Raw genomic sequence first — 124892 nt, 5'->3', positions numbered from 1 at the left:
TGGCAGGCAAATAATATGATTTTTAGAAATAAAACACTGCTATCATGTGCTAGGGAGTACTATAGAAAAGTGATATGGAAATTATATTTTCTATACAGTTACAGAGAAGAAGAGTCTAATGCTTTAGAAAAGTAAAATAAAAGGTATTTTAAATATCAAGCATACTTCATGTGCATTTATGCATTAGAAATAACACATGCTTTAGCTCAGGAGCATCATGTTTACTTTTGAACAGTTTGAATGTGTAAATTTGTCTTTGCCTGATTTTGAGTTAAACATCACGATTGTCAAAACTCATCTGAGTTTTGAATACATTATTAGAGAAACATGAACAAAGCTAAAAATAAATCAGAGACACAAGTAAATTGAAGGAGGCTAATACAGTAAGAGATTAGAAATACCAGATAAACACATGGAATCTAATTGCAGCATCCTAAGTAGTACTCAGAAGATGCCTCTTGAGTACAGAATAAGAATCCTCTCTAGCCTGAAGGACATGAATCTAACCATTCTCAGAGCACTTCTCCTGTGTACAACATATGGTTTGTTAAATGGAAACAAGCACAGGAAGCTAATTTGTTCTGTAAACAGTCAGGCCCCAAGAGAGAAACTGCCTATTGAAACACTTACAAGATACTTTAGCTTTCTCATCCTCCTGAACAAACACACACAGGCAGCTTAAATAGTTCTAGTCCAATTATCACTCAGTTGTGCTCTATCCCTCAAGTGCAAGTGTAGGAGATGATACAGGAAGTGATGAAGCTGTCAGTAGCACGTGGAGACTGAAAATGTGGCTCCTTTATACTCCTTTAGGATGTACCCTAAGAGTCTCAGCCTAGGCCTCTATTAAATCTAATTGCAAGGTTTCTCAGAAAAACCCCTCCTAGAAGAAAGCTGGGCAGTGAATTAATCTGGAAGAAAAGCCTCTTAAAACCCAAGAAAAGCCAGCATCTGTGCTCCAAACCCACTGGCCCCCACCTCAAAAAAAAAAATAAAAGATCCCAGTAACACCATCATTGACATGGACAGCAGCACAGCCCACACAGAAGCTTTGGAAATACTGAAAAACACAATCAATCTACTGTAGAGTTCCAGCCACAAACAAGCCTGGTCTCAGCTTAACATCTCACTGCACATTGGCAGAGCCAGTGACTGTGCCCCATTACTAGCTTGAAAGAACAAAGTGAAACTGAGCACAGAAAAAGAAAAAAAAGATATCATACTGGAAGTGTTCAGAATATCTGGCACCCTCCCTGTCCTCCAAACAGTAAAGGTCATTTGGCTTCTGGTTTTCTTGGAATCAGGACAGAAATGAGGTGTCCCAGGTCCTCAGAGCTCTTGGGCATCATCATCACCATCTAGGAACCCAAATGAATTTCTGCCTCCATGGGAGACACAAGGAGGAGGAAAGCACAAGGTGGACAAATACACCTGAGAGCTCAGGTGTCCTACCAGGGGCAAATACAGCTCCAAGGCTGACTCTTCCACACCTGGGCATTGCCATGGAACCTGTACTTGCTAGGAAGGAGAAAGGGAAACCAAAGAGTTCAAAAGGAGTCTGTCTTCTACTATCAATTGCAAAACCATACCTGAATTCTCTGTGATCTGCTGCCATTCTGGATTTAGCACCTTCTTGAAGAAGAGGACAAGCAGCCTCCCAGGGATGTTCTGTTCCAGGAAGGCAGAGGAAACCACCCGAGTCAGAGTCTCACAGCCTGGCTTTCCCCAGAAACCTGCAAGGGCATCAGCTCCTGCAAAACACCTTGGGAGAGCAGTGGTAAGGACAGATTCTGTGGTGGCTAGATACAACCTGAGGAACTGGGCCCCACACAGAGACTTCACTGAATTTAAAAATTGTAAAAACCCCCTCAAAGCAGCAATTGGCACAGCATTCTGTAAAGGGAAGTTTAACTGCACAATTTTCAAAAGGAGACAAAATAATTTTGGGGTGGGGGATAGCCCTCTACTGGCAACAGGTCACCAGTTCCAGTTCTAGCCCCCCATTCCAGCATTACAAGAGATCTATTTGGAAAAACCTCAGGCACTCAGTGCACAGTTCTATTTCAAACAACTGTGTAAGATAAGAGAGGGGGAAGGAGAACACTGTAGTTGCAGGAATGGTACACTTCAGGGCAATATAAAGCATCCTCTAGAGCAGCTGCATCACACATGGGTACAATTCCCAAGGAAAGAGAAAAAGGTGATATGTGAAGGAGCTGTAGGTTTAATTGACAAAGTGAAGAGACTCAATTTCTACAGAAACCAATAGGGCATGGTTAATAGGAAGTACACAAATTGTTTTCACAAAAGCATATTATAATTTCAGCAATAGAACTAGATAAAATTAGCAGTAGATCATTAGTTAAATTTTAATGTAGACTGATTCATTTTAATCTGACATTAAAAAAGATAATGGGAGCACTGATATTCAATCTACATAAAAATTGCTTTTAGCCAAATTCTCTTCTGTTTCCTTTACAATACATGTAACATTGAAGAGAACAGCCAAATCTGATGATACAGCAAGACTTCTTTTTTTACAGAAAACTGTCTTCTTAAATATTTTAAATTGAAGAAGTTCCTTTCCTGGAAAAATCATTTCAATGATTTTTCACTTGAATATTTACATATTTTTCCTGTAAATCAGACCTATCCTTTGGCTCTTCAGACATTTTCATCACTATTCCTGTTCCACCTCAGTTTCAAATACTTACAGCCAGCTCCAGACTTCTACATATGTGAGTGCAACCATCCCAACACCACCTTCTGTGAAGAACAGCTGCCCCAGTTCCAGCAACAAGCACAATGATTGTGTGCTGTCATTCTTCCAGAACATCCAAGAATGTCATGTTTATCTCACATTTCTTCAAGTTTCTGTGCTATTTACTTCCTAGTCACTTCAAAATTGCAATTGTCTCTGAACTCTGCTCTTGTGCCATTTGCTCTCTGCATTAAACTGTGATCAGTTTTTTCTGTGATTTTTTTCTTATCATCAGAATTTCATTTGTGTTCTCAGAGAAGAGAACTTTCTGCCCTGGTTCTTCAGTGGAAATATTTTTCCTGTACCTTTTACCCTGGTTGAGTCTTTAAGTTCAGCCTGACAGAGTCCTAAGGAGTAAGGACAGCATGGTCTCTGGTATAGAGGGATACTGGCTAAGAAAAGCTTCCTGCTCCTTGGAGCCTCAGCTACTCAGAGGGTACTGATGGGCTCTCTACCCATTGGACACCAGAAGCAACATATTCCAAGACTTTGTTTTCCTTGTTTCCTTTTTCCTCCACAGCCATATTTTTGATGCAGTGTGTGAAGCAGCATTATGTTTAGACTTAAAAAAAAAACCCCACAATAAAAGAAGGAGAAATCCCTCTCCCTCCCAGGTATAAAAAAACTGACTCAGGAATTCAAATTCATTTACAACTTTGGCCAATACTGCCTGGATCACCTTTATTAAGTACTGTACATACTTGGAATACAAAACATCATGGTCTTTTCTATTGAATTTCTTCTCTTTACATTTCTGCCAGCAGTAGTTTGATTATACTGACCCGTATTGAACAGCACCTTAGAAAGAGTAGAATTTCAAGTTTGAAAAGAGGAAAAACTGGTGATTGTCAAAACCAGGGAAATACTAAAAATGCCTATTAAATTTTATGAAATGCACACAAAAAATACTAAAAGTAAAAATTTCAATATTCAGTACCAGTTGAGATACTTGCTGTATCTTTTTTTACTGTACTTTTTACAATCCAGTAGTTAGACAGAGTTCTACTGCCAGCTACAAAAGTATGAAAATCATATTAATGCTTGTGCAGTTGCTCATAGCAGTTAAGAGGCAATTGAATAGAAAAAGGCTTACTAGGTACCAAATCAAACATTGCTACCCAATTATTCAGAAAGCATTTGTCAAGTACAATTAGTACAAAACATTGATATTTCTACCCTATATTGAATCTATAAATAGACTGTAAAAATTACCAAAAAAAAAAACCATTTAAAAAACCCATAAAAATCACATATTACCAGGCAAGAGATCAACTTGGCATAGAATCCCATGTAAACAAAGCTGACAACAGTAAAGTGTCTCCATAGTATAAACTGAATGTTATTTCCAAAAGAAAAAAAATCTAAAATTCACACCTTCTTATCATTTCCAATACATAACTTTTGAGCCATTTCCATTTTCATTTTAGCTGGTTAGCTGTACTCATCCTCTGACTGGAAATGTGGCACAGCCTCTTCCACTTCTATTGCAATATTGGATTTCAGATTTTGCCGTGAGAAGACTCAGGATGTTCCCTTTAATAGGAACAGCTCATCCATGCTACAATGGGCTTTATCTCCACAGGTCTGAAGCATGAAGGTTCTTACTGCAAGTGGGAGGCACAGCTGCTGTAAACTGAACATCTCAATTTGCTCTGAACATCAAGCACCACCATGGCTGGTTCCATTTTGCAAATGAAGAATGCCCCTGCTTCTTCCCATTTTGTACTAAATGAAAATCCTTGCATTGCACCAAAAAATGGGCTTTTTTCATCTTGCACAATTGTGTTCATGGCTGGAGAGCATTTAGCCATCAACCTTAGCATAAAATATCATTTCAAAGTATCATACGCTTATTCTTTCTTCACTGCTATTAACATTAATTTCAACTAATTTGCATAAATCTTAATATAATTTCCTTACAAAACTGGAAGCAACATACTTAAGATGCAAATCAAGATTTAAGGATCATGATAATTCTTATTAAAAACAAGATTAAATGCAAGTTCATTTGAAAAAACATGCATAAAAGTACATAAATATACATGAATACAACAATTAAATATAATTCACAGCTGAATGACAGTTAGACAAAGAAAAATTTTCTCTCCAGCTTAAAAAATTTGTTATCTTCGCAGTGTTCAGACCATTAATCAGAACTTCTGTAATACATAAAGAATACCAAGATTATCAACAGTCACATATACTTTGAAATTAGGGGACACATGTATTGACTTGAGGTTTGTTCCATTTGTGTAGAAGGTTTGTAAGGATTCTCCAGTAGTTACATTCCACCACTATAAAAAAAAAATAATAAACCCACTTTCAGTTAGGTGAAAGAAGTTCAGAATAGAATCTATTAACAGGCTTAGCAATCTATTAACTGGCTAAGCCAGTTGTCTGCTTTTACCAAATAGGTAGAATTAAGAATAAAACCATCAAATTAATTAACATTAAAACCAAAAAATCTTTAAGTAGAATAAGTTTAGGATTAATTACTAAATAAAAGGCTTTCAGATGAAAAAAACCTTCAAAAAGACTGAAGCTGTTAAATCTCAAGAAATCATACAAAATAAATTCAGGTACTGCCCCTTATCCCATCACAAAATGCAATCAATAGACAGAAGCTGCAATATGTCCAAACTTTCTCCCATCACAAAATGCAATCAATAGACAGAAGCTGCAATATGTCCAAACTTTCAAGAATTATGCATTTTCATATAACCAAATGAATACCTGAAACATTCATGTAAATGGGAGTGTGCCAGATAACTTAAACTATAGCTGAATTAAAAACTTAGCTAGACACACAAGAGGATGGATCATGTACATGTTAGAAACCATTTGCAGTTTTTTTAGTAGGACTGACTTCTTTTTTAGTGAGATTACAATTAATATTTGTTAGAATACACAGTTAGTATTAACAACAAAGAAACCAAGAAACCTGCTACCATGGTCTGAGACTTCCCATTTCTCAGAAAAACTGTAGACCAATGCAAAACTGGACCTAACACAATCCAGCACAAAGCTGTTATTCCATTGTGCCAGTAGGAACTTTACCCTCTATTCTGGCAGCATTTGAGTGCAACAGCAAAATAGCACAAGAGATCACCTTCAGCTTTGATCACACTAAAAAGCAAATGGTATTACTACTTTTCAGTTTAGTCATCTCATGAAATATGTAACATTACAGTTGTGTGCATAATACAGATTTTCAACTACACAACTACAATGCTCTGATTTAGGAGCCACTGTTCCTAAAGTGTCTGTTATTTGATGGAGACCCCTCAAAAAAAAAAAAACCAAACCAAAAGTGGATCTTAAGGAGCTTTTGAACCTTTGTTCTGAATTAATGAGCAAGTGCTTTGCCAGTGGGATCCACTGACACAGCAAGTTCAATAGAACCCAGGTGGATACACCTCATCTCCTCATCTGTGACTAAGATGACTCATTCATTCAAAGGTATCAATCACGTAACTCGACAGTCCAACTCAGTCCAGCTTTTAGGGGTCCAGACTCCTGAAATATTCTGGACTTTCCCTGACTAGTATCTCCCTAGAAAATTGCTCTGTGTGTGTGTGCTTTCATGCACATCATACACATCTATCTGTAGATCCTGAAAGAGAAGCAGAAATACAATACTTTCAGAAGACATTGTCATTGAATATGGTCCCATGACTGGGAAAAGACAAATGCCATACCCACTTTCACAAAGAGCAAAGAAGGTACTGGGAAACTACAGGTCAGTAATCTTCACTGCAATGTCCAGGATTATTATGGAACAAGTTTTCTGGAAGTCATTTCAAGTCCCATGAAAAGCAAGGATGTGATCTTGAACAACTAACAGAGATACACCACAGTTAAATGATGCTGAAGCACCCACTTGACTTCTGCTGACAAGAACGGTGTCTCTCCAAAGAGCATGGCAAGAGCAGTGGATGTGAGCAACCTTGACTTCAGCATGGTCTGCCATAGCATCCCTACAGCCAAACTGGAGGGATAAGGACTGGCTGAGTGGAATACAGGGTAGGTAACAGAGTGAGCTGTAAGTTCAGTCACTGTGTGTGGAGCCCTGCCCAAGTACAAGAAAGACACTGACAAACTGGAGCAAGTCCAGCACATGGTGATTAGGGTGGCTGGACACCTAGACCAGATGTCATAGAAGGCAGCACTGCATTTGTTTAGGAGGCTAACTGCTGCTAATAAGAGGGTTAGAGAAAAGAGAGGTTAAAGATAACACTCTTTACAGGGCCCAGAGGCAATCCTGTTGGATTTGGGACAATACTTCATGGGGCAAGGCCCTAAAAAATTTTACCTAACTCGGCAAATCACTTCTAGCAAGGGGCTGGACTAGAAGAATTCCAGAAGTTCCTAACATCCTAAACCATTCTCCACTCCAATAAGCATCACCATGCCATACTGTGTAACCACAAGATAAAATGAGGAGGAAGCTAGAAAGTATGTCTTGTTCTTTAATATAAAATGAACATCAGAAGGTGCTTTCAAAACTAACTTAGAAATTTCAACTCTTTGTTACATGGTTACTGACTTCAAAGAATTAGTCTGATAGCATGTCTAACACCCAGACACTGACCAACACTCAGCTAAACTCCATCCCTCCGAGGTGAGAACTTTGCCACCTGTCATTTCACACACACACAGATAACACCTTTCTAATAACAGGTGTTGGCGTCACAAAGGGGAAAAAACCAACACAAAACCTCATGAGAAATTTAAAATTACAAAGAACCATTCACAGACTGAAAAAAAGGCCATCTCTTCCCCTTGCCCAAAAAACATATGCCCAGTAGATGCCTGAACCAATGAGAGATTGATGAAAACACTGATTTCCTCCAAATATTATTTATGAAATGTCTTTCAAGGCAGAAATCATCACCTGCAATATCCTCTGGATTTCTACTTATGACAAAATTTAAAATTTAAACCTCAGTATCGCAAAAAAATAAATAAAAAGAAATCTATTATTGCTGTCAAAAATGAGTAATATTAAGGAAGACAAAAATTATTGGAACCTTAAAAATTAAAGAAGTTAAGGAAGGACATTGCAAATGAAAATCTGAAGTTAATAAAAATTGAAGGTATGGAGTTTGAAAACAAATCTGAATTCTTAGAAGACTTTACAGGGGACTTGCAGATATGAGAAGAAGTGAAAAGTGCAAGACCACCACAAGAATAAAGAAGCTTTGTGTTAAATAACATGTTTCAGGTCTGTTTATTGAATTAGTCTTAATTGTCAGAGTACTGCCATTTAGTAAGGTATGGCAGGGTATTGTTTACTTCAAGGCTTACCTTAAGATAGCCTCCAGATGACACAAGCATTTCACTGTCAGGAGAAAAGGAGAGGTCTGTTACCCAACCCCCATGTGTTGGCTCTCCTTCATCTACAGTAACTGGGGAGCAGAAATGAAGCAATGCACCTGTTAAAACATCCCAAATCTGAAAGAGAGGAAAGAGTATTTATAGAAGGAAACTTAACAGGGAAAAAAAATGCCTCAAATAAGGAAACCTGAAATGCATTTTCTGTATTAGAGGAATACATATATATATTCTACTTGAAGTGACAAAATAATTTTTAAAAAAATCTTGTCTTAGAACTGTATATTATATAGAGAATTTAATCACACATGCAATTCACAGTAGAATTATTATTAAATCATGTGAATCAGTTCCTTAGCATTCATGGACCATAAATCTATGAATATGGTTAGAAACTACAGCCTCATGTGGCAAATTTTGCTATTTTCACCCCAATGTTCACCACCATGCTATGGAATCAGACATGCAGTACACAAACTATAAGAACTCTTCTCTCTGTGAACTGACAACCAATGGAATGATGAAATAACATCAAGCTTAGAGCAGTACCCTTATTTCTCCCTTGTCATCTCCAGTGGCCAACAGTTTGTTGTTAGGAGAGAAAGTGCAGCACCGCACACAGGCTTCATGGTCCTTCAGTTCATGAAGAACAGATGAACTTTCAAAGCTCCATATCTAAATGGAAAACATTACAGAGGAGTCAAAGACAAGTTCCAAACCAGTCATGATTTCTTCTAAAAGGCACATAAGGTACATAAGACTTTTTCTACATATGCATATTTGTATGTGAATTTATGTAAATGTCTTATACTGTAAAGCCTGGTTTTCTTTTTTATTATCTGAATCACTTCAGTAATTTGTAGCAAGAATGCACTTGCTACAAATTACTGAACAGACTGTATGTATCTTTCCTTGGAAAATACCTTTTAATGAAACCTATATATTTACAAGGAAGTTTAAAGCTTCACAGAAACAGGATTCATCAATCACTTGAAAATTATATTTCAGAAATATAATGGAATGTTTTAGGAACATAATGGGGCAGCCCCAGCTCATTACTTTGTGCACCTGCCTTCTGAACCTATGAACAGAAACATCACTGGAAGTCTCAGAAATTTTTCTTAGCTTTACAAAATGAGAATGTCAGGCTATCAACAAATCAATACAGAGAAATAAACAAAGTGTTCTGCACAAAGCTGTGCATTAAACACACATTTTATTTGTACAGAAGCCACTAGGCTTAAGTTATATCCAAGATCAATTGCAAATGACTGCAACAGCTTTAGTAACGTGTTGACAGATATAGGAAATTTAAAACTAGAAATACAACAGGATAACTTGAATAATCACTAGGTACCTCAAAATGAAAAATACAGACTACTTTTCAGGACAAATAAGGCACCATTTTTATCTCTATACAGAAGGTAACCAACCTTTGCAGTTTTGTCAGCAGAAGCAGATGAAAATTTACTACCATCAGGTGAAACAGCACAGGAAAGAACAGCACCTCCATGACAAGCAAAATCTTTTTCTGGGCTCCCAGTAGTGATATTCCAAACCTATCACATATACAGAAATAAAAAGTTACTTTTTTAACACAGTAATAAGGTAAAAACACATCTTACACAACAATATATAAGGGATAAAACTCAGCTAGATAGTTCTAATGTGGCCAATATTTTGTTATACTCACTGATATAGTTAAAATACAACAGTGCAGATCTTAGTGAAAACAGAAAATCCACAACTTTGTCTTACAAGTCAGCTTACACTTTACAATTGATTCAGTAAAATGTGTGCCCACACAAAATGTAGGGAATACCAAATGTTACAAGAGACAGTCAAATGTGTTGGATGTGATTTCTCAGTTCACAGCCTTTTACTCACCTTAACAGTTCCATCGAACGACCAAGAGAGAATTTTTGAATTTTCCAGAAGTCTAAAATCCTTGATTGCTTCCTTGTGCCCTCTTAAGAACACACATTCACTCAATTGCCAATTCCATACCTAATCATAAAAATCAAATACATTTTTTAATAAAGTGAAACAGCAAACATAAGAAGCATGAACTAATTTTTTATTTTTAAGTAACGAGACTAATAACAAGTTCTTATGGTGGTGGTGATTAATTAAAATGTTAGATATTGAAGTGGTCCATAATGGAGATGCTGAAGATTGAGGGTGCCATAGCATTTAATGGTCAACCCATGACAGAGTTCCTTATAATACACATATCACCTTATTTGCAAAGTGAATTTGATACTTAAAATTTACTGGTAATTAAAAAAAAAGAAAAGCAGAAAACCAATAACTTTCAGGCACCTCAGTAGTTTGGGGCTTTAAACCTTTGATTGTTACAACATATAAGCTTATTTCACCTGGCAGACCTCATGTTTTGCTTACTTAAATTCGATTTCTTTTATATTTTTAAAGGGCATTTTTAATGAACTGCCATTTTGCTTTGCCATTTATAACAAAATGACACTTCTATTTTTGATTCAACTATTCACTGCAAAATGAGTTTTGTGAATTTTTTTCTTCAGAAACTATGTAAACATCAATTTATTTTAAGCAGCAATGATTTAATAGTTTTCAAAGGAACAGGTTTCCTGCAGCAGGGTGAACAGAAAGCTGTGTGTGCAGGGGACAGTCCCAGGGGTTCAGCCCACCAGAGGGTGCTGAGGGCCAGCAGAAATGCTTCCCATGGCAGGGCCAGGAGAAGGATCCCAGGCTGAGGATCAGCACCCAGGAGTGCTTTGGAGGTTTTGCTCAAACTCCAGGTTTGGCTGTGTGGGCTCCTGAAGGCTCCTGAGCAGCTGGACCACGTTCCTAGGGATCCTGCCAGCACTCTGAAGTGCTCTGCAGGACAAACCAGGGCTCAGCAAGCTCCAAGTGAAACATGGATCTTTACTGCAGAACTGCAGCCCAGAGGTGGGTGATGCTAACACAGAAACACCAGAATGCACCCCTGCAGCAAACCCACCTTGCTGAGAGGCAGAGGTTCCTAATTGAGCCCACATTAGTGCAGCCACTCTATTTCTAGCTGGTTCTTAGCACTGCACTGGACAGGGTGGGCACACCAGCCCCCTTTTACATCACTTCCCAAGACAGTGGAAGCAAGCACACTGACAGACTTACAGCATCCCAAACCCTCATTTCAGAACTGCTGAGCCACCTTGTTGGACAGCTAATGTTTCTTTTACTCTTCTCAAAGCCTTTCTAGCATCCACAGCAGTAAGAACAGAAAATCTGTAATATTCATTATCACATAAAAGCTACACTTTCTACACTCCCTTGCCCCTGGATGGAGCAATGCAGAATACAGTAGTCATTTACTGAGTTTATGTTATCTATAGTATAAAAGCCCTTTATTTTAAGTAAGTTACAGCATTATATTTTTAAATATTGCCCAAACCTGTATAACTGAATCATGAGCACTTGAGATGAGAGTCTGACAGTCAGGTGTGAATCGACAGCGCTGCACAGATGTCCTGTAGGCCTCCCAGGACTTCAGAACCTTCCCATCTGACAACTGCAGTATCTTCACAATGAACAATATAATAATTGCATTTATTTGACACACTTGAGGAAAAAAAAGAACATGCAAATTCTTTCTTAAATTACATGAGACTGTAAATTTTAAGTCACTGCATTGGAACAACCAAAAATTCCTATTGGCTTAGTCTGGGTAAAATGAAATTCAGAGTTAGATTCTTAGCATTACCTTTAAGTCATTTTAATTTAGATATCACTCACAAATGTAAATTGAGTTACTATATTGAAGAATATGATTGTATGAAGTCATCCAAATAACATTTATTTTAAAAGAAAAAGCATAAAAAAGAGTGTTTTTCCACTGTTTTTAAAAACAGAATTAGGATTTAATACCTTTATTGTTCCACTCTCCTGTCCAAAAGCTGCAAACTTAAGATCTTCACTCAAGCAACAGCAAGAAATGGGGGATTCTTGGGCTGCTGTCTTCATAATAACACTGTCTGTATTTCCATTGATAAGCTGTAAAATAGGAATGTAATTAAGGTATTACAATATTTTAAAATTTAAACTTAAATAAACTACCATATAGAGCTGACAATGCCAAAGGGAACAGCATGAACTTTAAATTACGAGTTACTTTCATAAACCACTTTGGATGTTGGTGTACTTAGCACTTGGTGTGGCAGGGCCCACAGCAGTGAGAGTGTAGCCACTACTTCCTTTAGTGCAAATCTGGGCTCACACCTCTCACTGCCCCAGCTGGAGATGATTCCCTCAGCTGTTACACAGAGCTTTGGAGCATTACATCCTTTGCTGTGTAACACCCAATCTATGGGTGCTGTACACATTACACATTGCTGTGCACATCTGAGCCACCTGGAGGGCCCACAGAGCCCCATCAGGAAGGGATGAGTTTGGGTCCTCTGCATCCAGACTCAGTTTCAACATCAGCATAGAAATTCCCCTAAACTCTATTTTTTCACTTACTAAACTAGGCACAGTTTCTAGATACAAAAATGTTATCATACACTGAGTCATCTGTGACAGATTCAACTCCTGAAAGCCAAGAACCAGAGGTTCACAAGAGGTTTTTTCAGTGCTTTCTCAGTTTCCCACTGAGATTTGCAGGTAACAGTCAAACATACTAAAACATTGGTAAATACACCTTACCTGTAAATACTTCTGATTGTAGATGGCTAAAATCATCACTTCACCATTGTGAAAAACAACATCGAGTTCACTCTTCAGCACAGCATCAGAAGACTTGCACACCTTCTTTGTTTCCCAGATCTGTTGAAGAACACAGTGTTGCATTAGCTTTATTAAAGAACAGGATAAAACTTGCTGAGTAACAGTACCTGAAACCGAAGGCTTATAAAGTTTAAGCAACACTGACTTTTTAAAACAATGAAAATGAAAATTCTGCTGTTCTTGATACTGGGGAAAGTTGTGCAGTTACTACAGTGATTGCGACGGATGAAATAGAATTTTTTTTTTCCAGGCTGACTACAAGACTCCCCTGTGTGTAGAGTCACAGCTGTAACATCCAAAATTTTCTAATACAAAGAGCAGAATTAAAATCCAATTACAAAAAGCATTTCAATTGCTTTCAAAATTTCAAGAATGTATGGGTTAACTTGGGAGAAAGGGAAAGGCTGCCTTGGTAAGATAAAGTCATATTTTCACAGGTTTTAATGAGACATTACAATTACAGTAATCTATCCTAAATACTAACAGGCAAATATACCTAACAACAAAACATATCAAGTCTGCTAGAATCCTGAAAAATCTTCAAAATTCAGATAAAGTGCAAAACAAAACAGAAGGTTATAATCACTCTTGGAGTGCAACCAGACTTTAAAAAATCATATAGATAAAACTAGAGGAAATTTAGATAAACAGTAAATAAAGCAAAAAAGCCAGCACATTTTACAGTATATGTAAATTACTTTATAACAAATATTTACATTTATATTGACTATAAACTTACATTAAAAACACACAAGTATATTTTAATGTATTTTATATACAATTTTACAATAAAAAATTCCTTAAAAGGATGACTTAATATCTATCTAAATTCAGATATTTCAAAAAAGAAAAGTTATCTTACACGTATTGTCTGGTCATCAGATGAAGTCAGAAATAAAGATCCATCTGGTGAAAATGTCACACAGTGAACCCAGCTCATGTGTCCTCTGCAATATGCCACTTTTGATAAAGACTTAATATTCCATAACTACAATAAAAACATGAGACAAAAACTCAAAAGTATTTAAATTGCATTTACAGTGAAAATAGTGCAAGTACACTAATTACTTGCTAATTGCTTACTTACTTACTAAGACACTTAATTACTATGTCTTCTAGTGTTTACTTAATTCTTTTTCTGAAATCAAATGTAACAAGAACTGTGCCTGCTTATCAGATTTCAATGGTCAGGGAAATGGAATCAGCAGCCTCTTCGACTGCCATGATTTTAAAAGAGACAGGGAAAAGAAAAAAATCACATTATAAAGAAAATACAAGTTCTACTTGACTGTGAAGATTGAAAAACCAAAAGATCCCAAGACAAAAACAACAAAAAAAAACCACCCCAAACTAACCCCAACCCCAAACTTGATATTTGTACAGACCTACTCTAGCCATGCTACCCTCAAAGTTGTTCTAGATGTTTCCTTCCTTCTTATGTACCCACACACAGAAGGAAAGAGGGTTTGGTTTGAGTTTAGCAATACCCCTGAGAGTGACAAGAACAGCTTTAGATACACTTAGTAGACTAGTCTAGTTTTAGATAAATGTGGGTTCCATCATCCAACATGTAACTTTAAAACATTGTTTCCCAGCTGGTATTTTAAATTTAGGAAGCAAATGAAAATTAAAAAGAATGGAGTACACCAAAAGCCTGCTAAAACCAGCATTTGTTTTAGCTCTGCATATGAGAAACTACCAGGACAAATGTACCATTTTAAATTGCAAGTAGCCTTCAGTGGTATATGGCAGACACTTACCTCAACAGAGCAGTGAGACAAAGCAACTGCTACTAACTCATCCCCAGGACAGAAGTCACAGTACTGGATTGTGCTGTGATGGCTGACAATGACTTGAGTTAACAAACCACAGGTGTTGGTGTCAAAAAGCTGTGAACACATAATTGCAACAGAAACCCTGTCTGAATGACTTCACTACTGACAAATAGCTTTTATGCTCAACACTCTACATTCTTGAATTCAGAAGGTATTTCTCTAGTCACAGGGTTGTTGACGACATATTTTTATTTACTCACACTTGAAATCAGGCACTTCTGTCTGAAAGATCTTAATGGCCTGGAATTTTATCTGTAATCATAATTTCTATCTATACTGTAATACACTACCTCCAAAAGATCACCAAAGTGAGGTACTTACCAAAAGCTTGTTTTTGGCTACCACCAAAATCATGTTACCATTTCTGGACCAAGAGCAACATTTTACTAAAACCTCCACATCATCTGGTTGTTCATCTGCATTTTTAAAGAAATCTTTTATCTCAATGCTTTTCAGTTCATTTCCTGAGCGTGCTTCCCAAAGCTGGAATAAACAGAAAACAGACACAATCTATTGGCTGATGTAGGTACAGAATACAACAGGAGAGAGCTCCCAACTACTTCTTAATAAAAAGGGCAGAGAATAAAACACAAAAGCTCTTTGTAACTTTCCCTAGTCAACAAATAGCACTAGAATATTCACAAGTCCAAATTATTTATATACTAAAAAAAGGAGAAAAATTAAGAAATAAAAACAAACCACAAAAAGGATTATGCTGTAGCAGAACATTCTCCTTTTCCCCTCCTATCATTCCAGCCACAAGGCTGCCTGAACTTCTACTTTAAAAAAGAATAAAACCAAACATAACACCTACCCTGCAACTCTGTAAACAATCTATTCACCATGAGAAATCTGGTACACATCTAGATTTGCACCTTAATTTCATTGAGGGTCCTATCAAAAATCTAGGGAATATTTCTATCCTCTTCACCATATTTTTCCTTATGAACAACAGCTACAGCAATCCTTCTTTCCTGATACTTACACTCTCAGAGAAACACAAACCTCTCAGTTTTCTTCTAGAGCATACAAGAAAACAGCACATGGAAATTGCTTTTAATTTTTATGTCTTCTGATGATTCATTTTCAGAGATGACAAAACTTTCAATTAACCTAAAAATTTACTACTATTTCTGGTTAAACAATTTTTACTCCCCACTCATGTTTTCTTAACAAAGTGTATTAGGGAGCAAAAACATTCAAAATGAGGCTAGTTAGAATTTGTTTTCAACTACAAGCAGTCAACTTTTTTCCCCCCAGAACTGGACAAGCCATTTCAAAATCCTGCATTACAAATGGGACCAATAATCAACTGTTTCAGGATTTAATTCATTAAAGCTGATCATGCAGACATAAAATTTTCTTATACATATTTTGCATTTGATGTAAAAGCTGCCCATCCATCATCAAAACAAAGGGCTGATTTAAAAATATACTGTATACCTTTACTGTTCCATCTGTTGAGCAGCTAGCAACATATTCATCATTTGGTGAAAATCTGCAGTGATTGACAGAATTTTCATGACCTATCATCGTATTTCTACAGTATTTTTCATTCAAATCCCAAATCTGTAAGAGAAATAAACATATAAATATCATCACATTAATGAATCATTCAAAGACAGAAAGACAGATCATTCATTCTCTTCTCAAAATCATACAGGGGCAACCAAAACATCACTTTTATTTTTTCTTAGTTTTACCCACATACTCATGGACTGGATGCTAAGCACTGGGCTACCCTACAATTTACCTCTATCTGGTAAGATGCATGAAAACTATTAACATCAGAATTAAATAAATCTAAGTCTCTTAAGTTAGTCTTGAACAGTCTGAATATCATCAGACCAAAGCCCTCACCTTCATGCCCTACCAACAGAGGACCTGCCCATTCTCCTTTGCTGAGTATAAACACTCCTATTCTGCCTTGCTGAAATCTGATAACAGAGCTGTAGTCAACACTCTTGATCTGTTGCCATGTCTCCTCTACCAGCTCATTAAAAAAACATTACTTCACCATGTTTAGATAAATTTCTTCAACAACAGCTACCCTGTTATGACAAACAGCATGAGAATAACCTCACCCTTTTCCACTTACTTTGATGAAAGTGTCATTTGAGCAGGTGGCCAGACGGTACTGACCACTTTTGTTATTGAACTGGCAGCAATTGACCTGCTCAGAGTGTTCTTCATACACACACCTACACTGGCCTGTTCTTGAATTCCAGACCTAGGCAGAATTAAAAGATGAACACACTTTTAAATGTATTTAAAGTAATTGTTTTTAAAAATCTGGAAATACAGATAAACTCCTAAAACATTTCTAATAATACCTCAAAAATATTTTGAAGAGGAAAGAGTATATATTTAAATAAAGAAGCAAGACATTATGAAGGCAAAGGTCATAATTCAAAATTAGAATCTCATAAATTCTGGAATTCCAATAAGATTTTGCTACTATAATGAGGAATTAAAAATCCCAACTGTTTCCCAGGTAACAGAAAAGAAGCATTAAAAAAAGAGTTATGAATAGATTCATCTCATGTTATGAGTAGGACTGGACTCACACATTATGTTCTAGTTAAAAAGAAACATCAGATGATACAAAAAAAATAAGTGATTAATTCTGCATGCATGATGTTAACATTAAGTATCTTTTATTTTATGTAACAAGTGGGGTTTTTCTGTTTGTCAAGTTTTAAATTATCCACATATAATTTAAGACAGTTTAAAACACCTTTAGTTTTAAGAATCTGTGCTGAGTTAGTTAAACAGAAATTCAAATTGTGAGTTTGAAAAAAAGGATCATCTTCTCTTCATTCCCTTACCTTGACTTTTTTATCACTTGAACAAGTTGCTACAAATTCACCATCTGCAGAAAAAGCGCAACAGAGTATTTCATCATCGTGGGCATTTATCTCCAGGAGTCTCTCTCCACTTTCTGCTTTAAACACCTAAACCAAGGAACAGTAAATCCTTATAACTTGCAGACAGTTTGACAACGTATATAAAAGTTTCCTTTATCAGCTCGAACAGCTCTCTTTATGCAAGCTCTTAAAAAATGGGTTGCTTTTTGAAAGCATTCATAATTTCAGGGACAATAACGTAATTGTAAAGTCCTGCAAGGATGACAAAAATTGTAAGAGAATTAGCAAAAATTGACTTTTCAAAATATTTTTTGTTCTACCCCCACTCTAAGCTAAGAGCCATGCCCTTTCAAAGCCTATTCTAACAGTAACTGGAAAACACAATCTATTCCCAAAATCTAAGATATTCATAAAACTACAAATTCCAGTTTTATATGTATGGGACACCCATACATCTAAAGTAAGAATTTCAACAGAATTGATGATTGGAAGAACAAAAAGCAAAAATAAGTAGGGAAAAATTGATAGGAAAATTGTCACATATTTCAGTCTCAAGTTAGACAGAGGCAATGAAAGGACAGTTGGGGAAAAGTGCTATATGTTAATCCATTTCCTCAAATTCTGGGATTTAACTTTACAGCCTGGGTTGGGCAGGGGGTGGAAATCAGGTGTCCCTTTCCATCTCAGGTTACATATTCTTAATTATTAAAACAAACCACAGGGTGTTCTTTGCAGCACTTTTCAGAGGTTTTTTTTTACTGAACAGACATACTAATGACAATTAAATGGTTGGTATTTGTTCAATTAAGAACATAAGTAGTGAAGGAACAGGAAATCTACCTTCACAGTAAGTTCTGCAGAGTATCTGTTCTTAATCCAGCAATCATTTTTTTAAGTAGCCTTGAAAACTGAAAAGTTTAGGCCATAATTAGGAAAAAAAATGAATTAGCTCAAAGTTTAAAAAACAAAAAAAGGATTATGGCTAATTTTCCTATTATCTCTTCAATGAAAGTTTAGTTTAAATGTAATTGCAACCCAGAGATTTTCTTGGGTGTAAAATGAAGAAAAAAAATAAGCAATCTGCAGTGTCAATAATGAGGCCATTCAGTACAGAAGCCCAGCACAGCAACTACAGCACAGCACGAGTACATCCACCAGGCCATCTCCTAGGTGGATGCCATGATCATAATTCTGTACAGGCCAGCAAATAAAATAAGCAAATAAAAAACCCAGTAATAACACAGTAAGTAGCCAAATGAGCAGCAACTTAGTACTCAACTTCTCAAGCATCCAAAACAATACCAAAGGTTTGCAGCAAAGCTGTTCTTTTCCCTTACCTTTGGCTGTCTGAATATGGGTACTTTACCAGGTTACTGGCTGGCTGATTGCTGAGCTGGCTGACTCCCCTCCAGGCAGACTGCTGGCAAATTTATATTAGTCACATTCCTCTCTGTCTTTTCTAAACTGCTTTCTAAGCGCTTTGGGCCTGTATCCAATTTAATACCATCCTCTGCTGCAGGAATTTTCTCCACAGATGTATTTCTTATGCATTAAGGCATTTAACTAATTAAACACTAAAGCGGCATAACATCCACTACCATCTCATATAAATAGTAAAGCTGTACCCAAAACATCTTACTGCTATTCAGTACTGTAGAAGGCCTACTGTGACTGGAAACAACATTTTTTGCAAGCAAATATTAAATAAGCTGGGGTGCATTGCTGGGCTGTGACCTTTTCCATATCATCTCATGTTCACACATTAGGGCAGCGAGGGCATAAACCCTAAAATCCCATCATTCAGCTCTTGAAGATAATGCTTACTATTCTGAACATGAAAATTGGCATTTATGCAATGACACATCCTTTTCAATCATTTGTCTCCAATTAGGATCTAGATCCAAACATTTCCACCTAGCAACAGAAGAAAAGTGACAGGACTGTTTAACAAATGTTTTTGAAATGGTACACAGCACCTCTTTTGACTCATTCACAGGTGTTTTACCTGAAGAGTTTTATCAGCTCCACATGATGCTATTCTTTGTCTATCCTTAGAAAAGCAGGCATGGTAAACTGCATCTCTATGTGGACGAACAACCAGCCGGTAGAGATTTTTCAAGGACTTCTTATTTCTACAGGGTAAGACAATTGTTTAGATGAGTGCCTTTATGTTGTTCAAAATCATCTCTAAGAAGATTAACACTTTTTCACACATCTTGAGCAGCAAGCTTTATAAACAAACAAAACCCACTAGACCCTAACTCTCAGCCTTCATGCTGAACTAATAAAGGAAGCACAAATTCCAACATTCACTCAAAGGTTTATATTGTGCTCCAACAGTTCCAGCTTAGATACCAAGAAAGATAACATTTTTATGATCTGAAATATGGTATTTCCAAATATAGACTTTTTCCTGAAAATTCTTGTTCTGCAGGAGAACTCTTCCTTTTCAAGCATATTAAAAAACACTAGTAGATTTGCTTGGATCTGTGCAAATTTCCTTAATTTCCATGACAATGGCTCGATTCTTATAACTAGATAGCTAAATAAGATCTGTGTCTATCAGCACTTTTCAATCACAGATTAGGTACAGGATCTAACTCACCTTAAATGACTCTTGCCTCACTTCAACAAAAACTTAAGAGTTAGTAACAATCACAGTCATCCTGTTTAGCCAGATCTTAACACAGACAGCTGGCACTGTAATGAGATGACTTGGTGATGAATGATCACAACCTCTCTCTCCTGAACTGGATATTGACTCTTCTGAACCATGCCATTTCCAAGGAGTTTTGCTAAATAAAATCACCAAATATTCAAAGAGGGCACTAATCTGCCTGGCTTGACCTATAATTGCTTGACATGGAGTCACTCTGTTTTATAAGCACCAAGTACTACAAATAGCAGAAGAGAAATATCAAACAGAATCAAAGAGTTACGTGGTCAAATGACTATTGAACAAGGCTGGGAAAATGTGTAGATCTATATATTTTTTCCTTAAACAACTTCCAAAAATGCAGTAATGACAAAGAATTGTTTAAATTGGACAAGTTTCAAGATTGTGTAGAGATTACAATTTCCCATCTCGCTACTTTATAAAACTTTGCAAGCTGGCACAAATGCTCTCCTTTTTAAAGTCACAGTTTAACTTAAAACCTAAAAACATACACTAACATACCAAATACTGGCACTACAATTCTAACTTTAAAATAAAACTATTTAAAGAAGATTCAAAGTATCATATCATCATCTTTGCATTGTTATTAAAAAGGAACAATAATTGAATACAGAAGTAAATATTTTACTCAATTTTTTTTTATGTAATGATTGCTGTCACCTTACATATCATGGGTTCCCCTTCTCCCACAAGTTCATGAAAATTATTACACCTTCTTTCCCCAGAAGAAAACCCCAGCAGTTCTTACACAGATCCTTTTATTACCATACATGGTATTTAGTTGCATATTAAATTACTTCCTTGGTCAAGGGATCAGCATATCAGCAGATGGGCTGCAGCTACTTACATCCACTCCAAATAAAATGTTCCTGTTTCCCTTTGAGCATGTAGCCTGGCCTGTTGATACACCTCTGATGTCTCTGGCTGGCAAAGACCCAGCTGAATGATGTCAGGAAACGGCTGCCGTCCAAGAAGGTGCCCATTTAAGGACAGAAACTCCTGGAAATTCTCACGCACTGTGCTATCCTAAATACAGAGCAGACATTTGATAACATAAATTTATCTTAGGATTCATTTCCTTGGTTTTTTTAAATTTCTAGACAGCTAATATTCTTATAGAAGCCCTTAGCTCTATTTTTTTATTAAGCTATATTAGCAAATACATACAGTAGATTGAAATATTTCATTCTCCTATTCAGAAAGCACAGTATCCTTATTTTTCAAACAAAGAATACTAGCAATAGTGATTTATTCAATAAGCAGTGTGAAATATCAGAAAGACTATTCCAAGTGGTCAGCATAATTCTACACCTCCTCAAAAGCAGAGCACTTACACACCCACCCCTAGGTACTGATCACTATAGCTAGTGGGTTCCATGGCCAACCACTTACACACTGAAGTTCAAACAGAAAACTGAGTTTCCTTCATTTTTACCTTCTCCAAGTTAAAGTTCAATTTAATACTGGTTTCATGCTTTGGTTTTGTAAGCTTTCTGTACACCTGCCATATATATACATCCAACCAAATGCAATTACAGAATGGAAAACTGTATTTGGAACCAACTGATCATTTACCTTTTAAAATCATACCTTTTGATCCAGGACTGAACTATATTCTACATATTCATGAATCAGGTGAGCAGGCCCCACCAATTCTGTTTTAGCTTTGATCCAATCTAAAGAAAACATAAGATCACGGAGCTCCTAAAAGAAATACAAATTTAAGTTTGTTATTTAAGAGTATAGGTTTCACAACAGAATCTACTTAGGGGGAAAAAGAAAAACACAGGAAATACATTAGGTATTTAATATACTTCGGTACAACTGTCTCTGGTTGAAAACTTAGGCAATTTCCTGTTTCCTGTATCTTAATTGTTCTGTTATAAAAATTCAGTGTACAGAAGGCTAAGTTTGTTATTTTAAACTGCTCTTTGATACAGCTAGTCAGACAGGAGATGGAGGTACAGAGCCGTTCTTGGCTTCTGCAGCACACGAGACCTGGTTTTTTAACTCTGAAAAAGCAGCTTCTAGTTCAGTCTAGCAAAGATCACTGCTAATAATGATTGTTGATCTTCCCAAGAGATGCTGAAACTCCTAAAACCATTGGTAAATGATCAAGGGAGTCCTGCCATAACACCCTTTCATTCCTTCAGTGCTCTGGGTTGTATCATATCAGACCCTATGGACTTGTGAACATTCAACTGATCCAGTCAGTCCCTTAAAATTTCACATCTGTCTCCACAAATGAAAAGCCCCTGTTCCCACACTCATAGTCCTCAAACCAGGGGGCTGGGCATACAAGGTCTGAGAGTATTATTAAAGACTCAGGTAAAAAAAAGCATTGAACTTTATCCCTATTAGTTAGATGACCATCTTTAACAAGCATTGGTACAATGTTTTCTTTAGCTCTCCTCCAGAAAAACTGCTTAGCAGCAACACTGCACAGGTGTAAAGCATATTCCAATTTAAAATCAATAAATACCACGAGGATTAAAAGATTATCATCATTAAACAAAGAAAAATAATACCTCCTAGCTTCCTTAGCCTTCCAACAAGTAGAAATAATTTCTAAATAATGAAAAATGAGTGATACATAGAATATAAACTCTAGGAAGCATATGGTCACAATAAGCAAGGCCAAAGACTTCTGAGAAGCTAATTCTACAAAATGTAGAAAGGCTGCCAGTAAAAACATTTTCATTACACATTGAAACTAAAGATACTAAGAAACAAATATGATTCAAAACACCTAGACTTGTAACCAACATTAATTATGCAGATTCCTATAAGAGATAAATCCATGAAGTGTATTATATGATAAGTCAGATGAACCATCTTGAAAGAAGCTCAAATGAAAAGGATTGAGTACTTCTGAAATAAAGCAATTAACAACCATGACCAAACACTATTCAAGACATTTGAAACTCAAATTCAAGTGAAACTACCAATTATTAATCTTTCTGCATGATTTCATTCTCATAATAGCTCAATATCTAAAGAAGAGTAGCTGGCAAAAATGACAGTAATTTTTTTAAGGTGCCAAGACAATTCTGGAAACAAGAGACTTGCCCATCTAGCTCTTGATGGGGGTTTCTTGCTATTGAAATCAGATAATGAATTTTTACACACAAATCTCTATGACATAAGAGAAAAAAGCTAACAAGAATTCTGAAGATAAAAAAGTAATTAACTGATAAAATGCTCTGATGAAATCAATTTACTCGTATTATTACACAATAAAGAAGAGTTTGGGTTTTCAGAAAGGTTTAGAGAAAATTTCTTATTAAAGCTTCTTAAAAAGGAAAAGAAAACCACAAGCCATGATATAAAATAGGAAATCTTCTCAAGCACTGGTTGAAAAAACAAGACTTCTACTCAACAAAGGGTAGAAATAAAGCAATTTTTGTAAGAGACAGTGAGTATCAGAGGACCTCCTAGAGACTCTATGCTGAGTGTTCATCCAGCTGGACTAAAGTCAAGAAAAAGAGAGGCTTAACTGGGAGCATGCTTGGAGGGAAAAGCAGAGGTAAGAGTGGGTGAAAAAGGGAGGCACAGGACACCTGTCAGAACCCACCTGCTGCATTTTGGCACCTGCCATGTGATATGCTAGAAAGTTATACCAGTACATGCAATCCTCTTGAGACAGAACAGGGGTATTAAGCTTGTAGTATTTCTTGTACTGATTTACTATGTTTTTATGTAGGTCCTGCAAAGTGAAAAAAACCACACTTTTGTCACTGAGCACTTAAGTATTAATATTACATTGTAAATAGCATTGAGGAATAATATTATTTCTAAATTGTAATACATTAACAAGTGAAATAAAAAAGCTTACCTTCCAAAAACTGTACACCTAACCTAATTTACTGCTAAAGACTTCTCCAGAAACATTCTCTGTATATTGAAAGACAGAAAAGCAAGCTGTTAATCCTCCTTCTCAGACTGAGATTAGCTACCAAATCTCTCTTCATCTTAAATGTGGGTAGCCAACAACAACAACAAAAAAAAAAGGATCCTTCTAAAGCAAGACAAAAAACTTGTCTTTTCTTCCCGTCTACTCTTTCTGCCTTGTCTTTCAGAACTGAAATTGAGCCCAACTTATAGGTCATCTTCCTAAATGTATTGACTTAAACTGAAAAAAAAAAAGGAGCAAAAAGCATTTTTTCTATTCTGGTAGGGCCTTGATGTCTTTGGAACCAACAGAGGAACATTAAATCTCCTGCTGGAAACATCTGATAGAGAAATAACGGTTATAGAGTCTTCTCTCAGTGCAGTTTCTTAGCTGCAGATGGAACCATCAAGAAATCCCCCCACAGTTTCAAACTGAAAATAAATATTTTTAATTGGTCAGCCTTAAGTTAAATTTAATTTGGACCTATGCTATGAAGCTACTCAAGGGTACCATTTAACAAAGCAACATTTTCTGAAAGATGCTCAGCTTCGGAGAGTAAAGTTGAACGCAAGTCTCAGTTGACACGTTACCTGAAGCTGGTTGCGATTCTTCTCTGTGAGAAAGTCAAGCTGAAGATCATGTAAATAATAATGGAATGACTTCCCATTACGATCACAGAACAACAGTGATTTGTTAACAAATTCCTGTAGGATATCTTCAACTTCTTCAGTTTCCATATCCCAAAGAATACAGAGAACCTAAAAAAATATTTACACATAAACAGAGAAGAGAATCAGAACCAAGTTGTAATATGATTTGTATGAACATTATAAAAGGCTACCAATTAACTGTCAACAAAATGCATACTAACAAATATAGACCCAAAGGGTAACCAATTTAATAAGTTACCAATTCCTTCATAGCAAACCACAGGACAGATATTAGAAGTTAACCTATGTTTTGTCTATTTGTGCTGATTTATGGTGACCATAAAAGGAGACAAATTCCACATAACAGTTTTCAAGCTTTCAGTGAGCTCAATTACAATCTAATTAAAGAACAATATACGGAATGCAGATTAAGCTTATGTGGTATTCACATTCTTTGAACAGAGAGACATAATTCTCTCTCCCAGGATTTTTCCTGGGGAAGGCAATGAGAAGCTCAGAGAAGAGAACAATTCTTATCCCTACTCGCTGTTCCTGTTGTTTGGCACATGTGGGATGTGCTGTGGAGATTGTTTACTGAGAGTCATTTGTTAACTGGGATCTGGTCATGGTTGTTTGGATTGATTGAACAATTGAGTCAAAGCTTTGTTGTGACTGTCAGGAGACAGTCACAGGTTTTTCTTGAGTAGTATCTTTTTAGTCTAGTATCTCTTTAGTATACTTATAATATAGTATTAGTGAAATATAAAATAGTTTAATAAAGCATTTGTTCAGCCTTTTGAAATCATGGAGTCAGAGCATCGATAAACTGTATGAATATGTTCATTCAGTTATGATTATTTTAGTTTCACTACTAACAATACAAGTCATGATGCAATAATGGAACAAATCTACCCAATCTAGCAATTATTATTAAGTTACATACCGTAGAAGTTATTCATGACAATTATAAATTTTGAGAATTCTTTAAGGTTGTTGTTTGTATCTCACTAAAAACCACAAGGTTTCTGCACTGCTTTTATTACCTTAGTAGGTACTTTAACATCTTTTGGGAGGATAGAAAGGTCTTTATAGTAGTCCTTGTAATTGTCATCCAGTTGCTCAACACTTATGGACATTGCTTCATCAAGGGCTTCGTAATCATAGGAGGAAGATTTTCTTATTCTTCTAAACTGCTTATTCTGCAGCTGCCTGAGATAGTATTCCCAGCGGCTCGGGAAGTCTCGGAGTAATGCACCTATCAAGGATATCACGAGAGGAGAACCTGAAGGAAAAGATTAAATCAGATTTAGAGGTCATCAAGGAACACAATCCAACAGTTGATGGTCATGTGACTGAAACAGGTAATATTCCCAATACACTGATTAAATTCTTGAGGTGTGGACCAGAGCTAAATAAAATAAACACCCCATGTAGACATTTCCAAATTTAAGCATATAAAATATGCTTAAATCCCCATATTTAAGCATAATTGTGGTGCAGAGAGAAAATATACTGAAGAAAACTACCCAAAAATATGCTTAACATCCCCATATTTAAGCATAATTGTGGTGCAGAGAGAAAATATACTGAAGAAAACTACCCAAAAATCAAGATGAGACTTCAGCTAAGCTTAAAAAAACCCTCCAAAACATTTAACAAGCCCTTGTATTTTACTTAACATATGTAGTACTAAAGGATGTCCCCATCTCTATTTTTAAGTCAAAATATAGAAGAAAAAAAATTAAATTCAGTTGTAAATTGTACAACAAAGAGCAACTAGAATACCTTTGCATTCTCTTACAAGAGAGTTAGCTTGTTCTGGAAGATCTGATATTTTCATATTCACAAATAGGGATAAAATCTCCAGTCCTTTCTCATGTGCTAGTCCACTTTCCACATGAACCTCGTATTTATTGCCTAGAAACAGAAACACGGAAAAAAATTCAACTAATGCAAAAAAACGTGGAAATTCAAAGTATTTTCCAAGCAAAATCTGGAGCAAAGCTTCATGACTTTTTGCATAGTATTTTATAGGACTAAGAAGAGTATAAATTCTACTTATCAGAATCAGTTTGCATTAGAGACACATACACAGAAAAAAACCAGACTATAAGCTAATAATGACAAATGCATTATGGGCAGTCACTGGTGAATAGTGTTAGAGATAATCAGTCTAACAGCACCAGTGTCATAGAGGTTAATTTCTTCTGTTGAGAATTACTGCACTCATCAATGTAAACATGTAACTTTCGAGATAACATACAACACTTATTTCATAAAGAGCATAAAATCTTTCAAAGCAGAATTCTAAAACCTTGCCACTTGTGCACAGATTCTATCAAATTCTTTTGAAAGCTCACAAGAACCATCTGGAGACACAGACACACAAAACCCGTGGTGCAGGAGAGGAAACTGTTCCTTACCAGCCACAGCATCTGTTACACTCCTGTCCCTGCTCGTGATGAGTACCTGACATTGGTTGTCGAATGCTTTTAACACCCAGGAATCCCAAATGTCATCCAGGACCAAAAGAGACCTAGTGAGAGAAAAAATACTTCAGATAACTATTAATGCTAAAATAAAGCATTGCATTTTAATAAAGAAAAGACATTTTCATAATTTACAAAGTATCACTGCATATTTTTATATTAGTATGCAGAATATCTTAATAGTATGTCCACAGAACAGTAACAAAGCTGGTAAAGGGTCAAGAAAATGTCCTAAGAGGAACAGCTGAGGGAGCTGGGCTTGTTTAGTCTGGAGAAAAGATGGCTCAGGGGGCACCTTATCAATCTTTATGGCCTGAAAGGAGGTTGTAGCCAGGTGGGAGTTGGTCTCTTTGCCATGTCTCAAGTGGAAGGATGAGAGGAAATGGCCTTAAATTGCACCAGGACAGTTCAGATTAGATATTTGAAAAAATAATTTTCTGTGAAAGAGTGGTTAAGCGCTGGAATAAGTTGCCAAGGGAGGCAGTGGAGTCATGGTCTCTGGAAACATTCAAGAACTATCTGGATGTGGCACTTAGGGGATAAGGCTGAGAGGGGATTATGGTGGTGTGCTGGGTTGATGGCTGGACTTGATGATCTTGAAGGTCTCGCCCAACCTTGGTGATTCTGTGATTAAACTGAATGCAGTTTAATCAAAAAACTGAATGCAGTTGTGCAAAAAACTGAGTGCAGTTTAATCAAAAAGGCATTTACCATTTATTATTTCATAGCTACAACAGAAGTGCAAACAGTGTTTTGGGAAACATTTCCATTAGCAGACGCCTGGAAAACCAGAAATATTTACTGGTTTTAAGTCACTAGGTATCATAAATTAAGAAAAGAGTTGTATAGAAGTAGATAACTCTGACACAGGTTAGTGATGACATTTGTGGGAAAGCATTTAAGTTTCCTTTTGACTCAAGAGTTTTCAATTTTCTTCTTGAATCTTTGGAAAGCTATATGAGACTAACCCTCTTGTAAAGCAATTGTCTTGAATGGCAAGGCTCTTACATAAATGACATTTCATACTGACTACATATTCCAGTTGTATGGCCAGCCACATTTGTAGATTCCTAGATGGAGTCTCACCAGAATAATGTACAGTAGACTTCCCTACACCTGCCTATATATGACAGAGAAGTTACTGAAAACTGTTTTTAAAAGACTGGGTTTAAGGGAGCAAGAAGTCAAAAGGACTAGCTGGCAAGCAGATGTACGAAACTTAATAACAGTAATTTGCCTTCAGTGAGTTTTAGCTATTGACACCTAATCCTACAAATTGTGTCCATTTACTTTGCTTGTTTTTTAAGGGATGGAATTTTCCACTCCACTAGTTACTGGTTAAGTTGTCCAATTCTCACTGAAGCATGACAAAACTTTCACATTTTTGTTCAGTTACATGGCACTTACACCATCACAGCCCATAAATGAGGATTTGATCCTCCTTAAAGAAGTGCAAACACATCAGACCGCATTCTCAAAGATACATTTAAGTCTTGGATACCCCATCACATTTTTATACAGATCTTCTATTAATAACCTTTTGATAAATCAGACCATTTACAAGAATACTAGCATAGCCATAAAGGGCTCATTTTATTGTTCTTTCATGATTGAAAATATGATGGGTGACATAAATTATAGCCTGATTGTATGTTTTAAATTAATCTGAGCACTTCAAAGTCCTCCCCTTCATTAGGCACCAGTGACTTTTCTCCTCCAGTCACACCAACAAATCTTAAATTCTAATTAGGATTATTTAAAAAAAACTTAGAGAAACCAACCAAACAAAAACACACCCCAAAGCAACAAACAAAACCCTGTGATTACAATCACAGGAGATTAATTTCTCATTTTAAAGTATAACATAGTTTCCATTTTTAACTTGACTAATAATTTAATCCCAAGAAACATACTGGCTTCAAAATTTGAATCCTTTGTCTAATACTTTATTCCCAAGAGATGTACAGGGTTGGCTGTCTGAATCCAGGTATAGCTAAGTGACTTCTTGTTGCCAAAGAGAATTCCAGAACCAGCTTCTTCTCCGATTCTGGAAGAACCAGAGAAGCAGAAGCAGCTTCTTTCCAAGCTGCAGAGAAGCTTTGTTTCCCATACACTTAGCACCCTCTATGATCCTTACTCCCAGGCATGTTCCCCTCTATTTCCTGCCATGCCCACTTCTGTATTGAAGAGTTTTGATTTGTTTGTTAATAAACAAGAAATAACAACGGAAATGTGTCAGTGGAGACAACCACTTCACATCCTTCAAGGAAAAGTGCACTTTCAGCTGATAGATTTCTTTTGGAGGACCTGCCAATATTTCCCACATCTTTTCTTCAAAAGAAAGATTTGGTTTTTTCCCTGTACAGAAATACTATATTCTACTCTGCTATTTACAAAGATCACAAGGCTGGAGTATTACTCCCAAGATAACTCACTGACAAGCAGGCTCATTTCGTTTAGTACAAATTTTCCCAGAGAGTAATTAAATCCTCAGCAAATAACAAAAACTATTGCTCAAAGGTGAAAAAAGCTGTGCAATGACTGAGAAAGACACTGGTTTCTTGGAATGAATTGGTCACATCATGAAAACCTGATTTCATTTTGGTACCTCTAGACCAAACACTTTCTAAAGACACCATCTGTCCTGGAAAGGAAGACTTTTCTGCAGTATGATCCTCACATATCAAGAAAGCAGTCTACACACACAGTGAGAACACTGAAAGTTAGAGAAATCCTTATTTCCAGTTGCTTGTGCCCATCTTTCACTATTTAAACCCATCTTTCATTATTTCACTATTTGCTTTTTCAAGCGAATATGACTCCTGCACAGCTAGTTAACATGATAGAAAGTTTGTTGATAGAAGTCTTATTAGCCTAAGTTAGGAAGTTGGTTAAAAAGCCAAACATGTAGACCTGTGTAGACACATGTAACCACAACACAGACAGCTCAGATGATTAGACCAAAGTTGGTCTGCAAAGTTTAATCAGTTAAAAGAGTAGTATTTGATTTTACTGACATCACCTGGGGTATTTGCGCAGCATCAGCAAACGAAGACGATCTTTAGCCTCCTCAATGTTAAGTGGTGGCCTTTGTGAAAAAGCGGAGTCATGTTCCAATCTGCTGCAGAGATTCTGAAGTTTTATGAGCAGCCCTGCTTTGTCTTGTTTCCCAACAGAGATCCAGTGAACTCCTCCTGGAAAGCAATCTAACAAGAAAAGCAATATTAATATACTTGAAATAATTTTAAATATTTTATAGCAACTTACAGTAGTAAGTCAGCATTAATTATAATACAAACCTCTAAAATCTGCTGCAATCCATCCTTGCATCTCTACTTTTAACACCACAGGGTGGTTCTACAAGACCACTCCTGTTTACTTTTAAAGGAAAAGACTCTGTAGGGCAAGTACCCACAGAAATTCCACACCATCACTGATGCTGCTGTCCCTCCTTTCTACACATCTTCCTTCCACAGCCCCTTCTGCATCCATCTTCCTGCTAGTCTCACCTACCATTTACATTTTTAACTGTGTAGTATTGCAAGAGTTCAGAGCCTGGGGTCTAAAAATAACCCTGAAACAGTGACCAAGGGGATATCTAGAGTCAGCTGTAGCAGGGGACGCTATAGTAGCTATCCCTACATTGTTTTTTTCTTAAATGCCAAGTCCTGCTTTCTCCTCCTAGTGTCCTATGCAAGGAAAAATGCCATTAAACAGTTGCATCTATGACCTACTTTAAGGTAAGGCAAGACTAATCACCACAAATGCCTTTCACTATTAAAATCTATGTAAAAGTGAGAGCAAGATTTTTTTAAACTCACATAGCAAGGAGTCTGAGGACCTTACAAGCAATGCCCAAAAGGAATATAACTAGGTATATTATTTTGCACTAACAAAAATAACAATTTCAAGTTAACTAAGGATGCATCTACTCTCAAAAACCAATGCAGATTCTAAAGGGAAAAACTATTCAAAACCTTTTTCTAAAAATTAATAGAATACTTAGTGGTCCTAAACCACTACATGGTTATAAAAGTTGTATGTTGCAAGCAAATATTTCAGAATCACCTAAGAAATTTAGAAATCCAAAACACTTCCAAGGTGACGTTTGATATTGCACCATACATGTCCAATACATGTATATCTAAATTGATTTTTATAAAAATACAGATGTTTTTCTGAAAGTACCTTCCAAGAGCTGAGAATCCCTTAAAGCTTCTGCTGTTAAAACAGTCTTCCCACAGCCTGCCATTCCATAAACTGTGACCCAACCTGGGTCACTTCCCAAGCAGTACAGTTTCTTTTTAATAGCATCTACCAGTTTTGGTCGAGTGACAAACACAACTGGTCTCTGTGGTACGCCCCCTTCGCAGAGAATGGTCTTCACTAAAGTTAAGAACAAGAAACATCAAAATAAAACATGAGTTCTAAATGTGATGCCTCTTCAAACCCAACCAAACAACTCTTCACCCAAAATAACTAGTGGGCTCCCTCCCCACCTCACGTTCCATAAAAATGCCCTAAAACCTGCTGGACTCAAAATACCAAAAACTAAAAAAAAAAAAAAAAAAAAGTTATTTAGAAATAAATTACTTAGCATGTAACTAGCCCCCTGTCTAAAACAGTGATTAAATTAATAACTGCATGAAGAAAGCTTGTTACATTAATCCCTAGAAGTGAAAAGAGAATTAACATCTCCCATGGAAACTGTGGCAAACACAGGAGCTCAACATCACTCTACCCAACAAACAAGTCACTTTCTCAGCCAGAAGTCACCACACTGTGGATGCAGCAGTGAGGAAAGGATGCTGTGTAGGGCCTTTCCTTGGCAGTTCACAGCACAGCACTGGGGTCCAAACAAGACTTCCATTGATTTAAGCTGAGATAGCATAACTTAAAAGAGGTAAAGCATAACAGGAAGGGAAATGTGCATTTCATCTGCTCACTTTGTGGCCATGTGGAGTGACATAACCGATAAACTTTGATTACATAACATAGCCTTGAACTCCACATGTCTTTGACACTTATTAAATGTACAGTGCCAGTAAATATGGCAGTTAGTCATATGCAGACAGAAGGTTCTGCCCCTTACAAACTACACATTTATTTTTCAGGTCAGTCAAAGATGATCCTGATGACAATGCAGGTAAAGGTTATATATATAACTTATATAGAGTACCTAAAAAAATCTGGTGGAAAGTATTAAGTAACTTAATAATTAGATCAATTAATCAATGATCAACTAGATCAATGTAGGTTGAGAGATTCCAGATTACCCTTCAAGATAAATATCAGAATATTGGAGGCTACAAGATTTTCTTTTAATGCATACAAATGAGAGTCTTCCTTTCACTTATAACAAAAATGTTACAAATTAGAGAAAACTGTAAGAGCATCAGTTCTCCTGCCTCTTAAAATCAGCATTATTCACTACGAATGCTTTCAAGATCACCTATAAAAATTGTAACTGTTGCAACTCTCCTGCCATATTGAGTAGATGAAATAGACATAGTTACTACACCACCAAAACAAACAAATACGCCATCGGCTCCTTTTTCATTGGAACATTATTACACATAGCCACTTTCTAAGGAGTAAAAAGACAGCTTGTGTTCAAACCCAAGCACAGGGACAGCTGCAGTTTCACTGACCGTAGGAAGTCATTCCATCCATTGAACTCTTTCTGTTACCAGACGAGACGGCAGGAATGCCGTCCTGAAGGAGCGCAGCAAGATCTCTGTACCCTTCATGGAGCAGTGCATTATAAAAGGATCTGTATGAATTATTATCTTTTGTAAGAATAATGTTTATTAGCATAGCTGCTCGCTCCTTCCGTGTATTCTAGGAAAAAAAACAGAAGAGGTATTATACAAAACTAAGCAACCTCAGAAATAATTTATCACTCTGTAAATGATAGACTATTTATAGTTATAGAAATATCCTTTAACTTACCAAGCCCTTAGCCTTATTAAGAGCAACAAAAACTGTGTGCTGAAATTTGACAAATCCAGGAATCAGAGAGTCAGAAAATACTATTTTTAGAAAGGATATAATACAGGCAAAATATGTGAGTAGACTAGGAAGAGAAATTGCAGCGAGAGAGAATTCTACCTGTTGCTTCACTCTCTCCTCCTCCTGTAATGTCAGTACTTCATCAGAAATCATACGATCCATAATATAAGAAGTCTTGATGTCATTTTCCAGAGCTTGACGATTCATAAGCAAATAGTTTCTACTCTTGACATCCATATTTCTTCAGTGTGAAAAAGAGCAGGGAGAGGGGGTGAAGTCAAGTCAGACTGGGAACATAACTTACAAGCATATAGGAAGGAAGTTTTAAAACAGCTTAGAAGTTTTGGTGTTAAAATCAGAAAGAATAGCAATGTGCCAGCTAATTCTGAAAATATGAATTCTTTTCCCCATTCCTATGAACTTATGTTTATAAACAAACACTTTCAGAGCTACAAAACCAAAGCACCTTGCTAAATGTCTCCATAGAAAGGTCTTCTCCCCATTCACTACAGCCCCCAAATTTTTTTAAATCCTTGGATCATGTGATTGGGTCAACAGGATGAGAAAGAGGACTGGTCCCATCGCACGGGGTAAACGCATTGCTGTCTCCAAACTCAAGACTCCATACAAGGACACTTGGATGCTGCCATGTGATGGAAGAGGGAGCACCCAACACTGCCACTGACTGCGCTATACCTTCCTTTATCAGCATTTGGACACGCAACTTCAAACTCGCATTCTTCCTCCATATCATGAAAAACCAAATGTCTGAAGAAAACAGGTGAAAACTATTGACTACGGCAAAAAGGTTTCCCAGAACCGATCGGCGACTCCGAGAGTCCCAATCGACCAAAACGCTCTCTCCGATCACACTTTTGCCGGGAAAGCTCCATAAACAAGTCCAAACTCCTCCACAGAGCACCCACGGAGGTGCCGGCAGAAGCGTTCACCTTTTGCGGCACTCTCTCCTTCGGGAGCTGGGTAGATGTAGAGCAGCTGCCTTTGGATAAGCTTTTTCCGCTGTGCTGACAGAATTTCCTATTTTCACTAAAAATTACGTAGTTAAGAAAGCCTTTATCCCACCGCACCGCGGAGGAAAGGGGACGCTAAAGCTCCCTGATCAAAAAAAGGATACTAACAATAATACAGCCACACGCGAGGCACATACAGAAGAAATCGCTCCACAAACATACAAAACAAAGAGTTAACTCACACCGCGCCGCTGTTGCCAGCCGCCAACGAAACAGAAACCGAGGCGCTCACACCGACCGCCCGCCGGCCCCTGCCCTGCCCCGGCGGAACCCCTCGCGACCCGCTCCGCTCCGGTCCGTCCCTGCGGGACGCCGCTCACCAGGCGGGCAGCCCCGGCAGTCGCCGGCCCCGAGTGCCGCCGAGCCCCGAGGCACAGCCCCTGCCCCGCGACTCCCGGGAAGGCGGCGCCGGCAGCGCTTCCTCCTTCCGGGCCTGGGCGGGGAAGGCCCGGCCCGGCCCTGCCCGCCAGCTGGCTCGCTGCCCGGCCCGCTCGCCGCCGCCGAACAAAGCCCCGCGCTGCCTCCCGCGCCGGCGCGGAGCTGCCGAGCCCCGGCTGTGCGTGCCGGGATCGCCGCCCGCGGCGGGCGGGCGGGCCCCGGACGTGGCGCACCGGGCGGCGATGCGCCAGCCGCGGGCAGGGGAGGGGCCCCGGGCCCTGTAAACGTGGTGCCTGCGGGGCAGGGCGGCCCTGCCCGCCTCCGCCCCAGCCGCTGAGGCCGGAGGAGCGCGGCGGGTACGGGACAGCGGCCGCAGAGAGGGGGAGATGGGAGGCCGGAACTGCTAGGCCTGGGGGCGTCCTACGGGGCGGGCTTGGAGGGGATGTGGAGCGGAGGGGGCAGTCGGTCATTTTGAAGGGAGCGGAGGGGGCAGTCGGTCACCGTGGGGGGAGCGGAGGGGGCAGTCGGTCACTTTGAGGGAGCGGAGGGGGCAGCCGGTCACTGTGGGGGGAGCGGAGGGGGCAGTCGGTCACTCTGAGGGGAGCGGACGGGGCAGTCGGTCACTTTGAGGGAGCGGAGGGGGCAGTCGGTCACTCTGAGGGGAGCGCAGGGGGCAGTCGGTCACTCTGAGGGGAGCGCAGGGGGCAGTCGGTCACTCTGAGGGGAGCGCAGGGGGCAGTCGGTCACTCTGAGGGGAGTGCAGGGGCAGTCGGTCACTTTGAGGGGAGCGGAGGGGGCAGTCGGTCACTGTGGGGGGAGCGGAGGGGGCAGTCGGTCACTCTGAGGGGAGCGCAGGGGGCAGTCGGTCACTGTGGGGGGAGCGGAGCGGTCCGGAAGGGTCTCTGGGGAGCTGCGGCTCATCCCTCTGTACAGCACCGGGCTGCGAGCTGCAGCCGTCCTTTCAGAGCAGAGCTGTTCTCTGGCAAACTCTTTCCCTAACTACTATTCAGAGCTCTTTCTGTTTTCTCCACTTCTACTTCATAGTATGTGCTCTCGAACCCAAAGATGTTTTAAAAGCTTTAAAATACAAGTTTTCTGTTTTCGTGGCTTCTTTTGTTTTGGTTTTCTTTGGGTTTTTTTGTGGGATTTTTTTGGTGGGTTTTTTTTTGGAAATGAAACACTTTTTTTCCTCCATGCTTCAAGCTCAGAGCGAGCTTCTTAGTACTGTGGCTCAAACAGCTCTAAGCTACCTGCATGTCAGATTAGACTTTAAACAATGCCTTTTACCCCTGTACATGACTATGTAAGTATCTCCAAATATTTATATTTTGATGTGTGACTAAGCAGCAATGCTGCAAAGTGAGCCAAAAAACCAACACAACAGTTTGGTCTCAAATTAGGCTAAAGCAACTCTGCCAAGGATCAAGTCTATTCTGAGCAGTATGGTGGAAGATTTTGGGCTTAAAAATGACACTCTGTACTTCACTTGGACGGTTAAAATATGAGCTGGAGATTCATGTTGCCTCAATCTGTTCTGACCTTAATTTTATCAAAAGGAAGTTACAGTTTTTCTTTTTTCTAGAGGCATGATTTCATGAATCTTCTGAATTTTTCTGCCATGACTTTTTGTTAACCAGCATTTGTTATTTTACAGATGACATGAAAGTCTTACAACAGAACTACTAAATTAAAGTTTGATTTGCAAATTTATTTTTTAAATTGAAAAATTAGCTTTCCCCTTATAGTGTGGCATAGGTAATAATTCTTTTTCAAATCTACAGGTAAAACACAAGTTCTTCAGTGAAATTGCTGATGAACTTGTGACAGTCATCAGCTACAGAAAGAATTATACTTTTAATCCTTGTAATTTTAAACACATATTTAAAATAGCTTATTCTACAGCAGATGAAATATTTCTGGAAAGATGAAATTAGCTTAAGCTTGGAAAGTTAGTTCAGCTGGAGAAAATATGAAAACAGTTCTCTGTAATATAGAAAGCAAATTTAAGTATTATCATACTTTACAGAAGTTCACATAGCTAGGAAGCATAGTGAACACCAAAATAAGCACGTTTGGTGGTGTATTTGTGGACTTAACGTTTATGTTTGAGGATGTTTAAAATGTAAGAAGTAAAAACTAGTCCTTTCTGGGTGTTTTTTTTTCTAGCTCTCTCCTTTGCTTCTGCATTTTAAAACCACAAAATGTCTGAAGTTAAGCCAAGGAAAAAAGGTATTTCTTCATCCAAGACCAGTGAAGGTTCACAGAAGGCTGAGAAGCACAGTAATTATGGGAAGCTGGCAAGTCCCAGGACCAGCAATAATCACAGTTCCTTTTGGATGGACCCAAGAACGAGTTTGAGTATCATTTCCCTTGTTGTTTGCCTGGTGGTGAGCTGGTAGGTAACCCTCTGAAGAGAATTCCAGTATTTTCTTTTGTATTCTGTGGCCTGTATGAATTACATATTAACAGAGTGCTTGGGCTAAGTGTCTGCAGAAACTTGTTAGAGCCAGAGGGATCCAGGAAAGAGTGGCAGTATTGGCAAGCATGGCAACATGGGTGTGCAGTGAGTTACTGTAGAAGCTCCATCTGTTACATCCCCCTGAAGGTGCCTTGCTCATGAATTCTAAATACCTGCTTTGGAGACTGCATCTACCTGGAGAGCAACTTAGGCTGACAGGAAGTTTGGCAGGCAATAAGTAATTGGACAGAAGAGGTGAAATAGAGTTTTCTGTAAATAATTTGCTCAGCAGTGTAATAAATTGTTCATCAGGTGGAGTCTTTAGTAAAGGTCAAATACTTTTGTTAAAGATGTTGTTTGAAATCTTTGTTAAGATTTTAAAATACCTTAGCAGCATCAGTGCCTTAGTTACCTTAGCATGCAGTGTAAAAGCAAAGACATCTATGGATGCTTCCTTGCTCTCATACCCCTTCTAGAAGATAACTCCAGTGTCAAGACAGATCAATTTCTTTTTTTTTTTTTTTTTTGTCATGTATTGATGTAGCAAATTCTGTGAACACAAACCCCTCCAGTAACAATTGACTGTGAATCAAGTCCTATATACTTAATATATACTAATTAAGAAGTTATGTTTTCTGTTTATTTACTTGAAATTTGCAGGTTTCTATTTCAGCAGTCAGGTCAATTTGCTGATCTGGAAAGAGAGTACAATTTTTTACATCAAGAAGCTGAAAAAATCATGGATGTGGGAAATAAAGTAAACTTAATTTCTGAAAAGGTAATAACATCTTAATTGGATGATCTTTGGTGAATATTTGTCATTGCTTACTTCATTGTTATTTTGTTAATTTAATTGTTTTAAAACAAGTTTTCAGAATGTGTTTTACTTGTCTGTGAAGAGGCATTTAGAGACTATTTCATGTGACAAAGCATGTCAATCCATGCCATTGTTCCAGTGTGCGAATACAGTGGTTGTATCTCAGTATTATTTCTTAGAAACGGAACTATTTTTAAGAACTTACATACATGCACATTTCATTTTAGCAGTCCTCTCTCGTGTGCAATTCTAACATACATTGATTTGAAGAAAATTTACCGGTATTTTATGTAGCAGACCTGGTCTAATGATATGAAGACATAAGAAAGTGATAGATAAGAAAATACAATAGTAATGAAAAAAGATATTACCACATGTGACATTATCAAATAGAAAATCTGTGCTGGCTGCTGAATTATCCCTGATACTTACAGATAAGGATGGTAGCACAGCATGGCTCATGCCAGTGATTTTTGTTTCAGCACTGATCTCAGAATAATGTCATTTATACATGATGTAATTTGGATATTTATATACTATACTTCAGATTGCAGAATGTTGCATGGGATTCACTGTGTTTGGGACACAAAAAAAACAAGTATGGAAAATTGCACATATGCTATAGAAGTTCAACAACAGACATAGCTTTTTTCTGTGACTGTTTCATGCTAGGTTAATCAACAATATTTTAAAGATGGAAACACCATGGAGGAGCTTTGTAACAAGTACAGTGGTTTTTAAGAGACTTCATTATCTCTTAATAAATGAAAAGGGTTTTCTGTTCTTACTTTTGTTAAGTAGACACAGACATTGTTTTGTGTTGTAAATGCAGCTTGAGTCTTCTGAAAGTATCCTGCGAGAAACTGCCTCATCCATCTCTGTGATGACTGAGTTTGGGCAGGAAATATCTTCTCTTCATAACACCATAAATGATATTCAGAACAATGAACAGACTCTATCTCTAAAGATGCAGAGCATTCATGAGAAGTTCCAAAATGTTACAAATTCCTGGAGAAGAAGCCTGGATGAAATGAACACTAATGCTAGTGGTTTAAAATCTGAAGCAAAGTCCATACATACAGAAGTTACTTCCAAAATCAATGAAGTTGACCAAAGAATTAAATCCCTTGCAGAAAGAGTAAAAGATTTGGAGGACAGTACAGCCAGAAATATCAGAACACTGAAAAAGCAAGAAGATGATGAATTCTCTAGAGTTGAACAAAAGCTGAACCTGGATGCAAAGTCAGTTGAAAAGCTAGAAGAAGAACAGAATAGTCTGGTAGCCAAAGACACAGAGCTGAATCAGAAACTTGCAAACTATGAACCTAAAATTGAGGAGTGCAAGACCCATTTGCCAACAATTGAAAATGCTATTCACTCTATTCTTAAGCTGTCAAGTGACTTGCTCGGTATGGAGAAAAAGATAGAGGACTTGAAGACACAGCTGTATGCTGTGGAAAATGACATGTTGAAAACTGTTTCTGATACAGTGGCCATGCAGAAGGCTCTTGAAGGCCTCCAGTCCAATGGCAGCTTGACCAAAATGCAGCATGGACTAGGTGTTCTCGAAACAGGGCCTGACATAGCAGTGTCTTCAAAAGCAGAAGAAGTAACTTTAGAAAGCTTTAACTTAGATATTGACCAGAATGGGGATAAGTGAATTTGGTCTTGGGTTTTTCATTGATGAAAAAGCACTTTTTAATAAATAATGTGATTTAAATCTATGTCAGGGATAGCTGATGTACTGTCATTGATCTTAAGATCATTGGAACAGCTTGAAAAGTTGAGAAAAAGGGTAGAGAGCAAGAAAGTAATACTTTGTTATAGAACGAGAGGAATATTTTCTTAAATTAAGTATTATTTTCAGTTTATTTATTAAAAGATCTTTTTTTATTAAAAATAATTTTAAGCCATGTATTTAGATTTAAGGGAAAAAAGTTCATATTTTTAGTTTGTTTAGCTTTCACTGCTTAATTTCTTTTGTTGTTACTTTGTGTATTATTTTCCATAGACTTGTAACACAGTGAACAATGAATCCCTTATTTCTCAGCTGAGATAGCTGTACCTTGCTTTTAAAGTATTGTACACCATAATGGTTTCGTGTTGCAGGAGAGCACTGAGTACATTTTTATCAGCTGAAGCTCAGATACAACAAACACCCTTAGAGCAAACCCTAGGGAAGTACCCCCTGCTGAGAGCCTTGTACTGTTCTGGTGTCTATAAGCTGGCATTTACATAGCAGCTGGTTGTTTTCATTTTTGGGTGGGCTGTTTTGGTGCTTTAGAAACAAATTTTAACCTTCTTTTTTCCTGTAGAATGTTTTTTGTTCAGCATCACGTATGTCCTGTATTGCTTTGCATTTGAAAAGAAAAAAAAAATTAACAGTGTCACTAACATTCTTTCCCAAAGTTTGCTGAACCAAGAGCTGCAAAAGTAATTCATTAAATCAGTGGAGTTATGTGCTTGGGAGTAGGGAATATCCAGTTTACCCACAGACCTACTTACACGTGATGTAATACTACCTTGTAGGCCTGATAGATGTTTATTGAAATTTGGATCTCAGGGACAACACAAATTGCCTGCAGACTTAATGGCTTGATAATTTTGTATTTCTCCATAAAGGAGATTGCTTAGTAGAAAGAGTATGAACACACATGTATGACTTAATCAGACCTAATTTAAATTAGTCTGGGTTTGTAGATTAATTGTTTAGAACTCCACTGAAATCTTCACTAAATGAGTAACACTGCCCATTCAAGAGACTATGAAACCAGTGTTTCTCAATGTCATCAAACTGTGTTGGTTTCATATAATTATTGCTTATGTATGAATTTCTGTTTACAGTGATACTCAAAATAAAAATATATTGTAGTGAATTTCCCTGTCCTGATGCATAATCTAATTCAAAATAAACTGTTCCTCCAGAAAGGAGGAACAGAGTAAATACTTTAGTGTTCCCTGTCCTATTAGGAAAAGCTATGATTTAAAGAAATTGTTTTTAATATTTTTCACAAGTGTGTTCCAGTTCTAGTGTTTCTACTTTGTATCATTTTGAGGCAGGGTGGTGGGAGTGACAGTGGTATGATCCCTAATCTATCATCAACCTCAACCCTACTGAAAGGTGAATGTGCAGGAGATTGAACATGAAATCTTCATCCTTGGAAGTGTTAAGTAGGAGACAAGCACAACTTTCCACAACCTGAATTTTGGTCTTTTGAGCAAACAGTTCTGAGCTATGGAGGAACAACCAGCACTATTGAAGAGTTAAAATATTGGTTTCTGGGATGATATTTTTACTACTAATGTCCAGAAAAGGATTAATATGAAACTAATTCTAGTCTCATAGAATGTGTTTCAGTTTGCCTGTTTGGTGTTTTTTCTGTTCAAGTTCTACCCTGACTTATTGGGGATTGAATTGGATAGTATGACTCTGATAATTTCCTTTTTTTCCTCTCGAATTCTAAAACCAAGAACCAATCATGAGAAAATAAATATAAAAGAGTGAACTAGCACATCAAGACAAACATCCATGATTTTTTGGCATGAGCTTTCCTTCACTAAAATAGCTTTTATGGAGACTTAAAAATTCCAGTGTATGGAAGAAGATTCCATTTGATGACTTGTGTTTTCAGGGGTCACCTTGGAAAGTCATATACCACCTTCTTGTAATTTTTTGTTGTAATAGAAGAAGTACTAACATTTATTATGTATACTTACAAGAAAAAAAAAAAATTGGTTGTGTTGTAACAGAAATAGGTTTTCCAGAGACAGGGTTTGCACTCAAATTGAATGTCAGAATCGTAAGATATTTCATTAAAGTATAGCTTGAATTTTGACACTGAGTTGTTAAGCTAGAAATGTTTTTGTATCCCTCTAGTGTGAAAAGACTTGGAACTTAATGAAACAGCTGGAAGATCTTCAAATAATTTCTCACATTAAATATCTGCAGGAAGATATTAATACAATGAAAACATGGTCTAGCAGCATAATTAAAAAACAAGAAGAACTGGAGAAGAATTTAACAAGCCTTTTTCATGCAGTTTCAAGCGCTGAACAGAATGCAGCTTCTGTAGCAAAAAATGTAACATTGACAATTGTGACAGTAAAAACTGACATAAGGCGCATTTCAGGCCTGGTCTCAGACATGACTGCACTGACAGATTCTTTGCAAACACTAGAAGATAAAGTAGAAAAAGGTGAAAAGGCAACAGTAAAAAATATAGGTGACCTCCTTACCAGTAGCATCGACCGAAGTACGAAAATACAAAGCCTGGCATCCAGTAATGCAAGGAAAATCGAGCAAATCAAGACAGCACTGGCTGAGTTAAGGAGTGATTTTAACAAGCATTCCAACAGACTTTTGAATCTTGAAGGTGACAGAGCAAAAGTTCTGAAGGCAGTTACGTTTGCTAATGATTTAAAACCTAAGATGTACAAAGTTAAAAAGGAGTTTGCCATCTTAGAGCCCTTAATAAATGACCTAACACTGAGAATAGGAAAATTAGTGGAGGAGGTCTTACAAAGGGAGAAGGAAATTGCTTTACTGAATGAGAAATTGGCCAATCTAACAAGAGCTCAAACCGAGATCAAGGATGTGAAAGATGAAATAACCAAGATTTCAGACATTAATTGATCACTGAAAGGCCACTGCCTAAAGAACAGTGTTTGAGAAGTGTCAACTCCCATCAAGTGTAGTACTGAGAAGACAGACAATATTTAAAGGCTTCATTTAGAAGCACACCTGAACCTGAAATTTGTCCTTTTCCTTTGAACAGGACAGGAAAAAGTCATACTTATTTCAAGGGAGAAATAATAATGTGAACAAAAAACGTACCTCTTTGCATGTATTTTTCTTTCTGAAGAATGAGAGATGCTATATTTAATAAATTGTTTGTTTTGTACAATAAAGCAGTGTTAAAGTATAAAATTATGTTCTTAGCTTTAGAGTTTGCTTTCATGAAGAAAGCAGGACCCAAGAATGACAGATTCTGGTTTTGCTTTGCTGCTGCAAAGGAAGGAATAGAATTGTGGTCTCCAGCTAAACAAGAGGTAGTCCAACAGCAGTAGCACTTTGTCTCTATTCACTCTATGATTTTTGTAAACTAGTTTCTTTTTAAAATAATATTCAACAAGGTAAATGCAGTGAAGCAAGAAATGTTCAGAAATATTGCTGATGCCTTCCAGAAAGTTTGTCACACCTTTAGATGGAATAATTTGCATAAGGCTTTGTGTAAGACTTTTATAATTGTAAAGCAAAATTACTGTGCAGCACCGTTCTGTCGTTAAAACACAGAATGCTCTATAGGGACAATGCTCTGAAAGACCTAATAATGCTGCTGCTGGCTTTATCCCAGTGTCATAGTGTCTGCTCAGGAATCCTTACAGTGTCAGTCATTGATTATTTCTTAGTCTGTGAAATACTATAGTGAGCAGCAGAATTAGCAAAGAGAAGCTGCTTATATCCCAAAAGGCTACTGCTATTAACTACTGGGACTATTTAGAACAACAGATTTGAGACAATTGAAAATGAAGAAGGCAGTAACAAGATAGTGGGAATGGTTTTAGCAGAGGAAGGTGGGGGAGAGAAGTGCATTAAATAGGAATAAAAATGGCTATAAATATCAATTAGAAGTGATACAGCAACTAAGAAAATCCCTGTAAATGAAATTATATCAAGAAGTGTAAGTATATATTAAAGCCTTTATAACTTTTCAGTTGGCCATACCTTAACATCTTGCAACTAGACACTTGATTGTATGGAAGATACAAGCATTCCTCTCCCTCACTATTTTCATCCTCATTCAGCATTCCATGTCTTTTGGTCTGCTCCATGTTGCTGGTCTTCTGTACCTTCTTTGCTTCATTTACCCACAGTCAACCTCCAATACTTTGTTTAAAGTTTTCCTCTTTTTGGTACAGGTCCATTCCTATCTCCCCCTTTTTTCTTCCCCTTTCCAGCCCACCTGACAGCTGGCAAAAATAAACCTGTCAAAAGACAAGTTTTCCTAGGAGCATCCACAGATTCTCTACCAACCCCTGTCCCTTTGCTCTTCCACACAGTTCTTAAGTGAGCTCCTGAAAATAACCAAATGGTATTTGAAGGAGGCAGCAAAATTAAAGAACAGCCATGGTAAAGTATGCATTGCCTATCATACCTGAAGCAATGTATGTACACATGCACATACACCTTAGGGGCTTTGAGGGTTACATAATGAATATATTGGGGATTAAACACATCATAGGTTACAGTCATTTTATTCGCTTTGCTTTCAATTTTATGAATGCATCATTTGTGGTCAGTAGCCAGTAAGAATCTGGAGAGGCAGAACTGGAGAACTGGTAGAGCAACATCTACACAAGTGATGTGGAAAAAAATACATTTCAGTTGCACAGTTAATCTGAGCAGCCTTCACACGGCAGAGGTCTGTCTGCATGAAGAGAGTGTACTTACTCCTTGGAACTGTAACCAGAAAACAAGCCAGGATAAACAACTGTAGATTTCACTTTCAACCTCCAAATTCTAGAACACGTCTCTGAGTGAAAAGCTGAGTGTACAGTCCTTGGAGTGTGGTCTCTAAGGGAAGTTAAGCATGCAAAAAATGTTACAGGACCATCCATTTCCCTTTCCCTTTAGATGTATGCAGACTTCCTGCCCTTACTTCCCAGGATAATCCTCTCAGAAATTTTTCTTGCTGCAAGCAAGACAAAAAAATCACAAAGGTAAAGTTTACTTGAAAAAAATATTTTGGAATGATCTGTATCTCAAGTTGTCACACCACTGTACTGACCTCAGCAGTAAGGCAAGTGATTGGAAATTCTCCCACACAGGTATTACAAATCTCTATTTGCCCTTCAGGCACACATCTCCACTGCACTAAAAAATGGAAGTTTTATAGCAGCTTTGTAATTAGATTGCTCTAAGCAGGGAGGCAGAGAGCTCCTTCTACAATGGAAAATTTGAACAGAGAGTGAGGTATTTTTCAAAAATTTAAAGCAGACAGTAACCTTGCCTCCCTGTTTTAGTACGGTCAGCACTGGGGAGAGTATTGGCTCAGTGAAACTACAACCCTTTAGTTCATGTCTAGGGTCATGCACTGATACTCTGCAATTTTATCAAATGATTGAGAGATTCATGTAATAATGAAAATTACCGCTATGCTACTTAAAACAGATCATCCCATTGAGCCCAAACTGTAGTGACATTCAGGCCATCTTTGCTTTTAATTTAGCTTTTAGATACAAAACTGGCCAATTGAAAGGAAAAAAAAACAACCCAAAAGCCAGCAACAGCATTAAATGATCAGTGATGAAAAATTACACAGGCAAATTAATCCTCAAAGAATAAAATCTACTTTTAGACACCAGAACGTCTGCACAGCCAAGAATTTTCTGCTAGCAGTATCTCTCTCCCTAGAACTGAGTTACAAAAATTGAATTCTGTAACAAGGCCATGCAGCTATCAAGCTCATCTACCCAAGGTACTCATATTTGCTATAAAAAAGCAGGATGTTTATTGTTTTCACTGTGGACTACATCATTTCTATGTAAAAATGTAAATGAGTTACAAGTTTTTGCATTATTACAGCCCATTTTAAAATGATATGCAACAGACATTTCCGCGAGTATCAGTGAGTGTCAGCACATTTCATCTGTCGAACAACCTGATACAAACACCACGTGCAAATGCAGTTGTTATTCCAAATTTATATATACGCTATGCTTTGAACCAGAAAGCTCATCTCAGCTCCAAAACCAGCAAGAAAATATGTTTTCTCCTTCATAAAATATACACTAGCAGCATATACATAATCCATGTTTTACAGAGCACTTTGGGGCTTATTGATGGGTCTGGAGTTACCTAAGTTCAAAATGGGGTACCCCTTTGGATACAGGACTTTCTCTGCAATGGAAGTGCAAATTCATCAAAAGCACCATTGCTCTATCTCAACCTTCCAAAAATGTACCAGGCATTGTGCACAAAGCAGTTATCAATGACAAAGTTGACCTTTTAAATGCATTTTAATACTACATTTTTCCCACTGAAGCTTATTTAAAATACCAGCAGGCAACCCTTTAAGCAACACCCTTTTTTAACAAGCATCTGAACAATCCTATGGCTGAATGTCAATGAAGCTGGCAGCTGCAAGGGAATTCTCTCCCCCTCTTGGGTTTTCCACTGAAATACAACACTGCAAGGAGCACTAAGTGTGTTTTCCCTTTCTCAGTTACAAAAGAGGAACTGTTGGCTGCTCCTTGTAGTCTTATCTCAGGTCTACCTTGATAAAATTATTCAAGCACGTTAAAAGATAGTTTCAGGTCTACCAGTGAGCAATAAGAAAATGGACTTAAGAGTCTCTTATTGTTGTACTTATTTGTAATAACTGTGCAACATTGACTCAATCTTAGAGAAAAATTGTGCGACTTTGCTCCACATACAGAAAGAGTCTTGAGAAATTTATCTCAGCACTAGATTGCTTGACAGACTACCTCACCACACGAGCCAAGCTTGTCTCACTCTTCTGCCAACCTTAAAATTTGTGATTTCTTCACTTTCCCCAGGATTAGAAGGAACTTTCAGCAAAGAAAAATTTACTGTGTTAAAACATGCCTCTAAAGAAACTGATTTTCAGTACACGAAAGTGACAGTTTTGCCTAGCAAGCTGCACCAGACACACAACTTCAAAAGGTGATTTAACATCAACAGTCTTAATACAAGTCATAGTAAGGGCTCTTCTCCAAGGAAGCTCTTGCAAGTATTTAATGACTCATTAAATAATTTCAGAGCTTCCCATTCACAATGGGGAAACAAGATTTACATACTTTTAGCACTAGATAATTTTAATTCAACAACAAAGTACTTGTACAAGTATTTTATTTAGAGTTAGGGTCTAAATTTGACTTCGCTGTGTAATGCAGGCAGAAACCAGCCGCTCTGAGTGCCTTTGTTACTGTCATGGTGACAGGGAAATGGGGTGGGTTCTAGCTTTTACTCTGCATTCTGAAGGGCAACAATTCAAAGTAAGGTCCAGCTTTCTTGTTTAGCATAATCATTCAAAATCTTGGAAGCTGGAGGATTTTCCCAGGGGGTGAGAAGCTCACTGCTACAAAAGCAGGCACATCTGACTCCAGCAAGATGCAGCAGTCAGTACATTTATGATATTCCAAGGGCACCTGCCCTTTTGGCTCTGAAGGAGCCGAGTAAAGAGGAAGCAGTGAACATAAGGAAGTGCCAAGCTAAATTCAGCATCAACAGCTCACACACTGTAAGGCAGCCTATCCACAGTACTGCAAAAAGACCACATCAGCTCCAGCTCTACTTTGTGAGCAAAGCAGTACTGGATAGGGTGCAGCAATTACCAACTGTGGGCTATCAAACAAGTGAAATGCAGAAGGCAGCACCACCTCCCTTCACTAAGACTTGAGAAAAAAATTCAAAAATATATACCTTAACATTGCCTTAACTGTCTCCTCTTGTGTGCTGAGGAGCATGTATTTCTTCACATCAAGGTCCAAAAAACCTGGTATGGCTCCTTGAGCTCCAGAAATACATGGTTCAACCACAATTTAGTATTCTACTAATTCAGAAAAAAATAACAAATAAAAAACTACAGCTGTAGCAAGTGTTGGGAAAAGCTGGCAAGTTTTTCAAACTCTACAATAAAAGACAAGCTATTTTTATTTCATTGTAAAGCTGAAGTACACCATTAGTAGTCAAATATATTTGAAAATCTTTATTAACATCAGCTTTTCTCTAGTTAAGAGGTAGCAACTACTGTTTAATTCCACAGGACAATCAGAAGGGCCAAGTTCTTTGGTGTGGTTCAAAGCCAACAGAAGCAGAAATTAGTCAAGTAAGCATAAGTTAAGTTGGGATGACCATCCCAAGGCAGAAACAGCTCTGGTATGCATAAGGTTCCTTTTATCTCTGTGGGAAACACTGATATCATGACTAGGATGCCCAATCAGACTCCAGTCTCATCTCAGCCATTCAGGAGTTCAGCTGTTCCACAGCAACAGCTTATTACAGGCAAATGATCAGTGGGCTCCAAGTGCAAGGACAGGTTCTTGGCACTTCTCTGGATACAGTGAAAACCTAATTTTAAGTGGAAGAGTAACATTTCTCTAGTTTCTTAAGTGTGAAACAGGGTATTTTTAAAATGTTTTTGGGTGGGAGAGGAGGAAGCCAGGAGAGTATCTGAGGTATTTGCTACTATGAAATGAAGCTTACATATGCAGTAGTAAACAGACACTAAGCACTCTGTTTCTCATTTATTTCAGGCAATGACAGTGGTAGAATTTAAACCCTCATGAGAGATGAGGGCACAACCAATAATGACATTGTATAGTTTGTTTTCTACATAGTCAAATATATAAAAGTTTCATGAAACTCATCACTGGGTCAGCCAGCAGTCAGTCCATGAGTTGTCTATTCAGTTAGACCAAGCTTCTTCTTCAGAGATTCTGGCATTTCAGGTGGAGGTGGGCGAGGAAGTCTGAAATAAACCTTGACAGAATCGTAGATGAACCACTGTAGTGCAGTCAGGGTACCAATCATAATGATACGAGCAAACAGACCTTTCCATACACCTGGAGAGCAAACCACAAAGCATGAACAAAATAAAATGGCATGAAGAAAACACCTCCTGCCCTAAACACCAGAAACATTTGATCCAAAATACATGAAAGAAAGAACGTACCTTTGAATCCAAGCCTCATAAGAACCTGTGAAGCTGAGCTGCCCTTTTCTTTGTTCAACACAGACACCACAGAGTCAGCAGGATGGGAAACAATTGCACAGAATACACCAGCTGAAAGAATAATTTGACATTAGTTCTGTGGTGTTTTAGCTGTACCCCTACTGCATACACTAAGTACAACCAGGTGAAACTTCTGAACAGAAGAAAACTGCCAGAAAAAAAACTTTTGAATCTTTGGATATCAAAAATTCCCCCCTTCCATCCAATGATTCCCAAGACTGAGAAAGATGCAAATTTGCACTGAAATCAGCTTCAGTTTTTAAAGCTGGCCATCAATACTGGTAACATATAGGAGCAGTTAAGAGAAGTGTCCTATTACAGACCCACTTTCTCCTAACAGACTGATTCTATAGCTATTTCCCCTGCACATTTTAAAGCTGCTGCAGCTAAGTTCTCCCATGTCAGTGACATCTGCTAATGTCACTTTTCAGTCAATACTCTGAAAAGCAACAGGTCTCTAGATCTGCAGTAATCCATGAATGAAGTGTAGAGCTTAAAGATTCCTTACCAATATATCCTGCAACAAAAGTGACTATCAGCTGTTCTCCTTTTGTACATTCACTTCGTGGCTTGGGAACAACATACTTGTAGAGAGCTTCAACAGTACGTTCAAAGCAGGCAAATTTCATCATTGTGTATGGAATCTGTCTCATCCATAGTGGAGCAACACCTTTATAGAAACTTAATCAGACAAGAGACAATCTCAGTTTCATTTCCTTCATTATTTGAAGTGTATTTCTAACCTGAAATAAATTACCTTGTTTATTTTGCTGCTATACAACTTCTATATACTGACCTGTAATGCTGTCAATACCTACAGAAATTAAGAGTTGTTTAAATTCCTAAGTACTACCTTCAAACAGCAACACAAATTGAAATTTTCCTGATCCCCAGGCTGCACAGCAGTTTCTTTAGTCACTTTTCAGATTACAATTGCAGCAAGGTAGTAATGATACTATCAGTGCAGTAAGGGTAATGTCTGCATACCAGCCAAGTCCTGATAGTGAAACATGACCTGTACATCTACAGCCACTTCTATCAGAACAGAAAGCTAACATGCAGTTATATTACTCTCACATGCCAATGACTCAAGCATCTTTGACTGTACAACCAGAAAGTTGCTGAGTATCTCTGACTGGAACTGCTAGAAACTGAAGTTATCCAGCAGAACTCAGCACAAAGATACTCACAAAGATGGATCTAAGGAGCATGTGAAATTAACAGCCAGTTCAGCACAAATCACCTGAAGTATGTTAAGTTCTTATCTTGAAATACAAAGACCAAAAAATATTACAGGCAAAGGCCAAAATTAGTCATAGCACCAGCTCTTCATTAAGAAAACATACTGAAAATCAAGAACTGCAATTAAAATGAAGGGATGCTTACGCCCAGATGCCTTCTTCTGCAAACATTTTGGGTAAAGCCTGCCGTAGAGTGTTTGCATATCCAGGCTGTGTCTGAATGCGAACTTTAGCAGCTTCCATTGGAGCCAGAGCAATGTCAGCAAAAAACTCCGCACTGGCAGATGCAGCTAAATATAGCGAGGTACGCCACAAATAGGCATTTTCCTGAAAGGAATCGAAACACACATGTTTATTAACAAGTCGTGCTTTTGTGATTGCTCCTTATCACTAATACTATTATGCTGCAGACATATAGCTTTACAAAAAACATTTAAGGCTTACCTCTCCCAGCATGTTGCCATACAGGATTTTGAAAACTTCATAAAAACCAAATTTACAAAGCCCTTGCATGGAATAGCCAATAAAAGTTGGGGCCCATCCCTTAGCCAAGCCACGAACACCATCTTCATTGATTGTCACTGAAAAGCCATTGAAGATGCTCTTGTATTTTTGTGGATCGACCTAAAAAGGACAGTTAAATGTTTGACATAGCTTACTATTTTCCTTCTCACAACCCCACCCAAAATTTTAAATTTTTCTATTCCTCAGACAGCTGGTTTCCTGTAATTCCCTGGACAGATGAGGTACACACCACAAAGTTACACTAATGGTTACTTGCTAGTCTCAAACCCTGACTTACTTTAACAGCCAGTATGTTCTTCCTCAATACTCAGAAACCACCAAACTGAATTTTGTTTCATTTAAATTCTCCAAATTAACAATGCAACTGTAATGAAAAGACTTACTGAAATCACTGTTTTAACACTGTCAGTGGTGCTACTACTGGTGCAACTATGTCTAGATCAGATTTTAAAAAAATTTAATGGGTCCTGTCAGCAATCTCATCTACTTTACACACTCTACCTATGTACACTCAAGCACTGTCAGAAACCCAGTGATTCACATGATTACTAATCAGAGGAGGTTGCTTCTCCCGTGTGATCTCTCCACATAGTCAGATTAACAGATGGAGCAAGCCAGATCAAAGACTACTCAAAAACTTCCACACTTGTACTCTGACTTGGCAATAAAGGCTACATACTGTCTTCTGCCCATAAAATTTTGAGTGAGATTTTATTAACTGATCAGAAATTTAGCAGACTGACTTAAATAATTTTGTTTCAGGTGAAAGGAAGTCATTTAGCAGAAACTTTTCAACAGGTAATTACATCACATCCCACTGTTACTTTTCATATTTGACATCATCCAACAGCTCCTCTAAGGATAAAAAGGAAGATATCAAACTGGATGCCCATCAAAGCTTTCAGAAAGAGCTACGAAACATGCATGCCAACCTGCACTGACTGGTATTTTGTCTTGCAGTCTAGGAACAACATACTTGAGATCTAGTTCACCTAAATATGTCAATTTTAGAAAGAGACTTTATTTTAGAAAATTGGATATTTAATCGGGCACTGTGAAATGGGACTATGTTCAAGCCAGAACCATGCTTAGTTATTAGGTGTGTAACAGGTGTCCTGGTTTCAGTAAAACCATGGCAAGGGTGACCTCTTCTTAGTAAGACATGAGAGGGCGGGCAACAGGTTTCTTCCTGGAGAACTTAGGAAGGATTAATAACATGCTCTGTACTGGATCTGTAAAGAGATAAATGCTGACAGGTTTTACGAGATCACACCTGGAATCCACATGGAACCCCCCTCCTGAATCTCCCTCTAAGTGCTGAAGAGGGAAGGGGAAGCACCACCATGCTGACCATATAATAAACCAGAACTGGTAGCCCACACTGAGCATGTCTGATGTGTAACAGATTTCCTAGTTTGAGACCAGAATTTCAGATGGTCTCAAGAATGTGAGAAAGTCTCTCTGGTAAACATTAAAAAAAGGCCATTCCAAATAACACAGTTTTGAAGAATAGCACACACATACTTCTAGCATGACAAGGAGGTCTGACTAATTCATAGTTCCCTCCTAATTTCAGGAGTTCTATAATTACAAAATGGCCATTTTTATAATCAGCCTATGCAACAGGGAAATCATTAACTACTATATTTCCAGAAATTTACAATAGTGCTTTAATTTGCTTCATTCTTGCAGATTTGCCTGAATAAATCCATGAGTATGTTTTCACCCATGGCTGTTCACAAAATTATTTTAATGTGCCATACGTGCAATGCAATGATGCTCCCTTTAGATTAATCAAAAACCACTTCAAGGAAAGCAGTTGCAAGCATCAACGGCCTACATGATACCAAATCAAGTTTTAGCCACTCTTTTCAAAGCAGCATCATTAGAAAATGTCCAATCCATAAGCCGTGCATTGATATCCATGATGTTAATGGATCAAATTACACATGCATGTCACTCCATGCTAAAAAACACAGATCCAAAAGATACTATTTCCTTACTCCAAAAGCACTGGAATAGTGCTGGACAGCCAGCCAGCCAGCAGAGTAATACCATTGTGGTGGATGCCTTTTAGCAAATAGTCAGTTAAATGTGCCTTAAATGCTGTCAAAAATAATGCATCCAGATTATCCATAACACATTTACTTCTCTTCAAAGTGGTATTTTGCTAGTCTTACAGCAGTAGATTTGATAAAGCAGCATTCAAGTTTACTTGGATCTTCTCATCCAGGAAAGATTGCATCCCTACTGCCACCTCTTAATATGAAAACAGAAGTTCAAGAAATGTTTAAGTTCATACAAACCTGCATACGACATTTCACTAAATCCAGAGGTACGACACCAGTGTGTGTCAGGCCACAACTTAGGACCCCACCAACGCCACAGAGAGCATAAAACTTGAGCGAGCCATATTCACAACTGTACTCTGCAGCAAAAAATAAAGACACACCATGCTTTTATATAAACCATGCACTGTTGGACAGCCATGTCCAGGGTATAGTTTATCCCTCCATTTCATTAGTAATTAAATATACCACACTGAACATGCTCTGTCAGCACATACCAACATGCAGAACAAACCTGCATTCTGCATTTAACCAGGTCTAGAGGAACCAGTGCCGTATGTGTTGTTCCACAGCTAATAATCCCACCAAGGCCACAAAGGACAAAGAATCTGTTTGAGCCATAGGCACAGCTGTATTCTAGTTAATTGGAAAAAATTACACATATATGATCAATCATAAATGGTAACAATGATCAGAAGAGAAACAAAACTAAGTGCTGCTTTCTCAAAAGTATTAAACTGAAATAATCTCCCATGCTGTACGATTGGAATATAGTGTTATAATGAAAAATTATTCTTTTGCTTTAAATTAAAACATTTTGGACTGACAAGACTTGATTCTAAGCCTTCCAAATTGAATTTGTTCCTTTAAATAAGCAAAAGAAGAAACACTGAAGTTTTAGCTCAGAGCACACTAAAACCATAGAAATTAATCCCAGAAGTTACTAGCAGAAACTATGACTCAAAGTTAACTATGACTCAAAGACGCAATGCCCAACAATTTCTTAAATCCAGGAAATAAGAAGAATAGTAGTCCTCTAGTACTCAAAAGACAAAGCTTGTTTCATTAAATATTCTATGACAGTTTAAGTAGAGACTATAAAAAGGTACAATATTGGTGTTGGAGATATGCAGATATATTTTCAAGTATTTCTCAGATTATTACACAGATTTTTTGCAAACTGTCTTTCAAATACAGAATCTCACATGTATACAGCTTGTTTAATGAAACTGAAGATTGCTATTTATCATCCCATTGAATACTCACACAATGTTCATTAAGAATCTTTCAGGTCACATGTAATCAAGAGATACTTCATATGCACTGTCCTATACAGTGTATATACTGTGTATAAAACCATCCAATCTTAGAATATGTTATTAATTTTCACATATTCCTATACAATGAAGTTACTGGAGCTGGAAAAAAAGAATCCATTTTCTTCTTTCCTTTTTGAAGAAGCTACAGAGGCTATGAGTGCAAACAAGAAACACTTTACAATGAACAGTAAAAAATAAGCATAAAGTAGCAGCACAGTTCTGCTACTATGCTCAACATTTTTAAAATATACATAAAAGCAAATCCAACATACTGAATAAGCATACAGAAAAAAATAACTACGTAAAAAATATTCTCTGAAGTAGAAAAACAATCTTTTGCTACTAAATTTAGTGGTGTCACTCCAATATAATGGAATAGACATCAAAGTGCTACAACTTAGTAAGAAGTATCTCCAAGAAACACTAATGAAAACTAAAAGACAGCAAAACCCTATCTTATGTAGAGCTTCTTTGCCATCTTTCTGGTTCTGAATGCCTTTATGAACATCAACAGAAGCTGACAATTATGTTCAACAGCACCAGCAGAGCAGCAGATGACACCAGCAGGCTTATCCAGCTCTTAACTTTTAAGGAACTCCTTCCCACACATGTTCCAGATTTTACATTACTGTGTGTATTTATATTTTTCACCTTACTTTTAAAAATTGCCCAAACAACAAAAAATAAGGGTTTTTTTTTTTTAAAACAATAAATATCAAATCACAGATGCCATAGTGAGTCTAAGTTAAAAGCTAAAAATCAGTTATCAGAATACTTTATTTTTTTATTGAGACACTGCTAAAGACTGTAAATATGCTGGTCTGGGACTTACACATACCTCTAAAATAGCTTGGCTAGCAGATCAACAGACAGCAGAAACAGTCTGTTCTTTCTAGAATGGCTGGTTAAACACACACAGAGCAGGCAGGTGTAATCAGAGAACAGACTCTAGGTCTGTCTGGGCCAGCTCTGCCTAGCTGTGTGGTGCTTTGCCAACAGCACCACAGCCCTGCAGCAGCTACCATTCTGCCCAATCTCAGAACAGCTTGTTCACATTGCCTTTATCACATTAAATTAAAGTCATACTCCTCAAATGACAGAGACAGACCTTTATAGCAGCCAGAGAAGAGTTTTATGTATGTGCTGAATTACAGTGCTGTTCAGACTGACCTGTCAGCCTGGTGTTCAAGTACAGTAAGAAAGCCAATATCAATTAGGCTTGAGCTCTTTAGAGGTGCCTAGGTTTGTAGTGGTACAGTAGTATTAGGAAAATAAAGCCACAGATGATCTTGGACTTTTTATTTCAGAAGTAGAGTCAAATTTTCTAAAAAATTTCTAAAAAAACAGCTGAACATGCGGCACAGAGGACAAGAAAGTCATTGTAATATACCCAGGTAATCATTTAAGACAAATACCCTCAAGATACACAAATTATACATACGGCATAAAAATACATCTACTCGATTGAGACAGCTACATAGTAACTATTTCATATCTCTGCTTCCAATCTGACACATTAACAAGGACAAATTCCATGAGCCAGTCATAAAATACTTGGGTCTCTGAGCGCCACTGTGGCTGATGCCCTGAGCTGATCTCAGAAGGTCGTGTGGCTTGTACTGACTTTGTGTGACCTTGTGCAAGTTCAGATATCTTCTGCAACGTGTTATGTTCTCAACACAAAAGCCAGAGAACCAGCTGGGTACGTGAAATAATGAACTCAGCAGAAAAGATTATAAAGATTGAAAAACTTTGGCCACCTTTGACCTCAACTGCCAACTAACAGGATGAAGATTAAACATAATGCTTTAAAGAAATAAGTGCACCTACTGAATATATTTAGCATACCAAAGAGCGATTTAGGGCTTTAGTTAGCTGGCAGCAGGATTACTACACTGAAAGCCACAAATAATTTCTTGAAAACTTCGTAAAATTAACCTCTTTCATGTATTATATGAATGTTCATGCAACTCACTGAAATACTTCAATAATCACAGTACTTCAGAAAGGTAGCCTGCTGAAAGTAATTCCTACTTTTTTTTTTTTAAGTAAAACCAGGGAGACATTTTCACGTTATTGACAGCTTAAAAGAATTACAATTTAAATATCCACCTCTACTTCAGATGGACTTCAACAGGTTGGAGAGGCATGCAGAGAAGAACTGAATTAAGTCCAACAGAGGCAAATGTAGGATCCTGTACCTAGGGAGTAACAGCCCCATGGACCAGCACAGGCTGGGGGCCAACCTGCTGGAAATGGCTCTGCAGACAAGGAGCTGGGGGTCCTGCTGAGCAGCCAAGCTGTCCATGAGCCAGCTGTGTGTCCCAGGGGCCAAGAAGGCCACTCCACCAGGGTATCCTGTAATGTACTAGAAAGAGCACTGCCAGCAGCTTGAGGGTCATTCTGTCCCTTCACTCTAGTGTCCCTCAACCCTAGTGAGGCTACATTTAGAGTGCTGTGCCCAGTCCTGCACCCTCAGTACAAGACAGACATGAAGCTCCTGGAGCAGGTCCAGGGAAGGGTGACAAAGACGATGAGGAGACTGGAAAACCTCACCTTCACCTTTTATGAAGAAAGGCTGAAGGAGTTGGGTCTGTTCAGCCTCAAGAAAGGATGACTGAAAGTGGACCTTATCATTGTGTGTAACTATTTTTGGGAGGGTGTCAAGGCAACGGACTCAGGCTCTTCTCAGTGGTGCCATGCAATAGGACAAGCAATGGGCAGACACTGATGCACAGGAAGTTCTATCTGAAAATAAGAACTTCTTTACTGTAGTGACCACACACTGAAACAGGTTGCCCAAAGAGGGCTGGACTCTCCCTCCCTGGAGATATTCAAGAATCTGGACACAGTCCTAAGCAATCTGCTCCAGGATGACCCTGCTTCAGCAGGGAAGTGGGACCTGCAAGGATGATGACGATGACTCATTGTGGTCCTTTTCACCCTTATCCATTCTGTGGTACTGCAAGTATCATCAAGGTCTGACCTTCAGAAGTCAACAAATTAACTGGGAAGCATACAGAAAGCACTTGCACTTAACTCTTAAGTGCATGCCTGTATCTTAGATAGCAAGTTATCTGGCATACATCCCACAACTAGTAAAAAAAAAAAAGAACTAAAAAGAACAGCAGCAAGCACTCTTAATGTATCTAGATGTTCAGGTACCCAGCTATAAATAGACTAGTAAAAAAAATAAGAGATAAAGGGAAAAAGGATGGGAGAGATGGTCTTTCGAATCCACAGATTCAATCGCTGCTCCTCTCCACCGATGAAAGAAGTACAGGCCTACAACCTCGGTGCCCGAGGCTGCAGGCCATGCAGAGTCAGAAAAAGCGCTCTCTGCTACCCAAGACAAAATCTACATGGGTCTCTGTGATTACTCTGCACTCGAACCTTCCGATGCCCTTTCCCAGCAAACCCGGATCCCTCCTGCTCCTCAGCACACACCGCCGGGAGAGCGGAAGCACTGCCAGCGCCTCCCCCGCCCGTGCCCTTCCTCGTCCTCCAAGCGGGCGCGTAGGCCCAGCACCGGCCCCTCCCGGCCCAGCCGAGCCCCGCTGGGCGCTGACATCCCCTGCGCCGCCCTGGCGGGCACAGGCCCGCGTTGGCGGGGTCAGCGCAGGCACCGCCAGCTCCGCACGCCCGCGGGCCTCGCCTCCGCCGCGGCCCCTCCGTCCCGCTCTCACCTTCGTCGGCGGACGCGGCCGCCAGGCCCCGCCGCGTGGCGGAGGCCTCCGCGGGCTCCGCCGGGCGCTTTCTCACGCCGTCCTGCACCAGCTGGAAGTGCGGCGCGTAGAACGGGTTATGCCGCGCGAGCGGCGCGATAGACGAGAACATGGCGACCTGAGGCGGGCGAGAAGAGCAGAGCGACGTAGGACCAGAAAACCCTACCATGACGCGGCCGCCGAGCCCCGGCCCTGCAGCCGCGAGGCGACCCTGCCGCCCCGAGGCTGAGCCCGGCCCCGGCGGCGAGCGGCCCACGCCGCCCCGACTCACCTCGCAAGATGGAGCCGCTGCGGCAGAGGCTGAACGCGGGCCCCGCGCCGTCACCTTGTCCTTCACCGCGCCGGAGGCGGGGCCGCCGCACAACGACCCGCGCCGCGATTGGCGGAGGCGCCACGCCAACCGCCGCGCACGCGCGGCCACCGCCTTCCCGCCCCGCGCCTGCGCCCGGGCGGGGCCGCGCTCGCTGCGCGCCCTGGCCGAGCCCGCCCCTCAGCGCCCCGGGAGCGGCTCCGCCGGCCCTGACTCGCTGCGGCCGCTGCTCGGGGTGTGTGAGCCCGCCCTACAGCGATAAACCCCGCGCCTCGCCTTCTGTTCCTTCCTTATCGCCGCCCGGCTCGGGGCGCTTGCCAGCCGCGCCACGTGCCTCCCGCAGCCTTGCCCCGGGCAATGTCAAAGCAGAGACGCGCCCGAACGCGAGTTCCCTGTGCTGGCCTTGACCCGTGCTCTGCAGCACTCACACCGAATCATGAAAGCACCTGGGTTGGAAGAGATGTTTTAGATTAAATCCAACCCCTCGCATCGCGCCCATTTGTAAAGATTCGTTTAAAGAAGTCCTCGGTATCACCCCCGGTTCCACGTCGGGTAATCACATCCAGTGATACTTTGTAATCAGCCTGGTAAACACACAGGATGCAGCTCCCTGAGCAGAAAGCTCACCCCTCTCCCCCGACTCCGGCTGAGAGCTCTGCCAGCCCAAGCACGGTCACATCTAGCACCGAGCGCTGTCTGCAGGCTCCCTGGCCGAGCTCCACCTTCGGAGGCTCAGCTTGCAGGGCACCATGACACAGGCTATGCTACAAGGGCTGCAGCTGCTCGCAGAATTGTCTTACTGGTTTGTTAAAAGCAGAATGTTCTGTAACACCGGACCCCTGCTTGGCCTTACCTCTCTTTAACTAGGCCTTCTCCAGCACAGGGTAATTACATTCATTTTTACATAGCACAAGACTAGCACAGACACGTTCGTGTCTCCAGTTACTGAAGAGGCAATCACTCCACTTTTTCATTGTTTTGATCATATTCTTTTGATTATAGTGCTCTGCAACAGCATACACACTCAAGCCAGGAAAGCAAGAGACATGCTGACCATCCCAGCTCTTACTTCTGGACAAATGATCACATACCAGCAGCATCACACTGAAGAAACACCCCAACTTTGGTCAGCTAAGGGGCTGCTATCAAACTTCCAAGGAAGGCTCTACTTGCTCTATTTTACAACAAAGTTGTGAATCCAGGGAGACTGTCCTACAAGGACAAAAGTGCCCAATAGCACTGTCAAAGATATCAACCTTGGTTAAGTGCCTCTTGAATAAACTACACTCCAGCTGCTCAAGTAGGAAAAGGACAAATGAAACTTGCATTCTCCAAATACTTTAATTTAGCAACCAGCTGAGAGCCCAAAGTGCTGCTGAATTCATTGCTAGTGGCAGCAGTGAAAAAAAGCAAAATTGTTAATTTTGCCATTACTTGTTCTGCTCTACTCATTTACCTCTAAACAGTTATTGGTAATAATGTTTTATTTAAAAGCCAAACACTGACACTTATTTTCAATTAACCTCTAAACATGATTGAGCTTTGGGCTCTTACCTTAAAACTGCATATAGATGATTACAATTCTTGCAGACTTTTCCAATTTTTAACACATAGAAAACTTCTGTTCCTTCAAATTATGAAGGATGAGTAGATGACTACTTATAAACATCTAATGGCAATTTTTGTGCACAACTGTACAGATGCTTATGAGTTAGTCTGTAGAACTTTTCTGGAACAAACTGTGAATTTGGTTTTTGTTTTAACTGACAGTTAACTTCTTACAGCTGTATTATTAACAAGAACTACTAAACTGCATAGCCCCATGAAAATACAGGGATAATGTATGTTCTTGCTGAATATATATAATTTCACAAAGAAAATACCGACCACTTTTCCCAGATGTGAAGGAATAAAATAGCAATAGCCTGTAATTCAAACCACCTGGATTAATTTAATTAATTTCTGAGAGACATTGCAGGTAGTAAAAGGTGAAGACTTGTAAGATGTTACCTTCTAGTGTCAACCTCTGTCCAATTCACAGTAAAAAGAGCTGTTGTAAATTAAATCCATCTTTTCAATCAATAGCTCTACATGTTTTATGAGGTTAGGAAAATTTCAGTTTGCAACTTTGGAGTTTTCTTAATTTCATCTATCCTTGTGTTTTAACACCCACCTCGTACCCTCTCCATTTCCGACCCCAATTTCACCTCACACTGCATACAATCAAGGAAATGCAGGCTAGTTCTTATCTTACAGTAACTTTTCACAGTTCTAACATTTTGGTGAAGACTGCAAGCAAAATCAAAGCTCTTAGGAGCTTGTTTCCCAGGTGACCTTGTTTTCAGAAATACACGAGATACTGAAACAACCATCCACACCTTGGATAACCAGGTTAGCAGAGCAGCATTTGCTTGGGTTGTAAGCTTGTACTTTAAATACACTTTCCTTGTTGCAACATCAGAACTACGAAACCTTGGCCCTAGAATCAGTCATGGATCAGGTTTTACAGCCCGTGGGAAACCTTAGCTTGCAGCATTTCCTTCACCAGGATCCAAGCTTCCAATGTTAAACAACAGCAGTCACATGTTCTCAACATAAAAAGTAGTGAAAACTCTACTCTAATTAATTGATGCCATGTATATCCTTGTCTAATAATATTTTTTTTCATTCTCCTCACACATTATATGGTTTATCACTTAAGCATCACAATTTTTTTCCTAAAGAATAAAAAAATAAGACACTGCAGTTATTATGTTTTAACCACAGGCTACCAATGCTAACAAAGTGAGGTGGAACAGAAAATTTGTGAGATTTTTTTTTTTTTAATATCAGCAGATACACAGTACTTACAGGTGTCTATGCCACCTTAGGACTGCTTTACAAGTCCAATTAGCTTGGATACCCTGCGCTGTCTGAAATATGCATGTACATATCCATTGTAGTAATCTGCTGTTGTAAAGCAGCCTGGTAAATTCCCTCAGGAAAAAGAAAAGCAAGTCAAAGGACAGTTTTAGACAAAGATAGGTAGACTTACCAAACACACAATAAAAGCCACATTAACAGACAACAAACGATTTGCTGAAACACCTACCTTTACAAACACAAAATTTAAAATTATACTTCACAACATTATTCATCCCTGTATCTATTCCACCCAACACATTACTTAAGCCATATCAAAGTAAGCCAAATGTACCATGCACAAGGTATGCCACACAATTTTACCAGCTTCATTTGCAATTACATAAATTTTACTGCTGAATCTTCTTTGAGACCTGTATTATTTATAGGTATTCTTTTTGTACTCAGCTCTTCTGCTTTGAATCTGCATAAACTAGTTAAACTATTTTTAAAAAGATATCTTGTCCACAAAACTAGCGAAGAAGGCAATTAGCAGGAATTTTAATACCATAAAGAGCTCTGTAAGCTATGCCACAGGAAACAAAACAAAGCACATAGACCAAGCCCAGGAGGAATCCAAAATCATTCTGTAGGCCACTGCTGAGTGTGCTTTTTAGCAAGTAAACTTGGAGAAGTTCTTTCACACTGTTTCTTATGCAAATACAAATAAAGTTCTTAAAACACACAGAGAATTTAAATTTAAGATCCTTCATGAAAATGTATTGTCTTAGACACTACTGAAGCTCTCCCGTTCTCACCATGGATCAGATGCTGTATGATTAATCTCAAGAGTGCAAATGAAATCCTCTAGTGATCCACAGCCTGATACCAGGCTCCCAAGACTGGCTACATGTTGAAATATTAGCACAGAATTTAAAGGGGAAAATACAAGCTGGGTGTTAACTCCAATTCGGACAGGAAATCAAAATCTGCCAGATTTTCAGCACAGCATTCTGAGCAGTATGGCCAATCATGAGACCCAAACACAAAATAACACTGTCACGCCCATTAACTTCCACAGACCTTTTCCAGGCCTGTTGTAGCCCTTGCCCTAGAAGGGACTTACCACATCAGAACTCCACTCATTTTTGCAACTGGATTTTGGATACTAGTCCATAAAGTTGCTCTATTTTGTCATTGATTGTGAAAGTTCAAGCTGTCTCTGACTAAAAAAACCAAGATGAACTCACGGAACAAAAGTAAGAATGTGTAAAAGGAAGGGGAAAAAGGAACATCAGTGCCTATTGCTTCAGCACTTTGATAAAAAGACAACAGTATAATTACATACTTCAACTTAACTTCTACAGGAGTATTTAGAAAGCTTTAAGCACATACAGCTCATAGCACTACTATGTGTTGCTCTTAGAATACCATGAAAATCTCCTCTCAGGGCTACCTCCCACCATTAAATGTCTGAAATATAAAAAACCCCATTCCTTTCTTGAAGATGCAATGCCTTCCAACTACAACTGAATGTGATGTGGGTTACTTTGAGGACTGTTCTAGAAACCTCTACCATCTGTGAGGCAACACTGAAGTTGAGAGCATTCTCCAAAAGAGTGCAAAAATGAAAGATTGATGACATTTAATTGTAACAAAATTCAGTTTGCAGTATGTTTCAATTGTGGCTTGCTTTTTTCCTTTGATGATGCTAGTAGTATCCCTGGAGGAGGTTAAGAGAAAGTATTTCATGTAACTAGGAAAAAAAGCTATATTTTATACTGAAACATGCAAAGCGGTGTGAGAAATAATTTAAAGTGAAAAGGAAGTTCTGTAGCATTGAAGAACAAATGAAAGCTATCTTCTCCCCCATCCAAATTAAAGGCCTGACATAGGCTAAAGGACTATGGCACAAAACTCTGATACTCCAAATATGATGATGCTTCTCTCACCAGGTGACATGAACTGACCTGAGTTCATTGTCAGATTTTTAATTTTTTTTCAATATGGAAGAATATAGCAGCATAAAATGACACCACTGATACATCATTTGTCTTGCTTTTGCTGTCTTTCAGCAATGCATTTATTTTGATAAGGAAAATCCACACACATTAAAATCATTTTTATTTTTCTCCATTTTTGACACCAAAAGTGAATGTCTTATGTTACAATTCCCTATAGGATGGACACAAGTTTAGCTATTTGAATTACTCAAAAAAGCAGTTTAGAAGGAAAAAAACATTAAACAGGAAAAAAACCCCAAAACTATTGCTTTGCTACAAATTACCATGTTTGTCCCAAAGTTCACAGAAAGTAAAGCTTCCCCATAGCTATAGTCTACACAATAATTGTACCTAGAGTAAAAAGATATTGACTATTAACTAATGTTCTCAGCTTTTTATAAGTAGCACTTTAAGAATAAGTAGTATGATTTATTGCAATTTTGTACCAAGCAATAAGACTGAACATCTGTATGCTGCAGATTTAAGCACACCAAAAATGTATACATTCACTTTTAAAAGATTTTTGCTTATCACTCTTCATTGGTAGTAGTGAAGTCAGCTGCCTGCTCAACCAAGTTACACAATAGAGAGTGTTTCAGCATGCTTCCACTGAGAAAAATAGTCAATGGCATGAAAGTAGTAAATCTCACCTTAAAAGATGAAACTAGCAGAAAATGCAGCAATGCCCTCTTCATACAAGAATAAAACTTCATACGGAATTTTCACACTTTGAGAATACTTTTCTACATGAATATTTAAAGATAATCACATAAAGCTGTGTTGGAAAGACCTCGCTTTTTTTTTAAAAAAAAGACCACTGCTAATGTTGAAATTTTGACTGCTTCAGATAACAATCTTGACCCAAAAAAGTATTTTAGTAGCAAATTATTATGATGCTGTTTTTATTTTCCATACATTTTACTAATAAATAAGTTCCTCTAAGACACCTCTTGCCAATTAGAGTTGTATTCAGCTCCTACAACACTGTAATCACTAAAATGAAGGGATACATTTAAATGAAGTTACACTTAAACAGAGTTACTAATATGATACTAAGACTGTTACAGAAATGCAAACAGGTTTACAGTTACGTTTACTAAAAAGTTACAGTAATCTACAGAAAAGGTTGTTGTTGTACTCTCTCTACATCCTAAGAGATCAAATTCAAGTTATGTTGTTACTGAAAAAATGCATAAAGAAATGCATTTCCCTTTTCCCACGTTAAAATCCTTCTCCACTATAGTCTAGAGACAAGTACAACTTCTTTTCTGTACAAAGGAAAAGCTTTAAAAACACAGCTTCACATTTTACTACATTTTTGCCCTTCTCAGCTTCCAAGTTCTTGCAAAAACAAATATACATTTTCTCAAAAGTGAATTTAAAGGATGTCCACATTAAAAAAATAAAGCCTACAAAAAGTTCAAAGATTTAAAAAAATGTTACTCCTATGGCAGTGATCTCCTACTTGTCCAAAGTCCAGAAAGTTACCGATGTCCATTTAATATTATCTTTCTTCATTTATCCAATTTATCAGGTTCCAATCACATTATTTGTAAGAAGTCCTTGAGCCGATGAGAGGGCAGAAGAGTTCTCTACAATTAAAAAACAGGAGATCGAATTGGGTGTGCCTTTCAGAAAGCTATTCATTCGGCACTGCCTGGACTGACCATATTCAGGTATCTAGAAAAAGGATTTCCTTGATTAGTTTCCATTGACTGATAAACCAAAAACATGAAGACTGAAACAATAACAAAGAGAAGAACTTTTATCCACAGAGGAACAGGGCGTTCTTTTTTTATTGGTGGCTTCTCTGACTTGATGTCAGCGGAGGTACCATATTTCTGCGCATACTTAGAGTAACTTTCCTCCAGTATGAAGTCACTGTGCTCTAGAGGCCGGCTGGCAGCTCCTTTGATTGGTCTACGGCAGCTAGCACTGTTAATAAAAAAAAAAGTCAACTGAAACACTGCATATTTAAGAGAGCAATCTAAAGTACATACAGAAGCTTTAGTATAATTAAAGAACTAAGAATTATTTCTGGTGAATATACTACCTGTAATACTACTTTTGAAGCTTGACAGATGGACATGTTAACAACCGAGTGTTCAAGCAAACACTCTACAAAACCTTCAAATGCTACTTCACCTTATCCACATAAAAAGGATCATAGCTGGCAATCAAACTGTAGAAAGTATCTCCCTCTATTTGCTTTTTTAATCATTATTTATGCAGCCCCGCTGGGATTTCTAAACATAAGATTATCTCTGGCCAATAAAATATCTACTGATGGCTAAGCCAATACACAGAGACAAAAGACAAAGCAGCAAGGATTAAAAAAACCCATGTACACTGCCAAGTTCCTAAATACAAGGAGTACACATATATGATTTTTATTTAAAAGAAAAGAAAGTGGTATGGATTTAACTAGACCTCAAAACAGGAGAGCAAACTCGAGTAGTCAGCAGACACACTACAGTAGTAGCAACTAGTACTATATATTCTCCTTATGGATAAGAGTTTATGCAATTACAGTTTAAATCGAAGCTATAATTCGTATGTTGGAAACACAGGAAATTATTTCACATCTTAACATGGGTAAACTTTCTCATATCCTCTAAACAGAGCAATTTTTAAAATTACCTAATTAACCAGAGGGTTGCATGCAGAGGTTCAATTTTTGATTAAATATATGACACAAAAAAAACCCAAAATGCACAAGTAATAGCCTTTCCTAGATGCCTTCCTTATTCATGCCAAGAGTAATCAATATGACTGCCACCTAAAGGAAAAAATAGGGTATCTGAAAGTTCTTTCTTGCTTTGCAAAAGAAAACTCAAATATATGCTGCAAGATCTTTCCTTAATTTACAGCAGGCCTAAGCAGTTGCATGTTGTCAAAAACTTAAATACTGCAAGTCGTTACCACAGAAAAGCCCTTTCCATTTAACTTTCACCATGTAGAAATTCCAGTAATAATTCCTACTATAGTACCACCCATCTCCCTTCTCCAATTTCAATAGAAAGGGGGCTGTTTTCGTGACAAATCTATGTGTATAGAATAGAATAGGTGGCTGTCACAAATGTCATTGAGCCAGAGTGCAAAAACTATTCCTCAGAAATCTATCAATATAATCAAAAGATATTTCTCAGCTTAAATAGGTTTACAAGAACCAAGAAAAAAGTCCCCATAAACCTTAGAATTACCTAATTCCTGTAGGTGTTGATACTTCATAAGGGAACAATTCTTTAAGAATATCCCTTTCTACTCTTCTTTCTTCTGTAGTTCTCTCCAGCACCTAGGAAACCAAAATCAGTTAGAGGCCGAACAGACAGCAAAACAAAAAGTTTCTATCTCAGTGACCACCTGATAGAAGTGGCTATCTCAGTGACCACTACCATACCATGTGCAATTTGTAAGAATGAATGAGTCACCCAGTGCCATTCAAGAAGTTTACTTCTTGTGTTTTAGAAGTTTGTTTAACCTTAATTATTGGCAGCCATTCGGTCACTTTTGGTGTCCTAAAGCATTCAGTGATCGCCTCAGTTTCCTTTAAGATAAAGAATAAGTTGTATAAATCCTGTACACCTGTGAGCCGATGATGTAGATGATCAAAAAAACTTAACCATCACCTCTATCATGGCTGTGTTGAGCAGATCACAGGACTGGTTGTGATCAACATGATTTAAAAAGAATTGATGTGGGCAATCTGTCTCTTCTTGCTGCAATAAACCATACAGTATGCTGTAATAAATCACAGTGCAGTAAAATACTGACTGAAAAACCCCATCAGCAGTTTGGAATAGAACATCAAGTTGACCCACAACATTCTATTTGACAACTAAGTCTACATTGCAGTCATATTGTAAATGAAGTGTTAACAGCAGCTTTATCTAGAGCTACATAAACAGACAAACACATCTTGCAATGTAAAATTCCACATTACAGTATTACATTAATACAATTACATATACTTGCAGGTGCTTTAGACAGTTCTCCAAGAGATATAATTTTTGACAGCTTGAATAGGTTAACAGTAAAAGAATTTTTTTCTTTCTTGTTAACTGTCATAAATCTACAGATACTTTTTTAATTCAGGCACTTGGTCTAAAATGATTCTATAACTTAATTCCCTAAATTAAAGCACATTGTGTTTTTTCAGGATAGGCTGATTTACATGCTCAAAGGGAGATAACCTATGTCTACTCTACTTTGAGCTATAAAGAATAAAAAAAACCAAAAAAAACCAACTACATTTTGTTCAGAAAAATAGCAGCACAAGGAGAAATAACACATCAAAATATTTGTCTTAGGAAAAAAGAAAAATCAGATTTTCACACACACACACACAAATCTGAAAGGGGAAGATGAAAATAAGTTTATGTTTTGTTTTATGTCATGTGACAACACTAGTTTATTTTGACTGGTGTCACCCTGGCAGTGACATCCTCCACCCCCCTCTGTACTAAGAAGTAAGCACATACACACAAGAATTTTGTTCACAGAGAGTAAGCAAGAGCAATCTAAGTTTTAATTTATTTACTTCAGCTGTCATCAGTAGTTTCTTTGGTGTTCTTCTGGGCATGTCTGAGAGTTCACTGACTGACAGCGTAGGAGCTGCATGCTTGAAATTTCCAGGCACCCTATTGCCAACCTGCCGAGATTCAAAATTGTTCAAACTCAGAAACAGCCAAAATACAAAATGAAAAGGGGCAAGGTGGCAGAACCAAAAAACAAAACCTTTATGTGCATTGAATATATGCATGTTAGCAGTTAACTGAAGAAGGTTATGTAAAAGGTGCTCCAAGATCAGCAAAGGAAACACACTGCTTATCATTCCAAGTAGTTTCTTTTAAGCCATTTAGAAACATAAAAGCTATTTAGTTCACAAGAAAAGCCAAACTTAAAGGCAAATATTCTGCATGTACTTAAATAAATTAAGAAAGCATCTAAGCTTGTAAAGTGGTTCTTTTCAGCCCTCCCCCCCAAACAACATTAGGTGGGACCTAGGTGTTGACCTAGTCCCATCTCAAAGTGAAGAGTACTAGGTACTAAAACAGATACTGAGTATGTGTTCTTAAAGAATACTGAAGAGTCTTACTTTCCTTAAAACAGTCTTCTATTTGTGCAAAACAGAATTATTCTATCAATGAAAATATTACAGAAGAATAGCACAATTGATTAAACATATTTACTAAGCATATTTACTAGGGTCTCGTTGCTTGCAGCCAATACAGTTTCATTTAGGGGAGTACTCTCTGATATTACAGCATCATCTACAGGCAACTGTGCTGTAGCTTCCACCTGTTTGTTTAAAACAAACAAAAGACAACAATTGAATAAAAGAGCCACTGGGACCCTAAGAGTGAGAGAAAAAAAAAATCTTGTCTATTATAAAAGCCTCTCATCACCCTTTTTCTTGGTGTTCTTCTTGACACTCTTGTAGACTCCCTAGAAAATGCCTGCAGAGGTCCACTTTTTGAAGATCCACTTGTCCAGACAGTCTCAGTAACTCCATCTTGAGAATAGGTCTATTCAAGCATCAAACACATGATCATATACATGAAAACCAGCTCCAAATATCAGATACTCACAACCAAAAGCCAAAATAGCATGCATACTCCAGAAGCAACATGTCTACAATCAAAAAACTGTGGATCCTAAAACATTCAATAATGAATAGCTAGCTAGATTAGTAGCATTGACCAGAATACTTACATTTGAGCATATTGTTGCTCAAATACAGAACAGAATAGATAATGTCCAACAGTAAAAACTGCTGATTTGCTCACTGCCGTATAATGAGCTAACATGAGGAGTTACATTAAGACATGGACAGCAGACATGAAGCTTTCAGTCCCATTACATTTCCTGCCTACACACACAAATACAAAAATAAATCTATGAGCATAAGCAGAAAGCATCACCTTTTTCTCTACACAGATAGGGTTCTATTTTCTTAAGCAAAATTGGGCAGTTTATGCACAGCCACCTGTGTTTCAACAGGAACTAATCTTCAGCCACAGGGAGCAGGGAGAGACACTTAATGATCTTAAAAAGTTTCCACATACAGGGATGAAACTAACAATTTTCACATAACAGCAGGTTTAAACAATCAAGCCTGATACAGATCTCTCACAAATTGAAGTAACAGAATGAAGCACCAAACTTTTATAGCCATTAACAAATGCAGATCATTCCCTATGCTTTACTGCAAGTTTCATGCTCAAAGCAAATATTCCCCTCAAAACTAATTCCAAGATGGAAAGGGAGATGTGGATCTGCTTCATCTAGATTACATACAAGATTTTCTTTTTTATTTGGTTAAGTTTAAAAATAAAAAATATTACTTTTTTAATACTTCTATCTTTGCACATTAATACCTCATACAGTGATGTATTACCAAGTTTTTGGAAGTTACACTCACTGCTAAATAAAGTTATACACTGCAACTGTCGTTACAGGTTCAATAGTGGAAATTACTTCACTAGAACAGTTTCAGCCCCAAAACAATGTGTTAAGAGAACAGGCTGAAAAGTATTTATTAATTGAGAGGGGACAGTGAAACTAGAAGCTGAGCTGCTTTATGGTTCTATGACAAATTCTGTATAACAGCTACTACATATACAGCAGAGGGAGCACAAGTGTTTCACTTCATTCCAAAAATCACTGAAGCACTTTAATACACAGACCTCAGGTCCAAGCAGATTCATATTTTTTTTAGAATTGTAGATTACAGCCTATTTCTCCAAAATTCTTTACAATTTTAACAGACTTGTGATGAAACATCTTCTAACCCTTTCTTAAATATTTACCAGACATTGGATTCTCTTACTTCCTGCAACTTACAATCACAATTCCCCACTTCAACCCCATACACTTTCTATTTGAAAGGTGTTCTTTAGAAGCTTAAAGAAAAAAATACTAATTTCAGAGTGTTTCTACTCCAACAATCTACTCAGGAAAGCAGGAAGACAAAGTCATTCATTCTAGTAACCACGAGCTCCTCATTACAGACTATTTGACTATGAATTACTTGTCTTCTAATGAAAGACAGCACTTCATTAATAACTGCCTCTCTTCTTCAGATACTTTAGTCATGTTTTAAGTACCAACTTTCAATTTTTTTCTTGCATGAAAAGTCTAGGAAAAACCAGAATCCACTGCATAAAACCCCTCCCAGATTTCAGTAGAACACAGTCAACAGACAAAATGAAAAAGAAGAAATAAAATTTGTTGTGTACAGTTATAATTATCCTGTCAACAGAGCAGGCCTCTAACCCCATCAAAATGTAACGCTCATGTTGGGTACACCACTACCCTGTAATGTAACCAGAGAAACTACAATGGTGTGGTGTGGTACACAAGCAGTGCTCAGTATCTGCTTCTAACTGTCAAATAACTCATGAGCAGTGAAACTACAGATTATGACTTTACCTCAGCTATCACTTACCAAGTTACTATACAGGTAGTAAAAAAAAAAAAAAATACTGGGAGGAGTAGGGGAACACGGCACATGCAGAATGTCACTGGACAAACTTTCAGAAGAGAGACGAGTTCTACATTACTCCTGAACATTTACATTGTTTAGCCTGCCTCCTTCTGCCCAATGCCACTTACTATGACATGCCAGGCTCAGTTCTGAACTCCTACTCTAGATTCACCTACTGGATTAGAAGGGGGTATTTAAATTAGGATTTCCTACCAACCTTTCACTATGAAGAGGTAATTAAACACAAACAGCTGAGCTCAAGTTCATCGAGCCCTCCACTGCTAACTGACTGATAAGACCATGTTCAACCTCCCCACCCAATTTCTTTTGCAGCAGTCTGCCTAATAGCTATCTATTTTCACTCTCTTCTCAAGAGAACAGCTACATCCAGCCATGCTAAATTACAGTCTTGTAAGCTACATACATCTTCATCTGGTCTAAAACCAGTGCTGCACAGGACCTAGAAGTAACTAGTAAGTCTGCTCACTCCACACTGCCCACCAGCTCAGCCACACCATGCTCCAGACTATACTCATTCTGCAGAACTACTTCAGCTGTTATGCACTGTGTGGCCACACAGTGCAGAACAGTTGAAATAGTTCTGCAGAATGAGTATAGTCCCTTAACACATTGATGAAAACCTACAATGCAATTCCACTGGAAGAAGGGGAGGAAAGAAAAAAATCTCCATGTTCTGGTTTTGTTCTCAGCAAAATACATGACTACACACATTTGCTAGCCAAAAGCATTAAGTTGTTCTTGGCTTCAAGCAGCTGCAAAATTTAACTGGGGGGTGGGTGGGGCTGTTTTGTTTTGGGTTTTTTCAGTGGTTTTGTCTATTTGCTGTATTTGAAAAAAAAAAAAAAACCAGACAAGAAACAATCAGAAGTTCAAAAGTAAAAAGTTTAACGAACTAAAGAGTTTCTGAAGAATTTGGCAATTTTGAAATGACATAATGTTTTCATCATTCTTTTGATTAACTCCTGGTAATTAAAAGACAAGTTGCAAAATATTGCATCTCATCTGTACTGCACATGTAAGATTGCCAAAAGAGTAATGACATGATACTAATATAGTGAAAATAGATGACAAAAAATTGAGTAAACAAATCATCACTTAAAATGGCACAAAAATACCTTGCTACATCTCTTTTGTTCTGTAGATGAGTTCCTGAAGACTACAAGTTTTCTTTGTTGACAGCAGAATTAACTATCTTTATTACACTGAAGCTGATAGGGATTTTTGGCAGAATAATCACTTTGAAAAAAGTGATTCTTGAAATACAAGAATCTAAAGATTAAGATGCTCATTATAGAGACCATTACAAGCAGAAGTTGCCTGATCAAAATTAAAGAATGTTTGGCGCACTGAACTACGTGTGTGTTTAAATTTTTTGAAGTAAAATCTGTTCAGCTTGCACCCTAAAACTCCAACTTAAAATAAGCAAACTAGTTATGGATCTCCATAGCTGTGTTGTATTACTCAAGGTCATAGAGCAGCATTTCACCTGCTAAAGAGTGAAATAGCTAAAGCGTCCATAGCTAAAGCATGTTTATACATCTATGCACACACACAAAAAAAATAGCAAGCATCTGGCATTTAACAAAGTATTGAGAAAAGTCACTGCTCTGCTAAAATACACCAAGCAATTAACAAGCCAGATTCTGAGTCACTGAATGTTTCTTTATGAGTCCTTTACTGCAGCATAACTCCACTGCTTACTAGACAGACGAACAACACTCTAAAGACTTTAAGTATACTAAGGTAGGGAAGAGGGCATTTAGTGATGCTTTCACATCAGAAGGACAGATTAGCCATCAACTACCAAACCCTGTATTCAGCAGTTTGAGAATCAGAGGTGATTCTGTAAAATCCCTCTTCCATCAAGACAGCATAACTAATATTTATAAGTAAAGAAAGGTGGTACATACAGGTGGGAGATCTACACTTGTTATTTATTCTTTTTCTTCATAGGAGAAGTTTTTAAACAAATTTGTGTCTACTCTAGTACTGCTGCTACAAACATAGTTGAAGAAAATATATTACATAGCTAGTGTATGTGTGTACACACATTCACACACCTATATATATATAGGCATATACCCAAATACATTGCTTCACAGATTACATTTAAAGGAATCATTAAATAGATGGATTTAAAATGCATACCTGTATCTGTAGCTATCTAAATATATATATATGTAAAAACACTTGTTAAAAAAATTCCACGCACCCTTATTTCCTAACTTTTCTTTTTTTGAGAAACCACTGCTTTTAGTAAAACAAGTTCATTACAAGCATCCAACAGAAAGGCATCAGTCCATGTGACTTAATCTGCCAGGTTTCCTAAACTGATCATAAGGTTGCCTACTATTCTTCTCTAGGAGGTGCTACAGCAGCTGGCAAGTCAGACAAACAGCTTTTAGCAGACCATAACTTTGAACATTATCAGACATGCTAAAAACAGCCGCTACAGTTAATTCACAAGATTTTCATGCTATATTAGAACAGGCTTCTAAAAGAACTTTTAAAAAATCAGCATGGCTTACTTAGTCAAATGTGATGTTAAAGGTAGCAAGGTGTTTAGTGAGCACATCACCTGCAGTCAGTAGCTGTTCCACGAGCTGCTAGGACAAACATACCTGGTTGTGTTCAACAACTCTTTTTTGTTTGAGTGCTACTGGCGTCTTCGTCCTGGATTTCAGAGGTTCTCTCTTCTCAAGCCTCAGCTCAGTCTTCGGATCTGCAAACAGTTTTAATATAACTAGTTTCTATAATACTACTGGTTGTTAGACTAGTTGAAACCAAATGCATTTTAATAAAAATTCATTTTGAGAGGCAACATAACTCTTATGAGCTACCATTCCCTTAAAAAGCTGTGAAACAAGTATATTTCTCTACTAAATGTATAAGAACAAAGACTTTTGAAGAATAACCTTAAAATTATTTCAAAACACTGATCCATGTATTCACCTTTTTTGCTAAAAATTCTACATTTCAGATAAGCCTTGACAAATCCAGAAGCTCCATTTAGAAACTGCTATCAAATTGCAATTCCTTTAACCAAAGGACCATTCTATTGGTTGTACTAAAGGTATTGAAGCTTGTCAATGTTGTTTTAAGTTGTTAGCTTATTTTCCTCTAATATATGTCCTTTTATATAAAACCCCATTTTTGATGCAGTAGAAAGGAGAGTTGTTAGCAGCCATCTCACCAATAAAAGGATGCATTATTTCCATTGCTTTTCTAAAATTTTAGCTTTACACCAACATATTTAAGATTTATTAATAAAAAACCTTTTTTTTTTGTAAGGGAAAAGGGGAATACTTGTCTTTGAGGTCTTTTCCCAGTGTGTGAAGAGTTCAGTATTTACATGAAGCATATGTAATTATAAGAAGTTAGCTGTCAGTTGTGACTGGGCTCTTGGCTGTCCCAAACATTACTAAATCAATCTCTACCATCCTTTCCCCTTAAAAGTGCAAAATATAAAAGTTGAAAAATGTGCAAGGGAGATCAATCCAATTGCTAGTTGTATTTCAGCCCTTTCTGTCCTATGTCCATGGAAATTCCTGTAAAAAGCAGAAGAAAACAAACCCACTCCCAAAACCAAACCACACTAAATAAGCATCTTCTAACACTCCATTCAAGTAATTCTTTAAAATCTGTGCAGGTTTTTTTTTTTTTTGTAAATTGCACGATGGTGTGTTTTTGGTCCCACTTTCCCCACCACTACACATGCTTGATACAAACTTGATATTAAAACCCACAACACACACACCCAGGACCAACCAATCAATCCACCCCCAACTAAGTCCATAAGGAACAGAGCATAAAAAGGGTTGAATCATAAGTGTTAGCCATTAAACAAAAAAGAACAGAAAATTAATAAAGAAACATTTATTCACTATCCCACAGTGAATAACTACTATAATTATAACTACAAAACTACTAATACTATGGTGTGAGCACCGTCAGAGAAAATTGGACTAGTACTTAAGTGTGAAGTGCAAAGAACATTGAAACACCCAATATGCAGTTCTCCTGTCTATTGGATTTACAGGCTCCATCCAGTCTGGGGAAAATGGATAAAAGGGACCAGGTCAGTAGCAAAAGGTTTCCTTTCCCAGAACAGGCACCTGGATCACTCTGCTGGCACTGCATGATCAAGTACATGACTGACATGGCCCACAGCAGAATCTTACAGCCTCACCCAACAGCAAGATCATACCTCTGTAGGTTATTTCTACTGCAAGTATTACTCATGTATAATTCAAACTGTTCCCATGCAAGTTCCACTCGAGCCTTACCTTCCTCATTGTCACTGTACTGGTCAGAATCATTGTTTCCATTCTGCCTGGTGTTCTCAGTAGTCGGAATCGCTGGGAGAGGCACAGGTGCCTTCAGGTCAGGACCTTGTTCCATCAGTTTCAAAAGCTTTTTCTCATAAAGTTTCCTAGTAGTAGCTATAACAAGGAAGGATACATGCTAAAGAAACAGTTTAAATCTTTCCTTACTTGACTGATAGAACTTTACTGTTACATATTCTTTGGGAAATTCTGAACATAATGTTTTGTTTATTTTTAATCAGTTTGTATGGCCCAGAGTGTCTCTCTATATATACACACACACCTCTAGGTACACAACTCTGCCTCCAAAGCCTCTAACTTTTCAGTTTAAGAGAATTCTTAGATTAACTCAGACCTTCCTGTACACTGAAAGTTATAGAAAGGAAATCTATGGAAAGGGAATTTACCTGTTTCTTAGATATTCTACTTCACAAAAAAAAAAAAAAAGAACCCAAAAAAAAAAGTGAATTCGATAGTGCAAGGGAAACAATTTCCATGCAGATTGCTCCATTATTCTCCTAATTCCCTTACCCTGGAATTAAAGCCCCTGTCTTTGCCTTGTTGGAAAATCCAGACCAATAAGCATCAGAGGTGGTGCAAGCAAGCAACAACAACAGAACTTTGTGCTTGCTGCCATCCAGCCATCAGGTTGGCTTGCTTGGACAAGCAAGAACAGCTGTCTAAAACACTTTAATTCTAGCACATACTTCCATATTTGGACTTTGTTGGCAAAGAGGTGACTGATGCCTGAGCTGTTAGCTGCATTAAAAAAAAATCTAGCTTTTGAAGTTTTCTGATAAGAGGAAACCACCATTTAAAAGAAATGGCAGCCTTTCAAGAAAGAATCCATACCCTCTAAGAATTAAAGGCAATAAATTAGACCAAATGTAAATGCCTTTCCAGTGGACTACATAGGTTCTTGAGTACTATGCAAGAGGTACAGGATGAATGGCAAGGCATGCAGAATCAGCTAACTGAAAATATTACAGATAAGACTAGGAATACACACAGGACTGCAGGCTCAGTCATGGACACTTCCATCTACCTAGGATTCAAGAACATTCCACAGAAGGCTCTGCATATTACAGACAACAATCTTTTTTTCAAGAGTTGTGAAATCAAATGCCCTTGCCGCTAGGCTACTGCACAATCTGAAAGGCAAGGCACTTTGATCTCACATCACAGACAGCATCCAAGGCAGGAGATTAGGCTGGGGTCAGGACTACTCCTGACATAGGCCAGCACACAGGACAGAATGCTAGACTAGAAAAAAACATTAGCAAAGGAAAACATTACTGCACAATGCAGTGAGTAGGAAATGCTCTAGGGAAAGGGAAGTTCCCTGCTCTCATTTGGCTCTCAATACTATTAGGTTATTATGTAAGATGTATTTCCTATTTAAGCGGGCCCAGATCTAAACCTCTGTATCAGAAGACTTAACTACCCCAGCACTGAACTTTAACTAATAGTCACACAGCTTCAGAACACAAGTTGGAACATCTCCAGCTGGCCTAGAACACCAGAAACAAACTGCAGACTTGCCCGCTGCAATGCTTCAAGACTTCTTAGTGTAAACAGTCCAATGAAAATATCCTAGGTGAGAAGTAGGATTGCAGCAGTACTGGTACTAAAAAGTATCTGTACCAGGGAAACTTCACAAGTGAGGTATAGTGAGAAATAAAACAGATTAATATCTACTAGTTCAATTGACCTACCTACAATTGGGCCAGGATTTACTCCATACTTCATAAGTTGCTCTTGAAGGTCTTCATTACTCATCTCTGTTATATCTAGGCCATCCTTCTCCTCTGGTCTGGGTTTGTCAGTTTTCTTTGTGGCTTTCTGGAACAGGAGAGAGAGATGAGAGACAGTGTTTCTAGTTAATACTGAACACACCTTTTTTCTTCTAAGGGAACAGGAAAACATAAGAGTACTAAACATATAAACCCAGAAGAAATTAATTCTATTCTCACCCATGATCACTACTAAAGCCTATGTGAAACAGTACAAACATTTACACCTACTAAGAAAAAATGCACAAGTTTTCTGCTGAGGAGGGAAATACCCATTACAAGTCTCCTCTTAAAATCACTCATTCTGGTCTTGTTTTAGTTTCATGTTCATATATACAGTGGGAAGGGACTGCTTTCCTGTGACTGAAGAAGTAAGCTTCCAGCCATTTCACCGTCACTACACAAAATACAAATATTATGTTACATTGGCATTTCTTTGCATTATTTTTCTACCTGATAGGTAATTTCCTCCTCTAATGACAAGGAACAAGCTCTTTAGTATCTACATACTTTCAACCAAGTTTCCAAAACCCCTATTCCTACTCGACCTGTCATTCTCTGTGAGATTACATGATATTACAAGGTGAGTAGAGGAAAGGCAAAAATCAGAAACAGTCTCATATTTTCAAAATCCTGCTTGTCTGCTTAGGCCTCTGCTACTTGTAGCTCTAAAAAATTCTAAACCCAACTCTGGCAACACTACTTGAACACTTGGCAATGCACCATCACCACATGCAGATGGCTATCAAAATAATCTGCTGAGATGCTCCTCCTAAATTAGCAGTTTCTGCTCGATCCAAAGAGAGTGATCATAACACTTCAACTTGGGAAGCCTCTGTTGCTGCAATAGGGATTGTAAAAGTGAAGAAGTAAGACACAAAAAAGCATGCTTAGGATTTGCATGCTCTTTACTAAGAAAGACCTTGATACTGTTTTGAAATAAGCCATATTTGTATCTCAAAGTTGCATTATAAGAACATAAACAATTTCTGCACTTGGTATTTTTCTCAACTCAGTTGTCCAGAGGGCCTGTTTGGGTTTGTTTATTTTTTTTTGTACTAACAAAAGACTAAAAAGTCCAAATACAAATAGGCTATAAACACTCAATGATAATTTTCTTGTTGCATTTTATAAGATAGCAACAAAACACTTTGAGACGATTTACATGAGCTAACAGAATCTATCTAACTATTAATGCAGGTTCAATATTTGTTTGCATGCAAACTTGGTCTTGCCTCAAATATTTTAAAATATTTTAAAACTAAGCAGGGACTGAATGAGGGTTTCCCAAATATATCTGACTCCAAATTTTCCTCTGGCTTCTGGATATTCCAGCATGATAAACTTAGAATCAGCTGCTGAAAAGCAACAGAATCTCTAAGGATCATGGCATTTCTTTATTTTAAGAAATAAACTCCAAACTGTCCAAAGAAAGTATAGGACCACTAAAAAAGCAAATTTGACTAAAGAGAGATTTACAACTCACTTTATCAGTCATTCCACTCCTAATTAGTTTTTAAAGCAATTGAGCCATGCACGAGAAACAATCCTGCAGCTGCATGAGACTTTTATTCACTTTTGAACATGTTGGTCATAACATTATGTCAAGTTAAATATTGCATTAACTTTCATTTCATATTCAATGTGGTTTTTTCTGAACTACTGGACTGTCCAAACTAAAAAGTTCTGAAAAAAATGCTGGGATTTCTTGTTGAGATCCGTTTAGACAATGACAGCTCTGGTGTTTGCCCACATCACCAAGCAGATTAATCAAGATACTTGTCCACATTTCAGAAAAAAGCTACCATGCTGCAGGAAAATGACATTCCAATGACACTTAGAGAAACTGGAATCCTAATGTAATGTATCTCTACCTTTGTTCATTTAGAGACCACAGAAGAGACTACAACAATATACACCAGAAAAACTACTCAGCATTCTGGATGCTTTACAGAAATCTCAGCCATCAGAAATCTAACTGTAACTAATGAGTACCAGGGTACTCTAACACAAGTAAATTCACATATCTCATGGTTTCTTTGTGGCTTTTTTCCTTCAAAATACCATTTCACTTTTTCCTGCACTACTGTTACAAACAGAGATCATCAAAACAGCCATTTTCAGCAAAGAAAAAGAGTAGGGAGGGGATGAAGGAAGTTGAAAGTAATCTGTGTTCTTCAATAATTGGGCCAGATGTGTTCATTTTGTGTTCTGCAAGGTCACAGCTTTTACTTTTGAACACCTTTCTCCTTAGAGCAGGAGCAAATGACTTCCCTTGTATAAGTAGAAAGCTGCCATCTAACCATTCACTGGACCACAAGGTGAATCCCTAGAAGTATAAGGCTGGATAGAAGACTCTCACACCTCAGGTGTGGCATGACAGCATCAACTTCAGCAACAACACTAAATTTAATTACCACTACCATTATAGTATAAGGCATCACTACGCTTCCTGTGAATCAAGACAACTTGTCTGCTGGACTACACCATGAGAGAGATCAAGAGAGCTAGCTTAAAAGTTTAACAGTGTAAATTAAATACAAACAAACAAACCCAAAAAACTCACACCCTCATTTACTTGTTTTAAGACCACTGGCAAGATTTGTCTTACTGTGGTGCAGAGATGAAGCGCCTGAAATGAAACTGTGGCAGAATTTGCCAATGTAAGGTAGCGCCACTGACCACTTTGCCCATAATGTAAATATTTTTGCAGCAATACAGCCAAATCTATGTAAATATTCTTGCAACAATATACCCAAGTCAATAAATCCTTATATGAACATCTTCTAATCCGATCCAGAGCTCACAGCATAAAAAATATTTCTAGTCTTTGCTATTTTCTAGAAAACAGAAGATGGAAGATTATCTGCATACTTCACTTGAGAGATAGCAATTTGGTAGTGGTATCTGTCAGGCTTGGTTTCCAACTGGCTAGGACCTAACTCTTCAAATGAGTACTGAAGTGAGTTATAAGCATGGGGCTACCACATATCATTCTCAGCACTAGGGCCACAGCATAAGAAATTCATCTTCTCCAAGTATCATCTCTTGACAGCACAAAGCTTTCACATTCTTTTGCTAGCAAGAAGAGCAGACAATGCAAGCAACCAGAATTCAAAACCTACCCCTTACCTTAGGCATTTCTGCTGAGTAGAAATGAACAGCCAGAGACCAGCTTAATTAGGCAAACATCATAAGTGCCTGTACTAGTCCCAGCACTGTCCCAAAGACAAGCATAAGAAACATGCTGAAGAAGTTGTTAAATAAAACCAACAACTACGGGACATCATCAAAAATTATTTTCAAATTCCAAGGTAAATGGCATCTACATCAGGATACAAGGTTTTTAACCCCAAACAGGTGCAGCTCCATCACTAGACACAAAAAGGGTCAGGCTTATTTACGATTTCTCTGAATGAGGTTAAGATAGGCTAAAGAAAGCCCAATTCACACCACAAGAGTGCTGTTTAATTCTCCAGTTTGCAGAGTTCCCTCTGGTAGCAAATAACTATTTCTCTCAGGAGATGTGACGTTAAGGAACTGCATATGCAAAATAATAGATTTATACTGTGAAATAGATAGGTCTTTATTCCCCTTGTACTTTTTATTCTACCATAGACAATAATTTCCTACAATAGAATTTCCTTTTTTAAAAATCAAGTCCTACTGAACTTTTTAACCTTAAAGGCCTAGAGACAATATTAACCAAGAGCCACAGAACAGACAATATAAACAATGGAAAGGGAATTATGCAGCAGCAATTCAAAAGATACTGATACATGCAACTTAGAGAATTCACTACCTTTTAACCTTAATTAGTAAGTGCCAGACTTAAAATCACCAAGCCTATGTACAGTAACAATCATAAATTATAAGATTATGGACTATTCAACCTTTCCAACCCCTTCTCCTCCCAAACACTAATTTCCATGTTACTTGGTGAAGGAAATGCACCTACTCAAAGTCTGAAGGCGCAGAACAGCCTGGCAGGATTTCTCACTGTAGTGGGAATTACTTTGGTCATCTCATCCCTGCTGCCCACAGCTTTCTCGCAGATGATGAGCACTTGTCAGCACTTCTCTAAGCACATGAGCACTTTTAAAAAGGCCACAAAGGATTTAAACTGTATTCTGGGTGACGTTTGTGCGGCAGGCTGTAATGAAGACATAGAGCCACACAGGAAACACCGAATAGATTCTCTTCCTTCACTGGGCACACACAGATGCTTTACACTGCCTCACCTGTCCAGTACTTTCCACAAACCTTATCTTCAGAAACCACCAGTTTTACTATTACCTTCTCTTTTCCAACAGGGAAAGGGCTGAAGCTGCTGTTACCTCGGCTACAGATATCACAACCACAGCATTCTGACTATGAAGAGCTGGAGCTGGCTCTTTATTTACTTGGCTACTTGATTAGAACAAAGAACCCCAACAACCCAAACAAACAAACAACTCTCCCCCCTCCCCCCCCATCAAACCAAACATCTTTACCTGATAGGTCTCATACATGACCTTTCAAACAGGCCCTTCAGGTCCAGATGTTCTCATCATACTTTCATTAACAGGAGACATTTGACTGATCTTTTTCATATAATCACTTTAAAAGTCAAAAATATCACTCAATATATGCTTTAGAAGTGATTCTTCCAGGACATGAAATACACAACAAGCTCAGCCATAATAATCTATGCATTTTAAACTCTGAACAGTTCCTGTTTGACAACAGCATCAAGACAATATTTTTGGTACATGCTTTAAAATAATGGTCCTAGAGAGCTAAAAATGTAATTTTATAGTTACTTTTCCTGTGAGCTATCTTTACTGACATTCAGCCCATAACTAACCAGGACAAGGGGCATTCAGATGCAGATGGCTCACCCTGCAGCAAAACAGTGTCTTGCATACCTAGTCACCCTCCTCACATACCACTATGCTAAACAGGCTTAAGAGAAAAAAGCAAAACAGTTGCTCAAAAACATTAGAGCTGGAGAAGCTGGCTCTTCCAGACAATATTATCAGACTGAGGCACAAGCAGGCATGATTTTAAAAGCTTTTTCTGTTCTGGTAGGAATATGTAGCCAAAGTGAGCTATATATTCTTGGGCTGGATAGAGCTAAGCCAGAAGACTGACATAGTCAAAACACATAATTTGCAACAGAATTCAACCTATGGGATTTTGTCTCTGCACAGCTTATTTTTTATTTTATCAATAGAAAATAAGCACCTAAATGCATTATCATATGCTCATAATTTAGAAAAACCCCACTAAAATGACAGTGTAGACAGTTCATAATTACTAATGACCACAGCCGTGTCCAAGCTCTAGTGGCAGTATTAAGAGTGCGGTTGTAGCTTTCAGTGAGTGCAGCACGGACATTCAGATGATTCCTTTGTACTTGTTGCTCATATCCCCTTTAAGAAAAGCGGTGCCTGCCCCCCTCCAGGACCCCTAAGCCAGCCGAGCGATCCCGCGGGTGCCGCAGGAGGAGCCGCTCGGAGCGAGCGCCCCGCTGCGAGGGCCCGGCCCCGGCGCGCCCCCTGGCGCCCGGCCCGCGCCGCCGCACGGGCCGCGACCCCGCCGGCGCTGCCCCACCCTCCGACTCCCCTGCTCACACGAGGACTGCAACTCAACCAGGCTGCAGCCTCTGAGAGGCTTCTAACTATTTGCTGGCAATAAAGGGAAGGGCGAGCGGGCCCAGAGAGGGGTGGGGGAAGGCCCGTTCTTTTGCTTTATTCCGCCTCTCCATATATCCTTGCAGTTCCAGCTTCCTCCCTTGCCCCTTACCTCTAACTTCTTTCAAACGTCGGAGTGCTTTCCCTCCTGTCCTCTCTTAATCTTATTAAAATATTTTGCTTCGAATCCCAGTCCCCTGGAATGTCAGCCTTCCCTCACTCTTCCTCTTCTTTCCAATTGTTCTAGGAGCAAATTGCTCTAGAGACAGGAGTGTTAATCTTTTTGAAGGACGGCTGATCAGAGAAACACCCTTATGCCAAAAGACATTAACAGGGACAACAGTTAGGCTACAAGCAGTTGCAGAACTACTCAAGTAGCACAAAGAAGGCAACAAGCACACATCATCCAAGTTTGTTTTGCTTGGCAGGTATTATTTGGGATTTTTCTGAGTGTTTTGGTTAGGGCTGGTTGTTTTGGGGAGGGGGTGACAAGGGGATGGCGACAAAACACAGGGCACAACAGACCCTAATCTGAGCAGCTCTAACTAGAGTATTTGCTGAAGTTCTGGAACTTCTGATGATACAGTGCTCTGATACTAACACACAAGATAAGCATAAATAGTACAGAGCCTTCCAGATATTGTTAACAAAAGTGTAGGAGTACCACCCATTCTGTAAACATCAAAAAAGTCACCCATAATTGTTTAAACTTAAGTACTGTAGGAAGGAAAACTCAGATCTAGGATAGGAACTAGCAGTTCTGAGATGCTCCTCCTCCAACAAGCATGAAACAAGTCAGATTCAAGCTCAACCTGTTAAACTCAAAAGCACCTTATGAATGCTATCAGCAGACCACTCTAAATCAGAAATGTCTGTTTCACTGTAACTGTATTCAGTGAATGCCAGTTAAGTGTCTGAAATAGATGTTAGGGTAAATAACTTGGTTGTAGAGATCTCTTCCTCTTGAAGATGCAGTTTTCAATGTTTTAATTTAAAATCTGTTCTCTTGGGCTTTTGAAGATTAAATCGTGAAAGACCTACAAAGGACTCCGTTTCTCGGCACTCCCTTAACTAATGACCTTTGAAACATAGTAACTGAGACACAATTAAATAGTTTCACTATCACACATATTAGGAACCGGAAGCTGATAAACATTATCTAAGCCTCTTCTCAAAACCAGACATCTTACAATTATCAATTACAAGACTGCTTTCTCAGGATATGCAAATTTATAGTCCACTTATGAAAAATTAAGAATTAAATCACAGCTGCCTAAAGAGAAAAATTTCAGATGGCATCAGCTTCCCCTCTTTCCTTGCATGTGTAAAGTCTAAGAAAACAAGCACAGGGGACTAACTGAACAGGCACCAGAGGCGCTTTGCTATAATACACATCTTATACGAGCAAGACATCTACATTACAGACCCTCTTTACACTAAACAGTCCACTTCATCAAGCGAAACAAACCAGCTGTTCCCGCACAGCTTCACCCTTTCATTTAGGAGCATTTACACCGAGTAGCGTTGCTGCCGTACAACCGCGACAGCGGACCGGAGTCCTTTCCTAAGCAAGTTGCAGCCTCGTGTACTTCTCTTCCTTCGTTCCTCCAACACCGAAAGAGAGCACACAGGACACCGCTCGCCAAGCTACAGTAAAGGTCTCCCAATTGACCCTCGGGGGGCCGTCGCACCCTCCACGCGCGGTCGCGCTGCCCCTGCCCCCCGAGCCAGCCGCTCCAAAGGGCGCGCAGGGCGGGACGTGTCCAGGAGGAGCAGCCGGCAGACCCGGCACCGACCCGCCGTCCCAGCTCGTCCTCGACGCGGGGCGGCCGCCCGGCAGCGCCGCTGCCCCTCTCCCCCAGGCTACGGGACCGTCCCGGCCAGGCACGATCCCGCCCTCAACCCAGCCGGAGACGCTCCCGACCCCGCCTGGGGACCCCGCCGCGTTGTGCCTCTCTCCGAGCCGCGGCCGGCGGGCGGGGGCGGCCGGCCCCGTTCGGGCGGGAAAGCGGGCCCGAGGCTGCCGTGAAGCCGAGGCGGCGCGGGCAGGAGGCAGCGGTACTCACCCGCCCGGCGGCAGCAGCTCCGCGGCTCCGGGCGCCGAGAGGTGTGGGCTCCCGCTCCTCGTCGCTGGAAAAGTCGGGCTGCGCGAGGGCGGGCGGGTTGCGGGCGGTGAGGTGCTGCAGGTAGAGCTGCACGTACACGTCCTTGCGCTGCTCGCCGCCCGGGAGGCTCACATTGTTAGCGATCAGCTCGCTCTTCAGCTTCTCCTTGGTCAGCACCGACGGATCCGCCAGGAACTCGGGCATCGCCGCCGGCCGCAGCCGCCGCCGCTCTCCCGGGAGAGGGACCAACAAAGCGCGGGGAGAAGGGGCGGGGGAGCGGGAGGAGGAGGAGAAGGACTCGCCTGCTCCGCGCCAGGGACCAGCTCCACAGCGGGCGGGCGCGCGCACCGAGCGCTTCTTCCCAGCCAGCAATAAACGGCGCCCTGATTGGCGGGGAGGGCAACGAAGCGGCCCCGCTATTGGCTGGCGGGCGCACAGGGGGCGGGACGCGCGGGAGCAGCGGCGTTGGTGCTTTGCGCGAGGGACAGTAACGCAGTTTAAATTCGGCTCGGGCGGGAGAGGCGCGTGGGGCGGCGCTCGCGGGCCCGGGGAGGGTGAGGGCGCCGCCCGCGCCCCGCGGGTCCCGGTGGCGCCGGGGCCTCTCCGAAAGAAGCCCTTTCGGGTGAGAGGTGTGTCCCGCCGCCGGGAGCGCCCCTCCCTGTCGCGAGCAGCGGGGGAGGCGGTTAACGCGATCCCTGTTACCTGCCGCGATCCCGGTGTCCTGCCGCGACACCTGCCGCCGCCTCTGCCCCGCGGGCACCTGCGGCCCTGGCGGAGCGCGCCGCCGGCGGCCGTGCCTCCCGCGCTCGGCACCGCGGGCCGGCGGGCACGGCAGCTCCCTCTCCCCCGGGATAGCCGCCCTCGCCCGGCCCTTTGGCTGGTGGGCTCCAGAAGGAATCCAGCTGGGAAATCTGTAGCTAATCTCTTAGTGTGACTGCCGCCGTTGCGGTGACTTAAACGCAAAAAAAAACCCCCGAACTCGCATCTCTAGTACCGCAGAGTTTGAAAGGCTCGTAGGTGTTTTATTTATTTATTTATTTGTAAAGACGAAGTGTGTCCCTGCTGGGAAAGTTCGATTGAGTTCAAGACTGCAGTCTTACAGTCTTTAAACAAGCGGGTTAAATCCTTCTGTGTTTACACGCTGCTTGCTGGGAACAAGCACTGCTTCTGGTTTGTGATGGGAAGGGTTCAGTGTTTAGATTTAACTATCTGTCCTATGCTTTTGAGAACTGCCTTGCAGTATACCCGAGATAAGAATTTAAATGTGGCTACTTTAATTTTCCCATCAGTCATGGATCTGAAACGGGATCATTGGTGTTTGCACCTACTCCTCTTTGTATTCCAGAAAGAGTTATAAATTGCTGTTGGGGAAAGGGATTTCCACTACTGTTGTGTGCTCCATCATGTCCTGGTGCCTGTTGTTCCTATTTACCTTACCATAGCCTCAGTATCAACTGGATGACAGCGATGAGGATTATTTTTTGTGGTAGGTGATTTCGAGACAGATCAAGGACTCACCCACAGGAAGCCTGACGCTTCCTACTGAAGAATTGGTGTGGTGTGGTGTAACAAAGTAATTAAGAGGAGGGAGAAGCTTAGCTTGGGGCATTTAATTTACCTTGTTGCTCTAGTCTCTCTGTGAGGTGGCAGTCATCAGAAATTCGTTTTAACTTGGATCTGAAAGTGCTCGGTTTTTGGTGTACACACTTTACCTGTTCAGTTTGCTTGGCAGCGAGGTTGAACAGTGGGTAGAAACATCTGCCTCCATTAATACCACACATGTTCACAGTAAAAAGTAATGTATCAATGTAGGTTGACTGCTATCACTTACTTTTAAGCTTGAATAGAGCAAATTAGATGGTTTTATCTATTTTTTCAGCATATCTTACCCAAAATTTTACCAGGTACGTAGATATGACAGGTATTTTGGAAATGCTTAAAGGAAAAATTCAATTCCTGTTCAAATTTGATAGTACTAATTTAAATCATAGATAGTATTTTTCACCTTGAAAAGCTATTAGGTGGCTTGGGAAATAGTCTTTCCTCAACCTTTAAGAATTTGCTTCTTTTCCAGATATAGAACTAGTTGCACAGCATACTTTAGAGAGATTTTTCAGCTCTCATACTAATGTAAAAAATAACAATTTTAACTCATATCAAGTCTAAAATGTTTTAAAGCAGCATAAGGGGAACTGGGTCTGGCAAACTTAATAGTGAAAATACAATCTAAAAAGTTGGTGCAGTCACCATCTAACCTCCCCACAGACAGTAATGGTGGGATAGCTCTGAAGCTTGTTTTTTGACAGTACTTCTTAGTGCAGGCACAATTGACAACTCACTGTTCAGATTCTGCAATACAGGTGGTGCTGGTTTTTCTTGTGAGTGACAGTTCAGGAGTGGAAGGAAGAACAACTGCTGAGCTTGAAGTCTAAGTACATTGATGGTAGGCCTGGTTTTAATGCATTAAGTGTAGCATAGAAAACCCCTACAGGAATAAACTCTGAAGTAGTAAATCCCTACACTTAGCCTCACGTTCAGCTTTGGCCATAACAAATGGATGGGCTGACTTGTCTTATCTTGGTTCTGTGTTTTTCTGCTTTTGCTGTCAGATGAAACTGGCATAGAAGCATAAAGATAACAGAAACTTATCATGTTTTGGCTATTTCTTCAAACTCCAGCACTGTTGTTGCAGAGCCACTGAAGTTGTGGCTCTGATTAATATTGCTTAAAGTTCATATTAACAGTCCATTAAAGTTCTGAAAGTTATTTTCCCCAACTATAAAGAAAAAAGTGTATTTATTGTGAATTACTTTCTCTATTATGTTGTCACCCTGATGTAACTGCCTTGCATGGACACAGAACTCTTTTATTGGTTACCTCTAGTTGCCTCCAAAGCAGCCAAATCTAAAGCAGCATGATACAATACTTCAGTGTCACTCTTCTTTGGAGCAATAGCCTTTTCTGGGAAGCCAAGTCCCTAAACAGTCCTTGGCACAAAACTGTCCCTTATTGGTTCTACACTTGTTACTGTCACACTTTGGGACCAACAGGCATCTTCCAGGCAAGGTCAAGACAGGGAAAGTAGTATAAGAAAGCACCTAAATGTGCAAATACATGATAATTAACACTGAAACCTGCAGGTGTCACCACAATTAGACCTTAATCCAGCAAAGGATCTGCACCTCTAGTGTTTGTTCTGTTTGAAGGAAAAAGGAAGTCACATTTTGTAGCATGAGGCAGCAGTCAAAGGGACGAAGGGAACGAGTTCATTATGAATGAGCTCAAAAAATCTTTCTAATGTTGTTACAGTGGGGGGAAAAAAGCTACAAATATGAAATCTCTGGTGTCTATGCCTATTCAGTAATTTGCTGTGTAAAGGTTGGAGCATGGAACTGTTGTTTTACCATGCCTGCTGTGAATCTTTCCAGTACTTGAATGGAAAGTACTAACTGCAAGTTCTGGTTTTTGAAGACCAGAATACCTGCCTCTACCTGAGAAACAGGTCGTTACAGTTTACCACTCGTCAGTATAAATGCTGACAAAAGCAAAATTTAGGAAAAAAAATGTGAAAATGTTGCGAGACTATGGCCATTTCCGGTGGTTAAAAAAGTGTTCTAAGCTTGCCTAAAAATGTGAAATATGCTGAAAGGAGAAGCCAAAACTCCTTCCTTTGTAGGACCCTCCCAAATGTCTGGAATTTCTTAGCTTTCCTGAGAGAAAGAAAGAGATTTTTCAAGCATATATTCATCTTTGACATGAAAACACTGAATGCCTTTTAAACTGTCTCAGATTTCTGACTCGAGTTTCCCTAAGTTTGTGATTTCTAACCTCTAATGCCACCCATAAAAATAAGACAAATGTTTTATGTTGCAGTATGCTGAAAAAAAAAGATTTTTCTATATATGTGCTTTTAAAAAAGTAACCTAAATTAAGTGGAAGGTCTGGAAAATGGCATATAATGAAGTATAGATGTATAATTTGCATTCATAGGTAACATTTGTCTCACAATAGATAACATAACGACTATAAATTCATAGCAAAGGCATTTAAGCAAGTGTTACAGACATGATCTTGTCTTAGACTGAGCTGATAAGGAAATGTAAAAAAGCTGTATGAAGTATTAATTCAGTCTTGGCAGGTTTCACTATGAAAATTATATTCCCTTTGAGAAATGCAACAGAAACTGGAAAGCTTTACTAGAAATAAAACAAGCAGTTGTCTAATCATTGTAGCACAGCATAACTGTATTTTCTAGAATCAATTATTTATTTTTCACAATCTTGATTGATTTAGAAAAATTAGGTGGCTTTTTAAAACCTCTAGTTTTTTCATTAGAAATGTCTGATTTTGAAGTAGAAAGGGAAAAGTGATAAGAAAGAAAGCATGCCTTAGTATAATGAGCATATTGCTTCTAGAGCAGTACCAGAGCTGGCAGCCACAGAGAACACTGCTCTGCCAGTGTCACCTGAAACAGCGGACAGACAGGTGAATAAAGGGATACCCAGCACTGTATGGCTGTGCCAGGCAAGGAAAGAAATCTGTACAACTGCTTTAAAACTTCTTACTGCTGATCTTATGATAGTCAAAGGCCTATACCAACAAGGATTTAAAACAGAACTGTCAGTTCCTGTTTAAGTATGCTGTCAGAAATGAAATGGACAGTTTTCAGGGTGGTTTCCTATACTCAATCATTTCCAGACCAGAAATATTTGGATATTTATTTCTGTCAAACAGAGACAGAAGCTATATTTACCGTATATAAACTATTATTTCAGCTCCACTGTTTTTTGAAACTTAAGTGGATTTTAGTTTTTGTCTATATTTAGCTAGTAACAATTCCATAAGAAAAAACATCTGTGTTAAGAGAACAGTCAGGTTACAAAATGCAGTATTTTGAAGTCAGGAAGAGACAAAAAGCACAGAAGCACATGGGCTATTGAAATGCTGGTGAGAGACAAATACCCTCTGGCATACTTGGATGCCTCAGAATTAATGGAGTCAACCTCACAAAACATCTGTAAGGTCAAAGAGAACCATTATCCCCACTTCACCAATAGGAAATTGAGTGGGAGAGTTTGTAGGTAGCTAAGGGACATTTAATTCATTCACTTAGTTGTGAAACATCACTAGATGATTTTGATTTAAGTACAGTGACCTCTTCCCCCCAAAGAACAGCTGACAAAATCTTAAAGTGAACCACTAGTATTTGTGGTTGCTGCCAAAGGGGATGATCCTGCTCTCTATCCTGTCCCAGACCATGTGCTCCTGGTGCTTTTCCTGTGCTGGATCTAGTAGTTGTGCCACCAGATTCTCATGCTGAGCTGGCAGCTGCTGCATGCCACAGCAAGATGTGATCCAAGTGGAAGGAGGGAAATGCACAGGCAGGGATGGGCAGGGCAGAGCAAGATGGACTGTTTTGTGACAACCTGCACATGGCAGGTATAGTAGTGCAAACCACATTCTGAAAACTTTGACTCCTAGAAGCAGATATTACCCTTACTGCAAGGCAGAGAGATTGTCTGGCAACAATCTAGAATGTTTAGAGCAGGGCACCTGCTTTGGCAGAGGTACAGGAATGCAAACAGATTGCTGCTGCTTCTTACATCCAGCTCTCTGGTGGGTGGTGAGGCTGAGAGATAAGATACTGTGTGGGACCAGGGAAACATCTAACAGATTATGCATCTCATACAAAATGCATCCATCTAACAGACTGTGCATTAAAAAAAAAAAGGGCTAACCAAATTAAATTGAATTCTTGTCAGCACAGCATGCGAGGCAGTCCTCCTTGTCCATTCAGACCTGGAAAATCTGAGTCAGCTGAAATACTGTGACCAGTTCTGAGCGCTTAAAAATGCAACTTGTTTGGAAAGGCTCCAGAGGCAAGCGATAAAATAATCAGAGGCCCAGCAAACATAGTCTGTTACACTGGAACATCTATAGAGAGGCATAACAAATTTCAAACATGTAAGAAGTACCTATAAAAAGGAAGGGAGAAACTGTTCTCCAGTGCAATGACATGGGGGCTGGATTTAAGTCAAGGCAGAAGAGACATCAGGGTTAAACTACGTATGCTAATTTTGTAATTGTCAGAATAGCAAAGTGCTTCAACAGATCACTTAAGGAAGATCCAGATTTTCTGTATTTAAAGGGTTTTAAAGGTATGTAGAACAAACCATAGCCTGTAAAATCCAATGTATTTGGTTTAATATCCCAAACATAATTTGTTGAGTCTGCTGAATCTGATTTCCAAGACTTCTGTGTTCATTTTCTTCTATGGTTTACAACACTAATAATCAGTGCTTACAAAGTGAGAATTGTATCTCTGGCATTCTCTCTCAGTTCAGGCCCTTGACGAACTATTGTTTTCCTCCCATTTAAATTTCATCAAGTGTCAAACTTTCCAGTCCATCTAAATCACTAAAGTATTATTTCTAAGACTTGCTATCTCATGTCTAAATCAAAGCTAAGTCCTCTGTGCCTTTCTGCTCTGGGTACCTGTCAATCTCAGCATGTGGAAACAGCTACTCTGAGAAAACTCTTGTGATACGCAGCCTAACCCCATTAGCCTCGAGGGTTCCCCCCACCGGCACCCTGGTCCCCCCCTCTCCCTGTAAGGGTTTCATTCTTCTGCGGGATTCTCTATATCTCTCTGAATTCTTGGCTCCACCAGACCATTTCCTGCCTCTGCCTTTGCTTTTACTCCTTTTTATGTGAATTTCTGTACTGAAAACATGGTATCTGCCATTTTTGGGGCCTCTGTCCCCTTTAAAATTATACTGTCGGCTGCCTTAATAAAGTTAACTTTTGACATGTTCTTGCCTTTTGTCTTTCAGCGTGTAATCAGACAGTCCTATGCACACAAAGACCATGAACAAAGACATGCCAGTTTTATCCAATGCGATCTTGCCTTGACGCTCGTTTTGCCTTCTGTGTCGCGCTGCCCTCTCAGCCTCAAGCAAAAGAGGAGACCTTAAGCTGTAGAGACAAACATAAAAAATCATCCAACAGTAACGTTCCTCGGTTTCATGCGCGGGGAAGGCGGTAAAAGCCGACAACAGATGGAAGGAAAAAAAAAAAAAAAAAAAAGCTAGTGACCCCGACGTGATTCGAACACGCAGCCTTCTGATCTGGAGTCAGACGCGCTACCGTTGCGCCACGAGGTCTTGCTAAGTGCTGCTAAGCAGAGCTATACAACTCGGCCGTCGCAGGTCGCCGGCCGTGCAGCCTCGCGGCCGGAGGTTTAGGGTGGGGACGGGTTGGGCCGGCGCGGCCCAGGACCCTGCCCGTCCGCCGCCGCGCCCTTGAGCAGGCCCCTCTGCTCCGGTACTGCTCCGTTACCGCCTTCCCGCGCAAGCACGCCAACTCCCCCCACCCACACCCCCGCTAGTGGTCCGCAGCAGCAAGGGCCTTCCGCTACCGCTCCCTGGTGGTGTCCAGCTCGCCTCCCTCGCCGTTTCCGCCCTACGCAGGCTCGTGGGTCTATACTCCCGCTGCCAGAGGTCGCTCCTGCTGTCCCTCCGCTCACAGCACAATGTTTATAATTCACCAACAAGAACGTAGTTGTGAGGAGCTGCTGATAAAACCTGCCCTGCGACAAGATTGCTCAAGGCAGTTCCTCGTTAGTATAGTGGTGAGTATCCCCGCCTGTCACGCGGGAGACCGGGGTTCGATTCCCCGACGGGGAGGCCGTAGTCAATATTTTTCCTGCCGGCGGGCGGCGCCTTTTGCAGTCCGCGTCATAAAACGGCTCGCGCGGGGCGGGGAAATAAAATAACGCACGAGGGCAGCTCTCCCCGTCGGGGAATCGAACCCCGGTCTCCCGCGTGACAGGCGGGGATACTCACCACTATACTAACGAGGAGTTGCACGTTCAGTACCCCCCATGCGGACCCCTGGGCCTCTGCCCGGGGTGCGTGCGCGGGTGGGAATGGGTGTGGCGGGGGGAGCGTAGTGGGGACAGGGACAGGGGAAGGGACGGGCTCACCGAGACAGGGTCACGGTGACAGAGACAGCTCCACACACACCCGCCTCACTGCGGCCCCGCCGCGCAGCCCCGCGGGGAGCTGCGGGCACGGATCCCTGGAAATTGCCGCGGGAGGGAAGTGCCCGGCTGGAGGCGGCGGGAGCGGAGCAGCACCGGCAGCTCCGGTGTCTTTGCGTTTGTGGTTCTGCATCTCGTTCACGCAGAGTTTCTTTTTACGGGAACCTGAGAAGTGCTGGAGTCAGCAGTCCTTGAGGTTAAGGAACCGGAGCACCTGCTTCTTACCTACCTAAAAAAGGAACGAGGGAAATGGAAACCGGCTACTTTGAGATTTGAGAGTAAAAGGCAGAAGGACACGGGCTGACCATCTGGCTTGATGCTGACCCGGTCAGCAGAAACATGGTTGTAAGTTTGTATGACAGTGACATTAGACAAGGAACTATATTTAATTTGCTGACTTCTGAGATGAGGAATTAACACCACATAATAAACAAGTGGTTGGAGCAAATGGTGTTCTCTTTTGATGGCCCCACTATTGCTTGTATTTGCATAAATGAACCCCATCTTTTCAAATAGCTTTTTCAGATAATCATAGCTAAAGAGCAAACAGCTTCCTTTATGTCGACTTCTAAATATAAGTGACCTGTAAACAATGTATTTCTGAGAACTGGCCTACTCATTTAAACATTTGAATGTGTTTCTCAGCAGATGAAACAGATTTCAATTTTGTCCTGGAAAGTGAAAAATAACAACCACAGTCTCATAACAATTTCAAGACTTTAGATGTAGTGTAATGAGCCATATTGTAGGGCTGTGATCTGGCTTTAAACCTCCCAGAGCAGGATCAAAACCAGTGTTTCCAGGCTGGTCTGCACTTGCTGTGCATGTTCAAATTGTATTCAAAAGATGTTAATTGTTTGCTTGAAGCTGGGAGACTTTCTGGTGGATTCAAACATTGCCTGTTTGCATTTTATAGGATTCATACATTGCCTGTTTGCATTTTATAGGATCACACACACTTAGTTTAGATCTTTTTTTGCCTGCAATTTCCTCAGTTCCTTCTGTTTGTTAAACCTTGTGGTCAGGGAGCTGAGCTTCAGACATCTTTATGTACCCCAAACAAGAAGATGACTTATCCAAAAATACCTAAGAAGGGGAGCAAGAAGAGACATGGAGGTGTGAGTCAGTGCAGCAAAAGGGCTGTTTTGAAGTGGATGGACTATTATGAGGCTGCAATGATTTGCAGTTATAGAGCAGATATACATTCCTTGTTGATTTTTCACAGTGTCATGCAAATACAAAGCAGAACAGGTACTGGGAGCTATGATCAATGCTCCAAGATCTGTGAAGGCTCCATCTTCTCCTCAGGATCTACATGCAGCTATTTCACGTGTCCAGTTCTAGCAATCTTGTTGCACGGTTTCCTCATCATTGCATCAGCTCTGTGTTTAGCTTGTCCCTAGAGGCTGCTAAAACAAGACTGGTGAAAGTCACCTGTAAGAGGCCCATTACAGCCACAGGCAGGAGCATCTAGCACATCATTGTGGCTGCATGCTAGTTACCTCCCCTTCAGCTTGCTTAGCTGAAGCTCATCTTACAAAATGTCCAGATGAGTTTTGAATCTCATTATGGATGGGAAATTCCACGACCTCTTGGCCACCCTCACTGGTAAGAATTTCCACACTGCACCCCTCCTTGGAATTTGCTGTGTTGCAACTTGATCATTTTGCCATGCACCTCCAAGAAATGTCTGGCTCCATCTTCTTTATTCCCTCCCAATGGGTAGCTGAAGACATAAGTCAGATCATCCTGTAACCTCCTTCAGGCTGAGCAAACCAACCTTTCTCAGTGTCTCTCTGTTTGTCCCATGCTCCAGCTCTCTATTCTTTTGATGACCCTTCACTGGACTCATTGTAGTTTGTTGGGATCTTTCTTGTTTCACCCTGCCCTGGGCTGTGCACAGCTCTCCATAGGCAGCCTCACGAGGGCCAGCAGGGGATGGGGGCAGTAATCACTTCCCTTGATCTAGCCAGGCTGTTACTGATATTTCCCAGCCTATCACTAATTTTCATTGCCATAAGAGCAATCCCTCACTCAAGGCTGCCCTTGTGCACTGGGACCTTTTCTGTAAAGCTGCTGTTTACCCAGTCAGTCAGCTCCTGGCTGCTTGGGTTATAATATCCAAGGTGCAGGGCTTAACATTTGCCTTAATTGAATTGGAAGAAATTCATACTGACCCATGCCCCCAGTCTTTCAGAGTCCTGCTAAGGACAGCCCTGGCCTTCAGGGAATCAGCTGCTTCCCTCAATTCAATGTCATCCACCTGAGTCACCTGCTGATACCCTTTGCCTTGGCAGCTACCATACATTGTTATTGGCATGTTGAGGTGCATCACTGATCAGTCATGGAGCCTCCTGTAGCTGCAGAAATCAATTCTTCCAAGTCAGTGAAAAAACACAAATCCTAGATGAGGAGGGAAGCCCTTTCAGGGTTTAGGGTGCCACAATCCTGAACAGCTGCTGCAACTTGAAGACATTTGATTCTGATTAATCTTCATAGCTATTTTGTATGCTCTTCTTTCTGCCCATTCACACATATCCAACACTCCATCTGCTCTTTGTGTTTTATTTTCCTTTTTATTTTTGTCTGTTCCCGCACTCTGTGATGTTCACAGCAAAAGATCTAATGAGCTTTTCAGTAAGAACATGTGAGTTATCAAATGGCATCTTAACTCACAGGGCTTCTTTCTGTATAATTTTGGCATTACACAATTTCTGTTCAGTGTCATGGGTTTGTAGTGAGGTCTGTATGGCTCAGTGATCTCCTTCCGTGCTAATGTATTTTGGTTTAGCTAAAATGGAGTTTAAGAATTTATTAGAAAAATCCATTTACACCTCTTAAGGGAAGGAGTGATCAGGCATCCTGTGTGAAATTAACAGCTGAAGAGCTGAAAAAATTCTGGTTAAAGAGGTCTGTGACACTGTATGTCAGTGCCTGGGGGATTAGTGGGAGGAGGGATTTAAGGGGCTTTCCCCTTAAATAATTATTTTATTATTTATTATTTAATTAAAGGGCTGTTTCCCCTAGCATAGGTTATTCAGTACTAAAAGCAGTCACACAGCTGGGCAGCTTTCCCTCTGTGTTGAGTCATGTGAACTGCCTAATACATGGAGCCTTTAAAAAACTTGTTGGAAAAATCTCAGGGCTTGAATATTTATGTCCTAAGAATTTTGAAATTAAATAGACAAGAAATGCTCGTGCTGAATTGCATTTTCTGTTTAGGTAAAAATCTGAACAGTTGGATCTGGCCATTTTTATTCTTGTAGCTTGGTTTACATCCACTGGATGCTTCCAATAAGAATAAACTCCTTTTCAGAGGGGATCTACATTCTCATAATTTGTCCTCAGAAGGGATTGCCAGACAAATGTACTAAAGAATTACTATAAATATTGGAAAACTGAAAGCTGGGGAAAGTAGAGGCTGGCTGGTTTTAATGAATAATTTCAACTTTACAACTGCAAAAACTGAGAGAGGTCCTGCTTAGAAATAGAAGGTAATTGAAGACTTGGTAATTAAAAGGAAGAGGATTTAAGTTTGTATGCAGAATAAACCTCTCTTTGTTAATGAGGTATATTGTTTCAGAGTAATCTCAAAAGGTTTATGCAGCAAAGTCTTTAGACACATATGAAGACACTCCAAAATCCAAATAGCTTGTGTACTAATCTAAGTATTTTGTTGTAATGTAGGTCTGGATACCACAGTGTGTCTACCAAATTACTCCAACCATAACTTTCTAGCTGTGATGAAAGACTGCAGTAGACTCAAAAATTTCACTATTGGTCTGACTTGCTTTGAAATATGGTATGTCTTAGAACCTTGAAATTGTCAATGATTAGTCTCAAAATAGACCTGTCACATAATGCCTTTGAAGGAAAATTCTAGGGACAAACATGGAAAAATCAAATACTCTAGTATACAGTTATGACAATCAGGACTGACTCTCGCATCATATCCATTCTAGAAGTAAACAACTGTCATTCAAATTTAAAAAAAGGAATCACAAATGTCATAATGGATAATAATAAAGCTATATTAAGTGTAGAGACAGGAAAAATATGGAATAGGCAAACCCAGAGAAAGTAATACAGGAAGAAGCATCATAGATTGAAGTTAGGTAATGCAACAAAGATGTCATGAGATGAAGGCACATGCAGAGATATTAGTTATACAGTGAAGAGGGAGACTTTTGAACATATTGGTTTTGCAAAACTATAAATGAGTCTATATGCAATAAATTTAGCTTGGAAATCATCACACTTTCATGCAGGAATGCACAGTGAACCCTGCACTACCACAAATTGCTGGAGTGCTGGCAGCTTTGACCTAGTTTGGTTGTTAAAATAAGTAAGTTGTCAACTTTGCCTTTTGCTGACTGTTATTAGCACCTTTGGGGGTTTTAATATTTTTCTTTTTTATTTTTTCCCAAAACGTTAATCACATTCTGAAGTTCTTCTCTAGTGAAACTCCTCAAGCAAGATTGCTAACAGAAATTACACTCTTTTTATAAGCTCCATCAACTCATATGCCATGTAGAAGATTCCAAACTGTCATTTGTTATGCTTTCTACTTTGTGTTCAATCTTTCCCCAGACAAATTATGTGCTTAGAGAACAGCTGCTTGAAATCAGATCTTAACTCTACTGTGTATTTGCTATACCTAAATACTCTTAATTCTAGTAAAAGCAAGGAAAAAAGTGTTTAAAGAAAAGATACATCAGATACATTGTCAGGCAGAGTCACAGGACGTTTTACAGCTTTTTCCCAGCTGATGTGGGGGAGATGGTGATCTGCAACCACTGGTTTGGAGATGCCCATTTTAAAAGATGAGAAAAGAGCTGGGGAATTAATGTGGGAAAAAATATGAAGAGAGACACTGTCAAGGTGATAATAAATAATCAAAATAAGGGGTTGTTAAAATGCAGTGAAATGCAAAATAATGCACTTCCCGGGGGAAGAAAATTAGCATGGTTGTTAAAATAACATTTTAAATTTTGTTCTTGATCTCCATTATGTGTTATTTTGCATGTGAAGAATTTTGCTTCAAAAGGCACAAACACTATGCTTCTGAAGATCAGTCTTTATTTCTTTTCAGTCTGCAATTCTGCAGGATAATGACCTTTCCCTAAGTGGTTTTTATAAATTTTTTTTTTTTTGGAACTTAGCTTTTCAAGTTTTCAATCGCACTGGCTCCCTCTGGTGGAATTCTGAAGTGCTCTACTCTACAGTCAGTAAAATTACCAACTCACATTTAGTTTGATAAATGAAACGTGAAGTTACTGTTTTATAGAACTGTTACATAAAATATAATGGAAAAAAGAGAATCATATCTCATAAATGCAACTCAGCTTACTCAAAAAATGAGCTCATAGAATGAAATATTAGCAATCTGGGTCAAAATGGCAAGAGAAAGCATCTTTCATTTCCCCCTCCCTCACATTCTCTTAACTGAAACCATGGCTAGTATTTTGCTAGTGTGTGCTTGGAAAGGAAAGGAGTTACAAAAATGTCATAAGTATGGGACTGGCCTGTTTCACTTGGCAGCAAAACTCAGTCAGTCTCTTACAGAGAGTGTTCATAGGAGAATTTCCGTTTCGAAATGAAGCACTTGGCAGCGGTTGCCCCTTGCATCCTGAGGGCTCTCACCAGAGCTGAACCAGCCCATGGTCCATTCGTCCATTTCTTATTAATAATGACTACAGAAAGGATAAAGAGGAGCAGAAAATGGAGAAAGTGTTAGACTCTTTCCCTGTTTATGCATGTGGTAAGGATTTACATTTTTGAGGACTTTGCAAAAAAATGAAACTAAGCCTTTCACCCAGAGTTGGGCAACTGTGTGGTTGCCCTTTCTCAGTGTAGCAAGACTGACTGAGAGGAAAAAAATGTTTAAACTTGCATCATCACTCCATCCCAGTCCCCTGTCTCTGCAGTGTAAGTCCTCTTTACTGGACATGATAGGTTTCCCAGATAAATGTATGATCCTGACTGTTCTTTAATAACTACAAGGGTTCAAGAACTCTTGCCTGGAGCCAGAGAAAGGGAGTACTTTTTGTCAATTTCACTCTGCTGTATAAACATTCTCAGGTTGACACACTGGCTTTTAATTATGGCACTTTGGAAACTGAAAAAAAGAAGACATGAAAAAGTCAATTTTTTTCTGTAGATTCTGTTTGGATTGGAAGAAATTATGTAGGCTCCTCTGTTCACATGGATGAAGGGGCCACAGTCTTTTCTGACATAGTTTAAGATAGGTAAAAAGAGAAATGCTAAAGATATTTTTAGAACCATTGTTCTCTGAGTGGCATGAAGACTGAGCTACTTGAAAGAGCTTCAGTGCTAAAAACCAATAATATTTTACACTTTTGACAAAATTCTGCTGAAGATATCAAATTTTTCCTCAGTCTGACATGGGAAAAATCCTCACCCTACATACCTCTCTGTTTAAAGAAAAGAATTTAAACAAATTTATTAGATAACTTTTTTAAAATGAACTTGTTGTTCCAGTGAGTCTGAAATTTCAGCTTTTCAGAATTATTTCGGACAGGTTATTTCATATTATCACAAGAACTCTACAACCAACATATTATGAGTAAGAACTGTGAGAGCCATGACTAGTGTACATAATTCTGCACACCTCAAAGTTCTTGGAACATTTCTTTAACCTGTAAGACACACAACATCAGATAAGTAATATATTGCATGTGTCAACATGTTCGTCAAACATTTGATATGGACTTTAATAATGTTTAATCTTGTTTCTTCTTATGCAGAAGTCCTATATTGTTCAGTAAATTCCTTACCTGTCATTTCCATAGTGAATGTTTGTTTTACATCTACAAACCTCACTAGTTTTGGACAATGCCTTTTAATTTTTAAAATCAATGGAACCTGTCAGAAGTTACCAATTTTTAAATAAATCTAACTTCTGCGCCAAGAGAGTATATAAGAAATTTCAGCTGTGTTTAAAAGGCAAAAGTTATTGCAACTGTGCATTAAGAATTGAAAGTCATTCATAGCACTCATAACATATGATTAAAGCTGAGTTTGACTATTTTCAGTAGGAGCAGTATGTGTTAATCAGAGAACCTGGCAGATAGTGAACTCCTAGGTTAGGTGCATGCCAAAGAGACCTGTACAGTCCAAAAAAGAGAAGAAGAATGAAAATAATATCTAGAAACCAGAAGGTGTTTCTAAAAGGCTTAGGTACATAAAATTGTACAATTGCAGGCAAAAAGAGCTAAAATAGGTAAATTGTCAGCAATTATTTATAAAGCAACTTTGCTTCCTATAGAGACTTAAAAATGTAAACTCATAAAACGTTAAATTTACTTATAAGGAATAATTATATTAGTATTTTTAATAGCAGTTAATTACTACTAATAAATAAACCCCCTCACCATTAAATAAATAAGGATTAATATATTCAGAATGTATATTTTCCTGAAGGCATTTTTTCAAACAAAGGAGGGGAAACAGACATTGGTATAGGGGCTCAATGCCAGTACAAGGCTGAATGCAAGCTTCTTAATTTTTGTTCTGTATTGATCTGGGTTACATTAGGGATAATTTCAAGATAATTTCTTGAAGGCAAGAACAAAGGTATTTAACTCTTAGGGGTGTGTCAATCCCTAAATTTGAAATCACTTCTACATCATCCATCAACTGGTGCAACTCCACAGAATATTTGAAAGTTTAAGGGATGCAGCTTTGTGAAATTATTTAGATCAGTCTGGGAATCTGACCAAAAGACATATATTCAGGGCAGAAGTTGTATCAGAAGATAGATCAATGGATTCATTGAGCAACCTTCTGGTCATCACTCTTATTCAGAAAAAAACCTTTGCATGCGCAGGAGAGAGTTCCTGAAGTTTGACTCTCTCATTGAATAACATTGTATTTTCTTTGGATGAGAGGTTAAATGCAAAATGTACAGGTTTGGGGATTTTTTTTAGGTAAATTAATTATGAACATTCTCTATGTTCATAACATGAGCTTTCATTCTTATCATACACCACCTCCTGTAACTGCAGTCTAGCAATCTGTTTTCCACACATTTGCAAACGGTGGTGCAGGCTCATAATATTTCTGTTCTCTTAACAAGAGACATGCTTGTGTGTAAAGTTTAAATCTAGACCTGAGTTTCCTTACAATTTAGGGAGGGTCAGGAGAGCACTGCAGTTCTGCAGACCGGATGCAGAACTTCGGCTGAGATACTTGGCAGAAGGAAGTTGTGGATAGATATGTATCTCAGATTCTGATGCCTTTGTGTTTCAGGATGCATTCTGAATTTGGGTGTTGCCTTATGCTAGTTCCATATTTAAACTTCCTCTGTGGTAAAACAATTAGTTTGAGATTTTGGTGAGTGAAATAGAAAGGATTCATGAGTTTTGAAAAGACAAGTAGCAAAAGCTATGAAGAGGAAAATATACACAGAATACACGTGAGGAGGATATGAAATTTGGAAGTCTGAAACTCTGGTTTGTCCAGCCCACAAACCGTATTTCCTTTGTGTGTTCAAATAATGCAGGCAAGAAATGATTGTTGTGCAGTGTGCTGTCTGCCTTTGACAGGTCACTTCCTGAAAGGGAAAACAGCATGAAGTTATGCATGAAGAATGGCAGTTTAATGGCTGGTCCTAAACGGATGGATACGGTACAGAAAAAGGATGGGATGTGTGATGGTGTTGGGGCTGTCCAACAGCAGGAGGAGTGCCATGCACACTGTCAGGAAGTCAGAGATCTCAGCAGGTGCCTGTGCCTGCATTCCTCATCCCTCTCTGCATGACAACGTGATGCCCACATTGTGACTGCTCCTGTCCTAGCTCCTAACTGCAGTCCTTAATTAGAGCACTGTGAGCACTTCCTCGCTGTGTAGGCACTTGCACTGGCTTTGCCTGGGGGAGAGTTAATTTTCTTCATAGGAGCTCCTATGGGGCTGTGGTTTGGATTTGTGCTGGAAACAGTGTTGATAACAGAGGAATGTGTTTGTTATTGCTGAGCAGAGTTTACACAGCGCCAAGGCCTTTTCTGATTCTCACCCCACCAAAGAGGAGGCCAGAGATGCACAAGGAGCTGAGAGGGGACACAGCTGGACAGCTGACCCCACTGACCAAAGGGGTATTCCAGACCACATGCTGGAAGAGCTCAGATACACAGCTGAAGGAAGAAAGAGGCAGTGAAGGATGTTTGGGGTGATGGAGTTTGTCATCTCAAGGAAGCCTTGCACTTGATGGAGACCTGCTCTCCTGGAGATGGCTGAACACCTGCCTGCCCATGGGAAGCAGTGAATGAATTCCTCATTTGGCCTTGTCTCTGTGTGTGGCCTTTGCTTTTTCTGTTAAAATGTCTCAACCCCTGAGTTTTCTCTCTTTTCCTATTCTCTTCCCCCAGCCACTGGAAGGATTGGATGAACCGCAGCGTGGTGTTTAGCTGCTGGCTGTGGTTAAATCACAACACTGCAGAGTGACAGAGGCAGCATTTCAGTGTGAGGCTAGCAGAGTGTTATTCTGGGCTGCCTGCAGTGTCCAAAGTCAGGCGGGATAAAGGAAAGCTTGTTGACAAGGAAATTGTTGCTTCCTGTTCTGTATCTCCCTCCTCATCCCAAGAAGTTAGTTTCTAGAATTTTTTGTTGTTCACTGACACAGAAATATTATCTAGCCTGACCTTTTTTTAAAATTAAGCTTGTCTGTGAGAACATTGTCATACACAAAAGCTTTAATTTATATTCTTGTTATATTACTACAAGAGAGACAGTTACATTGAATGAATATTGTTTTATATTGAAATGCTTTTCATTAGGTAATTTAATTGATGCATTTGGTGCTACCACAAGGAACTCCTAAGAAAAGGGAATGTTTTAGCTTAATATACTATGTATGAACACTTTCCAGCCTGCATGGCAATTGCTCATCCTTCTGTCTAAAGCAATGCTCTTTTGGCAGAAGCTTAATGGCTGCTATTCCATTGGGCAAGCTAAGGCTCTTAACTCTAAGTTATTCACTTAGAGAGTTATTGTCTTAATTCTTTGTGTCTGGATGATCACAGAGAATGTTATTAATAATAGATTGGAAATGAAAAATAAGAGGGTCTATTCATCAAAGACCATATCCTAAGGACGCAGGATCTCTGGCCAGCTGGACTGATTGTTTTATGCAATGACTGTGTCATTTGTACAGCAATGCCTAATAGTAGCTGCTGAAGTCACTGAACTGCATTTTTCTCTGGAATATGTAAGCATCTTACCAACTTTGCAAATTGCAAAGATACATTTTCATAGATGAGGCTGAGTTTCATAGATGAGACTGCTGTTAAGCAACTAACAATGTTATATGACTTAATTTGATTGTATGACTCTAATCCAAATGCAGAAAAACTGGAATAGAAAAAAAGTTTGTAGCAGAAGGTAGCATGAGAAGAAAGACTCAAAAAGGTTTTGGAAATATTTTATTATGAAGGATTCTTCTATCAAGCATCTGGCTATGGTTTCTACATTTATCTGAAATGGAGATATTTTTCATCATCTTTTAAAGTACTTTAAAATAGCTGATCTTTTTTATACCCACTCTTTGGTCTTCTCAGTCTATGGTGAGAGAGGATTTTTTTGTTGTTCTGCAAACAGCATCATTTTCTCCTATACACAGCCCCATGTATGATGGACTTACAGGAGGGGTTTGGGAAAGGTGTGGGAGTCAGACCACTGGTGTGCTGGAAGCAGCAGAAATTACAGGAAAAAAAGAGCATGGGGCAAAGTATTTTAGAACAGAGTTTGCAAACAGTTATTGACCTGAGCAGGGACTGATAGCCCAGATTAGTGTACGAGTGTAATGGGACTTCATGCTCTACAAGATCAAAATAGCAAATGCCCCATTACAGCAATTATCAACTGGTAAAAGCACAAGAGATGAAGTTGATAAAGTACTTCTGTGTTCATTAGCCTCACTATGTGGCAAATGTGTTATAGGTCACCATATGCTAATGCTTTACCTGACAAACAGAAAATATTAATGGAAATTATAGAAAGACAAATTATAAGGAGGCCAATCCATGTTCAGCCATTACAAATCCAAGTAAATGTGCAGCCTACAAATACTTATTGGTGCGTCTGTGGTCAGCATCCAAAATTCTTTCTTCTGATCCAAGTGTTGAGGGCATTTAGGTCAGTCAGCATCTTTCTTGCAACTTGGCTACTTGGAGCCAAGACAGAACCATTTTGATTTTTAACTCAGGGAAACTGATAGATAATTCATTTGGCCTTGAAGAATACTGGAAGGCAAATAAATGATCAAGCATTGTCAAGCATTCTTCAGAGAAAAGCCATTTGTAATCAAGATTTGCAAAACAAAAGACACAAAGAAACTTGGGCTGAACTAAACTGCAGCTTTTAAAAAAGAAAACATACTAATTTTACTTGTGTACGTGTGGGTCCCTGCCTTCTATCACATGGCTTAAGGTTTTGCATGTAACTACCAAATCTATGTTAGATTTTTAATGTAACATTTTATTAAAGTTATTACTTTTTGTTCTGCTCAGGAAAGAGCCTTTAGCTCATCGAGTACCAGTGGATTCTGATATGTTTTTAAGAATTTCACCATTTCCCTTAAAATCCTGAGCCAAGATTTTAATATTCACTCAAAGGTCTGGGTAGAACAGAAGGTGTAGACTTTTCCCAACATGGAATACATTCCCTCCACAATGGTACTAGTTAACAAGCTATAGGGAGGAAGGACTCTTTTCCAGATCTTTCTCAAATCCTTCCAGGCAAGTCCTTCCAAAGCACTGAAGAGCCCTTCAACACTGACATTCAGAAGATCTAAGGGTTCCAATTACAGCCAGGTCTTCACCACTGACACAGATGATGATGATGAGACTACGAGATCTCAGTGTGTTCCCTCTTTTATTAACCTACAGTGAGTGTTACAGACATAACTGGCTTCTATTGGTTGCATATATCACCACAGGATACTACGATACTCAGGATACCAGGAAAAAAAATTAAATAAAATCCTGATTTGTGTAACAGATCTGATCTAAATTTGGTGCTCATTTCTAGTTTAAGGCCTCAGAACACAGATACACCTGTACAAACTCTTTGGAGTTATTACATTTACCTCAAGATTCAAGCCTATGCAATGCTGGTGCTCAGGAAAAATTATATGGTAGATAGAGAGGAATAAACACTCAACAGGATGAAACCGCACAATAACCGGAAAAAAATGAGGATATAAAAGGGAATGGGTTGTTTTTGAGGTTAGTGGAATGGGGCTCTATGGCTAAATCCAGCTGGCCTGGAGGAAGAGAAAAATAGGGTAAGTAAGAAGCATTGCCAATTATTTAAACAAGAAAGTGGCAATATTTAATAAAAATCTAAGTATTAACCGTCAAGAGCAAAGATATGTAAGCAGGGAGTTTTTAAATAACCAGTACATATATTTGGTATTCTCAGCAATGTATTTCTTCCAAGGAGAATTCCAAAGCAGCACCATAATTACAACAGTTCTCCCATTCTCTGGACCAGATTTTCTTCCCTTTTTTGAATCTCTGCATGCTTAAATAGCTTCAAAAATGTTGCAGAGGGATAGTAAATTGCTCTGTAGCTAACTCTTGCAAATAGAAGTTAGGAGAGATCTGGGAGAAAGAACAACAAATTTCTGAATAAAGAAAGAAAAAAATAGTAATAGAGTTTAAAGTATGCTTTGGGGCAAGCAGTTCTTTATGGCTGCAGCAGCTGCAGCAGGTGAGGCAGCTTTGCTGTGCAAAGAGGGTAAGGTAGGCTACTCTGCACTATCCCGAGGTGCCTTGGCGTAGGAGTGTCACCTAAGCTACACGTACTGCCTTGCCACAGCTTGCAGGAATTGAAGAAAATAGTCTTGAGACAAACTTATGGATGATAGGGTCCAGAGAGGCTTGTCAAATTCCTTTGAGCTTTTTCTAAATAAGTAATGTCACCAAAGTGACTACTGCAGCCTTTAGACCAGCAGAGCCTCTGTGGGTAGGCTGAACTACAAGACCCTTTGAGACAGTGAATGTCTCCTGTCCTTTGCCTAGTGTTCAGATGGGAAATTGCTCATTAGTGAGTATTTACACTGACTCAAGCTCACACCCTTCTCATACTTCCTATGCTCTCTCCAATGGGGCTTGAGAGCCTTGGGCAATTCATGAGCCATTGAAGCTGCTCTGCTTCTGCCGTGTCACACAGCGTGTTATGGATTAGCAGCGGCACTGTGTCAGTGGCACCGTGCTCTGACCCTCGGCCACAGAACCATGAAGGATTCAGCTGTCCCTCTGAACTGGCCTCAGCTGGGAGAAGGAAGCAGTGGGACCTTGTGGGGCTAGTGTAACCACCTGCCTGTGAGCCTGTGCTGATGTCCTCCCTCTTCAGATATCGTAAGAGTTGCTTTTTGTGATATGGATATTTTGGTATGCTGAAGATTCTGAAATTTTATGCACATTGAACAATATACGTAATAAATATTGTATACGATTAATATGATATCGCCAAATTCAATTTTAATTTATTTTGAAGTTAAAACCGATTTGAAATGTCAAATGATTAGGATACCTGTAGCGTCTCTCGCGGCCGCGGGGGCTGTACAGGAGCCCGGCTGGGTGCCCCCGGATCCGGCCGAAGATGCCACAGGATGTGCCACTCCCGGAACCCATCCGGACTCCTGGGTAGTGGTTACCGTCTGCGGCGTGGGTGGTGCAGGCAGGAGCGCGGGTCCGAGGTACCGAGATAAAGGAAAGAGAAGCGGACACCCGTGAACATACGAAAGGTCTTGAAACAGTGCGGCACCGCCAGGGATGGGTGTCAGGGAGGAGGCCGTGGGGGGCGCAGATAAAGGGAGTGGGTGTGATGGGAGGAGACACAAAGCCAACCAATAACCAGGACCCAGGGAGGAGCGGGGATTACAGCTGAGCCACTGAGGATCACACAGGGGAGGGGAGAAACCCCCGGGGCAAATCATACATCGCATAAGGGATGGTTGACATAGAGAATTCTGGAGATAAAGGGGGGTGGTTAGTGTGACAGACAGCGGGGGTAGGCAGCACCGAAAGGGAGGAAATAAGCTTATAAGGGCATAAAGGCAGGTTCTGAGGGACAAACCACCGGCGGGAAAACAAGGGATAAACAGCTTAGGGAGAAACCATTGTGAGGGAAGTATATGGGGGGGGGGGGGGAACCGAGGACCAAACCATTATTAACTTACAAAAGGAATAACCAATTCTAAAAACACACGATGCCACAGATACACTTTGTAGATTAGACTTTTGCATGTTATCCAAAGAGAAAATTCAGCAATTAGACATGGAGCCCGAGAGTTGTACAACCACAGTTATGGGATCAGAGCAGTTCACAGAAACATTTTAGAGTTTCAAAACCTGTGTTCCAACCACTGCCCTAGAAGTCTGTGTTCACATTCACAGAACCATCCATGCCTAACCTGTGTGTTTGAGTCACTATGAAGCCAGTGCATTGTGCAAACTTCCAGACTTTGGTGTCTGTTGGAACCAAGGGCTGCAGCACCTCTGTGCTCCCTCTGCTGTGCAGGGCAGTCAGGGTCACACATTCAGCTGCTTTTGATGCATTTCCCTTCCTTTAAATTCATGGTGTTGAGAATATAATCCACATAGTGCCCAGGTGGCATGAACTTTAAATCTTCCAGGTGTTACTTTTAACTGTTTCTAAGAAAAATATCTCATCACTGCTTCCCATAAAAAGGCATAAGCCTCTCCCCAGTTTAGTTGAAATGGGAGAGGAAGTTAGCTATGAATTTTAGAGTTTACTTTTAGGGGTCAGTAGAGTGTGATAAAAAACATTTAGAACGTAATTGGTGAAGTGAACCCAAACAGAGGGACATTCTTTGTGAAACAAAACATAACATTGCCCTGTCTTATCACTCAGGTCAGATTGCAAAATGTTTTTACTGTGACTGTAACAGATTCTGCCATTAGCAGATGCATATGCCAAGTACATGCACGCTGACCTAGGAGATAATTAACAGGAACAGAAAACAGCGTGATCAAAAGCCCCTGGTTCCTCTCTGCTGCATTGTATCATCCCTTCTGGGTGTCACAGAATGCAGTATTATCAACCAGTATTAAGGTAGGGTTTAATCTCAAGCCTCAGGCTGTGCCAGCTTCTGCATTGCTCTATAAATCATCCTTTCTTAGCAGAGTTTGGTTGGGTATGAGAAAGGTGTTTATATCTAAGCTTCAAAGTCAGCACTTGCTGATGCAATTAACTAATCTACAGCTCTCAAAGCTGAAGCTAGTTGTTTATTTTTAGGTAGAACTACTTTTCATCTAAAAGTGCTGACTTATCAAAATTGGAGTGTTTTGTTGGAAGATGTCTTAGAAAAAATTGAATAGAACTGTCTGCTGAGGAGGCATGAGAAGAATTTGCCAGCTTGAAGGAGCAAGGGGCAATGGCAAGTTGAGTACCCACAGCTCTGGAGCCAGGCATGCAGCTCTTTGCAAACTCGGCTTTTCTGTACTCAGCTTTTACAAACCTCACCTCAGGACTGCCAGCAGTGAGGAAATCCTTAGTGCTCAGCCCTGAGCTGCCCATCTACCCCAAACATTGGTGTAGCAAGCCTTGGGGAACATGAGGGAGCTTTGTGGAAAGGTAGAAAACACAGAGTTCTGCACTTTTGAAAACCATGATTTTGAAATTTCTTTTCTGTGACAATTTGAGGTTTTTAGTCTGAAAGAGAAGAGGCTTTTTACATTCAGCAGAAAAACTCCTGTGACTAGACAATAATATCTGCAAATGTATATAAACAGCATTAGCTTCCGTTTTTCTCAGCTGTCTGCACAGGTTTTCTTAAACCCTACCTATTTCAGACATGAAAAGAGAAGTTATGAGAAATACAGCAGCAGTCACCAAGGGAAAATGCTGACAGGCAGTATGATATGGACTAGCCAAATAGAAATCCCACATTGTAGTGATACCATTTTTGAAAAGAATTTAAGAATGCATGCATTAGTAGATGCTATTCACAGGAGTTTTGGTGTACATACACACCCTTGTCCCACTCTCTCCATCTCTGGGCTGCTGCATTTAAGACTTGCAGTTTCACCTTGTTGAATTTGGCTTTGGACAAAGCACAAGCAGAGCATCTTCTCTGTTCCTCTGAACAGTGGCTCTAAAGATCTAGAGTCTGAAGCTGTGAAATAACTACTCTCAGTTCCCTGAACAAGCTTGCTATGGAAATGTCTCCTTTGTTCTTACCCAAGGAGAGTACTCATCTCTGTAATTTGCTTGGCAACTGAACCACAACCTCCTACTATTCAAGGTATTTTGAAACTAAAAAGCATTGTTTTAAATATTATTTTATACTGAAGAGTTATATAAAACAAGAGAGATGCTTACAAAGGTAACTTAAATAATTCTCTACACAATTAAACACCTATAATTACAGTGCTAAGGTAATATTTGACTTACCCAGGATGAGCATTTTTTTCCCCCCTGAAGCTCTATCTCTCTTTTCAAGTGATACAATGATGTAATTCTTGGCTAGACTACTGCATTGTGTTTACTAGGACTTGAAATTTTCAGTATTTAGGTACTCTGATCAGTAAAGAATGAAAATTTGATTGATACAGGACGGATCGGTGCTGCCTTTCAGACTTGGCCTCCTGTCTCTTATAAGCACTTTCTATAGTGTTCAGTGCAGTTTACTGTTTTGGTGTCTGTGCTCAAGATGCTTCAGAACCTGCCCCAGCTTATCTAAAACATCTCATTAAATGCCAGGAGGAAAGGGAGCTGCTCGCTTTCTCGAGGCTGCTGGCCACCAGTTTATTCTAACCTTGTGCTGTTTTCCCAGTAATCACACTGAAAATCCTGCTGTGATTATCAGACATTCCTTGAACTATGCTGGGCAATAACATAAGAATTTTAATTCTTGATTGGCCAAAATATGCCTGTATGTACAGTGGGAAATTTGAAAGGAATGTGAGAAAAGTGCACGTGTGGAATTGCAGTTCCTAATACATGTTCCTGTCTTCTGGTAATCTGAAGCTCATGAATGTCTAAAGACAGAGTTGGTGTGATATTAGTTTTTAAAACGAGACGTATTCTTATCTTTTTACAAAAGCAGGAGCCTGTTTGGAGAAGTAGAAGAGTATATAGGGGTTCCTCAGTTTTGATCTGGATTTTGCTTCTTTCATTGGACACAAAATTTCCACAGTCTGTGTCAGGCTGTGAAGCTCTTCTCTCAACCAAGAGTTTGGGAAGTACTTATTCAGAAAATTTCTTATGATTCTTAATGGCTAATTATAGTGGAATTTAATACTGGCATACCAGGAACTAGAATGAATGCCTTTAATGTTCAAAATTTTATAACTTTCCCTTCCATCTTTCTAGTATTTAAATAGTTCATTTTCATATTACCTACAATACTCTTGCATATGTGTAAGTGTTGCTACTACTGGTCTTTTATGGCTGAAATATTGAAAGTTGTATTCAAATTTTAGTTTAATTTTGGGATAATTAAACCACATTTCTGCATTTTTCTCAATAGCAAAGGATATTTCCCTCCCAAATTATAAAACAGTTGGACATATTTTACTGTTTTAGTGCCACATATATTCCCTTGTCTATCCTTGAATGCAAATAAGTTTTTTAAAGAAAACCAGTGCTGTGAATACCATGTAATGTCATGTGAACTTTGCACTGGAGATAAATAGAATGTGGTGACATTTCCACAGCTGTGGGAGAATAATCTAGAAAGGTTAGGCAGGATTATCTTTTTTTTTGTTTGAATACAAAAAATTGATCAGTTTGCAGTCAGTGGAGGTCATCCATTTTGGGCTTGGGCTCACTGGACCATATCCAAAACCTACTGATGTACTTTCCTCTACCCACTTGTATCCGCCTGTGAGGACAGAAAACTCTGGTTGCTGAGTACAGAGGCCAACCAGCGTTAGCTTCAAACTAGAATTTAAAACAGATGGTGCCCCATGCTGACGCTGACCTTCAGCACCTTCTCATGGCTTTTCTTGTCACGCCTGTGCACTGGCTGGGATATGACCCCATGTACAGACCAGTTGCATTTCTTTGGTTTGTTCCGTTCTATACCCTCTGCCAGTCACATGTTGCCTCTGGTTTTATACAGAAATTATTGTCTCTCTGGCTGCGGGCAGCATAGAGGAATTGGAAGGGTGTCTGCCAGCCTCATCGGCAAAATCTGGGCATGAATGGAAATCAGAATAAATTAATAAATAATATTATTAATTAAATACACTATTTGCTCCCTGCCCTTTTACTGTTTCTAGTATAAAGCCTTTCATTTATCTCATCGGATGTCCGAAGCCCAGCAGCACCACTCCAGAGAGGCGACCCCTGTGGTGATCGGGGACTCCACAGACCCCGGTCCCGGTCCCAACCCGCCAGCCGGAGCCGGCCCGTGTTTCAGCACACGGACACTCGAGCTGGAGCACAGAGCGGAACAGAGATCATCGCCAGCATGAGCCTGAGGGTTAATGCAGCTCCGTGCCGGGCGCGACAGCCGCTGCCGGGCGGCGCTGCGGGGCTGTGCGGGTGCGGGGGGGACACCTCGTGGGTGCGGGGGGACACCTGGCGGGTGCGGGGGGACACCTCGTGGGCAGCGGGGGGACACCTGGCGAGTGCGGGGGGACACCTCGGGGGCAGCGGGGGGACACCTGGCGGGTGCGGGGGGACACCTCGTGGGCAGCGGGGGGACACCTCGCGGGTGCGGGGGGACACCTCGTGGGCAGCGGGGGAACACCTCGCGAGTGCGGGGGGGACACCTCGGGGGCAGCGGGGGGACACCTGGCGGGTGCGGGGGGACACCTGGCGGGTGCGGGGGGACACCTCGTGGGCAGCGGGGGGACACCTGGGGGGTGCGGGGGGACACCTGGTGGGTGCGGGGGGACACCTCGTGGGTGCGGGGGGACACCTGGCGGGTGCGGAGGGACACCTCGTGGGCAGCGGGGGAACACCTCGCGAGTGCGGGGGGACACCTCGGGGGCAGCGGGGGGACACCTGGCGGGTGCGGGGGGACACCTCGGGGGCAGCGGGGGGACACCTCGCGGGTGCGGGGGGACACCTCGGGGGTGCGGGGGGACACCTGGCGGGCGGCGGAGGGACACCTCGCGGGTGCGGGGGGACACCTGGCGGGTGCGGGAGGACACCTCGTGGGCAGCGGGGGAACACCTCGCGAGTGCGGGGGGACACCTCGGGGGCAGCGGGGGGACACCTCGCGGGTGCGGGGGGACACCTCGTGGGCAGCGGGGGGACACCTGGCGGGTGCGGGGGGACACCTCGCGGGTGCGGGGGGACACCTGGCGGGCGGCGGAGGGACACCTCGCCGGTGCGGGGGGACACCTCGCGGGCAGCAGGGGAAGCTCGCCCGCCGCGGCCGCTGGCAGCCCGCGCCTGTCTCCCCCTCGCAGGGCACCCTCGCTGGACAGAGAGGAGAGACCTTCCTGCTCCCAGCTGAGCTGGGCGAGCTGCAATCGCATTTCTGCAATGGGTGTGCACTGACAGAGACTTAGTCTCTCTTTGACATACAGCCAGGAGCCACAGCCATCAGCCTCCACAAAGTTCAGGCACAAAACTGAGTCAGGGGACATACAATGTGGGTATCAATGTGGGAAAAGGTGTTTCACCCAGAGGGTGGCTGGGCATTGGAACAGGTGTCGAAATTCGGGACATCCCTCTGGCTGTCCTGGACGGCCAAGACCCCTGCCAGGGAGCTCAGAGACCCTGGCACAGAGCCCAAGGTGCTTGTGGTTTTGATTATGACCCATAGAGCAAATTACCAACCTTATATGAAGATCTGCAAGCCATGACAGTTTTAGTAGAATGATAGTAAATTTATCAAGGAGTGAAAAAATAAATTTAGGGGTTTTTAGAATGAGAGTTCAGGGAGCAAGATGGAGGAACCTGAGTATGTCCAGCCTTTCTAAATTCTTCTTGGCCTCCATCTTCGGCTGTGATATTGGCACTTTTAGATTAGTTTAGAGTAGAAGCTCACTGTCTAACATAAGTGATAGGTATTGGAAAGTAATTGTAAGTATTGTATACGTAGTTTTTAGTATAAAAAGATAACACCACCCCAAGAGCAAGTAGAGTGCCTCAGACTGTCTTGCTAAGCGGACCTTGGCTAAACAGAAGAAAAAATTTTATAGATAAGATACAATAAGCAATCTTGAGACTGAGAACTGAAGAGCTCTGACTCCTTCTTTGAGCACCAAGCTGAGAAAAGAGACTTTCTAACATATCTTGTGGTCACTCTGACCAGCAAGAGACCCCGAGAAACAGCCTCCCCAGGGAAGTGGTCACAGCACCAAGCCTGACAGATCTCAAGAAGCATTTGGACAATGCTCTGAGACACAGAGTGTGACTCTTGGAGTGTCCTGTGCAGGGCTAGGAGTTGTACTCAATGATCCTGATGAGTACCTTCCAATTCAGCTTATTTTATGATTCTATGAAAGTTGCTCCATGTGGAGTGTGTTTTGTGTCAGCAGGGAAATGGCCAGTGTGTAACTTGCATCAGGACACAGAGATGAAAACATGCACTGGAAAGGTAACCCAAGGCAGGAAGCACAAGAAAACCTCTCAAGCTGGATGCTGCTGGCATTCAGTTGTTTGAATGCTGCACCTCAAATACCATGTTCAGTTTTGGGCTCCTCTCTACAAGACAAGAGCTTGAAGTTCTAGAGCGTGTCCAGAGTAGGACAATAGAGCTGGTGAATTGGCTGGAGCACAAATCTGATGAGGAACAGCTGAGGGAGCTGTGGTGGTTTAGCCTGGAGAAAAGGAGACACAGGTGGAATCTTATTGACCTCTTATTGACAACCACCTGAAAGGATGTTGTATCAAGGTGAAGATCAGTCTCTTCTCCTAAATTACAGGTGGTAGGACAAATGGAAATGGCCTCAAGTTTCACCAGGGCAGGTTTAGATTGGATATTGGGAAAAATTTCTTCACTGTGTAGTCAGACATTGAAAAAAGTTGCCCAGGCAAGTGATGGAATTACCATCCCTGGAAGTGTTCAATACACATACAAATGTGGCACCTGGGGCCATGGTTTAGTGGTGAACACGGCAGTGCTGGGTTAAGGGTTAGACTCAATGACCTTAAGGGTCTTTTCCAACATTAATAATTCTGTGATTCTATGAATATGATTGTGAACCAAGAATGGAGCCTGCACTGTGGGCACACAGGCCTTACCCAGGCTGGCCTTACAGGCTTTTGAACCAAATGGGGTTAGGATGAAAAGGGATCAGGCCAAAAAGGGACCAGGCTGAATGGGCCCCTTCAGGTGCTGCAGGAGTACCCAGGGGCAGGAGGCAGCTGGGACACACTGGAAGCAGTGCAGTGTGGTGGCCTGGCTAAGGAGGAATAAGCAGCAGGTTCCTGGGGCTGTCTGCCCACAGAGGTTGCTCAGAGCTGATGGTGTCACCAGCTGTCTGCATTTGTCCTGCTGTCCTCACACTGACAGGCATTGGGCTCTTTGCAGCATCAGGAACAGGAGCAAAAAAGCACTAATTTATCAGGATGGATTCTCATGTGCCTGCTGGGGATGCCCTTGGCAGAGAGAGCTTTGCAAGTACTGTTTCTCCTCGTGTCTGACACACTGAACCTGTGCTTCATCGATGTCGCACAGGGAGCGCGCGCTGTGGCATTCACCAAGATTCCTGCTCACAGCTTGTGCAGTTCTGTCTACCCAGACACACTGAATCCCAAACACAGCAACTCCTCAAAGGTAAATGTGTCCAAGGGGAAAAGGAGAATCTGGGAAAACACACTGTCAAAAATTACTGTGATCTTAACCTGGGATATGGAAGGATGGAGGAAAAGAGCAAAATGGAGCAACAGCAATGCAAAGCATACTGGGCTTTTCTGGAAGCTGGCAGTAGAAAGTGCTGCTCTGCACTTTAAAAGACATTTACTAAACCTGCACTTAGCTTTCTGTGTGCTTTCTCCACATTCCTCATATGCCCTTTTGTGTTAAGGAGTATCTACATTGTGTTTCTTCAAAGTCTACCACAATAAGGCTGATTTTTCTCAGTTTTATATCTGCTTCTAAAAATAGATAAGTATGGTCAGCTACCACATTTTGACACTCCACAATAGAAAGCTGAGATTAGTCACATGAAGGACATGCTGACTGAACTTGGTAAACTCTGCTTTTTATGGGTCTGACAAAGACTAACATGGAAAATGTAGTCCCTTTTGTCCTATCTCAATTTAATTTTATAGATCAAGTAAACAGATTGCACCTTACTGTTTCAATCACTGAAATTAAACATTTGTTTTGATATATCAGCTCACTATAATAGAAATAAATAGAAATAAATACTTTGCTACATTATTTCATTTGCTGTCCAAAGGTATTTTGTTTAAACTTCTATACAATCTTGTGTTAAGCTCTTCACTGCAAATCCCAAGACTGGGGTGACACCCACTGTTCTGTGCACACCTTTTACATCAGTGAGCACTACCACCTAACTCTTTCCTTGCACCCTGTTCACTGTCTCTATTAACATGATGTAAACACCTGACCATCTAATTTTCATATTCTTATACAATATTGAATGTAATGAGATCCTGAGGCTACAGGCACTACCACAGTAGGGCAGAAGTAATTACAGGAACACCAGTAATGCAATTAGTGGCCATGAATTTTGCTGATGTGATGTACTCTTAGCAGCATGTCCAGCTGCTGTGGCATTGTGCAGCTGAGAGTTGTGGATAGAAATTTTAAGACAGTTTTCTGATGGAGATTGCTACTGCCTAAAATACCACCTTGAAACCTTGATCCTTGCAGCTTAAAATAACTTGAACTTTTCTTCAGAATTCTGTACAGATTTCAGCTAGGCTGCTGTTATTAACCTATCTGGGAAAATATATACAGGGATAATAATGAAAAAAATTCTGCTCAGTCTACTTCCATCTAGGATTTAGTTTCAGTATATAGCTTAAGGAAGACAAAGAACATTTGCCTCTGATACTGGTATGGATACAAGAACATGGCTTACTTTGTTTTATGATGTTTTCATTTTCTTCTACTTCCTGTTACAGGCTTTATATATATATATATATATATATACACATACATACACACACATATATGTTTTTTCCCCTTTGCTAGTGTTAGAACTCTTCATATGACATTGAAATGTAACATTTTCTTGGTTTGTCTTTGATCTTTAAACATTAATTTTTGAGTTGCATTTTTAAAGTTAGAATTTTTCAGTTTATTTTCTAGGTGGAAAGACTATCCCACTAACAAGTTCTTGTTTTATTGTCCTCTGCATTTATTATTGAGTAGGCTCTCCAAAACCATGCGTGCTTTCCTCCATGATCAGTTAAATTCCAGGACTTCTTTTATTTTCTTCTTCCAGTGACTGTGTTTTAAACCACTTTCTTTCAATCTTCACAATTTACTTGGACTGCATGTTGTGTACATTTCTCTCCTCAGAGAGAGATATTGTATGTTTCACAATGAGACAAGAGTTATCAGCAGGTGATTTTTTGCCAAGACAAAGAGGGCAACTGTAGGAGCTAGAAAAACAAATGTGAAATCAGGCCAAACTGCAATGAAACAAAAGTTCTTCCAGCTGCAGAGAATGGTAGGTCCTCTGCTAGTTTGTTGTTACTTGTTTTATTAACATACAGACCATATCTAACAATATCCACATATTTAACGCATGTCTAATCACATTTGCACCAGAAAATAGACTTATTTTGCACAGTCATGGCCTAAATGTATCTTTAGGTTTACCTCATATCCCAGTAAATTTGGGAATGTCTTTCTTTGTGCCTCGCACATTTACGCTGCAAGGAATGCATGAAATTAGACAGTTCTGTCTCAGGTTTTGGTATAACAGATTCTGTGTGTTATGTAATGTATTTAACCTATAAATCAAAGCTAGACAGAATTCAAATATCTGCAGGGCACAGTTGTTATGCATTTGAGTCTGTGCTTTCACAGAAAAAACAATGTCTCACACTGAACTGCTGGTGGGGAAATAACTACACTGTTTAGCTCACCTTCAACCTGACCTCCATTCCATCCAGCCTGTAGCCTTTGCTATCTCTTACCACCAAAACAGCCCAGGAGTCTAAAGCATGAAGTGTTATCAGTGCCACAGCAGACAAAGCTGCTGCAGTAGTTCCAGCAGCGCTGCCTGGGGCTGTGTGGGATGTAGGAGGTGCTGTAGCCAGTGCACTGGTGGGCACAGTGTAGCTCAGGATTCGGTATGGTGTGGCTCCCCAGCTGGTTTAAAGCCTGATACATTAGTTTGCACTGTTTGAATTCAATGATAGTGGCTTAAGCTGCTGTACTGGAGTCTGAAGTGCAATGGCTGAGAGCCACCACGCACAACAGCTGCTGCTGTTGCCTCACCTGTGGGCAAGAATCTCCCAGAAAGTTATAACACAGATCTATGAGAATGAAACTCCCCATGCACTGAAAATATGCCTTTTGTTATATTTGAACCTGCAGGGTAATTTTTCAGGAGATGTTTGCCACGGCTCCTGGTCCCAGAGTACCAAGTGAATGGTGTGGATGGCTGGAAAGGAGCACTGACAAAGCTTTTCTTGTCCATTGGTGGTGTTGACAGCATGTCACCAGAACTGTGTGAGACTGTTTTGTAACAAGGCACTGCATTTTAATACATTTGTTTTATTTCTGTGTCTGAAAAAATTGATTTTTGAAATCAAAGCCTGCAGCCTATTCCCTCTTAATACAAATGAATCACTTTGGTATTCCTTTTTAGATTAATCCAGCAGTTGTGATAATGACATTTTTGAAAGTGGCTGCTGCCTAATGCTGTGTAATTTTTTTTTAGTAACGATTGATCCATAAAATAGAATTCATACCATTCTTAATACACCTTCTAACTAGAAGCAGTGATGGTGTGTGTGCAAAGCAGGCATATCAAGAACTGTCTGAGTCCTTTTTTCATGGGGTGTAATAAGGCCCTGGATTCAGCAAAAGTCTCCTTTGGCTGGACTGGAATTTCATTTGTTATCAGCTACAGAGAATTCAGTCTATGATTCAAACAAGAGCCAGACTCCAAAGCAAGCTATTGGAAATTAAAAGTAGAATGGTATTATATGTGAATACTTCTGTTCTAGACAGTGAATTAAAAGAAGCCAAGAGAAACAGAGACAGTGTGGGAAATTCCCTGCCTATGCCTGTGGTGTTCTCTGTAATAAAGTAAAAATGCAGTTCTGGATAATTTTTCACTTGTAGGATCTTAGGCCAGTGTAACACAGTTTGAAAAAACTCACTTGTGACACAGTTTATAAATGAGAAGAAGCATATATGTAACTATTTATAAATTTTCTTGATAAAATAAGACCCACTTGGTCAAACACACTTGGCTCAAGTTCTTAGATACAGGATGTGCTTGCAGGTAGCTATTATTAAAGAAAATATAAGGAAGCTAGGATGAGTCAGATGAGGAAAAGGCTCCTCTTTAGTCTTGAGTATTGTACTTAAATGTAGGAATACTTCAGTAAACAGTGTCTTTGTTTTTTGCTGGGGATGGAGAAACAGAACATTCCTTTCAGCACTGTGAAATATTCATGTCATCTGCTGTGACAAGGGTATCTATGCAGGCATTTTATTAGCAGCACCACTTGGCCCCTGGGACAAGACTGATTCCTGCCTATTACAGTAACATTATTCCAGCTGTGACTTTCAAGAAGTTTAAAAATATATTTTCTCTATTATTGGTCCTTGATGGAAACAACATTCTCCTAAAACCCAAGGATCTGGTGAATACAGACATTGGCATTATTTTTAATTTTTCAATCTGCTGGTTTAATCACTTTTAAAAATCATACATTAGGTCTAATCCAGTATGTACAGGTCTTACCAACAGTTGTGTTTTAAAAGCAACCTGTTCTACTCAGTACAATAAAGTGTGCTGTCAAGAGCTGGTAGGTCCATCGAGCTACAAAGACTTTCCTGGGCTGTGACATTCTCTTCCATTAGCATGTGAACTGCTTTCAGAAGGCTGCCAGTTAAAAGGGGTCAGTTCTGCTGTGACCTACTGAGCATGCATGGGACCCAGTCCTTTGTTTGTGGGCAGATATTAATATCTGAAAGACCAAAGCACTTGAGGGACATTACCAGCAGAAGAACAAAGATGGGGTTGGGATGGTTTTCCTAATTTTTTTTCGCTCTTAGAGTTATAACAAAAGAAAAAAATATAATCATAAAGTGTGTTACATCTCAAACATTACTGCTCTTTCTCCTCTACATACTCCTGAGGGGCCTTCCTTAATGAGGGACCCCAGTCCCAGAGAGCCCAGCTCCAGCTTTGGTTCTGCTTTTCTGGGACACTGAGCAGCAGAATCTCTACAGGTGAAAACAGTGCCTGCAACTGTACTTGTTGGCTTTGTACCAAATGCAGAGCCTGCCTGGATGGAGAAACTGATGATCTAAAGTCAACAAAGTGGAGTTTTGTAGAAGTAAGTGTAGAAGATTATAATAAGATGAAATCAAGAACAAAATATCCAATGCCTGGCAAGGTAGCAGAGCTGCAGAACAGGGTCTGGTGCTTATACTGGGTCAAAAACTGAAAAAAGGCCAGTCAGTGAGATACTGTGCTATAGAAAATCAATCTCCCTCTGGGATGTATTAGCAAGAGTGTCACTGAACTGAGCAGAATTTGCTCTTTACAATGCTGGTGTGACATTGCAAAGAGAGGTCAAAGCACCAGACATTAAAAGGAAGACCTACCCAAAAAGAGCAAAGAGAATAGTCAGAGGCATTTTAAAAGTGCTATTTGTGAGAAACGAAAGAGGAAAGGATTTGTTAACTTTTGGAAGAGAAATAACTATGACTGGGGAGAGGTAATGCTGATAACCTTTCAACTCAGTAAAGTTTAAAAGATTATTATAAGGAAAGAGAATTGTGATCAATTGTTTTCACTGCTCAGCACCACAAACCAAGGAAAATGGCAGCTGAAGTTTCAGCAAATGCTGCTTTGGTTAAGTATCAGGAAAAAGTCAAGCCAGCAGGTTTTTCAGTCTACCATGATAAACACAACCTACAGGTCAGTTCCCATGATAAACACAACCTACAAAGAACTGCTTGCATGACATCCCACTTCTCTCTGAGACATAGCAATAGTCTCCTGTATCCTTTTCCATAGGATCTGGACATGGACTTGTGGCATCTGGATCAAACTTGTTGGAAAATTGGAATTGCTAGTGAATGTAACCATTGTTTTCCCAGCTTGTTTGTGTCTTGACTTCTTTTTGAAAGTCTGCATCTCTTTTCCTACCTCCTGGACTGTGTCTGAAGTAAATAGAGATGAGTTGAAGGACTTAATGTTGGCAGCCTGGAAGGCAAATAATTCTGTGCTTGGGACTGTAACCAGGCAGCTTAGTCAATATCAACTTCAGTAAATCAGTAACAGTCACTGCTCTCAGCAAAAATCACTTCTTTCTCTAAAAGAGCACATTCTTGGAAATCTACACTCAAACCCCACTTCAAAACATTCCAGAGAATTAGTTTGTATCTCTCTGGCCTTTAACTCCCTTTCCCCCACTCCAACAGGTTACAAAATTTGGGCTGCTCAAAAGACCATTGTAGCAGTTGCAGGAGCAAAAGTCATAACTAGAAATCTGTGTATAGCTCTTTTTGAATTAATAATCTAGGCGATGTGTTTTTTTGAGCTGGGGACAGAAGAATATGCAGAACTGTTTTGATGGGATAGAATGTATATGAGAACAATCTGTATGTCTCAAATCTGTTATCACTCCTATTTATTTGGCAGAAATAAAGATGGGGTGCTGTACAAAAAAGGAAGGTGTATATTTTAAATGCTGTGTTGGAAATGGCTGGAAAGTCTTGGTTCTGCTCTTGTTGTAAAACAAGATGACTTGTTTTACAAGTCATTGTCCACACTTCTGCTGTCACCTTGGGATCCCAGGGCAAGTAAACTCTCTAATCTTTGACTGACTCTTTAAAAGATTTCACTAGAAACTGAAACACGCTATTTCATGCAAGAAAGGTTTCCTACATTTTGGATTTAGAGAGTCTTGACTGCTGAAATGCTGCTTTCATACAGCCTTCTCTGCTAAAAATTGGTTTTCCCCAAATGATCCCAAACTTTCTGAAATAACCTGACAAATCCTAATTCCTGCAGAACATTTTTTTCCTTATTTTTGGAGTTATCATTGGTAAACATACCTCTAGGCTGGTATTAAGTGGCAAACTTTTGACGTACTTCTAATAACTTTAACACCTGCTTTTTTTTTTCATTGCAGAGTAAATCCTGCTGAAAAATATTTATAGTGATCATCATTTCAGATGCTTTTACAAAAAGTCCAGAGGACTTATAAAAAAGTGTTGATCTTTTCTGTGGGCCTCCATAACTGCAGTGAGTCTGACTGCAGTAAGTCACAGCTCCCAAAGGGACTTTGATTATATAGAGCCAAATGCAGAGAGAGCAAAGATAAGCCTAGGAGCTAAAAACCACCAAATCCAGCCTTGAAATTAACAATGACAAAAGCTGTATCTATTTAGAGCTTTGATTTAACTAAGTCTCTCAGAGCACAGATCAATCGTAGGCATGGCATCTAAGCCAATCACCATGATGTCTAAGTGAGGATGGTTATCCCAGCCTTATTCTTCCCTGCATTAACCTAGACACACAGTGGGATCAAACTCTCTTGTTTGAAACACTCAGCCATTCCTCCCTTTGTATCTACAAATGACAGGGAAGGGACAGAAACAGATATGTCTTGCAGTCCACAACAGCATATCAATATACCAATCTGCATAGCACACAACAGGGGTCACCTTGCAGATGGATTAGTGTGCCAGCTCCCTGTTGCAGCTAGGCAACACAATGAGTTACACAGAAGTTAATTAGCAAAGCAAAGAAAGTAGAGAACCTGAAAGGCTCTGATGTTTTGTTTAAATACTATAATCCTCTGATGTTCTGCAGATTTACAGCAAGACTCATGGGTTCCTCTTCTTTATGGGAGGGGATGGGTTACTGCTTGGTGAATTTGATTCTTTAGATGCATAGCTGAGTAATCTATAAGGCATGTTTATAAGACCGGGAAATGCTTCATGAATCTGTCCCAGAGCTACATGTTATTTAGTGTCCTTTTGATTTATTCTGTTAGGATAGCATTTAATAGGATTGTCAGATTGTTCCTGAGCTTGGCTGGCCAAGGCCAGACTTCCAAAAGGAAAAATGTGAAACAGTTTGGGAGTTCAGGCCTATTAGAAGATTCTAATTTCTTTGTTTTATTTGCCTGGGTATTGCAATCCTGTAGTTACTTTTAACAAAGTCAATTACATTTTTGTACTATCCCTCTTATCTGTAGTAATAAGTATGACCTTTAACCTAGTTGCCATAATCAATCCAGCTTGGTGTGACACAGAGAGCAAAATGTTTATTCTCAAAGGTCTTGTGTTCTTTTGTAGCATCCAGCCTGAATGCTGCAACTCTGTAGAGGTGAGGAAAAAAGCTCTAGTCTTCTGCTACAAATACTGCCTTTTGCCTGGGTGACATGATGGCTGTACTTGTGGGCATCAGCTTTCCTTAATGGGGATCAGGTCTTTACTGTCATGGGATTCCAGGCATAGCAACAGGTGTAGGATGAGAACACAACCTGGACATCAGATGAATGTGGTGATAAGAAAGTAAAACCAAGTGGTTTATGGACGTGGAATAGGAGCAGAGCTTCTTAATTTCCACCTTGTGTGGGCCATGACTCAAACGAACTGAGTCATAGCAATAACTAATTTAGCTACACTCAATCTCATTTCCTTTGGATTAGCACTCCCATCGCAAAAATGTGGCTACTGCTGCAGATGCTTTTATTGAAAACCAGCAGTGTTCTCCACAGAAATAAGCCCTTGGTTGAATTTTTGCAGCTGTCCCTCACTCTGGACATCAGAAAATGGGAAGCAGAGGTACAGACGACTTACTAAAGACCAAATTTGTTCCGATCAGATCAGTGCTGAGTGTGGGTGACAGGGTGGTAGAAGAAAAGTCACTATCAGTCATGCTCCAGCATTTTTTTGGTAAAGCAGAAGTTAGTTCCTACAGCAGCATGTGCAGCTTTCAAAAGTTTCAAACCCCTCTAAGGAAAAAAATCAGAAGTGGGTCTGTCAAGAAAGGAGGAAATACCAGGACACCCAAGGCACAGACAGTATGGCATATAGGGGAGTGGGCAATATCATTCAGCTAGAAAAACAACATTTTCTTGTGATTTCAGGATCTGGGCTGCATGGCCTTTGATGTTTCACTCCTTTGGGCTCTCACCCCTTAGCTGCAATCTCCTTTTTTTCACAGATACATTGCAGATGCAGTAGTGAAATTTTTTTCTGAAACATAAGAAACAAATGTTTACCTAAAATGAAAACTTCAGGGAACTTCAGTCCATCATTGTTTGAATTTGCTACCTAGAATTGTGATGCTAATGCGGAGACCGCTGTCGTTTTGTGAAAGAGAAGAGGAATGACATAATCCGCAATATTTTTCTCTTCCACAAATGTGTTTGTGGCAGGTTTGAAATTGTACAAGCAGCCACTGGATGGCAATGTTTCACACACAATTTCAGTCTCAATGGTTTAATAAGACTTGGAGTGCAGGTGCTCATCTGATTAAAACTTTCATCCAAATCCTAGTCTAACACTTATTTCAATTCCATGTTTGTGTCGCTGACAGAAATTGAACTGACAGTTGTATTATGGAGAGGCTACTGGCTCTGCATTGCTAAGGTCGAAACTTGTTTTCCATTATAAACTCAATCTTGGCCTCAACTCTGAAATTCTCAGTAAAGACTATTCCTCTTTCACATATTGGGACCACAATGAGCAGCAAAGAGAGATGTTTTGTTCCCATTTCAGATAAGTTAAGCAAGGTGCTTATTTGGTTCAGGTCTGTGGACACCCTGGTGTTAAAATGCATAAAACTTGCAGTGTCTCTTCTCTGAAACTTTCTGTGAAATTCAAGACCCCCAGAAAAAACACAGGCTGGATCTGTAAGGCTTATTAATTAAAATGGGAAGTGAAGTTCCTCCAGCTGAATTCACCCTTCCTTCCTTGTATTTGCTTGCAGTGAAATTCACCTAACATTTCTGAACATTTTCAGAAAATGAAAATCTAGTGACAAGTAACATAGCGACAGGTGCAGGTGTTCTGAGGAAGCAATTTTTTACACTCATCTGTCAGTATTCATGCTGAGAGCACTCACACCTGGATTCAGCTAGGAAACAAACACAGCACAAATCGGGTGACTTGGCTGGCAAATAAAAGCTGACCAACACAGATCAAAAAGAAAATGCTGAATGTTTAGAGAGTTAAGGTGGCATAACATACACTGGGGTTTTTACTCCTTAAAAAAAAAGTAACATTGGAAGACAATATGAGATAAGAAAGTTGAAGATTCATTACAAGTATTCATTGTGAAAAATCAAAACACTAAAATCCCTGATGATATTACTTACTTTGCTTCACTCACCATCTTGCAAAAGCCTCCTTTCTCTTCATACACCTGCTCTTGTTATCTATTGCTGACCAGCACAGATCTGACAGGTATGCCATATGCCAGGCCAGCAAACAGAAAATCACCGTGCAAAAGAAATTATCCACAAATCTTTGTTTCTTGTTTTGATGCAGGTTTGAGTAGTAATTGTGGGAATCATATTCCTCCCTGCCTGGGTCAATTTAGTTTGGTCTTTACTGCATCTGAGGAAATCAGCTCCTTAGGAAGAGATTGTCTCTTGAGATATTTCTTGATGCTGCAATCATCCAGGAACGGATACACTTTCTACTCTGCCACTGGTTTTGAGCAACAAGCTTTTTATACCTGCCCTCAGAGAATTCAGAATGGCTCTATATGGGAAAAATCCAATCTCATTCCTATATTGGCACAACCTTTGAATCCTTTGCTTTACTTCTACAGATCATAGAGAATGCTCCCAGCGCTTTTGTGTAACAGATAAAAAGGTACACAGAGGGGAGGACTGAAAGCCTGGTATTGCTGTGGAAGAGAGCTAAGATTAGAACTACACCTGAAGATCATTTCCACTTTCAAGCATTCTCAGTTTAGTCTTACAATGTGTACCCTAACACTGTAATGTCTCTCTTAGGCAGTTAAAGTGCTCTTACATTTTACTTCTCTGATACTGACAGACACTCTCACACTGCACACAAGCTTCTGTCTGGGAAGCATACACCATTTATTTTTCTTTGCTGCTGTGTACAGCTAAATTTAGAAGGTGAATCTGTACTTGATTAAACTTTTTCAAACTTGGTGCTTCCAGATTTTTTGGTCATAAATAGTGACATGCCAGAAAAGTATGTTATAACACAAATCTGAGCTGTGGCCAGACAGTAAGGCAGAAAATAAACAATAAATTAGACTTACATTACCTAGACCATTCTGAGAAAATGATGTAACCTAGTCCTAGTAGTAGCATAGTGATTCCATTTGCATCACTGAAATTTATTAATAAGGTCACCATTTCTCTAAGGAATTATTGGTACAGATGTTAGTAATATGAGTGTGAATATTTTTTTTCACAGAACTTTCATCAGTTTGGATATATTTAAGTAATTTATTTAAAAAGGGAAATACTTTAAAATTACAAAAAAGCAATGAAAGCAGATCATTAAAACCCTTAACATTTTACCAAAATATGTTTTAAAGGGTATATCATAAGGTGTTTTTTGTTAACAAGTATCTACTG

The 124892-nt window shown here is 39.8% G+C and overlaps 4 protein-coding genes, 1 long non-coding RNA gene and 4 other non-coding genes across 18 annotated transcripts; 3 read left to right on the top strand and 6 right to left on the bottom strand.

The window, feature by feature from the left end:
* Window positions 1–3404: 3404 nt before the first annotated feature.
* Window positions 3405–34753, bottom strand: APAF1 (apoptotic peptidase activating factor 1). Of its 5 annotated transcripts, none has more exons than XM_030238262.2 (27): window positions 34615–34753; window positions 33363–33504; window positions 32903–33092; window positions 31440–31637; window positions 30274–30457; window positions 27186–27298; window positions 26548–26679; window positions 25806–26044; window positions 24703–24870; window positions 23795–23926; window positions 21811–21924; window positions 21068–21246; window positions 19549–19675; window positions 17505–17630; window positions 16775–16906; window positions 16120–16245; window positions 14998–15159; window positions 14602–14730; window positions 13704–13829; window positions 12761–12880; window positions 11984–12109; window positions 11511–11636; window positions 9983–10102; window positions 9529–9654; window positions 8645–8770; window positions 8069–8215; window positions 3405–5055 (listed from the first exon to the last, which is right to left on the bottom strand). In XM_030238262.2, the coding sequence occupies exons 2-27, from the start codon at window positions 33498–33500 to the stop codon at window positions 4912–4914; spliced, it is 3750 nt and encodes a 1249-aa protein (XP_030094122.2). In that variant the 5' UTR covers window positions 33501–33504; window positions 34615–34753; the 3' UTR covers window positions 3405–4911. The 5 variants fall into 5 exon arrangements, with proteins under 5 accessions (XP_030094122.2, XP_050826067.1, XP_030094121.2 ...); XM_050970110.1 differs by having other exon boundaries at window positions 34550–34686; XM_030238261.2 differs by lacking the exon at window positions 34615–34753 and adding an exon at window positions 34477–34610.
* A 128-nt stretch (window positions 34754–34881) lies between these two features.
* IKBIP (IKBKB interacting protein) lies at window positions 34882–42877 on the top strand. Of its 2 annotated transcripts, none has more exons than XM_030238585.2 (4): window positions 34882–35028; window positions 36839–37067; window positions 37791–37908; window positions 41825–42877. In XM_030238585.2, the coding sequence occupies exons 2-4, from the start codon at window positions 36874–36876 to the stop codon at window positions 42578–42580; spliced, it is 1068 nt and encodes a 355-aa protein (XP_030094445.2). In that variant the 5' UTR covers window positions 34882–35028; window positions 36839–36873; the 3' UTR covers window positions 42581–42877. The 2 variants fall into 2 exon arrangements, with proteins under 2 accessions (XP_030094445.2, XP_030094444.2); XM_030238584.2 differs by lacking the exon at window positions 41825–42877 and adding an exon at window positions 38780–41783.
* Window positions 42878–48203: 5326 nt separating this feature from the next.
* Window positions 48204–57996, bottom strand: SLC25A3 (solute carrier family 25 member 3). The gene is made up of 8 exons (XM_050970111.1): window positions 57855–57996; window positions 57545–57701; window positions 52777–52898; window positions 50390–50569; window positions 50091–50272; window positions 49213–49385; window positions 48645–48755; window positions 48204–48534 (listed from the first exon to the last, which is right to left on the bottom strand). Exons 2-8 carry the CDS (start codon window positions 57693–57695, stop codon window positions 48374–48376), a joined length of 1080 nt encoding a protein of 359 aa, XP_050826068.1. The 5' UTR covers window positions 57696–57701; window positions 57855–57996; the 3' UTR covers window positions 48204–48373.
* On the bottom strand, window positions 49679–49918 carry LOC115485272 (small nucleolar RNA SNORA53). Its single transcript, XR_003946032.1, has one exon. It is a non-coding gene; the product is annotated as a small nucleolar RNA SNORA53 (small nucleolar RNA).
* Window positions 57997–62840: 4844 nt separating the features above from the next.
* Window positions 62841–84526, bottom strand: TMPO (thymopoietin). Of its 5 annotated transcripts, XM_050985970.1 has the most exons (11): window positions 84107–84526; window positions 76288–76414; window positions 74534–74689; window positions 72869–72969; window positions 68146–68265; window positions 67943–68038; window positions 67278–67388; window positions 66367–66456; window positions 66219–66284; window positions 65941–66032; window positions 62841–64672 (listed from the first exon to the last, which is right to left on the bottom strand). In XM_050985970.1, the coding sequence occupies exons 1-11, from the start codon at window positions 84347–84349 to the stop codon at window positions 64381–64383; spliced, it is 1494 nt and encodes a 497-aa protein (XP_050841927.1). In that variant the 5' UTR covers window positions 84350–84526; the 3' UTR covers window positions 62841–64380. The 5 variants fall into 5 exon arrangements, with proteins under 5 accessions (XP_050841927.1, XP_050841906.1, XP_050841910.1 ...); XM_050985949.1 differs by lacking the exons at window positions 66219–66284; window positions 66367–66456 and having other exon boundaries at window positions 84107–84524; XM_050985953.1 differs by lacking the exons at window positions 66219–66284; window positions 66367–66456; window positions 68146–68265 and having other exon boundaries at window positions 84107–84524.
* A 6710-nt stretch (window positions 84527–91236) lies between these two features.
* TRNAW-CCA (transfer RNA tryptophan (anticodon CCA)) lies at window positions 91237–91308 on the bottom strand. The gene has a single exon. It is a non-coding gene; the product is annotated as a tRNA-Trp (tRNA).
* A 450-nt stretch (window positions 91309–91758) lies between these two features.
* TRNAD-GUC (transfer RNA aspartic acid (anticodon GUC)) lies at window positions 91759–91830 on the top strand. Its single transcript has one exon. It is a non-coding gene; the product is annotated as a tRNA-Asp (tRNA).
* Window positions 91831–91934: 104 nt separating this feature from the next.
* Window positions 91935–92006, bottom strand: TRNAD-GUC (transfer RNA aspartic acid (anticodon GUC)). The gene has a single exon. It is a non-coding gene; the product is annotated as a tRNA-Asp (tRNA).
* A 15147-nt stretch (window positions 92007–107153) lies between these two features.
* On the top strand, window positions 107154–110653 carry LOC127061102 (uncharacterized). The gene is made up of 2 exons (XR_007780551.1): window positions 107154–107285; window positions 110459–110653. It is a non-coding gene; the product is annotated as an uncharacterized LOC127061102 (long non-coding RNA).
* The last annotated feature ends 14239 nt before the right edge of the window (window positions 110654–124892 follow it).

This window comes from Serinus canaria, chromosome 1A (genome assembly GCF_022539315.1).
Source record: "Serinus canaria isolate serCan28SL12 chromosome 1A, serCan2020, whole genome shotgun sequence".
NCBI lineage: Eukaryota > Metazoa > Chordata > Aves > Passeriformes > Fringillidae > Serinus > Serinus canaria.
The sequence above is the reverse complement of the archived record's forward strand: the minus strand, read 5'-3'. Positions and strand labels throughout refer to the sequence as shown.

Bases quoted from the DNA above. Each gene is read 5' to 3' on its own strand.
- APAF1 (XM_030238262.2), bottom strand. From the start codon at position 33,500: ATGGATGTCAAGAGTAGAAACTATTTGCTTATGAATCGTCAAGCTCTG. The intron at 21,247-21,810 runs GTATGATTTTAA...CTCTGTATTTAG, and splicing joins GTTCAGTCCTGGATCAAAAG to GATAGCACAGTGCGTGAGAA. The intron at 16,907-17,504 runs GTAAGGGAATGA...AATTCTGCCTAG, and splicing joins CAAGTGATAAAAAAGTCAAG to GTCTGGAATTCAAGAACAGG.
- IKBIP (XM_030238584.2), top strand. From the start codon at position 36,874: ATGTCTGAAGTTAAGCCAAGGAAAAAAGGTATTTCTTCATCCAAGACC. The intron at 37,068-37,790 runs GTAGGTAACCCT...TGAAATTTGCAG, and splicing joins GTTTGCCTGGTGGTGAGCTG to GTTTCTATTTCAGCAGTCAG. The intron at 37,909-38,779 runs GTAATAACATCT...TTGTAAATGCAG, and splicing joins TAAACTTAATTTCTGAAAAG to CTTGAGTCTTCTGAAAGTAT.
- SLC25A3 (XM_050970111.1), bottom strand. From the start codon at position 57,695: ATGTTCTCGTCTATCGCGCCGCTCGCGCGGCATAACCCGTTCTACGCG. The intron at 52,899-57,544 runs GTGAGAGCGGGA...TTTTTGCTGCAG, and splicing joins GGCCGCGTCCGCCGACGAAG to AGTACAGTTGTGAATATGGC. The intron at 48,756-49,212 runs GTAAGGAATCTT...TTATTCTTTCAG, and splicing joins TTTTGTTGCAGGATATATTG to CTGGTGTATTCTGTGCAATT.
- TMPO (XM_050985970.1), bottom strand. From the start codon at position 84,349: ATGCCCGAGTTCCTGGCGGATCCGTCGGTGCTGACCAAGGAGAAGCTG. The intron at 76,415-84,106 runs GTGAGTACCGCT...CTCCTGTTCCAG, and splicing joins GAGCTGCTGCCGCCGGGCGG to AAAGCCACAAAGAAAACTGA. The intron at 68,266-72,868 runs GTATGTTTGTCC...ATGCTTGAATAG, and splicing joins GAGTTGTTGAACACAACCAG to ACCTATTCTCAAGATGGAGT.